Source organism: Carassius gibelio, chromosome B2, assembly GCF_023724105.1.
Source record: "Carassius gibelio isolate Cgi1373 ecotype wild population from Czech Republic chromosome B2, carGib1.2-hapl.c, whole genome shotgun sequence".
NCBI lineage: Eukaryota > Metazoa > Chordata > Actinopteri > Cypriniformes > Cyprinidae > Carassius > Carassius gibelio.
In genome coordinates, this window is record NC_068397.1 from 27,144,111 (window position 1) to 27,275,924 (window position 131,814).

At 36.5% G+C, this 131,814-nt stretch overlaps 3 protein-coding genes, 2 long non-coding RNA genes and 1 other non-coding gene across 58 annotated transcripts; 2 read left to right on the forward strand and 4 right to left on the reverse strand.

The window, feature by feature from the left end:
- Positions 1 to 13,602: 13,602 nt before the first annotated feature.
- On the reverse strand, positions 13,603 to 31,345 carry LOC127951168 (uncharacterized). Its single transcript, XR_008152613.1, has 3 exons — positions 31,195 to 31,345; positions 30,784 to 31,108; positions 13,603 to 14,498 (listed from the first exon to the last, which is right to left on the reverse strand). It is a non-coding gene; the product is annotated as an uncharacterized LOC127951168 (long non-coding RNA).
- On the forward strand, positions 20,281 to 41,996 carry LOC127951165 (MAM and LDL-receptor class A domain-containing protein 1). 50 transcript variants are annotated; one of them, XM_052548845.1, is made up of 41 exons: positions 20,288 to 20,450; positions 20,535 to 20,575; positions 21,459 to 21,548; positions 22,883 to 23,130; positions 23,575 to 23,656; positions 23,784 to 24,139; positions 26,473 to 27,013; positions 28,425 to 28,621; positions 28,722 to 29,102; positions 30,809 to 31,092; positions 31,639 to 31,904; positions 32,038 to 32,088; positions 32,165 to 32,302; positions 32,446 to 32,702; positions 32,825 to 32,909; positions 33,134 to 33,199; positions 33,588 to 33,725; positions 33,820 to 34,079; positions 34,205 to 34,289; positions 34,424 to 34,528; positions 34,671 to 34,808; positions 34,922 to 35,181; positions 35,289 to 35,373; positions 35,508 to 35,612; positions 35,793 to 35,930; positions 36,060 to 36,319; positions 36,445 to 36,529; positions 36,664 to 36,768; positions 36,913 to 37,050; positions 37,164 to 37,423; positions 37,538 to 37,622; positions 37,757 to 37,861; positions 38,006 to 38,143; positions 39,343 to 39,602; positions 39,710 to 39,794; positions 39,929 to 40,033; positions 40,178 to 40,315; positions 40,446 to 40,705; positions 40,820 to 40,904; positions 41,037 to 41,157; positions 41,513 to 41,996. In XM_052548845.1, exons 1-41 carry the CDS (start codon positions 20,374 to 20,376, stop codon positions 41,547 to 41,549), a joined length of 6,741 nt encoding a protein of 2,246 aa, XP_052404805.1. In that variant the 5' UTR covers positions 20,288 to 20,373; the 3' UTR covers positions 41,550 to 41,996. The 50 variants fall into 50 exon arrangements, with proteins under 50 accessions (XP_052404848.1, XP_052404850.1, XP_052404855.1 ...); XM_052548846.1 differs by lacking the exon at positions 38,006 to 38,143 and adding an exon at positions 39,092 to 39,229; XM_052548842.1 differs by lacking the exons at positions 37,757 to 37,861; positions 38,006 to 38,143 and adding exons at positions 38,843 to 38,947; positions 39,092 to 39,229 and having other exon boundaries at positions 20,289 to 20,450.
- LOC127951170 (uncharacterized) lies at positions 37,089 to 39,588 on the reverse strand. Its single transcript, XR_008152614.1, has 2 exons — positions 39,495 to 39,588; positions 37,089 to 37,315 (listed from the first exon to the last, which is right to left on the reverse strand). It is a non-coding gene; the product is annotated as an uncharacterized LOC127951170 (long non-coding RNA).
- A 13,098-nt stretch (positions 41,997 to 55,094) lies between the features above and the next one.
- Positions 55,095 to 83,046, reverse strand: LOC127950430 (paired box protein Pax-3-like). 3 transcript variants are annotated; one of them, XR_008152465.1, is made up of 10 exons: positions 82,705 to 83,046; positions 81,261 to 81,496; positions 80,604 to 80,733; positions 79,832 to 79,975; positions 65,843 to 66,042; positions 65,016 to 65,181; positions 64,308 to 64,528; positions 58,542 to 58,805; positions 55,561 to 56,613; positions 55,095 to 55,524 (listed from the first exon to the last, which is right to left on the reverse strand). XR_008152465.1 is itself a non-coding variant. In XM_052547478.1 (9 exons), exons 1-9 carry the CDS (start codon positions 82,787 to 82,789, stop codon positions 56,596 to 56,598), a joined length of 1,461 nt encoding a protein of 486 aa, XP_052403438.1. In that variant the 5' UTR covers positions 82,790 to 83,046; the 3' UTR covers positions 55,095 to 56,595. The 3 variants fall into 3 exon arrangements, 2 of the variants coding, with proteins under 2 accessions (XP_052403438.1, XP_052403437.1); XM_052547478.1 differs by having other exon boundaries at positions 55,095 to 56,613; positions 80,604 to 80,730; XM_052547477.1 differs by having other exon boundaries at positions 55,095 to 56,613.
- Positions 83,047 to 98,424: 15,378 nt separating this feature from the next.
- On the reverse strand, positions 98,425 to 98,495 carry trnag-ccc (transfer RNA glycine (anticodon CCC)). Its single transcript has one exon. It is a non-coding gene; the product is annotated as a tRNA-Gly (tRNA).
- Positions 98,496 to 100,041: 1,546 nt separating this feature from the next.
- Positions 100,042 to 118,873, forward strand: LOC127950996 (fatty acid CoA ligase Acsl3). Of its 2 annotated transcripts, none has more exons than XM_052548542.1 (17): positions 100,042 to 100,245; positions 105,494 to 105,742; positions 105,831 to 105,981; positions 107,766 to 107,966; positions 108,986 to 109,163; positions 110,215 to 110,324; positions 110,425 to 110,563; positions 111,751 to 111,901; positions 112,717 to 112,840; positions 112,997 to 113,068; positions 113,143 to 113,282; positions 113,395 to 113,567; positions 114,171 to 114,245; positions 114,373 to 114,564; positions 114,882 to 114,996; positions 115,080 to 115,237; positions 116,168 to 118,873. In XM_052548542.1, the coding sequence occupies exons 3-17, from the start codon at positions 105,832 to 105,834 to the stop codon at positions 116,323 to 116,325; spliced, it is 2,136 nt and encodes a 711-aa protein (XP_052404502.1). In that variant the 5' UTR covers positions 100,042 to 100,245; positions 105,494 to 105,742; position 105,831; the 3' UTR covers positions 116,326 to 118,873. The 2 variants fall into 2 exon arrangements, with proteins under 2 accessions (XP_052404502.1, XP_052404503.1); XM_052548543.1 differs by having other exon boundaries at positions 105,500 to 105,742.
- Positions 118,874 to 131,814: the final 12,941 nt, after the last annotated feature.

Below are 131,814 nucleotides of genomic sequence, written 5' to 3' on the forward strand. Positions count from 1 at the left end.
GTACAAATGTGTTGCAGTTACTTAAATAGGTACTTACGATAGCAGTTGCCACCCCTTTTCAACGTATTTCTGATAATGCGCTCAACCTTTATTCGTATCGTGCGTCCTTACATTAACATCTGTCATTTCCTGGCAGTATGTTGTCAGGAGAGCAGAAAATATCTGTAACATTCCACAAATAGGGACTCTTTCTATCTCATTCCTGTGCTTGTTTAATGAATCCGTGTCATAGGCAAGATGGATCCCATTACAACGTGTCCCTCGACTCCCATCACATTAGCATCACCGCGCAGCGAGAGGAAGCGTCCACAATGGCGGGTAATAATCATAAGCTATCTTGTACAACACCTGAATGTCGTGATTACATCTGCCAAGACGGCTGTTCAAAGAACCAAATGGCTAAAACGCATCATCGGGTTCAATAAACTGCCATCCTGCACATTAAGCAGATTTTTTTAATTAAGAACGTACATGCTTGTTTCATAACGCGGTTAGTGTTTTTTCATGGCAGCGGGTTAATGCGACTGAAATTGTTGGCGTGAACCCGAGGCCATGGCGAGTGTGACTGAGCATGAGGTGGGCTGAGCATGGAGTGTGATTTTCAGAACAGCACCTGAGATCATCAGACGCCGAGACATTTACAGGTCAGTAAATCGTCTGAAACAAGGCACGAAAGGTAACAGAATAGACCAGAATACACCTGTATTGACAAAAGATAAACATGATATGAATCGTCCCAAACAGTATAAGTACAATGATACACTATAGTGATATAAGATTAACTCAGAACTCCCTGATCACATGCTTCTTTAATATAATATAACATAACATAATTTTGAATTATACTATAAACGTATCACAGACGACTCGGTTTCAAGGAATAACTTGATGATTCAAATATTTCACACTGTCATTTTCTTTACACTCTATTTATGAAGTAAATAAGAAGGAAAGAAATACAAAAACTACTTATAAAGTAGTAGATATAAAAAAAAATCTTGGAACCAAATCCACCTTTTACTCTAGAAAAATTTGAAAAAAAAAATATGATACATAAACAGTTTTATTTTAAACTAAGCAAAGCAGCTTGTTGTTATACATTTTTAAGTTAGACAATTAAACGTTAGTTTCATCTAATGCTGAATTCTTGTCAACAGTTTTACCATATATACCTAAGAACATGACTTTCTTTTACAAGTTCTTAGCATCATTACTTGCTAAGTCGCCTTAGTACTTGCCTGTGCTGATTATGCTGCACAATTTACCAGGTAATTATGATCTTGTGTTTAGCGCTTTTCTGTACTCAGCAAAGCCGCTAATTGATGCCAAACAGTGGGGGGGTGCCGTGACCTGCCGTCGTCAAAATCTCACCTGGTTACTTACTCAGCTAACATGCAAATGCTGTTAAATTAGAAGTGACAGAGAAATCAGTTCATATTGAGCTCCTCTGCATTTATCAGCTCTTGACCTTTGACCTTGGCTAATGGCCTGTTTACTTTAGCATTCAGGCACCCGCTGGTGCCAGCAGGAGTCATTCATCTATTGATTGTTCGTTTTGAATCTGAAAATGCTCATTATTCTGATCGATCACATATAGACGTCCAGCCTGGGCCGCTATCATTAGACGCACCACATGTTAGCAGGTCACTGTGACTCGCAGGTAACTCATCTGAGAGGCAGTGAACTCTGAAGAGCACAAGGGGTCAGCAGGTGGTCAGACGACATAAATAAAAGCTGCAAAAGGCTGAGGCAGACTGCATGAGTGGCCTAAATATGGCACACATGAGAAGAACCAGATGACCATCTCAAACAGAGAGGGGAAATAAATATATATATATATATATATATATATATATATATATTTTCTTTTGTTTACCTGATATAAAATATAGCATGCAACAAACAGACCCCAATCATTTAAAATTTGCCTTTTTTTTTTTTTTTACTAAAATGTATAAGTAATAATAAAAGGTATTTTTAAGCTAAAGTAAATTTAAAGTTATTTTTTTTATCAAATACTGTCATGACATCAACATAATTAGACTGAATTATTGTTAATTGTTTTATCTAAAAATAAAATATATAGTATTTAAAACTATAATACATGCAAACAAACACAGGTAAATCCAGAAAAATCAAGCATTTCCTCTATATAAAAAAACAAGAAAAAAAAAACCCTGACTGACATAACTGGGCCATGTTATATTTATATAAACATCCTTCATTTTACATTCATATCATTTCACTAAATTAAGTCATGTCTGTACTGCTTGTTCACTTTACCTTTCTTCAGAGCAACTTTCATTTCCTACACTCCTGAGAGGGGTCAAAAGGTCACACAGACAGAAGAATGCAAATGTAGCGATTTCCCCACAAGATTCTTTACCTGACTCATTTCCATAAGTTTTGTTTCCAGGGAACCACATCAAAGAAAAATGCAAACAGCTCACTCGTCAATGCAGTGACAGGTCAGCTTTCATCTCGTTTTATTTCTTTCCTGTTATATCTTGTTCTCATTTATTTTTACCTCACTTTCTGCCTGATTAAATGAATTAAGAGAGAGAACTGAGAGTGTACGTGTATCTTGAATGGTGCGTGATGTATGGAGAAGAGGGGTTGTTTTAGTCCACACAGTTTCTCAGATGTAGTTCAGCGACTGATACTGTACTCAATGATACCATTTACAGTTATTTACTATGCTTATAAAAAATCCTTACATGAAGAAAAGGAGTCAATTAGTTTACAAACTAGCCTAAAATACAGCAGTCCAAAAATGTGCCCTTAAGAACTGTAATAGTAAATCAATTTTAGAAGGATCCAATAGCCCTCACGAGGAAAATGGCTTAATAAACATAATAAATAATGACTTAATGTATAATGCAAAAAGGATTGTGTGAGGATTAGGGGATAAAAACATCATTAGCTAAGTATAAAAACATGCAAGTCCTTGCCAAGATGGGCAAACAAAAAGTGTGTGTTGTGTGTGTGTGTGTGTGTGTGTGTGGGCATGTTTTTGTGACATATCAGGAAACAACTCTGTATAATGACATGGGTATGACACAGGTATTACAAGGAGAGGGTGACTTATTAGGACATAACCCATGTCCCCATTTTTCAAAACGCTTATAAATCATACTGAATGAGTTTTTTTGAGAAAGTAAAAATGCACAAAGTTTCCTGTGAGGGTTAGGGGTAGGGGTAGGGTTGGTGAAGGGCGATAGAATATACAGTTTCTACATTATAAAAACCATTACGCCTATGGGATGTCCCCACTTTTCACAAAAACAAACATGTGTGTGTGTGTGTGTGTGTGTGTTTGTTACTCCCAGTAGCACCCCAAAAGCCTGCAGATGTTGTGTGTAATTGTGTGTGAGTATGTGTTTCAGAGTGAATAAATCCTTTGATGGCTGGAAAGTCAAAAGAATCACACAGACATCAAAAGGTTTTTTTTCCTTCCCACACACAGCACTAGCCACTTCAGACTGACTAAACTGTACACAGACCTTACAAAACTAAGAAGTTCCTGAAAAGACACGGTGATGGAAAAAAGTTTTTCTGTTTTTCTTACCTTTCTGGACATGGACAGTAGACCGTACACACAGCTTCAATGGAGGGACTGAGAGCTCTCGGACTAAATCTAAAATATCTTAAACTGTGTTCCGAAGATAAAAGGAGATCTTACATGTTTGGAACAACATAAGGGTGAGTTATTAACGACATAATTGTCATTTTTGGATGAACTAACCCTTTAATCGGTAAGGCTTTAAAAAAGATGCTTTTGTGATTGCAAATAAGTGCAGTGTCCTGTGAGAGTATGTATGTATGTACTGTATGAGTATGTATGTCGCTTTATAGCCTACAGTATTTTGAGATTGAGGCACAAGAACTGTAACTGTTAATTACAGCATTTGTGCTTAAAGGGGTCATGAACTGAGAAATATTTTGACATCTAAGAGATCATTGTACTATAAAACTCAAAATTTTCTCGCTAGTCTAAAAACAGCTCATACTGAAACCACAGCTTGTGGAATGTGACACTTAATTGTTGTTGAATGTGACATATTACACATGTAATAGTGCAGCTAAACACCACTTCAGCAGAAGATGAACAACACCTGCTTCTACATTGTTTAGCCCCGCCCACCGATTCGCACATGTAGTGCCTGCTACAGAGGCGAACGCAAAGTACTGAGCAGAAATCAAATGACAAACCTGCCACGCCAGTTAAGTCTTCCATTTCTCATTCTGACTTTGCTATGACAATCTGGCACTTCTGAATCAGCTACTTTTAGTATGTTTTTGTGCATCGTGTGTGTGTGTGTATGAGAGAGAAAGAGAGAGAGAGAGAGAGAGAGAGAGAGATGTTTACACAGTGGAGACCCTAAAATCAAGTGTGACCAAAAAAAATTAAAAATAAAACAGAAATACAGAAAGATGGGCTGAGGGTAGAGACAGAGATGGAGAAAGTTGAGAGGAGGGACAGGCCACCCTGAGAACTCGGAGGCCATGTGGGGTTGAGAGAGGATCTCTGGGGTCTGCCGTCAGGGAGAGAGGAAGATTAGATGATTGAATCCTGAGTCGTGCTGTCTTCAAAGACTCAGAGGTTCATCTGAAAAGCAGTGGGGCAACCGTAACAAACATACAAGCCCTCAGCCACACTCTAATCCGTCTGTAGCTTCATACACACAGGGAGTCAGTCACATCGTGACTATTCGCTTCATATCATAAGCCATTAGGAACATCTTAAGTCATTCTGTTGAAGAAGTACTGTACCATTTCAAACTCTAAACAAATGATAAACTGTAAAAAAAAAAAAAAAAAAAAAGCTAAAACTTGAGTTTTGCTACCTTAAATATATCATTTGATTATTCATTTCTATAGTAATGTATTGAATTCAATAAATAAATAAATAAATAAATAACACCAAAACTAAAAAAAAAAAAAAACTTGCTATTATTTGTAACTGTATATTATATTTTATATAATACAAATAAAATTTAATTTATCTGAATTAACTGAATTTAATACTTTATCAGATAAATTATATTTTATTTATATTTTAATAAATAATAAATATTTTAAAAGGAAGCATTTTTTCATATTATATATACATTTACAATATTTTATATGATATGTAACAATATATTATAAATTATAATTATTGTTTTCATTATAATAAATAAATATAATAAATGCATTTATCTAGGTTTCCTTTCACATAAAGAAGACAGAAAAAAAGTGTTTAATTTTCACATATTGCTGACTCTTGAATTAATGATATTGAGACCAGAGGCATGATAACAGGGCTAGCAGCAGCCAGGGCCGGATTATGGTATCACGGGGCCCCTGTTGATGTTGATTTGGCGGCCAATCAGCAGTTGACTGCTGGGGATGGTCTCTGGCCTTTTGCACTGCATCTCCTGCTATTTGAAAACATTTAGATGGCCTCATGTGGTGGTCATAAGCCCCTGGGCAGGTGTCCAAACGCCCATACGATTAATCCAAACCTGGCAAGTTCACAAGTTCAGAATATCCCAAGACACTCAATTATTATTAATTTAGAAAAGGCACATAGCACTTAAATGTAAGTCTTTGTTTCGAAAAAATAAGATCTGACCAAAATCTACTTTTCTGCATTAAAACAGAAAATGGCACCCATTTGATAGAACGACTCAAGGATATCGCTGAAATGGCATCAGTCAATAATCCACTGTCTGACATTTCAGAGAGCACATGTCAGCCAGCTGGATCAAAGAGTGTATATATTTTTCACAAATCCAGGAGATTGTCTATCGACTGTGTCTGCGTAGGTGTTCACCGGCCCTCGTCAAAGCCACAGATATGATAGTCTGTCTCCAAAATGATGGATTTACATGTGTGTTAAAGGGCCCATATTTCTCACGGTTTTATTTTTATTTTTTTGTCTTTGTTATAATCCTAGTCAAGGATTCTTGCTCGCAAAACAGCTATAATTTAGTGTTTCTCTAACACAACTGGCATAGCATTACGCTAGAAACTCCAAGGACATGCGACTGATTCCCAAGAAATGCCCATACTGATATTATAAAGAGAATTTTAAAGGGATCATACAACAGAATAATGCATTTCCCTTGCAAAGCACACAAAACAATGTGGTATTTCTATATTTGACCCTTTTGAAACTCACTCTCTCTGCAAGTCTCAGGGTCCTCGAGGAAGACCAAGGTGAGTGACTCATGCTAATGTGTGTCTGATCTCAGTTCCCCCCTAACATCTGTTGTGTCTAATGAGTCACCTCAGTCCCACAGTCACCATGAGCTTTCCTTTACCCAGCCAACAAAAATGTGTCATCTCTCACATCAGATCAACTATTTATAAAGAGCAGACTACAAACCTCAAGAACAGCGGGAAAGAAAAACCTTTTCTCTATTTGACTTTCACACACTGGTTTCCTACCCTATAAATATTCTTTACAATCTCATTTTGACTGAGGGTCAATAATAATAATAATAAAAATAATAATAATAATAATAATAATAATAATATAAACACTCCAAAATTAATAGAAATAATTTAGATAATTCAAATGAAGCTTATTTCTAAAACCATGTTTTGCATTGTGACACTTTCATGATAATTAATAATAATAATAATAATATCAATTATTTTAGTTAATTAATAACTACATGATAGTTATACAAAGATTTTATTTATTTTTTGCTCCATTTTTACAGTGACAGAAGCATTCTCCAGATACTACAAATGAAAAATAAATAGCTGCAGCTAATTCGGTTAAAAACTGTATTTTCATTGCTTATTAATATGCGCTGTCTCTGCCAAAATAAATGAATAAATAACAAATGCCTCCAATTTCTAATTTCTCTAATGTACAAAAATATTCAAATTTACTGTAAACAGCCAAATGCAAAATACTTGATTAAACTCATAATCGTATTAAATGCTAATAATATGAATTACAAAATACCAGTAACATTTGAAATATCTTCATCCAGTTGTTAAAATTGTTAATTTTTTCTTTATTTTTGGGATAACTGACAGATTTCATATGATCTGCCCAATAAAGTTCCCTGTGTTTTGACTCTTGTCTTATTAAACCAACACAAAACCATTCACTTTAGTAAAAAAAATACATCAGTCATGCTCCATCTGAGGGAAAGAAATCACACTCATACATTTAAAACATCTCATACCTTACTCCTGTTATTATTATTCACAGCTACAGAGAGCGATTCAATAAGAATTGATAGGAAGCGTGTGCCATTTCCCAGCAAACTTCTGATATTTGGCGCTTGACATTCTCAGGTGCTCTGTACCTGCGTGAGACTGAGGAACGGTGTGTTATCTGTGCCTGCCGCGCACTCAGAAGGAAGTCTGGAGGTCAGAGGTCAGGGCTTGGTGTTTCTAATGCAGTGATGGAGAGACAGCAGGGGTGCAAGAGAAGGAAAGAGACATTAGGACAAAAGCGGGAGGAGAAAGACCTTCTTAGCATTTCACACAGAGCCTCAAAGTGCAGCAAGCCTCTGCTGCTGGCAAACCACTGATAAATGTCCTTAAGCGAAGCTTTTGTGGCTGTGTGTGTGTGTGTGTGTGTGTGTGTGCGCGCATGTTCTCATTGGCAATTACAGTAGAGGGTTCCTCTGCTGTTGTGAAAGGGAACAGCTCGGTCAGGTTCTATTGATGTCAGAAAATATTGATTCCACCGTATACAGGTTTAAATGCTTTTGCATTTGAAACAGCATACACTAGCAAGACAGAAAAGCCTGATGACTGCAGAGAGAGTGTCTGAGTTCATATGTTTGCAGGCCGACAGAGCGTGATGTGTTTTGTCTTGCCGGTAGTCAGGTAGTCATACTGATGTTCAAAAGACTGAGAGACTCAAAGAGTCAGAAATGAAACAAGTCACCAGCGCAGCACAACAAAAACAGAGACAAACTCTGTCTTCAATTCAGTTAACCATTAGTGACCCTGGACAACAAAACCAGTCATAAGGGTTTTTTTTTTTAAGTGAGAGCTGAATAAATAAGCTTTCCATTGATGTATGGTTTGTTATTAGAGGACAAATATTTGAAAATCTGGAATCTGAGGGTGCAAAAAAAATGAATCTAAATATTGAGGAAAATCGCCTTTAAAGTTGTCCAGATTAAGTCCTTAGCAATGCATATTACTAATCAAAAATTACATCTTTATATATTTATGGTAGGAAATGTACAAAATATCTTCATGGAACTTGATCTTTACCTAATATCCTAATGATTTTTGGCATAAAAGAAAAATCGATAATTTTGACCCATACAATGTGTTGTTGGCTATTGCTACAAATATACCCCATCAACTTAAGACTAGTTTTGTGGTCCAGGATCCCATTTGTTCCCCATGGAATAGTTCACGCAAAAATGAAAAGACTCAAGTATTAGCCAGAAACAACGGTTTAAATTTAAAAATGTCTTGATGGATTTTTAATTACAAGTAAGCAGCTTCTGGGACAATGGGACAATCACTTTTACTCAGTTATGAAAAAGGCCCAGCAGAGGCTATCTGAACTTTGCTCAACCTGCCACAGGAGTGACCCAGTTCTACTCAGCCATCATTAAATCTGCCCTGTGTTCATCTATAATCATTTGGTTTGGCCCAGCTACTAAATCAGACATCAGAAGAGACAGTCAGGACTGCTGAGAAGATTACTTGTGCCCCGCTGCCCAACCTTCAAGAACTTTACACCTCCAGAGTAAGGACAAAAACTAGGAAAATCACCTGGACCCTCAAATCCAGCCCACTTTCTCTTTGAACTGTTGCCCTCTAGCCAGTGCTACAGAGCACTGAGCACCAGAACAGCTTTTTCCCTCCGGCCATATTCCACCTCATCTCAGGACATAACTTCATAACTTCTCAGAACTTTTCATCTGTAAATAGCATATTTGTTCAACTGTTTTTGTCCATACCATGAAATTTCCAAAGTTCAAAGTGAAACCTGACCCCAGTGACATTCATCAATAAAAAAAAATAAACAGAATTTTCTTCTGTGAAACCTTAAAAATATATTTTTAATAAACGGTGCTTGCAGATAATATAACATTACTTCAATTAAAAGCCACTTAAGTGTTATTAAAGAGAGAGCACTTGTTAAAGTACACTTATTTTGAAGTTTTGACTAACATACTAAAACACATGTAAAGTACTTCATTATTATTTGAACTTAAGTCTATTTATCATTTAACTGCTATTAACATGCAATAAAGTGTACTTCATTTTCTCAAGGGTATTCCTTTATTCCCAACATTGCACCAATATATAAAGTCACTGAAACTGAATCATAATTTATATGAACCAAATCTATGCTAAATGGCTATACAGTATATTATGCTGTTTCATAGGGTGTCAGGGACAGACTATGTGACCAAAACACGCTTTGTGATTTTACCTGGTCTACCTAAATGCTAAACAGAAAGGCTGGAGCATAATGAAATGTGTCCCAGCACCACAAACACACACTTCCTGTGCCAGTAATTTACACTTCAAAGCTATGTGTCCTCTCTGCCCTGCATGCAAGCTTCCTCATTTATACAAATACACACACACACACACACACACACTGCATGACAGCTGCAACACAAAAAAAAAACAATCACACATACACACATAAAAGTCCCTGTATGTGTGCATCCTCATTTAGACACTGTAAGATATCACACACCCACACAGCAGAAATAATTTGAACTAGTCTTGGCAGGTCCTCTATATTTCCGTTCCCTCCCTCTCTTGTGATGAAGCACCCTGTTTTTCATCTCAGACTTTTGGCTCCAACAGTGTTTGTTTTGTTTGTTGCTTTCTGATTGTTCATATACGTGAACATGAATGCTCAGCCAACGCATTGCATGTGTGCGGCACCCATATACACAAGTGGAGCCCACATCCTTGTTAGCTAATGGAAGAATGTACGATCTACTGCCGTCGGCTGGCATTAAAAGCACATTTTTGATGTAGGCCTATAATTTGCGATAGTTGTGCCTGGTGATATTTCGAAAATGTAAATGTGCTTTTTTGGCCTTGCACTGAAAAAAAAAAAAAAAAGATTAAAGTATCTGTGCACAGATCTACTACATTTTTGGAGCGGTTATGATTCTGTCAGATAGCCAGAACAGGGTTGCCCAGACAGAGATATTGGCAGGGTCAAAGAGTTGGAAAAATTTGAACATTTGAGCTACTAAAACATGTCCAGCATAGCCGAAGCCAACATTATTCAAGTGTGCACTGTTGAAAGTGTAACAACGCTAGCAAATAAACTGTCAAATGCTCATTTGTCTTTGTGAACTGAGGAAAAAAAAAATTTATTGACTGTTCATGCCAATTTCATTTCATATATTTGTGTGGAGAAATTCTGGAAATGTTCTTTTTTATGAGTTTTAATACAGGCTAAAAATAATTGTTAATTATATTACTTTTTTATGTAAATATATGAACAAATATGTAAATATATTTAAACATATGTGACCCTGGACCACAAAACCCAGTTTTAAGTAGAACGGGTATATTTGTAGCAATAGCCAACAATACAATGTACAGTATGGGTCTAAATTATAGATTTTTCTTTAATACCAAAATCATTAAGATATTAAGTAAAGATCATGTTCCATGAAGATATTTTGTAAATTTCCTACCGTAAATATAGCAAAACTTAATTTTTGATTAGTAAATGCATCGCTAAGAATTTAATTTGGACAACTTTAAAAGGCAATTTTTTTTCCATATTTAGATTTTTTTGCACACTCAGATTCCAGATATTCAAATCTTCAAATCTTTATCCTAACAAACCACAAAATCAATGGAAAGCTTATTTCATATGATGAAAGCTGAATGGAAAAAGATGAAATAAAAATTTCCCTTGTTTTGAAATAAATGAATTAGAAAAAAAAAATAAAAACATCTAATAAAATCTAATGAATCAAAGTAAAAGATAAAGTAAAACTAGCTTGATGTTGTATCTCAAAATGTTGTATCATAGATTTGTGTTAAGAAATAGCCAAATATCTAACGATTGTAAATTATGGACATTATTTTATGACCTTATCTACAAGCTAAAAAATGTACAAAAATGTACAGTAATATTTTTATTAAATTATATTTGTGTGTGTGTATATATATATATATATATATATATATATATATATATATATATATATATATAAGTGGCGCAATATCCAAACAACTGACAACAGTACATTTTTTTATTATTTTTTATGAACGGTGTACAAAATTAACTATAAAATTTTAATTACATAAATTCTGTTTTTTTTCTATATATATTTTAATATATAAATGCACTGTATATTTTAAAGAGAACAAAAAATAAATCAAGTAAATTTAAGTACACAATAACAGTAATAATAATAATAATAATAATAAACAACAACAACTAGCATGATATTGTGACTCCTGTGGCTCATAAATATTAATCGGTTAATGTGACTGAACAGTCTACGAAGATTATCAAGCAACATCATCTTAAAGTAATTAATATTCATGAGCTAATTTCCTGACCATCTTTCGTCCTGCTGCTGGATGTCCATACTTAATGTTTTTGCTTTGCTAACAAACTTTTTCAAATGTCTATGACATTAAATCAGACATTGTAAACATATAAACTTTTCTAATATTCTCTTCAAACTTTTAGAAATCACGAAGATAGGTGACCTGAAAGAAAGCCGACCATAAAACAAGAGTTTAAACTAATTCCCGTTGGACTGTGCAATAGGTAGGCCCTTTCTCGTCATGCAGTATAAACTGCAGTCTGACGCATTTCATAACTCATTGCCACAGGTTTTTGTAGCTAGAAGTGTTTTGGTTAGCTATAGTTGCACAGGCTATGCTTCGGGCCTTGAAAGGAAAACAGGCAACGTTTGCAGAGTGGTTGAGTTGAATTTGCAATTAATGTGGCATCAGCAGGAACAAAGGTATAAGCGTGTCCTGCATGTAGAACGGTACACGCGCACACGCACACACTCTCCTGCATCCGCTCACACCCTTGCTCAGCCCTAGGGGACTTTCCTTTCCTTCTGTCAAATACCTCCATGTTAACAAAAGGCAATTAAACGCTGGCTGCTCACATCTATTGATCATATCTAACACAATGCACTGCTCTGCCAATGTAGAACAACAGGAGCCATATTCAGCCAGAAATCCCCTGCCTCCATCCACCCTCGGCAAGACAGACGCCCGTCTAGAGATTCATATCTGCTGCTCATTTAACGCTTGTTCCTGTGAATCTAACAAAAAATCACATTTCACCTCCCAGAAATAAACTTAAAATATAAATGTCTGCATTTGGCATGAACAAAATTAAGCCATTTAGAACCATAAACATGTTGTGCTTTGTGCCATTCTTTGGATGACAGTTAAGCACACTTGCCCTTGAATTTCCATTACTAATGTGTCTGGATGTTTTACTTATAAGCCTTTTCTTGTATTTTTCCTTCAAGTTTTTAACATTGTCAGTGGAGACTGTTATGACTGAAATACATTAATTAAAAAAAAGTATTCAATATTACACAAAACAATGATAATAAAAATCTGGATACATTAGGTAGTACCACCATATGTAAATAATATGTAAACGTAAAGAGATAGATTATGTGTGTGTGTGTGTCTATCATTAATCATTAGTCATGTCTATATTAACATACACATACATATACCGTATTTTCCGGACTATAAGGCCCACTTTTTTTTCATAGTTTGGCTGGGTCCTGCGACTTATAGTCAGGTGCGACTTATTTATCAAAATGAATTTGACATGAACCAAGAGAAATGAACCAAGAGAAAACATTACCGTCTACAGCCACGAGAGGGCGCTCTATGCTGCTCAATACTCATGTAGTCTACACTGGAGACATAGAGCGCCCTCTCGTGGCTGTAGACGGTAATGTTTTCTCTTGGTGCTTGATTCTAAATAAATGCGACTTATAGTCCAGTGCGACTAATATATGGTTTTTTTTCCTCGTCATGACGTATTTTTGGATGATGTGACTTATACTCAGGTGCGACTTATAGTCCGAAAAATATGGTAATTAATTTTTTAGGAGGCATATGCTTCAGGTTTTCTGAGATTCCACATGTGCTTCCCAAAAAGAGCTCTGAGCCATCAAAGGTGACCCTCTTTCTCAGCAGCCTCCCAAATGCTCTGCAAACAGTGAATTTTCTATTCTGACTTTTAAAAGCTTTTAAAAGGTCTGAAGATGAAATAAGACTCAGTTTGAGAAAAGCATCCTGATTAGAGACAGATACCGCAGAGACTGCAGATGAAAACACGAAAGGTCAGCGAGTGCAACAGAATGGAACAAAAGCAATGACCTTGACCTGATAATCTCTGTGCGTGCGTGCGCGTGTGTGTGTGTGTGTGTGTGTGTGTGTGAGCAGCAGGAAGATGATGCAGCACACAGTCTCTCCTCTACTGCACGGTGTGACCTGTTCCTCAGTTAAAAAGGGCAAGGTGTAGATTGATTTTCTCCACCTGCTGACCTTTAGTACCGGATCTGATATGGCCTGCTGATTAGACAAACAAAGAGAAGCAGAGAGAAAGAAAGAAGCAGTTTGTGTGTGTAGGGTATTTCGTATATTGCAAAAGAAGCAACAAGGGTGAAATCAGCTTGAGCTGGTTTTATGGTTTTAGCTAGTTTAAACTGATCTAGCTGGTGTTTCATCAAGTGTTCTCCCAGCTGAGAAGGTCATAAGCCCTTCTAAAACCAGCAAATCTGTCTAGTTTGACCATGATGGGAGACCTTGTGAGACCAGCCTAAGCAATGTCAGAAGACTTCATACAGAAGACAGAATACAGCAGTTCTCAACATTTCAATCAAGAAGATACCTGGTTAAACCTGGCACCTGAACAGAAAATGATATTGTGACACTGTTGATTGGCTGATGGCACCACAACAACAAACAGAGTCTAGAACTTTTCACTAGTGACTAACCTGAGCTGATCAGAGCTATAAAATACCAATGTTAGATTGATCTATGAATCCTTCTGTTTGAGCCAATCCTTTTTTAAAGAATAATTTACAATGGTCGACAGACCAGTTCTAATGTTCCCTGTGATCTACTTCGGATTACGATGTTTCTGGGAAACACAGCCCTGAACTCAACAACTGGTTCACAAAACTGAGACCGTACAAATGGTTCTTACTCGCTGAACTGAAAACCATCTTTCTAACATGCACAATTCTTAATGAGAAGAGCATTTGTCTGATGAGGCACAAGAGTAGTTGCATTATAGCTGATATTACAAACAAAACATACTGTAAAATGATACTGTACAATCATGCTAAAGACAGTAGACGGGGGGCATAGAAATGACATAATCAAAACAGATTTCGTGTCTGAATTTTTTTGCCAGAATTGATGAAGAACATCTATCTGTCCTGGCGGCTTCCAGAGAGGTGGTTTAATAGCACTTTGGAGGCTTTCCTTCCCTCTTTCCATCTTGTCTGAATGGGTGTGGAGAAGATCTGTAATATTCAGAGGGATAGAATAAAAAAAACATGTATAGAGAGATATAACCGGTAACCTTCAAATACTATGGAGAAGAGACTCAGGCTTAGAAAAGAGCATCTAAATCCATGCTAAATTAATCAAACTAAAGCCGTTTTTAAAGTTCTGTGACATAGTCATTAACAAACTCCATCAGTCATTATTTTGATCCTGAACATGACAGGAACAACTGATTACTAGTGCAAACTGTAATGAACACTTCAAGTGCTTTGGAGAGTTGCAGTAATGAATTTATGGCTTTAGAAATTAATTTAAACAAGTAAATAATGAGCTTTGAGGGAAAAGCAACCATGATGTATGTTGAAAAATATAAACGTACAAGTAAAATCTACTGGTCTGGCCTATCACTCTCCGTTAAGCAGCACTAGATTGGACCTGTCTGGGTAGGTTGGTTAAGTGAGAATGCCTCCCCGGTAGAAACACACAACACTGGTACAAAAGAGTTTAATCTGAGAGCGTGTTGTTTGGGGATTCTGAAATGCACACTGCTGCAGAAATCATTCCCTCTTTCATCTCTCTACATCCTGCTCTCATTTGATATTCCCCTCCATTCCCTGCAGTTCGTCATGCAGTCAGGTCACAGGTGCGCTCAGCTAATGTATTCAATTAATCGTATAATGCAGAAGAGACCCGATTCACTGTAATATCTGCTCTGAGAAGTGGGGCTGTTTATATGGGGAGGGATTTTGTTTGGGACTGTTTTTGTTGCATTCCCCTTTTACATCGTGTTCTTTACCATTTTGTTTAGAATGTTTTGAAACAGATTTGGGTAGCACTTTATTTTACAGTCCCCCATGTACATACACATGAGAATGAATTTAAATTCAAATAATAAATTTTTGACTTGAAAAAGCATGAGTTAGCAAGTAAAGCTCTGCAAAACTTTTAGTTACTCAGAAATTATTAAAAAAATATATTTTATTTTCTCAGTTTGGGATTGATGCAGTTTTTGAAATGTTTTAGCAAAAAGTCTCCTAGATGCTCACTATGGCTTCATTTACTTGACCAAAAAAAAAAAAAGTAAAATAAATAATTTAGAAATCATTCTGATATGCTTATTTGCTTCTCAAGAAACATTTATTATCACTATTATCAAAAACTTTGGAAAAGGAAGTCGTTTCTTATGATTTATTGGAGGGGGCGGTAACATGAGTGTTTGTTTACTTGTTTTATGCCAAATTAGTTTGGATCTAGTAAATTGAAACATGCTACCATTTCAAATGCCTTACTATTTGACTCCCTCAATGCGGTCAAACTCGGTGTGTGTGTGTGTGTGTGTGTGCGCGTATATGCAAGGTGAACACAGCGGGGTGCCATCCACTCAGATCCACTAAATCCACCAAGATCTTTCCTCCTTTCATGCACTGATCTTCCTCCTCTTCTCCTCTTTTCTCACTCCCTCCTCTCCTTCACTCACAGCCAGAGATAGAGGGATAGAAAGACAGGAACAGCTCTTTGATCTTAGTCCCCCCCCCCCCTCACCTCCCCCCTGCTTTGGCCAGAAAGGCACAAGCATAAGATCATCTCCTCTCTGAAGTTCACCGGATCGATGAGACCAGGGAGGCATGAGCGGGGAGTTTGTTCTTCAGCCCTTTCTTTTTAGTCTTTTTTTAAAACTTCCTCGTATTTGTTCTCAGTTTTGATGGGTTTGTGTGGTGCTGAGGTGGCATGCAGGGTGTGGAAATGACTTTGAGATCAGAGCTGCATGACCCTGTCAAGGTCTGAACACAAACAAAGTCACATAAACACTCAATCTAGGACAGACCAAACACTGTTAGACCCTGTTTGCACGTGGTATTACCATTTAGGGTGATACCCAGATGGAATGAAATGAAATTTTGAGAATCCATCACACTTCGACCACATTTAAATGCATGCAAATACATGCAGAGAACAACTTCAGTATGTCTGATAACAACATGCAATGATAGATCATGTAAAGCATATCTGAAACGCAGCTAATACAGATTGCTGACAATAACATCTGCTCAAAAGCATCACTTTATACTGAGAAATTTAAGATTCATGTCAATTGTAAATGTTCACCAGCATAGGTGGATTTCACACATTTTTAGCTCTTGCTTCTTGCACAAGATTTAAATAAAAAGAAGTAGAATGAAAAGAAACAGTGGGGTTTGGCGCTCCCTGCTGGAATTTACATGTTAATGCATAGCAATTAAAGTAAATAGATGTGTCTACTAGCTTGTTTTACTTTTCCTCATATATTTTCGGTGTAAGAATGTGTATATTGTATAATTGTACATGTTCCCTAACAATAAGCACTCTAAACCACTCAGCCAATCAAACCAGAGGACCAAAATTAAGTGTGTAAATTACTTATGATCTCAAAAAAGTGTCTGAACTACTGTATGTGGATTGAGTTCTTTTAACCTTTTGAGCTCTTGGCAACATCTTACTAACTAGTTCTGAGTTTGGTGCTTTGCCTCATTTTGAAATGGGTCAGATCACGTCTGAAATGAAACACTATGAAGAACTGGAGCTTTGTAAGTGTACGGTCCTGAGTGTCCAGGGGAAACGGTTTGGAAAAGCACACAATATATCACCTCTCCAACACTACACTTCAAACACAGAGCAGCTCTCAGCTTAACCCGCCTGGGCTTCTGAAACAAATCCCTCGCTGAGCAACAAACCACAAACACGTCACTCCCAAGTTTCTCAAACAGCTCACACTTCTGACGTCTCTGCAGGAAAGTTTCAGAAACTCTAATTAAGGGCTGTGTAAAATCAACCAAAACTGCTGTAAAATCTTTAATACCAAAAACATTTGGATCAAATGTAAATGGTATAGAAATTTGAATGTGGCAATAATCTTAAGAAATTGACTCCAAACAGCTCATCCAAACATTCTCCTGTAAGTGATATATACAGTATAAATATACAGTATATATATATATATATATATATATATAAATATATATATATAAATATATATATATATATATATATATATATAAAAAAATTATATTTATCTTCATATCACAGATATATAACAGTTCTAATGAACTATTCACAATATTTAACTTTTAAATTGTCAAACAAATCTAGCAGAACTAACAAAAAAATTTGACAAAATGTTATAACATTTAAAAATGTATTTTAATATTTGCATTTTTTTATACTGTATAATAAATTTTACATAAAAAAATGCAATAAACTGAATATCAATTCAATATATGCTTTATTTTTGATTCATTTGATGTTTAAAACTAGTTATGCGATGTAAAAATGTTAAAATGTAAGAATTTATCAACCATAACAGATCTTTTTCCCCCACAACAAAACTGTGGACTAAAAAAAAGGGAGAATGACACACCAAAATTTACTGTTTTTGTCAAAAGGGCCATCTAGTTGTCATATCACTTCACTTAAAAAAATTAATTAAATAAAAAAAATCAATGAAAGAAATATTAAAATGTAAAATTAAACAATTCATAAGAGAGCCAAACTCTCTCTGTGTGCAAACAGTGACAGACAATCTCAGAGAGAAACTTTATGAGATGAAAAAGGAACAGAACGTAGCATTAATATTCTTTTAGTTCATTCCATATTGACACAAATGACAGTAAGAGTCAGGGAACGGCCGGGGGAATGTCCATTTAGAGCTGTCAGTCTTCTGCTCTCATAGAGAGACTTCGCTTATCTCTGACAGTTAGCAAATACACTCTGCACAAACACTCTCATTGACACCAGCCTTTATCTGGACCCAGTGTACACATCACATGCCGGTAAACTTCCCTTAAGGGCTCAATAAAAACAATTCTAACACATGATTGTATTCATCTCTGAAAACAGGGAGTACTCTGCAATCATTCAACTGGAAGATATTATTAAATATCTGAAAAAGGCATGTGTGATCTAATCCATGGTGGATAAGATTCCAGGTAAACATTTTAATTTTCACCTTTCTGATATTCCAAGGAGAGAGCAAATTATGGTTGTTTCAAAAAAATAATAATAACAATCGGTTTGGAGTAGAACTGAAGTACATGTTTGTTTGTCGCTGAAATTATAGAATGCACTGGCTTCTTTAAGAAATACTTTTAGTTTTTAACAATAAAAAAAGACTGAATTAAACAGAAATAAACAAAAATATGATATGATACATACACTACAATTAAAAATTTTGGGTCCAGCTAATTTTTTTCAAAGAGATTTCAAATTATGTTAAAACCACGGATAATAATAAAAATCGTTTCATTATGACACTGAAGACTGGAGTAATGGCTGCTGAGAAATAAATAAATATTTACATTTAAATATATACAGATATAAAATTTTATTTTAAATTGCTATACACTATTAATGTTTTACTGTATTTTTGCTTTAACAAATGCAGCCTTGGTGTACAACTTGGTTAACGCTAGCAATAGCATAAACGACTGCAAGTTGTATCTCCTTTATGTAATAGGCTAAGTCATAACCTACTCAGCTCTTTATACTCGAGGGCTGGACCTGCTCTTGACCTTGATTCTTTTATAATTGAGCATCAAAGAAAAGCTATTTCTAACCTCTCTCAGGACAGTCATTTCACATCATTCATACACACTTTCTCATTAAAACCAAGCGCTGAGAGAAAAGCAATGTTCATTTTCTGATATTGTGCATCTGCTGTCAGAGGACGACACTTAATGACCCACTGAGGGTAAACAGCAATTGTAATCTTATCTGAGATGAAAATTGCAGTCATTCACCTGTCTCTGCACCTGCAGTCTGTTTCACAGCTTACTGTAAAGGAGAAGCTTTGTTTGCTGCGGTCCAAGAGTTTAGTTGATAGCACATGTATGACACCCAAATCCTGGAAGTCACACCATTTACATATGCCTGAGATGATATCGTTAAAGAAAAGTACTGCATGTGTCAATCTCTTATAACAAAGGCTTGCTGGCGTTCTCTTATCTGTCGGACAGTTTGAAGAGAAGAAAAGGAAATACATATAAAAAAAAGAGTGGCAATTGGAAACTTACTTGTGAGGTCTCATATTGCAAATAAAGCCAGTGGCTAGGACATAATTACAGCAAAGTCCATAACTCAATAGCTGTCCTATGAAAAGTGTTTGTGCCAAATAGAAATGAGCATTAAACAGGTCAGGGGTACAAATATGGGCAGGGTGACTTTAATGGCCTGACAAGGTTCAATTAACCTGAGGACAATGCAAATCTATTCGCATAAACTGTAATGCAGTACTTGAATAACAAACGCACTGTTAATAAAGTCCAATTAACAATCACAACAGTGTTAAGAAAATCTATCTGGCATGCTATGAATCTTAAAAAAAATTATACGATTTAAAAAAAAAAATTGTTGCTTAAAGTGCCATTTGTCTTTAATAATATGTAATAAATAAATCAATCAATTCAATTGCTTACTCGATCTGATCAAGTCTCTTGATTTCTAAATGGCCAAGCCCAAAGACCACCACACCAACCACGGAAATCAGCTAAACACCAGCTTGGCCATTCTGACACATTAGCCCAAAATGGGATTATACCAGCTTTGGCTAGAATCTAATATTTCAATAGCAATTTTGCATTAGACAGAAATCATTAAACTTGTGGCTAAAACACAAAAGCTGGACTTTGAAATGGACGTGACTGGGACTAAATTGAATTGAATAAAGTACAGTGAACAACATGCGTAACTAACTATACATCAAAACCCCTCCCGACTGACAAAACCACACCTAGTACAGGTCAATGGTGCATTTTCAGCACCTTCATAACAGCCAGCACATTCGAACCCTTCTCATTGTCCTGAGGTAGACCCAGCTCAGCTCAACACTAGAGGACTCTCAAGAGACACTGGAGACAAACTATGTCAGGGGACGCATACCTGAGGTTGCTCTCTATAGTAGCCTATTTATGTGTTCTCAACACTGAGGCTCATTCAGGGTAGGTTTTTATTCTATCACTCTTATATTGTGTTTAACATTTAATAACATAGGTTTTTTTTTTTTTTTCATTCATCACTTGCAGTGGTTTTCCACTCACTCTTCCTGACTGGACGTCAAATGCAGGTAGGAACTACATCAGCACAAATACAGTTGCCTCGCGTCTATAAGGTTATAATTTTATGGTGGTAACACATATATACATAAAAAAATATTTTTATAATGTATATAATGCATTAGTTATAACTTGTAATGCACAATATAATGAGTTCTATGAATAAGTTCAGTCATTAATGTTTAAAAATATATATAATTATATTACTATTATTACTACTATTATTAATAATATTGTATAATATAAGATAATATACATTATAATATTTATGTATGCATTGTTACACCTTTATAAAATGTATATGTAAGAATCTGCAAATATTCTAATGCATTTTTAACCTACAATACTTACTAATGTATAATGCATTATGCAGCTTGTTTATTATAATGCATTATATATATTTTAGAAATAATTGTAACCAAATGCGTTATCATACATAAAGAGCTTTTTGTTGTTTAATGCATTATATATTCTAAATGTTTAACAACTAATGCATAAGTGATATAATCTATTATAACAGTGGTTAAAATTACTCATAAAATAGTACAATGCATTATGATTTGCATTACAAGGCATAATTAATGCAACATCTATAATGCATTATATAGAAAAGTTTTAATTAAAGTGTCATCTTCTGTGGAACTGAAAAGAGGACCTGTTAGAAACCATGCTATCAAACTCTGATGAGTTGTAAACCTTTTAGTCTTCTCTAATAGAAGCACTCACACCGGTATGACCAATTTCACGCAAGAGTGGCTGGAGACATGGACATTTGTTGTAACAATCCAAACAGAACTATGTTTTCGGGTTCCTTTCTCTTTTTTGGTGGTTAGGTTCTTATTCTCACTCCACTTTTTTATTGTCCTTTAATCACTTTTCCCTCCTGTGCTGTAGATTATTTCGCGAAGTGTGATTTTGGCAGTGATTTGCCAGCATCCTGTGATTGGACCTCTGAGGGACCCATCAGCGCTCAGAAGGCAACAGGTAATTATACTGCGGAGACGAAATTGCTGCAGAGACAGTAACTGCTTTGTGTTTACAACCAATCCATCCACCTGCTGAACAACAACAGCAGTTAACAGGTTGCTTACAACACGCAGAGATCAAGTCAGTTCAATTTTTGCCGATCTGTGGTAATTATGTGTGAAACATCACGTCGTCATTGTCTATAAAACATTGCCACTCTAAGGAGCTAAAGGTGATTTGCATTTATTAAGTCATCAGGTATTATGTTTGAGCAGAAAAAATATAAAAATAATGATACTATTATATAGGCCTACCTCTTCCTAGCGACCCTATTAACTTTTTTACCAAAAAAAATAATAATTACATATGTATGTAAAATGTATAATTATATACATACATACATACATACATACATACATACATACATACATACAGTGGTGGACGAAGTACACAAATCAAGTACTTGAGTAAAAGTACACATATGTATAATAAAATATTATTCCAGTAAAATAAAAGTACTAGTTTTTTCAATTTTACTCAAGTGAAAGTAAAAAAAGTACTTGATTTTATTATGATTTTCCCAAAATAACCACTATATGTAGTCAAAATATATTTTAGTTGTTGATATGGACTATGCTGAAGAGAGTGATGCAGTAGTGTTCACTGTGAAGCTTACACTGTCATGCACCTGCGAGAGAACAGATCTGACCATCTGATTTTCACCTGTAAGAAAAAGTGTTAGAAAATGTGTTGTTTTGCAGAACATCACAATTATACTGTATATGACATGAGAATAAGGCCTGAATTTAGGAAGAACATTTTACAGAATAAGAATATGTGAATAATTCAATTTTGATAAGAAAGTAAGATAGAACCTTATAACACCAAGGAGATGTCGACAAGCTACATTGTAAGAATTTGCAAAACACAAAGTACAGATCAGAGTCTAACTTGTGGCATATGTTGGCTTTGAGTCTGCAAGCAGGTGATTTGGTAGTTATTTATGACTGCATGCTTTTAGAGGTCACTCTATGAACTATATGCAAGAGCATATGTTATTAATACAGCCTATGCTTGTAAACATGACAAACTCATTGTGTTTGAGAAAACATAATCATAGTTCTATATTCTGTACAAAACAGAGCTCTATTTGGGCCTTTGTACTACTTATAAGAACAATGACAAGTAACAACAATCCAGATTCAAACTTGCACAGTTGACATAAGCACCAGAGCGCTACGTATCAGGATTTTACATTTTACCCACAGACACAGCATTAAACCTGAATCAATTATTGGTTATTGTTATTGTAACCAAAATGGAAAATTTAGTTTTTTGTCTGTGTGCTATAGATGAAACATCTCTCCATTCTGAGAGTCCATCTGGTGTGTTTCGCCTTAAGAGTGGATTTCTTAAGATCTCAGAAGACTCCTGTCTGGAGTTCTGGTACCATAAACTTAAGAAGAGTTCTGAACTCAAGGTTTTGCTAGAGGCTGATTTTCTGCAAACAGTGATTTGGACCTCAGAGACATCTAGCACTGGAGACTGGAGACAAGTCTTCGTCCCTCTCACAAAGCAGTCTGACAAAGACAACATCCAGGTACAGCAATTTAAATATTCATATTTAAGTTTTGGGCATCTTTACAGAGAAAGATAGCAGATAATATAAAAAGATTTTTTTCATGTGTTTTAACTGTGTATGCAGAAAGTTTTTTATCATGCCGGCACAAAAAATTATAATAATAATAATTATATAATAATATATATCACTGGCACAGATCACTGGCCAGCAAATTATGATGCAAGATTAATATATATATATTAATATACTAGACTCATGCAATGTAAGTTAAGCTGTCTGCCATCTTAAAATACGACATTAATTTCTGTAAGTTGTCTAATAAAAGAAAGCAATCTGTGAAAATAATGAGGACAATAGTAATTGTAGTTATTTTAAAAACTTTTGAGTCTTGAGTGATGAACATTTTGCTGGCACTGAAGAATCACTCTTACTCCCTGCAACTGTTATTGTGTTCTTTGGCAGGTTATTTTTGAGCGACTGAAAGGTCTGCAAGACGATGAACAAACTGCCTTTGACAAAATAGGAATACGGAAGGGACAATGTGGTGAGTGACATGATTATTATTATTTTGACCTAGTACATCACTTACCAAAATACAAACATCCTCAATCTAAATTCACCATATTTACTGGCCTTTGGGAAATAGTAAAGTGTTGATATATCATCCACAGGGCCACAATGTCGGCGAGGAGGCACATTTTGGACTGATAAAAGCACTCGCTGCTCTTGCACTGATGAGCAACTCATCTGTTCTCACGACCCTCGGTCCAAAGATACTTTTGGCACCTGCCATGTGGCCTCTGACCCACACTACACTACTTTTGATGGGGTCAGCTTCCAATTTAAGAGTCCTTGTACCTACGTCTTGTCAAAGGTCTGCGATGACTCAGGGTTGCTTCCTGAGTTTGCAGTAGAGGTGCAAAATGAGAATAAAGGGGACTCGCACGTATCCTCCATTCAGCAGGTGAACATCAATGTGCATGGTCTGAGAGTGACCATGGTGAGGACAGAGAGGAGCAAAGTCATGGTGAGCTGTCAACCAAACATAATGATGAACATATTTGTCTTTTGTCTTAAGCAATAGTTCACACAAAAATGAACATTTGCTGAAAATGTACACACTCTCGGGCAAAAATGTAGAGGATTTTGTTCATTAGATTAGATTTGGAGGACTTTAGCATAACATCAGTTGCTCACCAATGGATTCTCTGCAGTGAATGGGTGTCATGAGAATGAGAGGCCAAACAGCAGACAAATACAGTACATCACTATAATCCACAAGTAATCCACACCACTACCTTTTTACCACCTATTTTACTACCATCACAATATTTTTACTACCAACACAGCTTCAAACTTCAACTGTAGCAGTGTTAAGTGTTAAGTAAAGTGACAAGTAAAGACATGAAATATCTTTCCAAAATGAATTAATAACATATTTAAATCACAATTTAAGGAGGCAATTATAACTTAATTTCAACACTGGAAGGGAGAAATAGAGAACCAGAGAGAGCGAGAAAGAGAAAGTCAGGAGAGGTTCTGTAGGTGTATGTGAGTGTGCATGTGTGTTAGGACAAGTGAGTGAGCTACATTCAAGTAAGAGGGTAACTCTACCATAAGACTTGGATTAATCAAGATATCACAACAGGCCTTGGTCCATAGGATTTACTCAATATGTCAAAGAGTTACAATTACATAAAAATTTGAAGACAGACTGGACCTTTAGAATTAACAGCTACACAATGTGTAATAATATAATAATATGTTACAAACTTAATAATAATATATATATATATATATATATATATATATATATATATATATATATATATATATATATATATATATATATATATAAAATATCATATTTATCGTTTTCTTGCAAACGTTCCAAAAAGCTTCTCGGCTGTTTCCAACTACTGGCCTAAGCCAGTTTTTAAACCGAGCGTCATCCAGCCAGAGTTCCGAAAACTTGCACTTCCCCATATTTACTTGGTAAACTCGCGCGAAGCAGAGGTTTACCGCCAAGCTACCAGCTTGAACCGCCCAACGTACACATCGCATGACGTCATTCCGTTCACTCAGGTCCGACCATTCTTTTCTCTGTCTTTGGGTCCGAATCAAAATAAAAATAAATTCATCGAAGTTTAGTAAGGAAATAGGCCTGCACACGTAAGTTACCCTAATTGAAAACCATATAGACCAGGGGTGTCCAAACTTTTTTTAGTGAGGGCCAAATTTTTCCAAAACGCTATTAATCCATCCAGATTTTTTTTCCAAAACGCTATAAATCCATCCATATTTTTTCCAAACACTATAAATCCATCCATATTTTTTTCCAAAACGCTATTAATCCATCCATATTTTTTTTTTCAAAAGCTATAAATACATATTTTTTCCCCAAAAATGTATGGTTTGTCTTTTTAAAAAGTATTTTGTCTTTTATTTCGTGTTTGCATTTGAGGAAAAAAACATGTTATGTAGCCTAACTGTTCGTTCTCCATTAAGGATGCTTTTAAAACTTTCCCAGAGACATCAAACAGAAAACACAAAGCCTCTCTTTGAAAGGAATTTCGTTTTGTATTAATTTCATCTTAATTTTAATCCATGTTTCATTATTTTGTATAATCACAACACGTTCAGACATGAACCGAAACTCAGCGTATAGGTAGCCTAGGCTACTCGCCTCACAGACCTAAACAAATTAGAAATATCCTATATCTATGAGATTTACTGGCCAAACAGAAAATCTAACCGCACTTGGCACTTGGCGGGTGTTAATTTCGGACCCTGGCTGCGGGCCAATAAAAACTGGACCGTAGTTTGGACACCCATGATATAGACCTAGTTAGATGGGGCTTCAAAAATTTACTACCTCGTTAGATGACGTTTACAACTTTTTACTACTTTTTACTGGCCTTAATTTGACATAATTTAATTTACTACCTTTTACTACTTTTTACAACCCCGCATAAACCCTGAAACTGCGAACACACACCCGGAGCAGTGGGCAGCCATTTATGCTGCGGCGCCCGGGGAGCAGTTGGGGGTTCGGTGCTGGCCCGAGACTCGAACCAACAACCCTAGGGTTAGGAGTCATACTCTCTAACTACTAGGCCATGACTTCCCAAAGCTATGTGTTTTAATAAACAAATCCATTAAGGTATTTTAACTTTAAACCCTCACTTCTGGCACTTAAATCTTTCTGACGGCACCCATTTACTGCAGAGGATCCATTGATGCAATGATGCTTAATTCCTCCAAATCTGTTCAAATGAAGAAACAATCTCTTCTACATCTTGAATTTTAATTTTTATGTGAACTACTCCGTCAACCTCTTTCCACTGTCGTCCTTATCAGGTTAATGGGATTTGGAAGAATCTCCCTCTACTCCTGCAAAAAAACAAAGTTACGGTTAATGCCCAGGGAGATGCTTTGGTCCTTCAGACAGACTTCAAACTGTCTGTCCTCTACTTGAGATCGGGTGCCGTACAGGTGATTGTCCCCAGCCATTACTCAAACAGAATCTGTGGCATGTGTGGTAACTTTAACCACGAGACAGAAGACGACTTCAAGATCCCAGACGGGTCACTGGTGCAGGACACACATGTTTTAGGGCAGAGTGTGTGTGGGGAACCCACCCTGCTAAGGGTCTGTACAGATGCAGAGGAACAGAAGTACGCCAGCGAGGTTTACTGCGGCATTCTAACATCCAGACAAGGGCTATTCTCAACGTGCTCATCTGTTCTGAATGCAGACAGTTTCTTCCGAAGCTGTATGTATGATATGTGTACAACTCATGGAGATCCCACAGCCCTCTGCGATGCCATTGAGGCCTTCAGTGCCACCTGCGACAAAGTTGGGATCTCTGTTCTGGCCTGGAGGAACACAACATTCTGTCGTATGTGCTTAACATTTTCTAAAATTATCTATAAAAAGAACATTTTGTTCATAAACTCAACATTAGTGTTCAATAAAGAATGTGTCACAGTAATGCAGCCACAATGGAAGTCTCTGAGGCTTTTTTGGCCATGATTTATTCAGTTAAAAAAAGTATTATTTGATCTGTAAAGTTTTCCTTTTTAAACAGACTTTAATTTGTGAATGAACATTCGATATTTACATTATGCATTACTAATGCAATTTCTGAAAGTGCACCAGGATTAAAATATATTATGGTCGATACTGATAAGACAGTAATTACTTTTGGGTGATGACCAATAAATAGCTGTTATTTTAAATTACTTTATTTAAAAAAATACTATAAGTGAATTTTAGGCATCACATTATGATGTATAATACGAAATATAGACAAATATGTCTTATGAAATCTCCTATAAAACCACAATTATTATTCAGGCTCTGCGCATCCGTCACAGTTCCATAACAAACCGGAAAAAAAATTACGCGTCATATCTTCATAAAAGACATTACTTTGTCAAAGCATCTTTAAATTGTGAGTTTATCAAATAGCAAAATCTTGCAATTGAATTAAATAATTCTGCATGTCTGCAGAACTGTGTTGATGCAAGCAGCTCATGGTCCAGTGTTTCAATGTCTCAATTCAAAGTGAACTCAATATTTGAATGTGCTGGTTACTATAAAAAAAAAAAATTATATACCAATATTTCTATAGTTATTAGTTGAATTATAATATTAAGATATTATTCATAATTTTCCTCAAACAATGCACCAGATTGATGCATTTAACCTTAAAATATCTAAAATTTTCTTCAAAGGCACAACGGCCCCGAAACCTACTAGAGGGACGGAGGTCCACCCCCATAGTCTCACAAAATCTTGGATTAAATCTTTGCCATAATATATTGTTATCCTTTCAACTTCAAGTTTGTAATATTACCCTTTAAATCTCAAAAATAGGCATCAAGCAGCATATGTGAAACTGGCCTTGAACCATTGACCTTGAATATCAGTTTAAAGCCTTAGTATCTCATCTCCACCCAAAACTATGAAACAATGGAGACAAGCGATACAAGTACTGCCAAGTATTATTAGACTAAGCATATATATAAATTAAAGCTTGACATGTCAGATTAGACTACCTGATTTGAGCCCCTGTTGAGCAAATGGCCTAATCTCAGCCCTTCTGTAATCAGTAGCAGTGGTGCGGTCTCCACCTAACAACCCACACAGATGTACTACACATAGTAACTGGTTATTAATTAATAATCTCCCACACCTTGACCAGCTGATCCTTAACTTTCCATTACAAACCACAAAGGCACTGAGAAACATATAGTGAATCTATAAATCTGATTATTTATGCTTGATTCTTCACGTTTCTGTTTTAGCTGTGGCGTGTGGCCCTCAAAGCCACTATAACGCCTGTGCCAGCGGCTGCCCTAAGACCTGCTCCAGCCAGGATGCTACAGGGTCTTGTGGGATATGTGAGGAGCGCTGCGAGTGTGACGATGGCCTCATGCTCAGCGGAGGAGCATGTGTATCAGCTGATGACTGTGGATGCTGGGCTAATGGACAGCATTATTTGGTACAGTAGCTTAGCCATCTTATATTTTAGCTTACTAAAATATTTCTGTATATTTTACTAAAATAGTATATTTTAATCTTTCTCTTCCTTTCCTATCTAGGTCAGAGAGACATTTATGGAGGGTGAATGTGAGCAGCAGTGCCAGTGTTTGGGCAATGGGAACATTCAGTGTTCTCCTACGTCCTGCAAAACTGATGAAGTATGCATGGTTAAAGACGGAGTCTTGGGTTGCTTTCCGTCCAGCCCGGTGACCTGCAGCGTCTACGGTGACCCTCATTACATCACTTTCGATGGCAAAGCCTACTCCTTCTGGGGCACCTGCAACTACACCATAGCAAAAACCTGCGGGGCTACTGACACCCTGTTCACAATAACAGCACGAAATGAGGGCCAGAACAACTCTGCAACTTCCTCTCTTAACTCTGTAGCTCTTGACATGGATGGCCTACATATTGTCATTGGAAAGAACAAGCAGGTTTCTGTGAGTGTCTTGTTTTTGTCATTCATTTGGATTTGACTACACTGTACTATCAGTGTTTGTACTGACTTAATGTATTCACTTACACCATTAATATGCAATGCATATTAAAAAATAGGGGGGGAAATATGAATTGATTAACCATTTGTGGTACCATACGGCATGAGTTACAAAGGAATTATATCATGGGGAATGAGATCTTGATTCTTGAAATACCATGAAATTTTTTTTTACAATTTCAGAACTCAAAACTGCCTAGTCCAAACAAATTCCAAGCTGCAAAAATGCCAACTTTGTAACATCATAAAGATAAATACATCAATACATGACCACCCATATTTACACATCAATCTGGTGATTATACATGTGATCAGAAACTAGAAAGATAGCGCCAGAGAACAAGAAAAGCAAACAAATTACAGTGAGGGGAAGTCTGTGATGTCTGGGTTTTCCACGTAGCACTAATCTCCCAGTATGTACCTAATCATTCCTGATATACATGGGCAGTTCATGGAAAGAAATGTGGGCAGGAGCTGCCATCTAAAATATATGACCCATAATTAGTGTTTAGTGCAAGTAAAATGTTCATATTTTAAAGGTAAGTGATAAGAGACGTGTATGCTTATGACGTCACATGTTATCTTTCGGTGATAACATTTGAGAAGTGTTCTGATAGTGACTTCTGCTTCACATAATCAGGCCACTGGCACAGATTTTTTTTAACCAAAGTATTCATCACCATGTTATCAGTAACATGACACTCTCTGGCCCTCACACTGAAAATAAAACAATGTGCCAACAAATGAATGACCCAGTTTTAAATGTACAAATCTAAGCACATTTTTTTGATTCGCATGATGATTTGGGATAGTAATCAAATATCCCTTATCAAACATTTACTGAAATAGTTTCCGGAAGAATACTAAACTTACTCTAGTTATTTTTACAACAATACAACTGTCACAACTTGGCAGCAGCAGCCAGTAAAAAAAATAAAAATAAAATAAAATAAAAAAATAAGAAACAGAAAGACAATTTTAAAAAATACTTCTAAAAGCATCGGTTTGAAGATTACACTACTACGAGAAATGTATCATGATTTCATGTAAGCAACAGGATGAATCATGTTTTGGCAGAATCTATGGCCATCATAGTAAATTTTATATCCCTCCTTTTCCCAGTCTTAAAACCTGAACCTCACAAAAAAACTCAATCTAAAAACGTAAAGAAAAAAAATATGACTTTATATTTTGCTTATAGCTTTTTTTTCCATAGTTACATAAATTTTAAGACATTTACCACAATATATCATTATTGTAATATAAAAGTTATTAAAAACTGCATAGGGAAACAAAAACTGCAGTAAACAGTAAATTAATGTATAAATAGTATTAGTAGTTACTGAATTTAAAACATAGGCAATTTAAGTAGCCTTTACTGATAGATAGATAGATAGATAGATAGATAGATAGATAGATAGATAGATAGATAGATAGATAGATAGATAAAAATAAATATTTTTTTAATTTAATTTAATTTAATCTAAATTAATTCTGATTAATTACCGAACATATAATAATCAATAATAAAAAAGCTACTGTAAATAAATTCGTAACGGTCCAAATCTAGGCCTCATTTCATTTCTTCGAAAGGTTTGTTGACGTATACTCAAAAAGTTCCTTACCTTGACTCGTTTTTCTTCACTCCAGGTAAACGGTGGTCGGGTTCGCCTCCCTGCGGATTTTGGTTCTTCTGTGTCTGTGTTTCAGTCGGGGCCCTACGCTCAGGTTAATACAAACTTCGGTCTAAGGCTGCTATTTGGAAACGCCAGGCTGTTCGTCCAGGTGGATGAACGCTACAGAGGAGTGTTGTGCGGCCTGTGCGGGACCTACTCCGGAAGTCAGTTTGACGACTTTCTGACACCCGACGGCAACACAGTAGCGAATCCGCACGAGTTCGCCAGCAGCTGGAATACCAACGACAGCGACTGGACGTAAGAGTTTGGAAACCTGACAAAAAATATATTGATTCCAAAAATATTAAGCTGAAAGGACAAATACAGACAAACAAACAGATATTGTGCAATGATACTGACAGATGTTGCGCGGCACCTCAGTTATTTAAAGGAGTATTACTCAACTCAGACACCAAATAAAAAACAATAAAAATAAAATAAAAGTCGTGTTGACAGTTCTGTAAGATGAACAGACTTAAAGTAATGTTGTCACTCTGTACAAATGACATGCACACTTGATCTTGGCGTTTATGAGAGCTTTTCAGTCGGATCTTTTGATACTTTTCACAAAAATGATTCGAATGGTCCGGTTCACGAAGTGACTCACTGACTCATCGATCCAGTGTTATGGGAAATGGGAAAGTAACAGCAACCTAACTGATTCATGGAATGTGAAATACAAAGGGGCAAAAAGTTTTGAGACACTATTAACATTAATTATTTATTGTTTTGTTTGTTTGTTTTATATTTGTGATGAAAATCAACATCGTAATATCAAATGTTTTTTTTATACCTTTTTTCCAGTTGCACTAATGGCTCTCCAAACCCCCCTGAGTGTCATCCAGACCTGGAGAATGATGCATATACAAAGTGCAGTGAACTTTTTGAAGATGCTTTCAAAGAGTGCCACTGGTTTGTTCCACCACAGATTTATGTCAGCAGCTGTGTTTCTGATTACTGTATTTCCAAGGGTGACAAAGCTCAGCTCTGCACCTCTTTGGAGGACTATGTGTCTGCTTGTGAAATAGCTGAGGTCCTTCTGCCAGACTGGAGGAATCACACCTTGTGTTGTAAGTGATTGGTAAAAAAAAAAAAGATCATAAATATTCTAACTTCGAATAATTAATTGATTGTTTTCTTATGTTTTTTCGTATATTAGTTGAAAAAAAACAACTATATAAACTTGTTTCTGTTTCCATACAGTTGCTGATCCACTGCCAACAGATGACCCCAAACCAAGTCCATCTTCAGCAAGTAAGCACTATTTCTTCTATCTATCTATCCTTCTTCTTTTTTCTATATTAATTTGAATTATTTTGTCATCACACAGGTTGCCCATGGAGCTGTAACTTTGAGCAGGATGAATGTGGGTGGGAACAACTTATCCAAGACAGTTTTGATTGGACCAGATGGTCAGGGTCAACGCCAACAAACTTCACTGGGCCAGCCGGTGACCACACCACAGGAAGTAGGTTTTCTGTACAAATTGGTTTATACAAGCTAAAGTACTCTATGGGATTCTGGTGACATTGGGGAAAACAAAAAAAAACAAAAAAATACCTGGCTTGACTGCCCTGTTCACCTCTCTGCCTCTCTGACTGTTTTATATAGGTGGCTATTACATGTATATAGAGGGGGATAGTGTGGTTCATGGCGACTCAGCCCGAATAATGACCCCCGTCTGCCACACAACTGGCAAGCAGTGTTTGAGCTTCTGGTTTCACATGTATGGCTTGGCAAATGCTATGTTACTCAACCTCTACATATTTGAGAACGGTCGTGTCTTCAAAATATGGTCTAGAACTAACAACCAGGGCAACAGTTGGTACCAAGGCCAGGTTGAAATCCAACCACAACAGTCATTCCAGGTATGTTATTCTATGTGCACAACCCAAGAAGTGTGCGTTAATGTCATTGAATTCAGAGGACAAAAGATGACGTGCTCTAGGCAGATATGTTAAATATGATGAGTGATTGTTTGTTGTTTCAGATCATCATTGAAGGCATCAGGGGCTCAAATCCTCGCTCAGATGTGTCCATAGATGATGTGTCCATAATGCATGGTGCATGTGTCCGTAAGTGTTACAGACTGATCTGTAAAAACAGTTTGAAGCTTTTCTGTGACATGACTATTTTCAGTGTTTTTATTTTTATTTTTTAGCTTTGCTACTTCAGATTCTACTTCAGAAATGTTGTTAACTGGATATATTTTGATATTTTTATATAATTTTTTAGTATATTTCAATTATATGATTAAAACAAGCTCCAATTAATTTTATCTCAAAATATTTGTCTGCAGAAGATTTGGACTCGACCACTCTTGCACCCCATCCATCTACTCCAAACTTACATGACCCCCATCCAAGTAAGACTTCCAATAATAATATTGTAAAACGTAAAAGTGATGTAAAACACTGTTTGTGACCCAATTTATTTTCGTCTGTTGTTTTATTAAGTAAGATATTCAGAGATTATTCATAGGTAATTGTTCCTGTACATGTTTTTGTAGTTTGAACTGCAGAGAACATGAGTTTGATTCTTATGGAATGCATTAACTGATCACATGTTCAGTATACCTTCAATGCAATTAAACATAAAGTGTCTTGTGAATATAAATGTAAAGTTTATGGATTGTGAAAAGGGAGGGTTACATAAAAACATTACAAAATTAAAATTAACATGGATTTGTGAGATATCAGATATCATGGTTAACTGCTTGGCATGATGATTATATGGTTGCCATGTTTTGTCAGATTGCAGAATGAACTGTGATTTTGAAAGCGACATTTGCAGTTGGACTCAACCAGTGACTGATGTTTTTGATTGGACAAGACACAAAGGCTCCACCCCCACATCAATGACTGGTCCCTCCTCTGACCACACAACAGGAAGTAGGTTAATTTAAAATATTATTTTACATATTGGTTTTTGGCATACATTTTTTGACCCGTTTTCCTAATCAAATGTCTCCTTTTCCTGGTCAAGGTGGGTTTTACATGTACATTGAGGGTGACAGTGCCGTCCATGGCGACACGGCCCGTCTCCTCAGTGCAGAATGTGCTGATCCTCAACCTCAGTGTCTTCAGTTCTGGTATCACATGTATGGCTCCAGCTGGACCATAGGACTGAGTGTCTACCTGCTGCAATATGGCAATGTGGCTAAAGAGGTGTGGAGAATGAGAGAAGACCAAGGAAACATGTGGCATCTTGCACGGGTGGACCTGAGACCAGATGTTAAGTTCCAGGTCAGTGAATCTTCTTGGAATGCTTTATATGTTAAATGAGATGCAATACACTATAACTAGAAATATCTCAGCACTGACATTTAGGAGACTGTTATTGAGATAAAAATCTGTTATTGTTCTATCAGGTGATCTTTGAGGGGCGTAGAGGAAGCTCAGCCCGGTCAGATGTTGCCATTGATGATGTCTCACTGCACAGAGGAGCCTGTAGCGGTATGTTTCTATTCTGTAGCGGCACTTAGTAAAAACATGAAGATTAAATAAAAACCAACTCACTCAGTAGAACAACGACATCATTTTGCAAAAGGGTTCTTAACTTTGTGTAAATAGTTGTAAATGTCTTTCAGATTTACCAAACCAGGCAGCTCCATCTTCAGTTCCATTGCCACCAGCTGCAATAATGCCACAACTTGCACCCATCCAAACTGCAGAAATACCAAACACCTCAGCTTGTAAGCTCACTATCCACAATTGTAGAGTGATCACATTTTGTAATGATTGATGATGCCAAAAATTAACACTCCTTGAAATCTCTGAATCTTCCTTCATATGTAATTCAGTTATAAATGAATGAACTTTGCTTCTTTCCTCCAGCTTGTAGCATCGACTGTGATTTTGAAAAAGACATTTGTGCTTGGACTCAGTTGGCGACTGACGTTTTTGATTGGACAAGAAATGGAGGCTCCACCCCCACATCAATGACTGGTCCCTCCTCTGACCACACAACAGGAAGTAGGTCTTGATTTCTAGATCTTCGGGTCATTCTACCATTTTAACATCAAAATCATAACATGAATTATTTTGCATCAATAAATTAATAATTGTTTTAACAACTTCTGTTCCAGGTGGGTTTTACATGTACATTGAGGGTGACAGTGCTGTCCATGGCGACACGGCCCGTCTTCTCAGTGCAGAATGTGCTGATCCTCAACCTCAGTGTCTTCAGTTCTGGTATCACATGTATGGCTCCAGCTGGACCATGGGACTGAGCATCTACCTTCTGCAATATGGCAATGTGGCTAAAGAGGTGTGGAGAATGAGAGAAGACCAAGGAAACATGTGGCATCTTGCACGGGTGGACCTGAGACCAGATGTTAAGTTCCAGGTCAGTATATTTTAGAATGCTTTAAATTTTAAACACTAATCTATAACTTAGAATGTTTGAGCAGAGACATTTAAGAGGGAAAGGTAAATCTGTTATTGTTCTATCAGGTGATCTTTGAGGGGCGTAGAGGAAGCTCAGCCCGGTCAGATGTTGCCATTGATGACGTCTCACTGCACAGAGGAGCCTGTAGCGGTATGTTTCTACACTGCAGCAGAACTTAGTAAAAACATTCAGCTTTAAAATCAAGTCAACTTACTCAGCAAAATGACTACTATGTTTTGCTAAAAGTTTAACTTAATGGTTAAACAGTTGTAAATATCTTTCAGATTTACCAAACCAGGCAGCTCCATCTTCAGTTCCATTGCCACCAGCTGCAATAATGCCACAACCTGCACCCATCCAAACTGCAGAAATACCAAACACCTCAGCTTGTAAGCTCACTATCAAAACAACACAACGAGATGACATTCTGTAATGATTGATGATGCCATAAAATAACACTCACAATTAAATCTTCCTTTGTTTTCAGAAAGACACATGACAGCTCTTTGTCAAGTACCTGCTTATGTATTTCAAATGTAAATTAATTAAATTTACTTATTTTTTTCTAGCTTGTGGCATCAGCTGTGATTTTGAAAAAGACATTTGCACTTGGACTCAGTTGGCGACTGACGTTTTTGATTGGACAAGAAATGGAGGCTCCACCCCCACATCAATGACTGGTCCCTCCTCTGACCACACAACAGGAAGTAGGTCCTATCTTCTAGAGCTACAGCATAAAAATTAAAGCAATTTTTTTACATCACCAAATTAATAGTACTGTTGCACAAATTATATGACAATTTCTTTGTTCAATATTTTTTTTTTTCCTTTTCCAGGTGGGTTTTACATGTACATTGAGGGTGACAGTGCTGTCCATGGCGACACGGCCCGTCTCCTCAGTGCAGAATGTGCTGATCCTCAACCTCAGTGTCTTCAGTTCTGGTATCACATGTATGGCTCCAGCTGGACCATGGGACTGAGTGTCTACCTGCTGCAATATGGCAATGTGGCTAAAGAGGTGTGGAGAATGAGAGAAGACCAAGGAAACATGTGGCATCTTGCACGGGTGGACCTGAGACCAGATGTTAAGTTCCAGGTCAGTGAATCTTCTTGGCATACTTTATATGTTAAATGAGATGCAATACACTATAACTAGAAATATCTCAGCACTGACATTTAGGAGACTGTTATTGAGATAAAAATCTGTCATTGTTCTATCAGGTGATCTTTGAGGGGCGTAGAGGAAGCTCAGCCCGGTCAGATGTTGCCATTGATGATGTCTCACTGCACAGAGGAGCCTGTAGCGGTATGTTTCTACTCTGCAGCGGCACTTAGTAAAAACATTAAGATTAAATAAAAACCAACTCACTCAGTAGAACAACGACATCATTTTGCAAAAGGGTTCTTAACTTTGTGTAAATAGTTGTAAATGTCTTTCAGATTTACCAAACCAGGCAGCTCCATCTTCAGTTCCATTGCCACCAGCTGCAATAATGCCACAACTTGCACCCATCCAAACTGCAGAAATACCAAACACCTCAGCTTGTAAGCTCACTATCCACAATTGTAGAGTGATCACATTTTGTAATGATTGATGATGCCAAAAATTAACACTCCTGTTGAAATCTCTGAATCTTCCTTCATATGTAATTCAGTTATAAATGAATGAACTTTGCTTCTTTCCTCCAGCTTGTAGCATCGACTGTGATTTTGAAAAAGACATTTGCACTTGGACTCAGTTGGCGACTGACGTTTTTGATTGGACAAGAAATGGAGGCTCCACCCCCACATCAATGACTGGTCCCTCCTCTGACCACACAACAGGAAGTAGGTTTTGATTTCTAGATCTTCAGGTCATTCTACCATTTTAACATCAAAATCATTACATGAATTCTTTTGCATCAATAAATTAATAATTGTTTTAACAACTTCTGTTCCAGGTGGGTTTTACATGTACATTGAGGGTGACAGTGCTGTCCATGGCGACACGGCCCGTCTCCTCAGTGCAGAATGTGCTGATCCTCAACCTCAGTGTCTTCAGTTCTGGTATCACATGTATGGCTCCAGCTGGACCATGGGACTGAGTGTCTACCTGCTGCAATATGGAAATGTGGCTAAAGAGGTGTGGAGAATGAGAGAAGACCAAGGAAACATGTGGCATCTTGCACGGGTGGACCTGAGACCAGATGTTAAGTTCCAGGTCAGTGAATCTTCTTGGAATACTTTGTGTTAAATTAAATAAACTACAGTATGACTAGAACTATTTGGACAGGGACAATAAGGAGACATAGAAAATCTGTTTTTGTTCTATCAGGTGATCTTTGAGGGGCGTAGAGGAAGCTCAGCCCGGTCAGATGTTGCCATTGATGACGTCTCACTGCACAGAGGAGCCTGTAGCGGTATGTTTCTACACTGCAGCGGCACTTAGTAAAAACATTAAGATTAAATAAAAACCAACTCACTCAGTAGAACAACGGCATCATTTTGCAAAAGGGTTCTTAACTTTGTGTAAATAGTTGTAAATATCTTTCAGATTTACCAAACCAGGCAGCTCCATCTTCAGTTCCATTGCCACCAGCTGCAATAATGCCACAACTTGCACCCATCCAAACTGCAGAAATACCAAACACCTCAGCTTGTAAGCTCACTATCCACAATTGTAGAGTGATCACATTTTGTAATTATTGATGATGCCAAAAATTAACACTCATGTTGAAATCTCTGAATCTTCCTTCATATGTAATTCAGTTATAAATGAATGAACTTTGCTTCTTTCCTCCAGCTTGTAGCATCGACTGTGATTTTGAAAAAGACATTTGCACTTGGACTCAGTTGGCGACTGACGTTTTTGATTGGACAAGAAATGGAGGCTCCACCCCCACATCAATGACTGGTCCCTCCTCTGACCACACAACAGGAAGTAGGTCTTGATTTCTAGATCTTCAGGTCATTCTACCATTTTAACATCAAAATCATTACATGAATTCTTTTGCATCAATAAATTAATAATTGTTTTAACAACTTCTGTTCCAGGTGGGTTTTACATGTACATTGAGGGTGACAGTGCTGTCCATGGCGACACGGCCCGTCTCCTCAGTGCAGAATGTGCTGATCCTCAACCTCAGTGTCTTCAGTTCTGGTATCACATGTATGGCTCCAGCTGGACCATGGGACTGAGCATCTACCTTCTGCAATATGGCAATGTGGCTAAAGAGGTGTGGAGAATGAGAGAAGACCAAGGAAACATGTGGCATCTTGCACGGGTGGACCTGAGACCAGATGTCAAGTTCCAGGTCAGTATATTTTAGAATGGTTTAAATTTTAAACACTAATCTATAACTTAGAATGCTTGAGCAGAGACATTTAAGAGGGAAAGGTAAATCTGTTATTGTTCTATCAGGTGATCTTTGAGGGGCGTAGAGGAAGCTCAGCCCGGTCAGATGTTGCCATTGATGACGTCTCACTGCACAGAGGAGCCTGTAGCGGTATGTTTCTACACTGCAGCAGAACTTAGTAAAAACATTCAGCTTTAAAATCTAGTCAACTTACTCAGCAAAATGACTACTATGTTTTGCTAAAAGTTTAACTTAATGTTTAAACAGTAGTAAATATCTTTCAGATTTACCAAACCAGGCAGCTCCATCTTCAGTTCCATTGCCACCAGCTGCAATAATGCCACAACCTGCACCCATCCAAACTGCAGAAATACCAAACACCTCAGCTTGTAAGCTCACTATCCACAATTGTAGAGTGATCACATTTTGTAATGATTGATGATGCCAAAAATTAACACTCCTGTTGAAATCTCTGAATCTTCCTTCATATGTAATTCAGTTATAAATGAATGAACTTTGCTTCTTTCCTCCAGCTTGTAGCATCGACTGTGATTTTGAAAAAGACATTTGCACTTGGACTCAGTTGGCGACTGACGTTTTTGATTGGACAAGAAATGGAGGCTCCACCCCCACATCAATGACTGGTCCCTCCTCTGACCACACAACAGGAAGTAGGTCTTGATTTCTAGATCTTCGGGTCATTCTACCATTTTAACATCAAAATCATTACATGAATTCTTTTGCATCAATAAATTAATAATTGTTTTAACAACTTCTGTTCCAGGTGGGTTTTACATGTACATTGAGGGTGACAGTGCTGTCCATGGCGACACGGCCCGTCTCCTCAGTGCAGAATGTGCTGATCCTCAACCTCAGTGTCTTCAGTTCTGGTATCACATGTATGGCTCCAGCTGGACCATGGGACTGAGCATCTACCTTCTGCAATATGGAAATGTGGCTAAAGAGGTGTGGAGAATGAGAGAAGACCAAGGAAACATGTGGCATCTTGCACGGGTGGACCTGAGACCAGATGTCAAGTTCCAGGTCAGTATATTTTAGAATGGTTTAAATTTTAAACACTAATCTATAACTTAGAATGTTTGAGCAGAGACATTTAAGAGGGAAAGGTAAATCTGTTATTTATCTATCAGGTGATCTTTGAGGGGCGTAGAGGAAGCTCAGCCCGGTCAGATGTTGCCATTGATGACGTCTCACTGCACAGAGGAGCCTGTAGCGGTATGTTTCTACACTGCAGCAGAACTTAGTAAAAACATTCAGCTTTAAAATCTAGTCAACTTACTCAGCAAAATGACTACTATGTTTTGCTAAAAGTTTAACTTAATGTTTAAACAGTAGTAAATATCTTTCAGATTTACCAAACCAGGCAGCTCCATCTTCAGTTCCATTGCCACCAGCTGCAATAATGCCACAACCTGCACCCATCCAAACTGCAGAAATACCAAACACCTCAGCTTGTAAGCTCACTATCCACAATTGCAGTGTGATCACATTTTGTAATTATTGATGATGCCAAAAATTAACACTCATGTTGAAATCTCTGAATCTTCCTTCATATGTAATTCAGTTATAAATGAATGAACTTTGCTTCTTTCCTCCAGCTTGTAGCATCGACTGTGATTTTGAAAAAGACATTTGCACTTGGACTCAGTTGGCGACTGACGTTTTTGATTGGACAAGAAATGGAGGCTCCACCCCCACATCAATGACTGGTCCCTCCTCTGACCACACAACAGGAAGTAGGTCCTATCTTCTAGAGCTACAGCATGAAAATTAAAGCAATTTTTTAACATCACCAAATTAATAGTATTTTTGCACAAATTATATGACAATTTCTTTGTTCAATAATTTTTATTTTTCCTTTTCCAGGTGGGTTTTACATGTACATTGAGGGTGACAGTGCTGTCCATGGCGACACGGCCCGTCTCCTCAGTGCAGAATGTGCTGATCCTCAACCTCAGTGTCTTCAGTTCTGGTATCACATGTATGGCTCCAGCTGGACCATGGGACTGAGCATCTACCTTCTGCAATATGGCAATGTGGCTAAAGAGGTGTGGAGAATGAGAGAAGACCAAGGAAACATGTGGCATCTTGCACGGGTGGACCTGAGACCAGATGTTAAGTTCCAGGTCAGTGAATCTTCTTGGAATACTTTGTGTTAAATTAAATAAACTACAGTATGACTAGAACTATTTGGACAGGGACAATAAGGAGACATAGAAAATCTGTTATTGTTCTATCAGGTGATCTTTGAGGGGCGTAGAGGAAGCTCAGCCCGGTCAGATGTTGCCATTGATGACGTCTCACTGCACAGAGGAGCCTGTAGCGGTATGTTCCACGTGTGTCTGGAGGCCCTTAGTATAAAAAGCCTAATGTGTTCAGAATTTTCAATCGATTTAATACACATTATCTAAATCCAATAACTAAGCATTGCAGCGAAACCTCTTTCTGTCTCTGCAGAGATCACTCTCTTGGAGACGCATGGAAATTATGACAGCATAAGCGAAAATATCATGGATGAGGAGGTGGCTAAGAAAGAAAGCTGGAAAGCAACATATGACAAAATCACAGCAAGAAGAAGGTAGAGAGCCTTTATATATATATGTGTGTGTGTGTGTGTGTGTGTGTGTGTGAGAGAGAGAGTGTGTGTAAATTATTTACCATATACAATTAATTCAATATGATTATGAACTGATTAAAAGCCATGTATATATGTGAGAGAGTCATTATTAAATACTTTTTGTGGTGCATTTTATATAGTTATACATTTAAGACATTTACTGTATTGCATGTTTTGTTTTGATATCTGTCCTCCTTTCTGCTCATATATAATATGAGGAAAATTATGCATCTGTTAAAGAACTACTCGTGTTAGCTGTTTTATGTTTGTTTGTTTGTTGACATCAGTTAATTTGCCTATAATCTTTGGTATGCAGGCGGTCACTACTGTTTAGGGAACGTTCTCGGGCTTGAGCTGGAACACTACGAGGCAAACCATTAGCTGAAAGCACCTGTCATCTGTCAGTATGAACCCACTCAACATCAAAGCTCAAGAGCTACTCAGACCAGTTTTAGCAAGGTCATTTGAGGTGTTGTTTTTCTAGGAAATATCTTTTACATAGTTATTTCATATTATGATTTACAAAAAAGATGCGTTTTCCCCTAAAATCACTGTGATTTTTTTTTTTTTTCTCAAGTTTACGTCTCCTAGCAGAGTAACCACTTTACATTGATCATGAGAATGTTACACAAATATTTAAACATCCATATAACGCCTGAATACTTATTTTAATTTTCAACAATTAATCTGTTTTATCATTTATAAAACTAGCTAAATTCTTGTTGCTGAATGTTTTATGTGCATGCATGTTATCTGTAAGTCTGTGTTTTTGTCTTTCATTTAATAAACATTAATTTCATTGAGTAAATCTTCTGAAGGTCCTTTTATTTTTTAACTTTGTGATTTTGTATGATTCTGCAAATTATTTAGATGTTACAAAATAGTTTTCCAGCATTCCTGTCATACTTTCAGAATTTAAGTGTAATGCTAAGTGACTTTTATATCCAGCAAAACTGGTTTAGCAAGATGCAGATGCAAAACAGTATGTAGCCTCAAGAAATCTCAGCAGCTCTATTTAAACATTTAGTGAAGTGAGTTGAGTTGGACACATTTACCTGAACAGGATGAAGGTTTTAGTTGTCCATTTCTGGCTTCTCTTACTGCTTCTGCACCAAAGAAAGGAGAATCTGGCGTCAGGTAAGTCAGACACTCTCCAGGTCAGCTGCATGTATACACATGTTCTGTGAGAAACTACAGGTAACAATAAATTCACATAAGATAGCCACAAGGGAAAACCTCCCTTTGTGTACGGCAAGGCACTAAATTCAGACATCTGGAACTAAAATTAAAAACTGTACATTTAAGTGTTTCCTTTATTATACTGCATCTATTTGAATCTATTCGTGTCTGTAGATTTTTATCTAAAGTAGTAGTATTTCATGTGCTTTATGATACCAGAATTTTTCATAGCTGTGAAATTTCACGATTTCTTGATTCAAATGAATCAAACTAGTTTACATTTTTAAGGCATGTACAACAGTAGAAAACAGTACAAAAGTGTAATAAATGTAAAACAACGATCTTTACTGTATAAATAAAAAATAGATTAGTCTTTATTAAGCAGGACTTGCATACACCAAATGGTCTAATTTTATTCCAATCTATATTCTGTAAATTTCATATCATTATTCACCATCATTTTATTCCTAAAAACAAAATGTATTTATTTTTGTCTATCTTAATGTACTGTGATTAATCCACACACATTTATTTACAAATGTATTTATTTGTTTAACATGGAGGTCACAGTTACACTGGATGAAACATATGCATTTGCTTAAGTGTTTTTGCACACATCCGAATATAAAATGCACATGTATATTATATGTGTGTGTATTTAAATATTACGGTAAAGTACTACAAACTATCCTATTTGAATTTTTCCTTTTTTAAATTTCTTTGATTTCTTACATGGCACTAAAATGTGTAGCAATGAACAAAACCTAAGGAAAAAATAGGAAAGGATGTTGATCATTCTAAGAGCTGAATTCAGCTCTGCATTCATCTTGGGTGTTTTATCTTTCAGCCCTGTGTTCAGTGCCCACAGTGCTCTGCTGTCTTGGCAGGGATGACAACTGCAGACGAGAGTGTTATTGTGATGAGTTCTGCATCATACTCGGAGACTGCTGTTCTGACTACAATCAGATATGCAATCGTAAGAATAAATACTCTCAACACATAAATATAATAAATAATAATTTGTCAAAAGTAGATTTTGCATTTAAATTTGAGATAGGGTACTGTAGATAAACAATTAAAAAAAAAAAAAGTTTAAAAACAGCCTGGGGCCAAAGCTCTTCAATGTCATAGGTCAGCTGGGTTCTTCAAATCTTGCCCTGGAAGGCAAATGCATTGCTCAGGTGTGTTTGGTTCGGGTAAGAACTAAACTCTGCAGGATAGTGGGCCAGAATTGAGGATCCCTTTCATAGAAACTCCCCAGTACTGTTTTTTTAACCACTAGAGGGCAGTACATGATAAAAAAAGTGACAAAATGTACAAAGGTACTAGTGTATGATTTATTTTGTGGTAGTTTTTTTTTTTTTGTTTTTTTTTTTTGTTTTGTTTTTTTGTGCCTTACAAAGAAATTTTACCAAATTTATAATGATATGATAGATATACAAACCAAATACTGCTTGAATCAGTTTAAACTTTTTCAGTGATGAAAAAAACTGCATCAGATTCAGTGACTAATGGATTTTTTCCCCCACACCCGTCCATATTTCTAGCTTCTCCACCAAACTCAACATCTATACCATCAATACTTTCACAAACAGAAACAAAAGCCCCATTGCTTCAGCCACATCCAACATTCCAACAGTTTTCAGTGTCAAACTCACCCCAGTCATCATCCTCACCCACCATTAAACCATCACCATCATCCTCATCTTCTACACCATCAACAAAATCCTCTTCATCTTTACCAGTGTCGGCAGTAGCGATATTATCACCCACACCAGTGTCATCCTCAATGCCACCATCTTCAGCAATAACCTCAATACAAACTTCATCAACCTCGCCATCTTTAACTATAACACCATCGACTTCATCATCACCAACCACAACGATCTCACCAACAAACTTATCATCAACCCCAGCAGCACAGCCCTCACTATCAGCAGCAGCATCATCGTCCTCATCATCTTATTCTTCAATAAAATCATCTACATCATCTTCATCAGTGCAACTATTTTCATCAACATTGCCCCAACCAGCACAGCCCTCAATGTCAACAACCTCTGCATCATCTACCTCATCCTTACCATCATTAAAAGACTTACAGCTTACATCACTATCAACACCATCTTTATCATTATCAACACCCTCAGTAATATCAACTCCACCATCCTCTTCATCTTTACCATCCACAGCAGCATCTTCATCAGTCCCACTATCCCCATTTGCATCATCATTGTCATCTTCAACACTTTTATCTACACCATCTTCATCATCAACATCTTCATCATCACCATCTTGGCAGAAATCATCCTCACCAACTTCAGCACCATTACCATTATCCTCCTCGCTTTCAGCAAAACCAATACTAATGTCATCACTCACTCCATCTTCATTACCAAATTCACCATCCCCAACATCCCCGTCTTCATCAATAACCTCACCACCATTATTACCACCAACAGCAGCACCATCATCCTCTTTTTCTCCACCAATCTCGTTGACTTCAATGACTAGATCACCATCATTACCAACCATGCCATTATTTCCATCATCCTTACTGTCATCACCACCGTCATCATCCCCAAACTCTCCATCATTCTCAGAATCATCTTCACCACCATCGTCATCAATCTTGCCATCCTCCCCAAACTTTCCATCATTTAGACCATCAAAACCATTTATGGATTATAAGAAAGTGACCACAGGCCTGCATATGTATGTGCGCTCCAAGGCTAATATGCAAGCAACACTGAAGGCTGTGCAGGATGTAAGTCATTCCTAAAATTACTTTCAATAGTGCACAAATGTGCTTTACTGTGAATGTGGTTCTGTGTATGAGAAGTATGTTTAGAAAAATTTACAGAAATGAGATTTTTTTTAATATAATAATACAAAACTATTTAATCTAAACTATTAATTTTAATTTAAGAGAAACTACAGCAAACAAAAAAGACTTCGAGCTTAAACATGTGTTTTCGCTCAAGAGCCAATGAGGAGGCAATGCTGAAGGCTATGCAGGATGGAAGTGTCCTTCACAAATCATTTTACTAGAGCACCGATGTTTGCTTAAATTTGGGTAATTTGTCACCAGTGCAGGGTAAATGTCTTCTGAAAACCAAGCTAATGCTTTACTGCTAAATAAAACTGCTCTTTAATGAAAATTTGACAGAATAAACAGTTAATACAGTTTGTTTAGTATTAAAACATTAAACTCATCCATTGATAGTTGACTAGCATTAATAAATTAACAACACTGGCAACAGCACATTTACATTAGAGAGTACTGTAAGTAATATTTTGTTTTACTCTTGGTTCAGTTTGTTCTGCACATGGAGTCCGTCATGAGGAGACAGCAGGCTGAAGACTGCAGGCTACGAGTGTTACACAGCACAGCTATGAAAAAATAAACGTGAAATGAACACCTCACTGAACACGACATCCATGGCACAATAGCTGCTCTATGTAAATATAATTTTTCTGAATATTCTGTGTTTTACAGAAACCTAATTTTCTGAGTATGTTACTCAATGGAAGTGTGCTTTTTCACTAGGTGGCACTACAACATAAACATGAGTAAATAGCCACTCACTGGAACAGACCTAGGCTTTTTGTAAAATGTATTTTGTCAAACATGTAATGGATAAAATCTGATTAAATATGTTCAAGAAGAATAAAAACATAATTGGACTTTACAACACATTCACATACTCTAAGCTCTCATTACTATAGACAAAAAAAAATGCATAGCCGAAAAAAATATCTGGTTATGCTGAAATCCATATGAATTATTTTTGAGGGGTTTTTTTTGTTTGTTTTTGGCCAAACAAATGTTGTTGTTTTCCAATGTTTTTTGTTTATTTCATTTTTTTAATGTGTTAAGTGTCAGATTTTGTGGATATTTAAATTTACATTTTTAGTTTGTTTAAATTTAGTGTGATGGAATTTTAAATCTACTTGCGTACTTTGCGCATAGAAAATAATTGGAATTACATACAAAACATTTTTGAATGTGCATTCTTTGAAGCAAAATAATTTTCCAGCATTCCACCAATTTTTTTTTCTTTTGAGGAACATAACTTTCTACCTTGATGCCATGCGTCATAGCAGAAAATGTGTGTTAGGCTGCCAGTAACGGAAGCAATCTTTAAAAAATAAATAAATAAATGTACGGTGTTTGTGGAAATATTACAAATTGCTTTGGGTCAGTTACTTGAAGACAAAACATATTCCAGAAAATATATAAATATATAGATTTTTACAGCATTGTTCCATAGAAGAGTTTTCCTGCAATCTTTTCTTATTTGGATGATTAGTATTTTTCTTCAGACAAACAGGAAGTAACAATTAAATATTAAATTCCATTACCTATAGATGAACCTGAATGAGATGCATGTAAAAAGCTAAATGTTTACATGGAAATGATGCTGGTCTCTGAGTGTGGATTTTACTAATGCTTTAGTTAAAAAAAACACCCAAACTGCAAAGTGCACACTCAGCTGGACTAAGATGAAGGTCTCAGATGCTCACTCCTGGCTTCTCTTATTGTTCCTGGACCAGGTTTCAGGTAAGAAGCATGCTTCAGTCCTGTAAAAAACTATAGCATAGAAAAAAAAACAAGAGCTTAATTTTTTTTTTTTTTTTTTTTTTTTTTGTGAATGTGTTTCTGTGTATGAGAAGTATGTTTAGAAAAAATAACAGAAAGGAGAATTTTTTTAATAACACAAAACTATTTAATCTGGCCTTAAATTTTTGTGAAAGAGAGCAGTGGACTTTAACATTTAAGAGAAACTACAGCAAATAAAAGACTCAGAAGAGCTTAAACGTGTGTTCGCTCAAGAGCCAATGAGGAGGCAATGCTGAAGGCTATGCAGGATGGAAGTGTCTTTTACAAATAATTTTACTAGAGCACCGCCGTTTGCTTAAATCTGGTTAATTTGTGATCAGTGCAGGGTAAATGTCTTCTGAAAACCAAGCTAGTACAGGTTTTTTTCTATTTGGAATATGTGACTACAAATACAAATTGCATCTCAACCTTAGATCTCAATATTAAATTATGTAAAATGTGTATTTTACTGTTACCATATACATTTCTATATTCATTGTATTAATGCATGTTTGTATTGACCCTTTTCACTATGTTTCCCAATAATCTAAGTGGGTTACAGTCTGTTAACACACTTCCAGTAAACCTCAATAGACTGTACAGCATGTGTAAATGCAAGTAAATGGTTTCAAAAATCAATCTCCTCCTCAGTACCATCAGGTCCACAAGAAAAACAATATTTCAAAAACTTTTGGTGTGAAAATAGTTAATTTCTGTCAGTTGTTTATTTAGTTATGTCTTATCATAGTATTTTTATTCAAGTTACAGTTAACTGTAGCAATAGTTTTGGCTGTTACTTTGCACATTCTATATTTTTGTGAGTTCAAAGGGAGAACTTATTTTTAAATCTGATATTATTTAGCACACTCATTTTAGATAACACTTGAGTATTATTATCTCTGTTTGTTTTGCGGCTTCAGATCATTTTCCACCTCGAGGCCTTGATGAGAAGGCAGCGATGTGAAGACTGCAGACTACGAATGCTAAACATCAGCAAGAAACATTACTGACCAACACATCAAGTCATATTTATTATTTTAGAGCAGCAGAACCTCTGTGAGAATAAGTACTTAATAATTTTTTACCTGACCCTCAGCGTCTGGTCTCCGTCCATGTGTTTGGCGGGTCCTCCGCGCGGCGCGCACGCGGTGTGTAAATGGTGTCACTAGATGGCACTAGAGGGCCAAACCCAATGGAACCTCGCCTGATTTCTTCAGGTAATATATTGTATTGTTATATGCAATTGTATTATAAAGTTTCTGTTGGCCTATAGCTTTTCAGGTTATTATAACTAATCTCAAACAATCTAGTAGGCTATATAATTAGCATATAATAAAAACTTCATTTTATAGTACTGTCAGATGATTAATCGCGATAACATCGCAACATAACATAATATGTGTGTGTATACTGTATATATTTATTATATATATATATATATATATATATATATATATATATATATATATATATATATATATATATATATATATATATATATATATATATATATATATATATATATATATATACATATATACACACACACGTGCAGTATATATTTTGAAAGTAGTTCCATGTATAGGCTATATTTATATTGTTATAATTTATTGTATGTATCAATATTTTAAATGTATAAACATAACATATTTTTTCTGAAATATATACATGCATGTATGCGTATTTATATATGCATAATAAATAGAAGTACAGACACATATATTATGTAAACAAAAACTTTTATTTTGGATTCGATTAATCACGACAGCACTATTTAAATCTAGAAATAAAAGAGCTGTTGATAAAAATGAGTATCAGGTCTAAAGATGATAACTGAGTAACTGAACAAACAAGAAAACTTAAACCTAATTGCGTGTTTATAATCACAAACATTACACTGCAGTTGGACAAAGGAGGCACTAAATACGTACATATTTCTATGCAAAATACAAATTGTAGTGTGATGTTTGTGTGGTTAGTGCTTCAACGTTGTGCACCCATTATTTACAGCATATCCTGAGGTAAGATCTAAACCAACTCAAAGATGAATACCACAAAAACTAGTGAAATACATATTTAAAACTTTAAAAAGTCCCCTTTCATCAGGAAAGTGTATGGTCACATGCCTCCATAAATGTATTCAATTTATTAAATGTAATATTTGTTGGTGAAAACTTTCATAACTAGTTTTGTTTAAATTTTGCATAATAATAAGTCTACACTATACATTTTTATAAAGTATTACATTATATATAAAGCACACAATAATATGAACTCTAAAAAAAATATAAATGTAAAATTATACATATTTGTAAAATCATAAATAAATAATAATTTATGGTTTTAGTCAACAATTATTTTTTTCTTCTTCTTCTTTTTTCAAGTGAAAACATTTCTTGTTTTGTTAGCCTGACTTGGCCCCTTCTGTGAAGTTGTGGAGGTATGATCAGGTCAGAGAAGTGAGATGGTCAGTTCAGCTCAGCTCAGCTCTGCCCCCGGGCTACATGTCTTCAAAGAACAGCAGGCGGACAGATTAAATTAAGACAGGTCAGGCTCTTCCTCGGGTCAGGAAGGATGCTCCTCTCTTGGCCTAGGATACACAGCTGAGTTCTGGTCAAATATCTAGCAACCGATATCCCAACAAAAAGAAGTAATTGTATGTGTTTACCTCTATGGAATAAATTATTTTATAAAACTGTAAAATACTAGTGATTTTTTTTCTTCACAATTCTAAAAATGAGCATAAAAAAAAAAAAAAAATATATATATATATATATATATATATATATATATATATATATATTATACATATTTTTAATACGTATATTATTAATACGTTTAAATATTTTAAGATACTCTTTATTTGTAAAACTGCTTTAAAACAAAGTCTTTAATGGGAAAACATTGTGGAGAGCACTATAAAAATAAAACTATTGTGACATGTTTATCATATTGTTGTTGCAGCCATCTTTACAATAAGCCACTCAGAGCTGCTCCCAGTGATTACAGCAATATAGTAGCTACCTCTCTGCAGAAAAAAAAACATTAGTTAACCTATCCCAAATATTCTAACTCATCTAAAATCAGAAAACAGACCAAACCGTTTTGAGTTTTTAGTCTAAAAATAATCAGTTGTCTAGAATTTTTAATAATTAATTTCCTTATTATTTTCATTTGGTAACTTCATGAAGACAGTGTGTGTGTTGTAATTCTACAGTGACAAGATAATCCCAATAAATAATTCATAAATCAGTTTAAGTTTATTTTTTAAACGAATCAGGCCTTTTTTGAACACCAAACCTTTGAGGGGAAAGCAAGATTGTCATAATAAAGTTTTTAAAAGTCATTGCATGCAATTTATGAAGTAGCCTACCAAATCATTTAGATTTTTCCTAATTATGTAAGCCAGCAGTAAGTCTTTATAACTTTTCTGTTTTAGTAGGTTGCATTTGGTGTAGAGGCATGTATTGATATGATGATTATGTGTTGATTTATATAACTGTAATAGATTATAAACCAGGCAAAATAAGTCAAAAGTATCAAAAAGGCATCAAAAGTTTCCAACCCATGAAAACAAGCCACTGCAAATGTTCAACCGATATGGATAGACAACCACACTTGAATGTGTTCCAGTGATAGGTTTCTAACAATAAATAGAGCTTAATATTCCTCCTCAACACTAGAGCGCCATATGAACACCTTCTGGCAGCTTTATTCTTGCATAACGGTGCATTATCTCTTTTATAATGTATCGCACGTGCTGTAATACACTTAATTTATCATATCAGTGATGTAATTGCTTTTAATTAATTTTTTAATTTTAATTATTGTAATTGCTTATTATTGCAGTTTGCCGCTCTGCTCCATTCGCTTCTACCGACCATCACCCGAAGAGCCCTTGATTTGCTTCTGAAACTCGAGGAAACTCTAAACTTCATATAGGGAGGGGTGCAAATATAAGTTGCGTTACAGAAGATTACACCGCTCTCTCTCTCTCTCTCTCTCTCTCTCTCTCTCTCTCAATCTGGCTTTCATGATCTGGCCGGCCGAATGTCGTCAAAATGAAAAGCGTATGTTCTCATTAAAGGCATCCCCCGCCATTCTTGCTAGATGCAATTGACGTTAATTCACACGACCGATAAAGTCTAAGGTTCCATGCGTCCTCTCCGCTCTGGGTCGAAGATGTGAGATCACACGGGGTCAGCGGGAGGTTCAAATTAGACGAGCGCTCTCCGCTGCATTTTTCGCCGCTTTCTGCACGGATCAAGTCCCGTACACGGCCGTCCCCTGCACCGCATCCCTGCCTTCTGCCTTCTGCTTGATTAAATCTAACCTCTCCACATCAAAAGACCTTCGAGCACACATCGTTTAACTTACTTCCTAATACTGATTTTGTCAAAACAAATGTAATTACAGGGCTGCGTTTGTTAATTTGTAAATTCACCTTGCGATTGCTGGTAACTGCGCACAGGGGTCACTGAGAGAATATATATATGCACTTTAAGTTACTTTGGATAAAAGCGTCTGCTAAATGCATTAATAATATAGGCCTATGTGTTGTCAATAAACCAAAAGGCATTTAGAAATGAACTGGTTTTATTCCAATCAAATATGGCGGAAGATATAGCCTACTCATATTGACATTTTCAATAACATCTTCAATTAATTAACTGAAATATTTTTTGCCTTCTGATATATGACGTACAATATGGTTATTGTATAATATTGTAGAGTATTATTTCAATTTAAAACATTTTGCTTCTATTGTAATACATTTTAAAATGTTTTTTTTTTTTCCTGTGATGCGATTCTCCGCAGTCATTACTCCAGTCCTCATTATCACATGATCCTTCAGAAATCAGTCTAATAGCCTGTTGAGTTGCTGCTCAAAATAAAAATAAAACAGAAACATTTTTTCATGATTTGTTTATGCATGCAAAGTTTAAAAGAACAGCATTTATTTGCAATAGAATGTTTTATCTTTAATCTCACTTTTGATTAATTTAATGTCTTTGCTGATTTTTTCAGCAAAAAAAAAAAACCTTCTCACCTCAACATTACAGAAGCATAAATATCATATATATATCATATAATTATATATAATGTGTTTTGTGCAGAATCTCATTTAATAATGCATGAGAAATCTCTAGTGTTGAGTATACTGACATGTCTCTTGTCTCAGATGCTGTTTTCCTCCTCAAAGTCGATTTTGTCAGCGGCTGGGCCTGCGTTGGATTTCTGCTTTGAGGAGTCAGTGGAGGTCATAAACTCTTTGTATGGATCATTATTGCCTTCATCATACTGAACAAAACCTTTGAACAGAGCTAGAGCCAGGAAGGAGTAGAAGAACATCACAAACAGGATGTAGAAGTAGGCATTGTCGTAGGAACGCCTGCTTGGTGTGGAGGTCGTGGCTGTTGTGCTCACGTTATCTCGGGAATCCTGATGGTTCGTCTCCATTTCCTTCAGAATGGCTTGTCGGCACCTGTCCAGCAGGGCAAGAAGCAGTGTTTGGTTCGTTGTAGCGCCACCTAGGGGCATGTTGATACTAACACTGAGGTCAGATTCAAGGTTTCAATCTCTCAAGAGGAAACAGATGCTGTAACTTCACCAAATTACATCGGTTTGCTGTTCTCTTCGAGGTCAAAAAGATGATTCCTTCACCTTGAGCTGTGACGAAATCAAGAGTTCAGAATGTACACTTTTTGATATTTTCACAAAGCCTTGCTGATGCTGATGTAAAGGGCAGATATGGAGCTGCTGGAGCAGTATGGGATAGATTATCCGTGCCGTTCAGATACTCTGATGGAAGCGTTAATTCCAGAACGTCAGTGTGTCTGAAGTTCTTTTTCTTTTGTCACTCAACTTAACTGTAACGTTCAAACATTGAAGCTTCAGTCCTGGACACGCTGAGTCTCCCAGTTATCAAATGCAGCTTGTTTTGCTCCTTAAACTTCACGTCAGAGAGACTTCAAGAGGACTTTGCTGAAGTTCATCCACTGCAGTGGTGAGTTGGGCTTGCTCTGGTGATTATGAGGTTTCTGTCTGTTTTGTGAACAACATTCAGCCTGACCAAAGAAAGAGAGAGAGAGAGAGAGAGAGAGAGAGAGAGAGAGAGAAATGATAGCGAGCGAGACGCTTTTGGAAAGGAATGCTGTCTGCCGTGCATTTGTTCTTTCACTGCCATGATAAACACTCTTTATCATTTATGTTGTGATAAAGCCCTGCTCAACATACACAATCCTTTATACTCTGCTAAAGCTGTGAAAATGAATTGCATTAATGTTTTCACATGTCACTTTTAAAATTTACACACATTGCATAAAATCTCAAAACACTCATCTGCATAAAAATGTAAACCGTAACACAAAGCCATTTGAACAATGTTTTTTTTTTTGTTGTTGTTTTTTTTTGTTTTTTTTACCATTATTTTGCATGAAAATTTAAACCATACATGTATATGATTATTATATCATATGTCAGGCTATACAGGGTAAATTTAAATACTGAAATTTGTTATACCATGAACAGCAATTAGTAGCCCTAACACTTTGTGGTTGGTATAAACCTGCATGTTTATCAACTCGTATTCAGTTCAGTTTCTTTTACTTTATGTACTTCACAGTATTTGAGCATGGGGACATCACTCCGTCTTTAACGCCCCGTTGTCTGTGACCCAGAAGAGAAAACCTATGATCCTATCACGATCCACCAGCTCAGAACATCTTCTGTAGATACTTGATTGATGAATAGTTCTGGACTGATGTGTCTGTTCAGGACATTGGCAAAACACCTTCAGAAAGGTGAAGTCTTGAATGTTTTGCTCTGTCCTGCACGTTTGCGTATGAGCCGTGAGATGTCATTTGTTACCGCGAGAAACAGTCTCATGTCTTTCATGTTTTTCTCCGTTGTTTTTTTTTTTTACTTTCTCTCCTCTTTCAGCCGTCTGTCTCAGAATGACGTGGGGGAGTAGGGAGTAACTCTTGCCCTGTCCGCTATGCAGTGATTGTCTACTGATTTCAAAGAGTGCAAGGGGTCAGAGGTTAAGTTGTCTCCAGTATATGTTATTGTGTCTGACACCAGGCTCCATGCTGGAAAAGCGAGCAAAAGAGAGGGACACTTGAAAAAAAAAAAACCTGTAAAGACATAAAGGTGTGCTACATTAAATTTAATGTTCAAAAGATGGTTTAAACCAGCAAGTCTGACCCCAGGGGATCCTGCAGGCTCCTGAGGGGTACTTCTTTTAGATTTGAACTGTCTATAAAACAGAATGTATGACATTGAAATAATAATATATGGGCAAAATAGAAATTAAAATTAAATTTAATAAAATCAATCAATAATTAAATAATCTTCTGTGGGTTTTTTTTCTTTTTTTTCTTGCTGCATAAAAAAAATTATTTTACATTTTAAGAAAAGAAAACAAAATATGTGTGTGGATGACATATTTCTAAAGAACACATCTTTTTGCACACTTAAGTCTGGGACATGAGGCAAAAAGTGTTAAGAAACAGATTTGTGGCTTTTTAAATTGTACTATATATTACTATACTAAATAAGAACCTGTACTTGTCAAAAACATCCACTCAATTGCATACATTATTACACAAGAAAAAGACCAGCTGATGAATTTATGAGAATGAAAGAAAAGAAAGAAAGAAAGAAAGAAAGAAAGAAAGAAAGAAAGAAAGAAAGAAAATGACTTTGTTCTTGTTCTCTGTTGTGTTTGGATGGTTTACAGCGCTCTGCTTTAGTCATTAACCCTGTTTAGATCTCTCTGGAGAGAAGTACTTGCTCATGAAAGAGTGTTTTTATGAAACTGAATATATTTGTACATGAATAAAAGTGCTCTGTGAAGCTGAAGACTGAATAAATCTGATAGTTATTGTGGACGGTCACGCTAATTTTCCTAAAACAGCATTCAATACATGGTTTATTATTTTATACAGGTGCAGAATGATTTTTTGAAATGTTAAACATGATCCAGGAAAATAATGCAATTTGTTGTTTATTCTCCCACAGGCAAATGTGGAAGGATTATTTAAAAGACAAAAAGATGGGAAATATAGAAAAAAACACATTTTTTAAAAGTAAAATATTACGAATTTCAAAACAATAATTTTGAATGTAATTTATTTATTTTTTTCTTATAAATAGTAAATAGTGCTGCATTTTACACATTATGATCAACAATTATATGCAGTCGAGAATAAAAAAAGAAAACATGAAGGTATAAAAACAAGGTAAAAAAAAAATAAGACATGAACATTGTGTTACAGAGACAGAACAAAGAACTTCATCTGCAGATCTTCTCCAAACTTAAGAGTAAAAATAAAGGTGGCATCCGTCCACATATGAAAGTCCTTTCTTTGCATGAAAAACAATCAGAGTTTAAGAACAGATGATTTTCGTGAGCGAGTGAGGTATTGAGTGTGTATTGCACTTTCCTTGGGTTCGATTTGTGGCAGGGGTCTCTCTGAATGTTCAGAATAGCATACTACCATGCTACTAATGTTCAGTATGCACTATGTATATCGTGTGCAATTTTTCTGCATGCAGAACTAATGCAAATCATTCGACTTGACTTTCCTATTACACTGTAACCAGTAAATTAAATATTTTATTCCTGTTCTTCTTGACACGTCATCAGCCAAATCAAAGACGTTTTTACACTAAATCAGATTAAAAATGCAACCGCATTTGCAAGGTAGCATACTACTTTCATTGCATTCTTTTAGTATACAAAGTAGTATAGAATTAATATACAGTATGCAATAAGCAGAACAATAGTATTCCATTCTGAACTTCACGTCTGTCTCATAATAAGCTCTTTTGTGTGTGCTCAGATGACTGGGGTCTGTATAGTCTGTTTGCACTACAGAGGGCCCGTGAAATGCCATCGGACACTTGAGTGCATTCTGTTTAGGTCACCCTCCTTCCCTCTATGAAGTGGACCTGAGAGCATTGTGCCAAATGTTTTTGTGTATTCAGTCATTTATTTATGATTAAGAATAAGGAAAGTTGGCACACCTGTATTTTCCAAGGCCTCATTTCCTAAATATGTCAACAAAGTCAAACAAAATGTGTCTCCACCAAAGAGTCGCCGTCGAGCTGTCACAAACCAGCCACTAAAGTGCGTCCGTCAGTGGACACCTGATATCACACTCTTCCCTGCCATTCCATGCTGTTTATAAGCACAGTCTCAGTCTTTGAGTTATTTGTCCTTTCCCTTTGTCCCCCTCGTGCCCCATGGCTCTTCAGGAAGGAGGTGGCAAGTGTCGTCAGAGCGTGTGATGAGATGAAAATAAGGAGAGGCTGCTTCCTCCAGGTCTAAATGGTCAAACTAACCCATTCTCAGTCCTGGTACTAAACCAAAACCCAAGCCCACCCACAATATCCCCCTCATAAAAACAACTCCGTACAACACTTTGTACCCACAGGCGTTAGAGAGGACGGCCAGCACCACTCAGCGCCTTTACTCAGCGCTCCTCAAACGGGAGTCTGAAGACGGACGGTCATTTTGGTCAAACATTCGAGGATTGGAGGAGAGCTCAAGTGCAAGAGTTCACGGCCATCCATAGATCTCTTCATCTCCCTCTTCATTCAGTCGATGCTGGGTTTCAGATAATGAAAGGCACCTGAAAGAGACAGAGAGAGAGAGAGACGTTAATGTAAGGTCAGGGTCATTATCGTCATTATGAAACCATGAAAAACTTCATTACTTGAAATGTAATAAATATGAACAGAAATAAAATAAAACTTATTTTTAATTCAGTAAGGTGCCAAGACAACGATTCTCATTTTCATTTAGTTTAAGTTGAAGTAATAAAATAACTAAAACATAATAAAAACCATCACCATACAGGCACAAAACTAATAAAAATGACAAAAATACACAACTTTATGAAAACTTTTACTAAAACTCAAAGGAAAATAGAAACTTTAAAATTAAATGAAATGAAATTAAATGTTTATTAACTGGTAACAATAATTGTTTAGGGAAATAATATAAAGAAAATACAGTTTTGCATGCTGCAGAACTATATATATAGTACATTTAGCTTCTTTTATTTTTTAAAGAACAGTACACACACACACAAAACTCATGACATTACATACATCATATTAAAGTCTTGGAAGTCTACTGATGCCTCCTAGTGGGCTCCGGCACAATGGCTGAGAACTACTGATATTAATATATGACTATATTGACCTAGCCTTTGGCAGAAGAAAAAGAAAATCGAACTATGCAAAAGCGTAAGATCCAACAAAACATAGAACATGATTGAGTGAGCCGGTGCGTGCCAATTCCACTAAGAAGACAGACAGAGAGAGCAAGAATGAGAGATTGAGAGAGAGGGGGAGAAATGAGAAGAGAGCGGTCCTATATTCAGTTCTGTACGGATCAGAGTCAATGATCAACAGCATCTACAGATCTGACCCGACTGAAACACATGGTTCTAATATCTGCCTGCCACGGGCCATTCTACTCCTACACGAGACCCCCGCTAACTCCTCCACGGACCCCCAGCTCTGTGCTTACGGGGGTGCGGACCCCAGCAAATTAATGATATCAAGATGCAGTGCTGGATTGGGCACTCGACATGTCTCCCCTCCGCTTCTGAGACGGCTGCTCCTCTCGTTTCACTGAGTGTTTGAGTGGATCATGAACGATATCTTTGTTACCCAGAGCTCATTACATGGCTGGCTGACGGATGACTGGAGCTGATGAGATACAGCTCATCTCACGGGGTCATGAAAGGTCACAGGTTAAGCACCGTAAACCACGGCAGCGTTTACCTGTGTGGCGGCCCGGCGGATCACAACTAACTAATGTAAACCTATGATTACGCCTCAGATTAAAAGACCAATACTTCACTGAAAATAATCTCAGTTGACATTTAGATGATCATGTTTCTCTGTAGAATCTTTGCTTTAAAAAAAAAAAAGTTTCCTGGCTGAACTGTAGCGGTTAGGACGGTTATTTTAGAAAGTCGAGCTGTAGTGATGCATCTCATCAAAATCATATGCCATGCATCAATAAAAGTGTCAAAAAGTGTAAAAACATTGCAACCGTTGATGCACTTTTTAAGTGTGGTTGCACAAACAAAACATATTCATTAGAATGAACATGAAATGGAAATTCATGTCAGATCTATTTTCTTAATGCAGGTTATTGATCTAATTGTGAATGATTCATCCATGCATATATATTTATTTATTTTTTACCTTGTAATTTTTCATCAAAAGTGAAATGACAGAATTCTCTTTGGTGACTTATGCAGGACTTCTCCAATTTTGTCTGCATAAATCGCACCCCTTTCTTACAATCGACTGCATTCAGATTTGCCTTCATCCAATCAAAAAATGGATTAAATGATCAACATGTTTTCTTTTCAATAAATCCTCAAGATAAAATATAAAAATAATATAAAAAACAATTCAAAATGAATAAAAACTGCAATAGTATCTATAAAATATCCCAGCTATGCATCGAATGCAAAATGTAATTTTTTTCCGCTTCCACAACAAACTGAAAGGTTTTTAGAACAGAGCTGGTGTTCACCTTGCTCTGCCCGTATTGGCTGTACTGGTAAGACGCCACGTGGTCCACGCTGTACCCGGGTGAACTGTAGCTGGAGGGGCAGTAGGACTGGGAGCTGGGCAGAGTTGGCATGCTGGGCAGGCCTGGCAGAGCCTCAAGTCTCTGAGAGGAGTGGCAGCTGGGAGCCATGCCTGTGCTGGGCTCCAAACCACCCGTCAGCGGAGACAGGGCAAAATCACTCTGTGGCTGGTGTGGCACTCCACCCGGATTCAACAGCCCCATCACCTGAGGAAAAACAAGAGAACATTTAGTACAACTACGCTAAGGTACTTTGACAAGCAAATGCTGAAAAGACCAGCCTAGATCAATGAATTTCCGTGCTGTTCAAGCTGATTTGTGCTGGTTAGCCAATACATGACCAAATACTCATTGTATTTGAGTCCAGAAAACCACATTTAATCAACTGCATGCTTACAAATCAGTTTTATGTGACAAAGCAGTGTTATTACTGTTAACTAAATCCAAAAAATAAAACCCTAAAGGGCATTACTGTTTAAATATATATATATTACATTTCTTGCTGTCTGAGCTGAAGTACTAAGAAAAACAGGAAAAACTTTTTTATAAAATTTTTACTCATACAGGTATGCATAATTTTAAGGTATATATACACTTTTCCAAGAAAATTATATATTGATAGTCTTTTAGTATTCAGAACTTCTCAGATTAACTTTTTTAAACATATTTTGAATGCACATGGATTAACTTAAGTTCTCAGACCTATCAGAATTCTTCATCTTCACTTCATTGTTTCAAATAAAACAATGAAAATTTGCTTTTGTTTTAAACTCTATGATGTGAAATGAATTCAACACACCGAACTGAACATAATGACAACGCTAAAGTTTTTAATTCAGCCCTCCCTTTTATCGAACAGCACACATCTGAAATGATTCGGTGACAGCGAGTGAAGATCCCTCCAGCTCTCACACAGCGTCTCTGGCCGCCTGTGTCTAATTCTCACCAGTGACAGACAGATGGAAGCGAGACGCGAGTGTGCCATCAGTGTCTGTGAGCTCTCGGACGCTGCTTGATGGGCCAAATACAGATCAGTTCCCTCCCTCTGCTAATCATTAATCAAAACCAGACCAGCCCAAAAAAATCTCCAGCACACTGACTGACCGACTGAACAAGCGCAGTCCCACTGACTGTGTCCAGAGTCCATGAGAGTCCAATTATTCCCCATCCTGCTGAACACATGGTTCCTTTTAAACCGTTACCCGGTCCAACCAAAGAGGGGTGGAGTCAGTCGAGACGGGCTGTATTTCTCTGTATTAACATTTTCCTGAAAACTATACTGAGTTTAGAGTTGTGTGTTTGAGAAGAGAGCATAGCCATGAGAGTAAGGAAAAAAGAAAGCAAAAAAGAATGATTTGGCATTTTCTATCAAGATTTGATCTTAAAAACCAATAGAACAGAAGAAACATATGGAATAAGTACGTCATACAGTATGTTGGTGGGTTTGCTTAGATATTCTTTAGGGACAGATTTGTCCTCAGACGTGAGCTAAATCCGACAAAAAACTCCCTGTGGGGACATCTGGAGAGGTAATCAACTGGAAAAACAATCCATAAATAAAGTTTTTATTTATATATAAAATAAAAAAATAAAATAAAAATCCCAGTTGAGATGCACTTACAGTGGAAATGAAGGTTGCCAGAATTAAATTATTAAATGACTGTTTCAGTAGTATAGCCCCAAAACATAACCGATGAGTATTAACATGATTTCAGCATTAAAAAAAAAAAACCTTAATAGTCTTTTCTGTGTAAATTTATATTCAGTTTTATAGTCTTTTTAAATAAAAATGTTAAATGACTATAAAAATGAAATAACAAACAAATAGAAAAGTTAATGTACGGTTTTTTTTTTGTAAATAAAATGATACACAATTTACATAATCGTGTATGTAAAATATGTATAAAATTACACATTATACATCTTTGTATGCTTTTTAAAACCATGAAGTGAACTTTGGTTTTCATGTGACATGTTCAAAGAATCTGTCATTATTTACTCATGCTCATATCGTTCCATACACATCTGTGCAAAGTTATGTTGCTATGATAACTGCAATGCCTAAAACTGTAAAATGACTATAAAATGCATGACAATTTAACAATGCGCAAATTTCTAATACAAATGGTTTAAAAATTTAAAAGCAATCAATTTTAAGCCATTTAGACAATTGTAATTTCAAAGCCTCCAAAAATGGTCCCCATTTATTTCCAATGTGAGCGCCTCAACATACCGGGAGTTTGTATTAAACCACGAGCCTAGTCAAAATTATCAACATTATGCTACAAATTGTGCAAAAATTTACTTAACTTGTATTGAACCTTTAATATTCATTTCTAGAAAAAAAAAAATGGGTGTCTATGGTATTTCCTCATTTTGCAAGGAAACCATGTGTGTCTGTGCGGTTAACTCTTTTCCAAGCAGTGTGAAGGGTCATGAAATTCCTCTTGGGGTTCATCTTCAACAGCTGTTCAGAGGAGAAATGGACTGAAAGCTCTAAGCACTCACAGATTTTCAGGTGCTTTCCCCACCTTGCAGATAACTCGCGGATCACACGAGCTGACAGCGTATATCATGTACAGCAGCGCATGTGTGAGTCACACGCTGATGTGTGATGCTTAACAAATGAAAAGCACATGGAGGTTAAACTCTCTCGTTCACCTCCCCATGGGGGGCCCTGGATGGCTACATGTGAGGTGAAAGCTAAAATGTTCCTTCCATATCCAGACCACAGACAGGAGTTGGTGACAAAAAGCTTCCTCATAAAACATTTTCCCAGCCAGGACATCTCATGTACACAGCTGTCCGGAGGAAGCAGCCCACATTCGCCAGAGCTCAAAGAGCAGAAAGGCAATATTCCCAAATCCAAATAAAACGCCATTCTGATTTCAGATTAAACACGTTAAGCAATTTTTGTGATTGCAATTTCTGGTTTTGTTGTTGTTGGTTTCACAAACGGATGCATCATATTTAATCTCAACTTTTTATTTAATTTTAACTGTGCAAAAAAATAAAAATATAAAAAAAATATTACAATTCACTGCAAAAAAAAAAAACTATTTAACATGTTACTAAATGCATTTTTATCACTTTTAACTGACAGTAGAACAGCCTAAGTCTGCAGTGAAACTTATTTTATGACTTTCTGAATTTTTTTTTTAATAAAAAGTACATCTGAGAGAATGAACAGGAAATTATGGGATAAAAAGCAGTGAATTGGATAAATAAAAAAACACACATATGAAACCAACTTGAACTGATTTAGGTCACTGTTCTTGTAGAAGTAATGTTTTACAGCAAGAACAAAACCACTAAAAAGGGAAAACCATGTTGTTGTTTTTTTTCTTTTAAATTAATAAATGCTGTAACAAAATTATTGCTCTTTGTTAGCTAATGCATTAACTAATGTTAACTAATGGAACCTTATTTAATGTGCATCTTTTTTTCTCTATTATGCAAAAGTTTATTTTAAAAAGCATAAACCTTATGAAATAAAGAATCCTCTTCATTTATATTCTCATCACTGTACTATCATATTTTTTTTATTAATAAACAAAAAACAAAAACAATCTCAATTTCACTTGGTATTAAACTACAAACCAATCTGCAGGCACGAGCCTCCTCAGCACACCCAGAATCCCAAGCTTATTTCAGCATACATTAAACCACAGATAAATACATAATTCAAACAATTAGCCAACAAAGTGGCTCATTTGCATAAATTACACAGAGCATTATGGAGGGTAAATTCACCCATTCCAATCAATTAAGAGTCCAGAGCATCCCATAATTAGAATCCCAGACGCTGAGAGTTCCAGCATCGTCATGACGACGAGAATCCCTGCCCTTTAACAACAACACAACAGTACCAGCTGACCCTGTGCCAGGTTACACACACACACACACACACACACACACTAATGGCAATAACAGACCGAGTGTGAGTGTGAGAGCTACCTGACCTCTAAGTCAGTCCTGACGCAGGAATGCTGTCTTAATGACTAGGAATTGGTTCTGATTACAAACCCTGCTGCTGGGGGCGCTGCAATTAGACACACTTCAATTAATACGTCATGTTAAATAACTTTGTGCAGTTCAATAACTTTACACGAGGCGAGAGTCCAAATCCAAACAGAAGATTCTTTATTTCATAAGGTTTATGCTTTTATGACATTTTAATAACACTTTAAAATATGTTTCATTAGCTAATGTAAAACATTAACTAACAATGTGGAATATTATTTTTTGTTACACTTTATATTAAGGGTTTTTTTTTTGTCTTGAACTTCCCACATCATTCCAAGCTTGTATACTGTTAAATTTTCCTTGTAATAACAATGGGGATTTTTCTTTCTTTTTTTTTTTTTTTTAAGTGACAGATTTTTCCATGCAATAATATTTCATAGTGAACAGCGGCTTTCAAAACTCAAAAAGAAAAAAAAAGTAGCATGGGAGTCATGCATATATAGACTTAAATGAGGAACAGACTCACATTTAAGTTGTATGAACTATTATGTTACTATTTTAGAGACTGACAACCATAGTAACAATGAACTGCTGTTTTATCACAAAAGCTGTAGTGATTCCCAAAAATTTTCTCCTGAATTTCGTACAAGTTTGAAACAGTAGGGTGAGTAAACAATGACAGAATTTTCATTTTTTTGGTGAACTGTCCCTTTAACAAAAACGTTATTGTACCATAACATATCTAATCAATGGGGATGTGTTTAGACGGCAGTGTTTTCCATAAATCGTACTGGTAATCTTACTGGCTTTCATTGCTTTTTTTGTGTATTATGAGAAAGAAGCTCATTCTCTTACAGCCCCAGGGGGGCTTTCTATCTCAGTCATTCTATTTTTTCCTCTGCTTCCATTTCATTCTCTCTCCGTCCATCTCTTTCATTCCATTTATCTGTATCACGCAGCACTCCGAGGGGTTTGAGTTTGAGGACAGCACCCAGGATGCCGCTCATGTCTAACTACCGGATGCTTTGAGGCAGTTAGGAGCTCATTTTCTGGTTGTTAGCACGACAGATAACAGCTGATGAGTGTGTAATCACAAATAATTGTCTTTCACTTCTGGTTTCCATCATCATCATCCTTTTAATCGTGTCCCACCCCTCCTCACACCTTCAGTCTCACATTAACTCATATTGCCATTCAGCTGGTCAGTGTAAAAACAGAGACTTCCTCCAAGTTTGGGCTCAGTAGCATTTCTCTTTTTGAAAGAAATCAGTGCTTTTATTCAGCAAGGATTCATTAGATTGGTCAAATATGACAATAAAGACAAATAAAGGCTACTTCGTATTCAACAAAAAATCTTGAAAAACCTTGTCAAAGTTTCCACAAAAATATTTAGCAGACCAACTGTTTTCAACATTAATAATGATAGTATGTTTCTTGAGTATCAAATTAACATATTAGAATGACTTATCATTCTAGTTTTTGATAACCTCAGAAACAAAGTTTTGCAATATTTTCATGCACCACAAGCTATTTTGCACAATCATTTTCTACTCTTTCTAATACTCTAAAACTTGAATCAAAAAGGCATCTTTTGCAACTGTACCTTTAAGATTTCCTCATATGACCTTGTACGATTGCCTGAGCTCTTTGCATGATTGTTTGGTGGAAAGCCCTGGCAGCTGGTCTGTATCTGCAGCCATATACTGTATGCCCAGACTGTATGTGAAGTGAAATGATACTGACCTGTGATGGGAGCCCGTTGCTGATGGTGGGGTTCACTGGGTTTGCATGACCAGGCGCAGCCACATAGCCGTCAGAGTAACTAGAGAAACCATGACGTCCAGAGGAGAGGCAGTAGGCCGAGCTCCCGTCCTGGGACCCCGGTCCGCTGCCAAGCCCAGTCTGATGCACTGAGGTGGGGGGAAGAGGCTGAGGCCTGTGCACAGTGCTGGGCTGCTCCGATACTGTTGAGAGAGAAAGAGAACAAGTCTTCAGTGTCACATGATACTTCAGAAATCATGTTCATTTGGTGCTCAAAAAACATTTCTTTTAATATTCTCATTGCTTAATATTTTTGTGGAGACCATCACACATTTTTTCCCCCACGATTCTTTGATGAATATAAAGTTAAATTGAAACTGAAACATTCTAAATGTCTTTTTATGTTTTATAATTATTATTATACTGACCCCAAACTTTTGAATGATAGTGTATTATTATTAGTATTATTAGTGTATTATTAGTGTATTATCTGCTTACTAAAAAAAACTGTGCTCCTGTGGCTCAAATGGTAGACCATTACATTAGCAGCGCAAGGTTGTGGGTTCGATTCCCAGGGTGCACATGTTAGGTAAAAAATCTTAGCCTGAATGCACTGTAAGTCGTTTGGATAAAAGTGTCTGCTAAATACATTTATTTATTTGATTTATTATTCTGCTTTACAGTTCTCACCTTGTGAGATGGATGAGGGAGGGTAAGGGCTGTCTGCCAGCTGATAGGGCTGAAGACTTGACATCGCAGAGGGTGGGAAACCACCAGGTATCAGGTGATTAAACGCCATGAGCTGATTGGCTCCTGCCTGCTTCCTCCAGCGAGCTCTTCTATTACTAAACCAAACCTGCAGGACAGAAAATGACAAACAACACACTTACATTTAACACCCATACACTCAGAATAACTATTTACTCACATAAACACATCTGCAGATTGGTTTTATACACTAACGGTGGCAACTTTCAGCATGGGCTTCCCATAACAACCCCCTTTACTTGGGAACCAGATATGGAACCATGTTATTCCTGGAAGAATGTGTTTGTGTGTGTGATGTATCTGAGTGTACACAGGCGCTCTTTGTATGTGCAGTACCCGAAGGCTAGTTTTTGTCTGATTGCGATCGAAACATCTGTGCTCATTAAAAAGCGGTGACATCATGTCACGGGTTCTAGTTTAATTGGGTTAAAAGGACCTAATAATAGAGTTTATTAAAAGATTTTTGTTTTGAGGTTTTTCTGCGACAGAAAACTAGGGTAAAAACAAGAGGTCAGACGTGGCACAAAGAAGCCTGTGTTTATGCGGGTGTGTCATGTGACTTCGGGGCAAAGGATGCAGGGATAAATGCTGGTAAATTTAGTCCCCCAGTGTAAACCACATTTACATTTGATTTTAAACAGCAATGCAACTTACGAGAAAGTGTTTGTAGAGTGATCATTTTCACAAAGATACAAAGCTTTTACAGGAAGTAATAGAGTTGAATATCAAAGGTGTGTGTGTTGATGTACCTGTACTCGTGCCTCGGTGAGTTTAGCTCTCTGAGCGAGCTCTTCTCTGGTGTAAATATCAGGGTAATGGGTGCGTTCGAAAGCTCTCTCCAGCTCCTCCAGCTGCTCGGCTGTGAACGTGGTCCGACTGCGCCGCTGTTTCCTCTTTAATGGCAAACCCGGTTCTGAGTCCACATCTGAGCCCTCGTCTGAGTGGCTTGCTGTAAGAAAACATTAAAGTTGGATTATTATTAAATAAAGAATAAATCCAGAACTTTTTGAGCTGTGAGAGATTTTCATTCGTTTCAGCAGAGCACAAACTTTAAATGAATAGTTCATGACTTGAATTCCGGTTCTCTCACAAAGCTATTGTATAGAGTCGGAAAATAGCAATGCCTCATACCTCATACATAGTCTAACCACATTTTATGATATTTTTATGGTGTTTTTGACAGACCCAGCCCTCAGTGACATTCAATGTATGTAAAACAAATTTGCACAGACTAAACAAAGTGGCATTTTTTAAAATACAATAAAAATACTACAGCAAACTAAATAAATTCATAAAACAAACAAACTAAATAAATGAATAAATAATTCCATAGACTAAAGAAAGTGGCAGATTTAAATAATAATAATAATAATAATAAATCAAATTAAATAAATTCATAAAATAATTTAAATAGAAATAACTTTATAAATAAATAATACTTAAGCACATTTTTAATAAAACAATTTAAATAAAAATTTTGAATGAATTAATCAAATAAATTAATGAATTAAATAAATTGTTTTGAGCAGCAATGCTGTGGAAATTATTTTAATAATTAATAATTAAAAACAATAATTAAAAAAGTATTTTGTTTTTTTAATGTGTTATATTTGGCAAGATAAACTGACCACAATACTGAAGTTGTTTTGTTTCTATGTGGTTATAACTGAAGGCTAGTATAACACTTTCCTTCACCCAGTGCTCTGTATTTACACACAAGCACACACATCAGCACTTGCTCGTATGCAGGTATTATTTGTGAAGTTGGACTGGGTTAGAGGTTCTTTCGTAGCTAATTCAGCAGAAGAGAATGTTGGTGTGAGTGGACTAAAGCTCAGGGAATCTGTACCCAGAGGAGGGGGCCCTATCAAATGATTAGGCTCCTCAAACTAGCGTGACAGCCAGCTTTTGTCCAGTAATACGCCTCGAAAGAACTCGCCAACGCCACATCTGCTTCATCCGACACTAGCCATCTCCCTTCTCTTGTTCGCTCTCGCTTCGATTTTCACCCCCATATGGTTGAAAACACAAAACGTAAAAAAAGACACCCAAGTTTGCCCAGCAAAACTACATTCACAGACCCTTAAATTAAAAATGCAAACCGTCCATCCAATCTACTTTTCGTTGAGCTCAGTACACATTTACAAAGTATAACAACCAACAAGTAAGGAATACACAAAAAGTTCGATCTGCAATGTGTTAATCAAATGAAAAAAATTGAGGTTTAATTAAAAGTGAAGAGTCACGCAAAGCAAACTCTTCGTTCTCCACCCTGGAGGCACACAGCGTGCCAGCGTGCATCTCTCCGGGCATCTCACGAGAGTTTGGAAAGAAAAGAGAGAAACATGGAGGGAGGAAAGACTGTCCTTTACCACTTTTCCAATGTAATGCTACTGAAAAAGTCACTTCTCATGCCATTTTACTCAAAAGTCTGGACTATTTTCAGTAGACAGCACCTGGAATGAACAGCCAGTTATTGAGGATATGGCATCCATCATTTTCTTCATAAAGAAAGCCCTCAGAGAACTGAGTCGCAAATTAAAATAAGCACATAAAAACACTATATTCGCCAAAACTAACATCCAGAAATCAAACCATCAGATCAGATCCTGCGAGGAAAAGAGAAGGCACAGGAGTTTCCAAATCGCTTTATGATTTGGGTAAAAGTAAAACATCTCACTTTTCATTTTCTTTCTATCATTATGGCTGCAAAAAGTCAAATAAAATTAAAAATACTATAATAAAATATAAAGAAATAAAATATATTAAAATAAAAAAATAAGTAAATAAAATAAAAAAGGAAAGAAGTAAATCAGAGTCAGAGTTTCTTTAAATTTCACCGCAATAAAAGTCAAATGATAAGAATAAAATAAATTAAAAGTAAATTAAATAAAAGGTAAGGTAATCATTACCACTGAAAAAAGTGATATAAAAAGGAAATAAATAAAAAGTAAATAAAGTAATTAAAATTAATAAATACATTTAAATAATAGATAAGCCAGCATTTTCATTAATTCCTGCAAAAAGTCAAATAATAATAATAATAATTAAAAATATATAAAAACAAATAATATAAAAAACGTAAAATAAATACTATAAACAAAAATCTAAAACACCTATCATGTTTAATTTGGCTGCAAAAAAGCAAAATAAAATCAAATCAAATAGTAAGTCAGTCTTTCCCTTAACTGCTTGGAGTTTGTAGCATTACTGCTGCAAAAAAAGTCAATAATCTGTAAATGACACTGTTGCATATGGCTCTTTCTTTCTCTCGCGCTCCCTCTCTCACTCACTCCATCTCTTTTGGGGAGTTATTTGGCAGTCTTTTGTTGGCCTGTTTAGTGAGAATGGTGACTGAGCTCTTTGGAGTCTGATTTCCACGCTCCATCTGTAGGTTCCATGAGCTCGGTCCGGGCAGCATTGAGGTCCCTGTCACCTGCCTGGCAGGGGGCGGGGGGGAGGTGGGCACAATGAAGGCTGGATGCAGGGCAATGGGGGCTCCACAGGGGAACAGCGGGGGGCCGCCCCCGAACCCTTCCTCCTCCACGGCCAGGGGGTTACAGAGGTGGAGGTGGTGGGGGTTGACGCGAAAGAGCAATACGGAGAGAGTTAGGGGGAAAAAAAGAAGAAGAAGAGGGGGCAGATCGCTCAATGGCACCTGGGGGACTAGTTTAGTGACTAGTGAGGGGTGTGTGGGAATAGCGATCCTAGTTAAAGATGATTGTCAGTCACGGTCTTGTCCATCGTGTCCATTCACAGCATTGACGTACGCTAAACAGACACTTCTCACTCAAATGTATAATTATGTGATTTTCCCGGGATTTTTAACTTCACTGACATGGGATTTCAACAAACAGCATCAAACATTGATTTAACATTAACATCAGAACGATACAGAAATTGAGAGAAATTGCATTGCATATTTCCCATAAAAAAAACTGGATTTTAATAACTTAAAATATCAAAGCATAAAAAAACCTGAAAAATAAACATGCAATTTCATTCATCTGAATAACCAAAAGCTTGACATCTCCAATAGGGAGATCAATAAATGTCAGAAAATTATTTTTAATCTGGAAAAGTGGGAAAACGTCGAGAGTAACAGACTCCTGAGTTGCTGTCCATCAGAATTTGAGCAGGACAGGAATCTCATACTGTGGCCACTTCCCACAGCATACCTGTCCCAATACACCACCAACCGCTTATCCCATCCATCCTCTCTCCCTCACGCTCATCTACTCTGCATCTCTTTGACTTTTGGACTGAGGTTTTGTCTTTCAGCGTCAAAATTGTGATTAAAACAATGAGTGATGTGTTGCACCAAGAAAAAGAGACAGAGAGAAATACTGATGAAGCAAGACAAGTAACACCTGCAACACTTTATCTGCATAACACTAACAGTAAAGATATTATCCAAATGAAATAAATTTTAAAACTAAATGTAAAACAACAAAGAAAGCACTAGGGGTGTAAATATTTGCTCTAACAAAATAAATTATTAAATTTCATGATTGTTTTTTTTTTTTTACTTAAAAAAATATACAAAGTGTAACTGGAGAGACCATCTAATGCCACAAGTTGAATGAGGACCTGAAAATAGTTTTATTGATTTAACTAAAATAATAAATCATTTTTATTATTAATTCATATCAAAATAGAATTCTTTAATCAATGCATTGAAATAAAAAATATATATATAATTCTCACACAAACATTTTTAATACATTTTACAAATAATTACAAAGAAACAGCAAGTAAGACATTGAATTAAACTCAAAATGTTTAAGTAAAGGCTGAAATAATAACCTTGTTGTCTCCAGTTATCCTTGTTTTATTTACAACTTTGAAAATAATTTACATTGTACACATTGTTTTTACTTTAATGTGTCTTTAAGTATAAAAAGTATAAAAAAAATATAAGCTCAGCTATGTATATATATATATATATATATATATATATATATATATATATATATATATATATATATATATATATATATATATATATATATATATATATAGGAAGAGTCTCCAGTATTGTTATTTGGTAAGTGTTAATTCCTCTCGCTCACACATCAGATTTATATTCCTCTCACACGCAGGACAAACCCCACAATCCTGCAGCCTGCCAGCTACACACAGCATTTATCAGTGCACTCGAGAAAATAGAGAGAGAGAGAGAGAGAGAGAGAGATGAGCGCTCTGCTGAATGAACTCCGTAGCATTTGGATGGACGTTAAAGGGCTTGTGGTGAATTCTGAGCATAATCACAGAGAAACAAGAGAAGGCTGAAAAACAGAAGCCAAAATGACGCAAAGCAAATGCAGCTTTGTGCAAAACTCCAAGAGAGTTGGTTGACTTTAAAATGATGGATTTGGAAACCTAGAAGAAAGCTATTGCTCAAAGGTCGCTAGAGACTTGATTGAGTTCTCAGTAATGTTTCATTTAAAGGGATCCTCCACCCAAATACAAAATTCTAACATCATTTATTCACCCTCATGTCATTTCAAACTTTCCTACTTCTGCGGAACACAAAATAAGACATTCTGAAGAACGCTGGGAACCAAGCAACATTTGAACCCATTACAGACAAAATATCTTCTTTTATGTTCCACAGATGAAAGTCATATGAGCTTGAAACAACCTGAGGGTGAGTAAATGATGACAGCTTTTGTGTTTTTGGGTGACTTATCGCTTTAAGGATCAACTTTGTCTCCATTTACTGACATAGACGAAGAACATAGAGAAATAAAATAAATCCGATTATATTTGATGAGAAACATTTGCATTCATGCAGAATTTTTTTGCTCAGTACGAAACATTCTGAGGTCTCTTCTGCAACACGTGAGATTACTTAAGTGTTTTTCCTCAGGAGAAACATCTGGGAACCTGGAAACTCCATTTGCTGAAGCCACTGAGATTTGAAAGCCATCTTTTGTGATTTTTCTTCTGGAAAGTCAGGTTGGCAACTCTAACGCAACACACACTGTGACACGCGAAAACAAAGAGAGCAGATAAAGTGAAAGTAAACACAGGGATGCTGGAGCGAGAGCACCAGAGTCCACAGATGACCATCTGGGCAGTTTATAGCTCCTGGTAGGGGAGAGTCTTCTCCTCAGGGGCTGTTAAATGGCTGGGTAATTGAGCTTGTGACATGTGTTCCCCAAACAAAACAAAAGCGAGAAGAGACAAATGAAGCATTTATTTGCAGCGTGGAGGAGTGCTGGCCCTTTCAGCCCGCGCCCCAGCCAGCCACTGGTGAGTGAATTAAAGAGTATATAGAATCCCAGCAGATGTAGAGAGAAGAATGGTTAACGGAACGATCACGACTCCATCTGGGGTTGGCATTTTGTTAAGAGGGAGGAGCAGGGAGTCACTCAACTCGCTCAAGAGCCACGACCCCAGCAGCTGCCCCGAGAGAAACCGAGCGAGAGAGAAAGAGTGGTACACGAAGAAAGAGAGAGACAAAGAGGAGAAAAGATCATTTTCAACCTTGCAGGTGGACTACAATGCGACTGGACATTTTGGACACACTTTTGGACAGCATCTTCCTATATACATATATACATGCCTAACCAACTGCCAAATGTGACCATGGTACTGATACTATCAGGGGCTGTGTGGGTGCAAATGAGTCAGATGCACCCTCCAAAAGTTATAAAACCTAAATCAAAATGCCATGAAATTGCTCATATATCATATTTATCACTATATGATAAATCAATATATCAATATACACTTCTAATCAAAAGTTTGGGGTTAGTAAGTGTTTAATAATGTTAGCCTCTTACGCTCACCAAAGCTCCATCTATTTGATAAAAAATTCAGTAAAACCACTAAAAATCTGAAACATTATTACAATTTAAATACCTGCTTTCTATTTTAACACAATTTAAAATGCAATTTATTCACCTGATGCAAAGCTGAATTTTCAGCATCATTAATCCAGTCTTCAGGGTCACATGATCCTTCACAAATCATTCTAATATGCTTATTTGATCCTCAAGAAACATAAAAAAAAAAAATTAAAACTGATATTCTTAAGCATTACAAATGCCTTCACTGTAAAATTTAAGGTGTCCTTGCTGAATAAAAGTATTTATTTTGTAAAAAAAAAAATAATAATAATAATAAAATTACATATATATATAAATATATATATATATATATATATATATATATATATATATATATATATATATATATATATATATATATATATATAAAATCGTACTGCCCCAAAACAGTAGTGTAATTAATAAATAAAAAGTATAAAAGTAAAATAAACTGAATGATGGTTTAAAAGAGGACATTGAGTTCAAAACTGTTGTTATGGGTGTTAAAAAGAAATACATTAAGATCCATTTTTGGAGACCGACACAAGGACCATAAAGAAGAGATGCTGAGGCATTATGGGTTCCCTGCATGCTTTGCTCATTATCATGTCTGAACAGTACAGCGGTGCCTGTTGCAGCATGGAATCGCTCTTAACAACGGGACAAAGCCAAAACGCAGAACCCACGCAGCGATCACACCACGGGAACACACACCACATGCTCCAAAATATATGAGTGCTCATTACATTGACATCACGTTATATTCATGTTCTTGACTCATGCTTTCCTACCAAGCATGCGCATATTGAGTAAGCCATTACTGTGACAAGTGGGTCACATGCTAAGCCGACAAAATAACATAAAAAATAAATCAATAAATCCTGTGACATTTGCAGTTACAATCCACAAGTGTAGATCTCACCTCTCATCATAAAAATAGTCACTTCTACCTCTAAAGAACTAAACCTCATTACACTGCATAAAATGCCTGTTATAAATGTATAAATAAAATTTACAAATAATTGAATAATTTAAAGATGTTGTTTAAATTAAAAAGAAAAAGATAATATATATAAAAAAATACTTTCATTCAATATGATCTTATTTATTATGCAATTTTTCTTCTCATGTAATTTTTTTTTATATATATATATATATATATATATATATATATATATATATTTTTTTTTTTTTTTTTTTTTTTAACTGGAAAAGAAAGAAATTTACAGATTTGTTACATTTCTGAATTTTGATGAATCCTCATTTCTGGATGATCTCTTCTATGTTTCAGTGGAAACTGATGCTCGGTAATACATGTAAAGTTCTTGAAACACCTAAAACCTATAATGAAACCATTTAAACCCAGTTCTCCTTTGTCTTCTTCAGTTTCAAAGCATTTATTGGCCATCATAGAGAGTCTGTTACCTGTCACGCTGAACAAACACATTATCTTAACCCTCATTTCCAACAGAGAGGGAGTTAGCACAGCCACTGACCCAGGACTCCCCCTTGACCCTGCCCAGCCACAGCTTACCCTCTCTGGGGTACCAATAAGAGTCTGACAGCCTCATACAAAGCCCTGCAGCCCTGACTCAGACACACAAATATATTTAGATTCAACAGGAACCTGGAAACCACACTATACATCTTGCAACTCAGCAGCTAAAATGCACCACATCCTTAAAAATGGAGCCAAAAAAGAGTTCTACAGCTTAATGCCAAGAGAAACCAATTTTAAATTTTAAATCTATTAACTGATGGAATTCACATTAAATGTTTTAAACTACCAAAAAAAAACATTGAATTAGCATGACTTAATTCTTCATTTGAATACAGTTTTTTGTTTGACCTACAGCACTTCTGTGAAACATTGAAGAACCTTCAATTCTAATGTTATAAGGCTATGCAGAAGTATTAATTTTCCGTCATGAAACATGAAATTCACAAACCTACACAACTAATCATGAAATGGATAAAAGGCACTAAGACAGTCTTTCCTTGCAAATTTTACTCATAAAAATCACAAGAATTGGAACACGTTTGAAGTTCCAATTGATGCCAACAGTAAGCCTTCTCTAAATCCTCCAAAACCAAATTATTTCTGTCTGAAACGAATCATAAATTGCATGTTTGAGTTGGAAGTTATGATTCTGTTTGTCTAAGTTGAATGTAGTAGAGAAAGCGAGCTAACAATGGTCTACTGTAGAAGCTGGATGTCATGAGGCTCCAGAACAACTATATAGAGAGTGAAAGGTATGATTTTAGTAGGCTACTGTTTCTCCTGTAATTTCTCTCTCTCTATCTCTCTCTCTCTCTCTCACCAACATATTTTGGCAGTTAAGAAGTGAAGTTCCTCAAGTTAAGTGATTGACAACGGCGTCTAGCTCTTCTCAATTAACTGCCTCATTGTGAGTCTTTATGGCAAGGCCCCTGAAACCCTCGACCTCTCCTTTCCCCTCCTTTTCATCGCTCCTTTGCCAGAGTTTCACTCACTCAAACACTTGCAAGAAAACAGAGCGCTCTATTCGGCGAGGATCCCCTATTCTCATTGACCTTCTATTGCCCACTTTTTCTTTTGGACGCTTCAAACTGTCTTTGAGAAGAGAGGAGTGGAAGAGGAGTCCATCACTCGCTAGGGGCTGGTCCGGGTTTGACCCCGCACCCCCCACTTCAAAGATGGTTTGCATTCATTAATTGTTCTTTGAATTAATATTTGAGGATCACAATGCTGGTGCCAGCATATAAAGCCGACCTAATGAAGCATACAGGCGGCATTCACTTGGAGATAAGCTCAGTGCGACCGTGTGCATGTGTGTTTTCTTCCTTTGCGTCTTTGAAATCGAATGGAATGACATCATTTGGAAATGACGCATGGTCTAGGCCGCTTCTGAGAACGTCACACATCTTTATCACCTCCCTAAAGACTCGATTGTCGTTCGGATAACTTGTGCTATCCGTAACCTCGATAAACTTGCACTGTGTTTAACGAGAGAAGGAAAGAGAAGGGCGAAGATTGTTAGGTTTCAAGGAACAGCTGAATAAAAGGCAGATGATTGCTCATCTCCATTCCCGCAGGGCCCCGGAATCATGACTGAGGAACATTCCAGAAGAGAGAAGAGCCCTTGTTTATTGATCAGAGAGACAGACCTCATAAAACATACAAGACTAGACCCCCAAGAGCCAGATTGGGCTAGAGTTTCCCAATTGTGGTCTAAATTTGGATGAGTACATCTGGCTTTACTGCTCAGAGTACATTTGCGGTCGCGAAAAAAATAAATTGTCCCCAACATATCTGTTTATTATTGTGTGACACCAGCTGTCTGTATTTGCAGAGCATCTTTTGCTTTCTCTCCCCCCTTTTCTATTGAGCGAGTATCCACTCAGCAAAGCAGGCAAAAGCCCTATTTTATTTACACAAACAAAGTCCTCCTTGCTCTCTCGGACAAAGGCAGCTGAATCTTTCATGTGTTGTCATTGCTTGATTCTCTCTGTCCTCCTGGCTATTGGCCTGCCGGGAGACAATGAGCCCAGGAGAAAAGCAGCAGATTGTTGGAATGCAGCTCAATGAAACTAATTATTACATGTTGACTGCGTTCACCATGGCACGTCTGAAAGCACTAAGCTCATTCAATTGGCCTCCACGGGACTCCCTTTCAAAAAAACTTGATCCCTTTGACTGTTTGTATTTCTGAGTTTTCTTTTTCGCCTGCCGTGAATGAGAATCTGTGAGAGAGGGGCCGTGGCTCTTTGATGACTTTAGTTACTTTTAATTAGCTAAATGAGGCTCGAGGATTGTCAGTTTTCCCAAAGTTAATGGTATAGGAAAAAGGAGGGGATGTGGGATAAGTTTTATCGATTCACAGAGAATGATTCCAGGCACTAGAACGATTCCTTGCCGTTCTTAAAACTTTCTTTGAAAAGTTTTAGCTTTTGTTCCAGCAAATGAAGTACAGATATAAGAAAAGATATAAATATATATTGTTGTTATTTTCATTTAAACATTATCTTTCAACCTAAACAAAAGGTTGATCCAACAATTTTACATAGAGAAAAAGTGGTTTTAAGTTAAAAAAAAAAAAAGAAAATCTCTAAACCAATCTATATACATTATTTTATACCATTAAAACTAATTTTAAGATTTTACAGTCTATGGGAAAACAAAAACTGATGAAAAACACAATTTCATATAAATTATCTCTTTTTATTTGAGTAAAAAACTTAAAACTTAAAAAAATTACAAATACTACCGGAAAAAAAACGAATCTACCTTTTTGTTCGGAGCTTCCTCAGCAAACAGTTTTTGAGAAACATCTTTTGAGGTGTTTGCTTATTTCAGTATTAGTAAGCAATGGTCCTCTACACTGGCTTTTCCCAGACAAATAAATCTGAAGGGGCCTATGCTTTGATCTCATTCTCAAGCCTTAAAGGGGCCCAACAATAGGTTTTGAAGGAGCAGGGGCCCAGAGCCAACACACCCATCTTACCCGACAACTATAGACTCAGCAAACACATACTTAATCAATATTTGGCTAGAGACACCCTCTTGATTCTGAAAACACCCTTTTGAGATTTTAACTGAGCACCGAATAGGAAAAAACAACAACTCCCACAAGCAGGGAGGAGAGAGTGAAATACAGCCAGCGCAGAATCAGCCCACTGCAAACAAACGAACGAGAGTGAATGGAGAGAGGAGAAGTTTATAGTACGTCAAAGGAGATCAGGACTCATTGAGTTTTATGATGTAGACACATCTACATGTGAATAAAAGCCAGAGGTGATGGATCCTTCTAGGAAAACAAAAACATTAACCGGGCTTTGAAAAGGCTGTTTTCCTTTCTCCTTTCCCCTTGCGCTTCCTTTCTTTCATTCACTGTTTTGTTCTTTCTTTCTTTCTTTTTCTTTTTTTTATGCAGATATAGACATCTAAGTTATTCTGTTGCAAGTCCAGGTTTAAAAGTACACAAATACAACATAAAATCCATCAAATGCTTTAGGCCTAAAAATGTGATGGAAAATATTTGTGGGACATTGATCAAAAATAACTCATCAATAACTTCCAATAAGATCTGTTTCCTTCCATTTGACTCACAATCATTTCTGCCAAAAAAATCAGAAATAATTTCAGTGATCAACTTAACACTATGAATTACATCCTATCCTTGAGTTCTGTATTAGTGGAATGAATAAATATGGGGATTATTACTATTTATCATTTGGTGTATATTGCTAAATGTTGACGTCAACGTGGGCTTATGGATTCATGTTCTCATTTCTTAGCTTGTTTTCATTATTTTTAAAAAATATCCTCTACAAACTGTAGTCTTGAATATTAACTATAGACATTGTTCTCACTGAATGAAAACTAAGCCATGATGAATTTTGCTTGCACTCGTTTAAAAGCTCAATGACCATCACACAACTATTAACAATGACAGCAAAACAGCACAAAAAAGTCAGCAAATAGCAGAACATTTTGTAACACCATAATGCAATCATGCTGAAATGCATGTTAGGAGCTTGCAACAAACACTCATCAAGACAGCGAGATTTCTCAATGTGAAACTCACTATGTTTATCTATGATTTAAAAAGCCCCATATTCCTGATAAAACTATACTTTTTTGATGTTACCTGAAGTTCATGTAAATGGCAAAAGTATGCTAAATAACAAGGTAGAACAAATACATGTTTTACGTTCAAAAGCAAATACGATGTAGTTATATCAGTGTCTGAGCTGAAACAATGAACAATCCTAAATCAATCTAGCTCTACAATGTGGGGCTGAACTAATGGCAACCCATTTTGAGTTTACTCAAGTTTTTTTTTTTTTTTTTTTTTTTACACAGCAAGCCTTTTGCAATGTTGTGCGTTTCAAAAGTTCATATCAATCAGCCATCTCCGAACAACAACATATCGACAGTCGTTTGTTAAACTAATTACCAACTGATCTGTATTCGTGATGGCGGTGCTGGAGAAGAGAGAAGGAAAAGGGCAGTGAGGAATGAATGCGCGCCCCGGGCGGAGAGGAAGGGGGCGGGTTTTTGTCCTGAGATGAAAGTGGGGACGAATAAAGGGCTCGATTTAATCTACTAGAAAAGGTTTTCATTGCAATGACTGAGTATAATGTGCGCCAATTGTAGCGCGGCCCATGACGCGGGGTGATCCGGCTAGCGCGCTCACAGCTCAGTGTTTCTCTCTCCACTTCACATCCAGAACAAACTCCTCTGCGCAAGAATTTCAGCCCGGTGGGGGTTAAAAAAAACGCGCTGCCTGTATCAATTTCCAACTTAATACATACAATTCAAATGGGAAAATGGGTACTGCCTCGAGGCTATCCGCTGCCTGGATGTTAAAAATGTTCGTGATATTTTGTTGTTTTAACTTTTGAGTGTCAGTAATTACATTTTGACGAAAAATTTACTAACTTTAGCGTATAAACTGTTCAACGATTTTCGCGGGCTAATCGTCTCTTGCAACACTTGGCCTAATGTAAGCTATGTTAGCTGTAGCTATTAACATATCGCATTTTAGAGAAGAAAAGTTTTAAGTACAAAAAATTATGATGTAACGGTATATATATATATATATATATATATATATATATATATATATATATATATATATATATATACTCGTGCTAAGGCGGCAACTGTGTTGCTATGGTTACCTCTGCAGGTGAACGCGGCTCATGGGTAAATTTGTGATTGAAACGTTTATACAGCATATTCATAAAAACAAATAACAGACTGATTTGAAACGTCAGTCTTTTGTTTGGACTTTCCTTTATGAAAATGTTAACGAAAATATAAGGCTGTAAATATTTTGATATTTATAAAACTTCAAATAATCAAAAAAGTAATTCCATAAATCCAAATATTTAAATGAGACACTTTACTTTTAATGGTCTCGAAAATCCATATAGCCTACACTACAATCAACAGGTGTTAATTCTTAAATAAACTTAACCGTTAAAACATCTTAAAATTAAATACTACCTCCAAATATTGTTGACGTCGTTTTGGGAGGCTAAAGTGAAAATTCCAAGACACGATTTAGCTAAAAATGGACACATTATTCAAGCCTCGAAATTTATACTTCTGATTCGGGACCACGGTCATTCGTGAATAATTCATCTCTCATTGCCCGTCCATAATGTCCTCTCTGCGACTTTTGTTAGACCGTTTTTTCTTCCTTTATTTCCAAATTTTGAAAAGCTTGGAGTCTTTTGTCAGGACCAAGCTACTGCTAGGCCGAGCTTTGTCCTGGGGAAACTGAAGCGTGAGTCTCATGGACTCTTTCGCTTTTGTTTCCCAAGTTCATCCTCAAGTGTCCGATTGTGCACCGCAGGAGCGTCTTTTAGTGAACGCTATTCTTGGACAAATGTTTGATTTACTGATTCGGCCAGTTTCACGAACGTTGTTTTAGGAGGTTAATCTCTGATGCTCCTCAATTCAGTTTCAATAAGTTTAAGGAAAGACACAGAAAAACGCTATATATATAAAGACGTGGGCCATTTTTCCTATCAGTCTATTTTGCATTTGGTGGCAAAAGACTCAAACTAAAACATTAATAGCGCTTTTGGCATTAATAGCGCTTTTCTGACATTTCATTTACGAAATTTCTGACGTAGGCCTATAATCTACATATTTTTCCACAAATTTTCTTAACAGAACAAACATTCGCTTTCAGTATTAAACATTTATTATTATTATTATTATTATTATTATTATTATTATTATTCCTGCTGTTGTTATTGTTAAGAATGCATTTATGACCTACACATATATAGGCCTAAATATTTTCTAGCTAGGCTATAATAAAACTTTTGTAGATATGCTACCTGTAAACTCATTGTGCTCATCTCAATCCGCGTAAAAAAAAGATCAAACTCGTCAGAACTTACATCTGTCACCGAGAATCCCGTCGATGCTGTGTTTGGCTCTTCTTTCGTTTTCTTCGATCTCCCTTTTTTCCACTTCATCATCATCTTCATCTTCATCTCCGTTTCCACCGAATTTACAGCGCAGCATGCGGCTGATTGAACTCACTGCGGACAGACATGGAAAGCTTCATCAAATGACATCAGAACTGCACTTGTTGTGTGTTTAAACAATTGAAAATGTGCAAGCATAACATTTCAGTCCGTAACCACGAGGCATTTAAAACGATCTTCTATTAAATATATACAGGCCTATACTGTCCACCACAATGATACTTAGTATGCATGTGTGTTTCTAGTTAAAGACTGGTATCAAATGTTCACACGCTGTGATTTGTTACAGTTTAATAGTTCTAAGATGTTATAATATTCCATTCTGTTACTGTGATGTTCATTTAATTATTATTATTGTAATAATATATTTTTTTTTTCTTTTTTACATGTATACTAAGCTTTGGTAATATTGTATCATTTACAGTCATGCCAATGAAGCAATTTTGAATTGAATACATATATATATATATATACACACACACAAACATATATATATATATATATATATATATATATATATATATATATATATATATATATATATATATATATATATATATTTATAGGAGTGCTTAAGTCACAAGCCACCTCTGTTTCCCCCCAAGCAACAGGTGTTGGAGGCAATATCTTAAAAACAAAAACTAAACTGCACACATTGACAGATAAAGTTTTGTAGGCCTACCTGAGGGCACGTTATTTCGATCGCAGATCCCATCTTTCAGAAGTTTATCCCGCATCTCCCAGCTGAACATCCCTGGATTCTCTCTCTTGTATTCTTCGATTTTCTTTTCCAAATCGGGAGTTGTGCTCTGCTTTCATTACAATGGTTACATAATAATTTATATATTTCATTTTATGATAACTTTCAAAATATCTAGAAACGATTATAATAAGAATGTATACAGATAAATACACAATATTATGTTTATTTCATTTCAGTCATAAGATGTGTTAAATGAGGCAAAAAATATATGTGTAAAAATCTCTTAAAAATAAGAGTTTCACAGACTGATGCCATGGAAGGACTTTTATTTTCTAATTATTTAAGAAACATCTATGCAATAGTGCTTTAAAGACAAATGGACGGATGTGAAAACTTAAAATAATTGTTTTTAGATAATAAAAATAATAGATAAAATAATTATAAACAATGGAAACTGTAGATTGTAGACATTATTTGCTGAACGTCTGTACACGCTTAAAAACTGTGGGCATAATAAGTTAGTCGTGAAGATAAACACATTTTATTTACAAAACTCCATACGAATGAACTTTCTAATAAATTCTATAATACAATTCAATTCTAGTAGTGCATGAAGTGGCCTCGGTGATGTCCTACCTTGGGTTTGCTGCCACCAATAGCACCGGGCCGAATGGATCCCGTCTCCTGGTACCTGCATAAAATTTTGGACACGCATCCGTGCGACACGCGCAGCTGTCGGGAGATGACGCACGGTCGTATCCCGTGATGGGCCATCTCCACTATCTTGTGCCGGATGTGATTGGGCAGAGGGCGTCCGTTTATGAAGACTCCACCGAGCTGGTTCACGCGGCCCTGACCTAACGGCGTGGAGACTGAAGTAGGAAGGGGAAAGGGTAGTGTCAATGACTGACGACGATTTCCTTGTGCTAAAGTGAAAATATATTTTGAAAAGAAAGATATATAACCGCACACTCACTTTTAAGTTTACGGAGCCATAAACTTAACTGAGTTTGCAAAGTCCTCCACCCCCCAGCTTGCATCTCTAATAGTTGTGCATTTGCTTTAAGTTTCGTTAAAAGTGAAAATATATTCAAGAAAGAATGACAGCTGTATGTTCTTTACAACACAAAAACAATAAAACTAATACTAACAATAATAAATGATAACTATTTATTTAAATAGCCTACTACAACTACTACAATGTTTTTTCATTAGACCAAAAATATCGAATTTTTAATCATTTGCAAAAATTCTACTTGTTGACAGAACACTTTTTATATTACATATTTGTAGACTATTTAAATTTTTATAAAATAAGTAACATTGGAATTATAAGGTTCTATCTGCATTCCGAGTAGTTTTGAGATATTGGGTTTCAAAGTTTTTGTGTTCCATTCGACTGTGTAGATATAACCTTATTGTTTTTTTTCTGTTGTTTTTGTTTTGTACACAACATTAAAAATCTATCACATAATGTAAATACGTTGACACAGAATAAGAATATGTGAATAACTAAATTTTGACAAAAATGTCAGATAGAACATTATAATTCCAAGGGGACTATATTGGCTAACAGAAAAGTTTTGTTTTACAAAATGCTAGATTAGCATTAAATAAGCTTCACTAAATCAGAATACATGTTTCATTATTTAGAAACATTAAAATATAATTTAAAAAAACATGTTCATGTTGTTTTGTTTTGATTCAGATTGAAATAGTAAAGGCATTCCAAGTGAGTGGGAGCTAGCCTTTAATTTTTCACATCACAAAATAATTAAACCTAGGTTTTCACTGCTTGTTAACTTTATTTTTTATAATAAAATTTTAATATTTTCAATGCCATTTCCTTTCTCCATTTAGATTATTGAATTACATTCAATAGATCAAATATGTCTTAAACAGAATCCACATGTTGAATTAATCAAAGTTCAGTCTGTTACATCCTGATCTCACGGCAATTCGTACATATTTTACAAAATCGTACGAATTCGTACAAATTAGCCACTTCATAAAATACGTACGAATTGGTCATGAGATAGCGTTGGCTGTTCCGTCGTAACCACAGATGCTAACACCTTACCCTCCAAGGAATAGCCTCCTCTCGGGTAGTTTTGGGGTGGTGTGGGGCGCATCATCCTGGAAATGCCCCCCGCTAATGCGGTCATATCTCCTCTGCAAGATAGAAACGTGTGCACGGAACACTTGATGAAAAACCTGAAGTTATCCAAAAGAGAAGCGCTGATCGTCAAGTGTCTGCTAAAGTATGAAGTCTTCAGCTGAAAACGAAAAGTCAACTTCAAAAGTCAATCCTCGGAAGTTAATCACGGATAACCAGGGTTTCAATCGTGGTTCATCTCAACGCAGTTTGGAAGATAAAACTCTCTGAGCTGCGTTCCGTTGTTGTTGACACACTTGTTGTTGAGAATTGGAACAGTGATCAGTGGCGAAACATTTTATCAGTTGTTGAGTTGTTGGCTCCTTCTACCCATCGTCGACTGTGATTGGTCAAGGAAGGAGGGTCTAAAGACTTGAGAAGGCATTCTGATTGGTCCAAATACTTAAACTTTCTTGTGACCTCGGGAGTTCAAGGGGATGTGTCACCGATAACACCCTCGGACATTAACGGTGATGCAGAGAACAATCTGGAAGAAAATACTGAAGTTCTCTTCAAGTGACTGAAAACATTTGAGTTTTGTTCAGTGCAGTGGACTGGGGACGTGATTTGGATGTCTTGTTTATCAGTGATTCCTTATTAAACTCATACATGGGCAATATAGGTCTATATGAAGTGCCAGATAAAGTTAGACATTCAAAATGTCCTGGGACGACTGGGGAAGCTTCCAGGAACTGCATTTTGCCCACCTATAGCTATTGGTATTGAACATGCTCTCCAAACTCTAACTTTCAAGTAAAAACCCAAAAGCTGCACAGTACAGAGGTATTTATTGTATGCATGTGGACAGTAGAGTCTCTACAGAATGAAAGGAGCAGCTCGCGGGGGTCTCAGCAGGGTATGACGCCGAGAGTGCCGTAAAAGCTGTCTGCGGAGACGAATACAATTGTGAAGAAGCGTTATTTATAACGCAGAGACATTCAATATAGTCATCCATCCCACTCATTCTCTTGCATTACTCCGCTTTTCTCCCTCACTCTCTCCCATCTCACATTCAGATGCTCCTCCTCAGTTCCCCGCAGTCACTGAAGTTCCTTTTCTTTGAAGGAACTCATTGAGAAAGTCACGTCAGTCAAACGGCCCACGTTCATTCCGAGAGAACCCTGTTCAATCAAACAGCAAAACTGTTCACCCAGAAGAACGCATTGTGAACATATAAAATTAGTTCAAATGCATTATAAAATCATTTTTAAAAAATCTGAATTTAATACGAGAATGTCCTCGTCCGCTTTTGTCTGATCTCTTAATATGACAAATACACGCTGGCTGTCATCTATCAACCCAAAGACGTCGACAGTTTAATCAGGGGGTAAAGTGTCCTTCTGGTCCTCTGGGATGTGGGCATTATCGCATTGCTGTGCTCAGAGGTGCGTGTTTCGCGGCGGCGACGGATAAGCGCATGTTATTGCCGTCCACGGTCCCAGGTGCTCCATAAACGGATTAGCGCAGCGGCGTGGAGAGCGGAGCCCGAGCGCCACAGGCCAGGCTGCCCTCAGAACAAGAGCAGCGCCACGGCCGCCCGTCCTGACTTTAATTGACATCTGACCACTTCTGCCGGATTGGCCTGAGGGACAAAACATCAAAAGTTATAGCTATTATTCCGATTATTGGAAATTTCCCAAGTGAGATTCATAATATCTATCTATCTATATCGAAACCCCTAAAATCCATAAAACATTTATAATAATTCTTATACCGCATATTCACACACAATTTTATTATGTACATTTTTTAAAGAACAACATGAAAGGAGGAAGAAAAAGTTTGTTGTAGTTGATTTAGCCTACCGCACGTGTAGACATTCATTTGTAAATTCAAGAATACTTTGAAAAGCACTACAAAAAGGACTCGCATGTGTTATATATAAAAAATATATAAATAATAACTTGAGCCTCAGTAATATTATTATTATTATTTGTACAGATCAAAGAACACTTAACTTGTCCAGCTCATTGGGGAGATGACTTTCATTCAAGCAGTAGCATATACTCATAATATTTCACAAATTTTATAACTAAGTTTAAAGAAGAATTCATCTAAGTCACGCATATATAGCCTAGGCTTTCATCTGTTGTGAATCGTTTAAAAGTGCCCTAAAATCTGTCTCAAGAAAAGAAAACTGGCGAAAAAGTTATTTAGTAGGCTAATATGGGCTCACATATAAAAGTGCAAAAGTAAAAGGTTGCTATCTGAAGATTATTTCCAAGTGACCGGACCCCTTAAAACTATCTCGTTAGCAGTAGTAGTCAGGTCGATTAATAGTTATAAATCATAATCATGAACAGAATTATAAAACAACTCATTTGAAAGTTAAAGCGCATTTTCGATTTCCTGACCAAACTATTTCGCATGTTTGTATTAATAATAATACAACCTACTTTGCGTGTGAGTTTAAGATGATCTTAGCCTGTGCTGAAAATGTATTGGCATTGGGCTGTTTTAAGCCTCTGATTTAACAAAGTCATCCTGATTACTTTTATGAATTTTTAAGTATTCGTGACTGTATTGGTAGGCCACTTTTGGCGCGACTGACCGCGTACTAATTGCTCCTTTGGCCTGTTTGCTAATGCTCTGTGTGTGTGTGTGTGTGTGTGTGTGTGTGTGTGTGTGTGTGTGTGTGTGGAAGAGAGAGAGAGAGAGAGAGAGAGGTGATGGATCTTATAGCATTGGCACAACAAACTTTAATTAATTAATTGCATTGCATATCTCAGAAGCCCCTGCTATGAACAAATGTTTCGGGCAAACATGAGCTCTTTTCCCTCGCTTACAGTGCAATAAACACTATAATAATGTTTTCAGATTGAAGAATGTCTATTGCTTACAACAGGCTCGTGGTAACTGGATATGGTCATAAAGTGAGTGGGGATATATGCGGAATGAGGAGAGACTCAGTTTGATTATCTTTAAAGGGATACTGGATATCCGTGTCAAATCAATTTCGGAGTGAAAAATCCAAGTCAGAAATTTTCTACATCGGTGGAAGAAAAGACATCATAAATAAAGAGGCAAACGCCACACTGGAGAAATGTAAGCGCCCCTGGTTTAGTTTAGACTCTAAAACCAAATAACCCCGGGATGTGTTTCATATAACTCTAAAGAAAAAAAAAACTGTCATTATGATTAAACTCAAGAACAATGTTTCAGCTGTGAGGAGAGACTGACTGCGATAGACTGAAACAGAAGCGAAGTGACTCCAGATACGGTTTGATGTTCACTCTCAGCAGTAGGTCATTTCTGATCGTAATTTATCTTTTTTGAATTTATAACTCCCTTCCTCGTTTTCGAAGGTCACATGTAAAAGGTAAAATGGCCTCTTTGCTCCAAACCGTACAAGGGTCACATAGGTTTTCAAAGTAAACTCGAATATACTTGTAAATTCGAGTTTACAGTGATGTATTCAGCCCACTAAAATTAAAGTAAAATTACTAACGTATTAAAGTAAAACCAAGAGGTCCAAATTCATTGTACTCTTTTCATTGTCGCTTTTGAAACTAAAAAAAAAAAACATATAATTATACTAAATGGATAAAAGACAAGACGTGTCCAAGGATACATGAAATCCACTAGTTTACAGCAGGGGGTTAACATGACTCACAGTGTGACACTAATCTAAAACTTTTAAAAATACTTTTATAATTATTACGCGATTGAGACACATGGACCTTTTGATTCCATTTGTTACTAACAAACATTTTAAATGCAAAGTTAAAAGTGATTAAATAGTCAATGGTGCAACTAACAGTCCTCCTGAAATATACCAACCCGTTCTTCTACATTTTAATATAAAATTATATTTTCTGAATGTCAGATACGCCCAAAAACTTTGCTTTGCAGATATACATATGAAATAACACACAGCTTATGGAAACAGCTCGAACTATGTATTTAACTCATGTAAAACATCCCAACTCGCTGTGTAATGCTTAAGTAAATATTTACCGCTCGAACTACTGTGGGAAACACATCGCTCTTACAGTAAAGTGACAAACTACTCAATAATACTTCTCTTCACAATGGAGTCTTGCTGTTGTGATGACTTTATTCACTCCCCCAGCTCATTAGAATAACTATACAGGGATGGTTATTAGCAGTTTCCTTCTCATGTTTAGAGTTCAGCTCACAGCAACACTTACAAGAATGGCCAACAATTTTGAGATGAGATTTGTTTGTTTGTTTGACTATTCATTTGTTCATGCATTTATTTGTTATTATTATTTTATAGATAATAATAACATTATTAATAACAATAATAACCCCCCCCCCCATTTACTAAATGAAATATCAATTAGTTAAAACAATAATAATTTATTAAATTAAATAAAAAAACTATTGCAATCAAGTTTTTTTTTTAGTTGTGTTTTATTTTTTTTATTTTCTACCGGCTCTTTGTAAGATTATACATTTCTGGCTGATGAAAGTGCCAACTATCTCACCTTTTACCCCTTATCAATTTTTGCTAATGAGTTTAACAGTGTCGACTAATGTCACACTGAGCCACTGTAAATCGTGAAGTGTTTGATGGTACTAATTAAAAGGTGGTAAATGATGTAACTCAAGGCAATACAGTAGCGCTGGGATTCAAACGAAATTAAGAATTTTGCATGACACAGGGTAAATAAAGTGACCCAGTAAGAGGCAGAGAGCCTTTGGAAATGAAGCGTTTGTAGTGAGGGCCGCGGGGCACAGTAATGTCTTTACATGATGGCAGGAGGACAGGGAGTTTATTGCCCCCGTGGTGAACCTTGGCCCCGGGGCCAGTGCTCCGGCATTATCGCTCTCAGGTGATCACGGCAACCAGTAGCGCTCCTCTCAGCAGGTGGTAAGCCTGAGAGATGGGAAAATGCAAGCTCTCAGACTTTTAACTTGCGATATACATCTGTCCACCAGAGGGTGTACGAAACAAAAACGAAAATTATGTTAATCAAGGCTGAATTAAAACAAAAGGTTATGGCAATATATATATTTGTGGGCTACCGTTTTTTTTTTCTTCTTTTTTTCATTTAATACATCAACAAAGAGCGAAAGTTAACCAACCAATACTTACCGGAGATGAACAGAATGAACACCAGTTAATGTTGTCACCTTCATACACACATATGGAAGTTTCTCGTAGAGAAGTGCACTGAAACTAGTTGTTTCTTATTTATTTAGTTCACACAAACGTGCAACAGCTATGTTAAGGTAAGCCGTAAGCGCTAGTGTTTTGGGATCTGTGAGTGGAGATAATTAGCGACCTGTGTGTGATTTCAGCACCGCTGCTGTCGGACAGCTCCTGCGCGCTCAACACCTCCTGACTGCCATCCTGCGATCACGTGACAGATCGCTAATATTTCTCTGCCTTTCCGTTCATTTGACCAGAAAAGTCTTAAAAGTTCAACAGGTGGATCCTACGTTAGGACTGAATTGCATTTAAAGTTAAGGGAAACAGAGTACATTTACAAGTAATTATAATATCTACCAGTAATAATTTAATAAACTGATATCTAACACTGCCAACAAACTCCAGAAAGGTAGTTTTTTTCTCTCTAGATTTATATTCGTTAACAGTTTAAAGTCAACAACGCCACCTTGAGGTCTTAAAATGTAACGTTGTAGCTTAGTTTGTAAAGTGGGACCTAGACCTTGATACGGTATATAGAATACAATAATATAAAATATAACCTATTGGTATAACATATTGTGGTATATAATTTATTAAATGTAATTTCTGTAACAAAGTCTTTATTGTCACTTTATTGTCATCAATTTAATACATTGTTCCTGGTTAAACCTTTGTTTTCTTAAATGACTTAAAAATATATATTAAAACTAAGCGGGACCTCTTAATGAGATCTGTATTAAAAATAAATAAATAAAAATATTAGCTTTTTACCTACTTGTATAGCCTAGTTTGTGTAGGAGTCTGTGTTCTTAATTAGTTACAGGGTAACTCAATGTTCATGCTAAGTCTTTACTTAATTTCCAAATGACCCCCCCCCCCCACACACACACAACTCAACTCTCTAAAATACATGTGTCTTTTCTAGACCAAAACAATCCAGTCAACATTTCCCATCAACTGCACAAAGGCACAAATGTATCAGTTTAGTGTCTTAATGTCTGGATCATATTAGATTGTGAATCTCTGTGTCCTGTGCTTTACCCCTTCAACGCTCCTTCAAGAGGGCAGAGAAAGGCATGTTAGGGACAATCTGTGTTTTATAAAGAGCCTCATGCTGGGATGATCTCTCACTGCAAACATCTCTCACACGCTCCCAAATAAACAATGCTTGTCTTTTCACATAGATATTTTCCTGCAACACATCACAGTTAATTAGAAACTTAACTGAGACTACTGTGCCATACATCTTTATATGTCAGAGGTTAACAGATAATTTTCAGACTGAAGCTAAAGCTTCAACATGATACAGAACAAAATGCATGTCCAGTTTGTATTTTTCTGCCAGTAATCATCAAATTTGACATGCATATTTCAAAAACAGAACCGTTCCATCCATAGCATTTTTTTGCACATTTGATTAGAAAGTTTTTTTACATACAAACACAAACACACACGCACACATGCATGCACACACATACACACACCCACATACACAGACACACACACACACACACACACACAGTCCATTAAGAAGCTATTGAGGTCCTCACAATTTTAAAGAGAGGAGGGTAGTTCCTGTCAGTATCACAAGTTGTGGAGTGTTTTTCAAATGTCTAATGGATTATATTGATTTAAGCTCAATTTTTCCATGGGGATGTACAGCACTTAAACATGAAATCAGTTTAGTGATAATGCAAGTAATTTCCGCATAAGCCAATAATCTGTTTTAAAGGGATAGTTCATCCAAAAATTGGATTTCCACTTTGAACTATGTTGGCAACCAAAGAGTTTCAGTTTTCATTGACTTCCATTTTGAAAAAAGCTGGTAACCAAAGTGCCGGTTCCCATTTACTTCCATTTTGAAGTGTTTTGGAAACCAAATAGTTTCAGTTCTCACTGACTTCAATTTTTAAGAGAGTTTGTAACCAGACGCCTTCAGTGTTGACTTACATTTTGAAAAAAGCTGTTAACCAAACAGCATTGGTTCCCATTGACTTCCAATTTGAAGAATGTTGGTAACCAAACAGTTTTGAGTCCCATTGAATTCCATTATTTTGATAAAAAAAAATATAGTAATTCAGTTGTAAATGAGACTGTTTTATGTTCAGCAAAAAAATAAAAATAAAAATGCATACATGACGTGGAAGACATGAGGGTGAGTAAATGAAAGACTTTTATTTTTGAGTGAACTATCCTTTTAAGAACAGTATGTGCTTGATAGTGAACAATCACAGAATTGTCTGTGTGCTGTACTGTGCACCTCAAAATGTACAAAGATGTATAAGTAAGTATAGCCACTTAGCTGAAGCCTTTCTTCAAAGTAGATCAGTACTATATAGACACAATCCCCATGAGGCTATTTGTCTTGCTCAAGGGCACAGTGTTGATGGCCCATGACCAGCAACCATCTAGCTAAAAGCGTGTTGGCTGCAATGTATACTCGATGTTCCATAACACACTAAAAACCAAACACTACTTATAAAACTGATTGGTTGTTTTTTTATTATTATTATTATTTTTAATTTTACATTGTAAGGGTACTTGATCCAAAGAGTTAAAAGTCACAGTAAAGGGTTATATAATATTACTAAATAATTCTATTTCAAATAAGTGCTGTTCTTTTAAACTTTTATTTTATCAAAGAATCTTGACAAAAATATATTCCAGTTTCCACAAAAATATTAAGCAGCACAACAGTTTTCAACATTGATCATGATAATAAATGATTTTTGAAAAAAACAGAAAACAATTACTTTAAATTGTCATAATATTTCACAACATTACTGTATTTTTGTTCAAATAAATGTACCCTAGGTGAGCATAAGAAACTTTAAAAAACTTTTGAACAGTAATATATGTATCAAAAATTATCATTACGTACGTACACTGTATATTCACTGGGTATCAAACCCATAACCTTGGTGTTGCTATCAGTTGATCAAATAAATCTACTGTAGGTTTCACTGTTTCACTGTCCTTTTAGATGCATAAATAAATGTCTTGTCTAAGCAAAAAGTGCATGAAAGAGAAGCTGTTTAGTCCCGCACAAAACAGCAGGCTATTCTCATGTACGAACTAAACTAGACTAAACCATAAAACCATTGATAATGCCTCTGAATCTTTTACAAAAGCTAACTATCAACAATCCAGGCTTCAAAAGACATTTGCCCATGTCATCCGAGGGGAGTTTAATCAAACAAAGTGTGCTCCTTATGCATGGACTTTCAGAGAAGGTCATCTACATACGCCAACATAAGCCATATCTGTTTTGGGATCATGTCGGTTGACCACAGCGGCCGCTCTCTCCTGGACGGCCCTCTTTTTGTGTTAATATCCTGCCGACCGCGGTCCTGAAAGAGATGCCGGAACAAAGCAGGTATTTGTTTCAAGGGAGTGTTGTTTTAGGAAGAGACTTAGAGGTCTCGAATTAAAGTCAACCCCTTTCGAGGTCACTCAAGATCCTCCTCTCTCCACGGCTCGGCCCAGCCATGAATACAGCCACTTCAGTGCCCTCGGAACAAAAGGGCAGGAAGAATACAGGCGACTGGGGGAGCGGCGAACCCACTGGGAGGGATGGACAACATGCTGGCTCAGACTGGGAGGAGGGAGACTGTTTCAGCCAGTCTGTCGGGCTTAGAGTTAAAGATTACCTTTGAAATCTGCACCCCTCCTCTGTCCCTATAACTCTGCTCCTCTCTCTCGCCATCGCTCAGACCTGCGGGCAGGCGTGGAGAGCGGTTTGATGAGTCCCGGAGAAGATCCTCTTTGATGACAGAGAAGGATCTTTTTGTTCTCTAATCCTTCTCTGGTCTTAAACACCTCAGAGAGAGGCTGTGCTGAAGCTCGGGGTCTCAATGGAGGCATTCTTCCCCACCCGCGCTCGTCCTAAACGCAGAGGAATCTTCCCTCGTGCATCTCAAACCATTCAAAAGTTCAGAGTCTCTAACAAGTTGGACAACAGTATGGTTCACTTTCACTGCAGGTCACCTCAGACAACAAGGAACAGGTTATTACAGTTTTTTTCAATCGCTAACAAGCGCTTAACCATACTTCAGATACTTTTTCTAAACTCTTAACACAGACTAACACCTACAAAACACAATTGGCCAAATGGATAATTTTCTTCTCAAAAACACATTTTGTTAAATATATACTAAATCTTCATTTCAAAATAGAACACATCTTTCTCTGCACACACCAACTTTACCAAAACACTGGAAATCTGACTCAAAATTAAATTATTCTGTCAAAGAATAACACTTGTTTTCACCTCACAAGTTACATGCAGTCAATCAAAGTACACCAGGTTTCAAAATACTGGCTATTGTTGACATTACAAAAACTGAATAGACTTTTCAGTCTCAGTTTTACAGGTATTTGCATGCAAAACATGCAATTCACTGTTTTACACTAAATTTCTTGGTTAGGAACTGTATGTCCAAATGTACAGTAATGTTCACATTCAAAAGCATTCCAGTAAAAAGCTATTTTTTTCCTTTACTGTTTACTGCAGGAGGTACAGTAGAAACACGGTATGATAGAACAGAAAAGGTTTGACAGTATTGCCTACAGTGAACAAAATATCCATGAAACACATAAGAGCATTCTGAACAAAAAAACAACAACAGCAAAAAGCCCAGATAAAAAAAGAGGGGGGGGGGGTAAAATAAAAACAATCTCTCACTGCTCCTGCTCCTCTCACTGCTCCTGCACCTCTCACTGCATCTCTCACTGCTCCTGCTCCTCTCACTGCATCTTTCACTGCTCCTGCACCTCTCACTGCTCCTGCTCTTCTCCCTGGGCCCCTTGCTCTTACTCTTCCTTGTCCATACATTGCAGTGTTTGTCTTTTTCTGTTCCCAAAAACATCACTCTTCAAAGTCCCCCTTTTATTGTATAAGTGTCAATGTAATAGAAAAAAATAACCCCTGCCATTGAGTCTAAGCCAGATAGGAATCAGCTGTGGTTGGCCCAATTTACACAACATAAATCAGCTAAGATATATTGTTTTTGAACTGATATCAATGCAGAAGCAGAGGTTTTTATACTGTATCTAAGGTTTGGAACATTGTTTTTGCTATTGTGGGATGTTGTGTGTTAACATTTGTAAATACTACAAAAACGATCCATAATTTTGTTGGGAGGTATAGCTTGTCTGTTCAGAAAATGTAAGCATTGTGGAAATGTGTTCAATGACTCCATATTGTGTGAAAACGACATGAAATGTGTGAATGGTATGGCCACAATAGACCGATGCTGTGTCAATTGTGTTTAGAGTTTTGAAAATGTGACAACTGCTTGGACAAATGCTTGTTAGTGACTGAAAAAAACTGTAAAGCAATAAACCACAGGTGAATAAGCTGACATTTTAACAGATAATGCCTCACTTCCCCTATTGATTAGTCGTAGTACATTAAGACAATTGTTCTGTTTTACAAGTTTTCTGAAATGTTTAATATGCAACTGAGCCAAATAAGCAATGTTTGTGTACACTTCCAGAATAGAAATGTAAACACAGGATAAAGCCAGGTTCACAAAGTTGTATTATTTTGTTGTTATTTTCACCTTGAAATCCATAAGTATGTATAAGTACAGTACAGACCAAACGTTTGGACACACCTTCTCATTCAAAGAGTTTTCTTTATTTGCATGACTATGAAAATTGTAGATCCACACTGAAGGCATCAAAACTATGAATTAACACATGTGGAATTATATATGGAATTATAACCATAACAAAAAAGTGTGAAACAACTGAAAATATGTCATATTGTAGGTTCTTCAAAGTAGCCACCTTTTGCTTTGATTACTGCTTTGCACACTCTTGGCATTCTCTTGATGAGCTTCAAGAGGTAGTCACCTGAAATGGTTTTCCAACAGTCTTGAAGGAGTTCCCTGAGAGATGCTTAGCACTTGTTGGCCCTTTTGCCTTCCGTCTGCGGTCCAGCTCACCCCTAAACCATCTGGATTGGGTTCAGGTCCGGTGACTGTGGAGGCCAGGTCATCTGGCGCAGGACCCCATCACTCTCCTTCTTGGTCAAATAGCCCTTGATGCCTTCAGTGTGACTCTACAATTTTCATAGTCATGAAAATAAAGAAAATAAAATAAAAACTCTTTGAATGAGAAGGTGTGTCCAAACTTTTGGTCTGTAGTGTATAAAATACATAAATTAATAAAAAAACAAATCCCATAGACAAATTTTGTAGTAGGGACTTAGACCAGAATATTGGACCAGCAATTAACACCCTAACAACACTTTAGTAATCACACATGGTATCATCATGGCAGCAGGTTTTACACAAACCACCACTCGCATCTCTTCAAAAATGTTAAAAACATATAGCCATTTGCTTGATCAACTGATTAAAACTTGTAGATCAAATTCTCAGTGTTAGGATTAGAATGTGTTTCTGCTGTGGACAAGCTTGATCTTACCAGTGTGAACCATGCCCAAACTTATGCACATATCTGAGTAATATAAAAACATATGTGCACACTTACCTTTGCACATTACTAAAAAGATGTCTAAACATGTAAAAACATGCACATGTCTAGCCACCATCACACAAAAGAACACACAAACACACACCGAAACAAGCTTCAGCTTCAGGCTGCTGGTGGAGAACAGAAGGTTTTTTCCCTTGTGTCGTTCCAGCCAGTAATCGGCACATTTGACACACATGACATGACAAAAAGGATGAAAGAGTTTTTAAAAAGATTTCATCTGCCCTTTTAGCATCACACAGATTAACCGTCTCACACGATGACCTCAAAGAGAAGAATTATACACTAGGCTTATACGTATATTTTGCACTTATACAATGATGTTTTTGCCCACGTGACATTTACATGTCTTAAGAGTGCATTTATTTGATACAAAATACAGTAAAATGATAATATTGTACAATTTTTATTGAAAATACCAGTTTTCTATTGTAATAATTTTAAATGTAATTTATTGCAGTCATGCAAAGATTTTTTTAGCACCATTATTCAAGTCTTCAGTGTCACATGATTCTTCAGAATTCATTCTTATATGCTGATTTACTTCTAAAGTTTTCTGATTATTATCAATGATCACATTTAACATAGAATTACTTAAATTTAATGTACTTTATTTTATTTTTTTGCAGCCGCTTATAAATGTCTTGCAGCACCCTAGTGGGCATATTGAGTTGGCAATCAATTGGAGCCATAGGCAGATACAATAAATGGCATGTACAAAGCTGAAAGGTCACTTCCATTTGTTCAGGCTTGAGTGTGTGTAACAGACACCACTGAACATACGGAAAGAGCACTGAAGGTTAAGTGGCCATGAGATGTGAAGTAGCTCAGAATAAACACACACACACACACACACAAGCATACACCTAGTGTGTCCTCCCATGGATTTCTGTTACTCTTAATTGAAATAAATCGCAACACACCTATCACCTATTACTATACTTACCTCTCTCTCTCTCTCTCTCTCCATAGTCTTGAGCATGTGCTCCTACTATTGTTGCTATATTGATTAAAGTCACAGTTTTAAATTAAATCACATAGTAAAACTAGAAGCTAGTGCACATAAGGCTATAAATATCATAGAATAGAAAGTCACATCACATTTGGCTTACACAACATACATTTTATGCTCCTCTTACACATAAAGAAAATACATTTTCTGATCTTATGTGGGTTCTGGTAGAATATATAATGCATATTTTAAGCTTACAATTGTAGAATTATACATGATCTTAATATAAATTTAATTACATAATTAATTACAATTACTAATAAAGTACTAAAACATATTTGAAACCACTAAAACAAATAAACTTTTTTTTTGTCAGCATATTATATTTTTGGTTTCTCATCTTTAATTATTTATATATATATATATATATATATATATATATATATATACCTTTGTATAAATGTATATAAACACACCTTAGGTTTGGGGATCATGCGTGCCAGCAGGTGCATTTCCTAGCCACATGACCAGAAAGTGAGAGACCCCTACTGGCCTCAATCCTTACATCCTACAGCAGCGTGGCCTCTCATCTAAAGACTTGTCCAACTGATGGTGATGTGTGCCATCTAGAGGACCTAACGAGACAATAAATGACCATTGTTACTACTTTACTAAAATAAACACATATATACAAATATGTTGCTGCTATTTGTGATCTGGGTTGTATCCAAAACTATTTCAGTGGGGACCAAAAGTCTGAGACCACACTGAATAGCCGATCTGTGATTTATAATCCCAATTAAACCTGTAAATAAAGACAAAATCTGTTTTGGATTTTAAGACATGAAATTCTGATGTAAGAAGTGTAATGATGTAAGTGGAATATGATTATAAAAATACAATAGTGTATTGACTTGTGGTATCAGAATTTTTGACCCCATATGGTGTGCAAAATAAATAGCTTAGTTTAATGCATATGTTTACTGTGAATAGTGTCAATACCGACTGTATAAAAACAGGTCAATAGTCTTAAATCTGTATTTAGTCAACTTTTTGTTTGTGAGTAATTATTATTTGTATTTTACATGTCGTATATACAGTGGCGGCTCCAGACAATTTTGATTGGGGGGGCAATGGGGGGGTCCTGGTCTTTTCAAGGGGGGTCTCATGAAAACCAACAAAAAATACAGTGGACATGACTAATAACTGCATATTTCTGCTACTAAACAACAAAAACACCTTTGCAATGTAAACAAATGGCTATATTTGTTATTCATATCCTTCACACTGCACTTTCATGTCAGGTATATTATGCATTTTTATTGACATTGATATTTTTACATTTATTTCCAGATAGATATTATTGAGTTTACAGGCTAAAGTGGTCTTGCTGTTGTAAACACTGTTGCTTTTGTAGAAAAAATATTTGCATCACATTTAAAATATAATTATATTTTAATTCATTTCTGAATTGTTTTTATTTTTATAATGATAATTCAGAGAATGAGAAAATCTGAATAAGCCTTACCAGTGTTGTGATAATTATTTTTACGTGTTAAAAATAAATAAGTACTGTAATATAATAAAAGTTTATTCAAATAACATAAAAAAGACCAGACTCCTCGATGCATGTGAAACTTTTCTCCCTCAAACAGCAGCACGCTAGTGTTACTTCTACACTACAGCAAAGAGTATAGAAGTTACTTCTATACTCTTTGACTACAGGCTACACATTGCAATATAAACAACGTATCTGCATGTTCTCACATCACATCGTTCTTGTAAAATAATAATAAGTAAATAAACACCAAAATCACTTCGCTGAGAATGAAACACCACTTACCAGCTGCCACGATGTTGAAAATATCCTCTAGCAATTAAAAAATGCGCGTGCAGCATGAGGAATCTTCCTGGTTGGATGAGGTCGTAGTCAGGTGAACGGTCATCATGTTGGTCATTTTATTTACGGCTAAATTATTATTAATAAATTGTACTAATATTATGATTGGGCGTGGGCAGGCATTTACAAAAGTTTATGTTATTACAAAAAAAAAAAAAAAGAGAACATTTTGCTTTGACAAAAGGGCTCTTAAGGGGCAAAGGAGCAGGTGCTCAAGTGAACCGGTTCTTTCGGACAATTCGATCAAATAAACCAGTTGAAAAAAAAATGGTTCACCGGTTCTTTTGCGCTCGATGTAATGCCGTCATTGGCGATGATTGCCCTTCATTCAAGCCTTTGGTTTACCCGCGCTTATAACATTAGCACAGAATCAGTTCAGAATCAATCACCAGAAGAATCAGTTCGGTTCAGATGCGCTCTGTGTCAGTCTGCTTCACGCTGAATCACGCATGCGCAGTTATCATCAGCTCATCGGTTCTCGAATCGGACGCGTCCGACAGAAACGGTTCTCGGTTCAGTGTATGAATAAATGTCGAAATAATTATTATTTATTATTGTTCTGCGTAGTTTGAAGAGAAACATTTTTGGATCTTTATCCCGAATATATATATTTTTTAATCAGGAAGAGGCTGGGGGGTCAAATGGGGGGTCAAGGCATTTTTTTGGCAGGGTCTTGAGACCCCCCAAGACCCCCCCTGGCGCCGCCGGTGCGTATATAATTCAGTGTGTGCTATAATGTTTTAAGCTTGTTTCTGACAGCCAGAGCACCATTTAATAGCTATTTTATACACTTATAAACTGTGTGCATATTTAATTGTCATCAACAGTATTGCTGTTTGTTTTAGTTTACTCATTTTACAAAAGTAAAACTTTTATTATACCTGCTGATTCTGCATGAACATACAGTAGTTACACAGAATAATTGCATTGACATTACATTTTTTGGTGTTTTGTGCTATAAACTCCATCTAAACACAACTAATACATTTTACTCATTATTATTATTATGAAGGTTGTTATGACTTCTTGGTAATCAAGACATGACTGTATGCCTACTTCTATAAATGCATTTTTCATACAGCAAAGACAGTTTGCGCCACTGCAGTCACAAACAAGCTGTGCGAATTTTCAGTCATGTAACTTGTCAGTTACTCTACTTTAAAACAGAAGTGCGCCGCCCGGGAATCGAACCCGGGTCGCAAGAATGGGAATCTTGCATGATACCACTACACCAGCGGCGCCTGTGTGACTAAACGCAAAAGCCCACCCTCCACAACTTATCTGAAACGTTATGATAAAATACTTTTAAGGCCTTACGCCCTCGTAACATTATTTAGGATACTTATTTCGTTTACATGAGAGAATTTTTGAACCTGACATTCCCACAACCGGTACTGCGATATCGTGGATTGAACCGATTCACCAAACAAGTCTGGAACATTTGTTCACGAATCGGGCTCTCGAATGAACTGATCCATTACACCGAGAACCGTCACATTCATGCACGTCCGGTGAGAAGGAAACGATATATTGTCTATGTATATTACCCATCCATAAGTTGATCTTAGTATAACTTTTTAGAGCATGTCACGCTGGGGTGTCAGGTGATGTGATGACGTAATGAATAACAGAACCGCTCTTTTGAACCAGTTCTTTGAAATGAACTGTTCAAAAGAATCGACCATGACTCGCACTTCTTCTCACAGCTGCCTGCCAGCTGTTCGCTGCTCTCATCAACTCAACAAAACTATCAATGGCACTATCCACTCTTACACATCAACATTTCCCTTTGCCGCTAAAATTCGCTTCACAGGGACTCGATGGGCCTCAAAATACATATACACAAAACAAATACCAATGCAGTTTCACTAATAAATCAATCAAATCGATCATGACCGCTGGTAACCCGAGCGTGATGTCACGCCATCCTCCAACACGCGCCACCCAGCGTCAGCCAATGGGAACGCGCGCGGAGAAACCGGCCCCTGCCATGACAACGCTTCCATCACTTCCGGGCTTAGAGCGACGGCCGAGGGGATGGGCGCGTGCACGTGATCTATAGTACGTCCGGTATTCCAGCAGATTCGTCAAAAGCGACTGCAAAGCTGTAATGAAAAGACGTTGGTATATTCTAAATGTTGATGCAAGTATTACGCTGCCTGTGTTTTTTCCTCAATACCTGTTTAAATGCAGTTTATGTGTAAATTGTTTAACATTGTTGACAATGCCCCGTCTGAGTAAACAAGAAATAAAAACAAAACACATGATTCTGAGTAATGTTTTATTTATTAAAACATCCGAGTCAACCACATACTTCCACATGAGTCGCGCAATTTCGTTTATTTGTCCCACAAGGCAGCATCTATTTGATAACTTTAATAAATATTTATTTTTATTTCAGCTATTGCATGCTATTTAAATATAAACGAACTTAATGCAAACATACTGCTATTTTTTAATAGTGTAAATAATATATATTCCTATTTGCACTTAGTGTAAACAACAGACTGCTAAATAACGCTATTGTCACTCAGTGTGTATAGAAGTACACTTGAAATATACGTTTATTTCATGAAAGTGAATGTGCGAAGATATCGTGTGGGTGGTTTTTACCGTCACCACATGAAATCATGTTAAAATGACACTTAAACTGTGTCACATGTTTTAAAACAGTTATTGAGGAAATAACACAGCCTAATAATTGCATCAACATTTATTAAGAACAGTAAGAACGTCTATTTATTACAGCTTAGCAGACGCGTTTGACGAATCTGCTGGAATGGGACGTAAAATAGCTAACATGAACGCGCACATCCCCAGTTGAGCCATAACGCCGGTGCGAGTTAGCGACCGCAATATAACCGACCCAGAAAAAATAGCAATCCTCGCTCTGTATTTGCTGCGGTTCGCTCTTCTGTAATATATTTTTACCATTTTAAATGAGATGTTGCGAGTCTGACTGAATCAGCGGCGTCAGCTTGGAAGAATAAGGTGAGTGTTTATTGTCTGTACGGCTCGTGCGGTTCAACGTTGATTTCCGACTCACGTGCGTGGAGTAAAGCATCGTGCGCGTTATTACTCGAGTGTGAAGAGTGTTTGCATGCTTTGACACCTCTGAAGCGGAGGAATGTAGGATATGGATGGCATCGCATTCCTCTCTCGATACTGATCATCTGAGGCCTCTTCTGTCCCCAGCCTGCAATGACACATACATGCATGCATAAATTATTTAGTGCTTTCAAGCCGTGATCAAACACCTGCAAGCACACTCAACACATTAACAAACACTAATCTTGTTCACACAAACTCGATATCAACAAGCATGACATTTTACACATTTCACACCCCGTCAGTTTAGATTCTCTGTGTGATTTAAAGGCATACGAGCACATTTTGTCATGAAGGATAATGTTTTGCCTAAAGGAGGTCACAGATGAGTGTGCTGGTGGCATGAGACTGCAGTTTGCTGTGGGTGCTTGGGAAGATAGTGACATGCTTTCAGATAATCCTGGTGGATTATGAAGGCCAGCACTAAGAATAAGTATCTGCAAATGAAGTGCGTTTGATTTGACTTGAACTTGAGAAGGTTTTCTGTAACAACGTTTTATAATGTGCTAGACTTCCGTATTTACGATAACACAGTAAATATGTAAGTCTAGCAATATGCAACATATGTAAGTCTAGCAATATGTATGATTAAAACAAACATTTGACATTTTTCATCCACATCCTATGCATATCCATTATAAACACACCAATCATTGTTATTTCTTCAAGAGTAGCCTCCATATATTCTTGTGTTAGGTACGTGAACTCTTTATTTCACTCAGTCTAAGCATGTTTAACTGTGTTCTTCTGTGTCTTGATGTATCTAATCAAGCCCAGAAAACACTGGTGCTTAATAATGGCTCTCAATCCATGATATTGCCACAATTGAAAGGAATAAAGACTACCCAAAACACAATTAAATGCTTATGAATGATGTGAAAGAGTGGGTTGTGATGGCATTTTTGGGTGAATCATTCCATTAAAGAAATGTTTCATCCACAAATATGAATTTTCTGTCATTTACTGATCCTCATGTTGTTTTGTTTTGATGACAACATCGCATGTTGTTTACTTGATGTGCTTACGCGCTGATAGCTAAGTTAATAATACAGAGATATTTGAAGCAGTTTTACTCACCGCATGCGGTTCCAACACACGATCGTGACCCTTTTTCGTTGGGACTGCATTATCCTTAAGAAATAAACGATTTGCAAATCCGTCGTCAAACTGGGCCTTGTTTGTAAAACAAGCATCTTCGAAATGCAGGGAACAAACACAAACACTTGCACAACTCTGTTGATGCTCTGTAAAAATAAACTCCATCCACTGGTCCGTTAATGCTGTTTTTTTTTTTTTTTGTTGGTAATCTGTGCAGGGTTGTCTTGCCCTGGCAACCAAAAACACACTACTTTTGTGACTTTTCGCGACACTCTCGCTCTGATCAGTGAAGTCTGTTGTGCTCTCAGGGGAGCGCGAGCTCTTCCGGCAGAAGTGCCCTAGGACCCATATAAGGAAATTCCGCTCCATCTAACGTCACACAGACCCATACTAAAAAAAAACTTTCCGAAACTTGTGACAAACCGGAAGTAGTATTTTTGGAACAGAAATACTCCTTCAAACGTACAACTTAATTTTTGAAACTTTGTCCATGTTTAGCATGGGAATCCAACTCTTTAACAGTGTAAAAAACTCAGTATGCATGAAATAGCATTTCACCCCCCCTTTAAATAATCAGATTTTATTTAGGCTATACATCTAAATGATTATCGCCACACATACATAGCACACATCGCATCTGATAAAGGCTTGTTTTTATAAATTTGTTTTACAGTGCTTTTATAATATTTTTGGTTATAGATCGAATAGAAGATTACAAAAATCATAATTTGTATGATTGAATATTAATCAAAGTTTTGAAGGTTTCAATTTTGGCTGAACTATCCCTTTAACTCTATAAATAGTCAAATGTGAGATGCCCCATCTTTTACAGAGCGATCAGTGCTGTGAGGCATATTTAATTACCTTTTTTTTTTTTTTTTTTCAAAAAAAGGGAAAGATGCACCAAACATGATTACAAAGATTTTATTCTGGTTTGTAGATTGCACAGTGATGGTTTATACTGTTCAGCTACCGGAAACATGATTTTCACGCTTAAAATGCACCATAGATTGTGTCAAGTGTTCAGCAGTTCTTGAGTGAATTGATTTGATTGGTCTCTATTGGCTGGATTCCTCACGATCGTCCCACTGCAGGAGTGTATGATTAATGTCTTCTATTCTCGCACCCTGAGCACGAGGTGATGGACCAACCGAACAAGTCTGATCACACCCAGCCTCATCCAGTGCTATATAATAGGGATTATGGGTAATAATGAATGAGTGGGCTGTGATTAGAAATCCTGGTATGTGTGTCTGGAAGCTTGTTCCTTCTTTGTGCGGGGGAGTCCGAGCATAAGAGGAAAAGGGAAGAGAACACAACAAAATCGCTTTGTTTTCAGTTTAAGCCTCTACTGTTAGTGGTTACTTAACCCAAACCCCTTTACCGGTTCCTCTTCTCTATGTAAAAGATTTGTGACATTTATCCTTCAGTGTACTCAGGTATTCACACACAAACCATGTTGTTACTTGCCCATCATAATGCTAGGGTGTTGTGTGGTCACCTGTGTGTTGCTGTTTGTTTGCTAAGGTGTTCAGAGAGGTTATTTGCACTCTGTTATGCCGTTTCTAGCATGTTCTGGCTGGTTGATATTTCTCGGTCTTTCAATGTAAGTGAGTGGGATTTTTTTTTTTTTTTTTTTTTCACCCGTTCGATCATGAATATTAACTAGCATGACTAGTTAGCATTAATGATACAGGCATTAGGTGATCTGCCAGCGTTGTGCCCTTGAGCAACACATCCTCTTTCTTTCAGTTCTGTCTGTGTTGTGGCAGTGCAGGTGAGTTGGATCCGGTTGCTCAGGGGAGATGATATTTGATCGTGATACCTGAGTTTAGCTGAAGACCTTCACTTCACTGACCGCATCTTAGATTTCCATCTAATAACTAATGCTTGTGCTTCATTCAGATGCACGTGTTATCAGTACTGGGCGTTGTTTATGAGATCTGGATTAAAACCATGAATGTACAGAGGATGATTGATTGCACATTTGTTAATCATATTTCAATGGTAGAAGTGGTTTGGCGCACATGGTTATGCCCATCCAGCATGTTTGAATTTTAAATGTGACGTAAAGCTACAATTTTTGATTCTTAAATATACAGTTTTGAATCTCTACACATGTATAAGGGGTCTGTTATTTTTCTTTGGGTATAATGTTCGCAGTTCAAATTATTTTAGGACCTCTGTATTTTTAAAAAGAGGCCATATTGTTTTTGTTTTTTTTGTGCATTTTCCACCCTTTTTTTTAATGGAGTTACGTTGTCTACACCAGATGTGTCTGATGCCGCAAGCCACAACCTGACAAAATGAAATCCCTCCCAGTATAGTAAGCAATAATAATAATAAACAACTAGACAGCTAGAAGCTATAGACACGCATCTGCTATTTAAAATCCAGGACCTCTTCTTCAGGCACTTCCTTTCCATCTAATAAGGATTTTGTTTAGAAATATTGTTCCCCCAAATGTATCTAACTATTGACTAAAAATGTATCACCTGAATTTATTTTAGATTTTTTGTCTTTTTGTTCATTGTATAGCTTGTGTAATTTATTCTGAGATTGTCATGAAAATAGCCTTGATGCTGGCATGGTTTTAAAAAGTGAATGAATAAATCAATCAATACATGTAACTATTGTAAGTCATAGTGAGGATGTTGTGTTTTACATTTTGTGGTTTATTTCCAACTGAAATCATAATTTAATAATTTCATAACACTGCTGTTCAAAAATGTGGGTTCAATAAAATGTTTTTAAAGAAATTAATACTATTATTTTTAGCCAGGACACCTTAAATTTATCAAAAGTGACCATATAGAAGACATTTGCAGTGTTATGTTCCAATGTAGGTTCCTAACATTCTTAAAAAATATATTGTGTGTACATTTACTCAAGATTCACCAAAGATGTGTCTGAAAAATATTCTGTAAATTATGTTCAATGTTTGTGTAATCATTTCAGAGTCTCATTTGTTATCATTAAATTGTATTACATATCATATATTGGCATTTAATAGGCCACCCTGCTTGAACCTCTGTTGTGATGGAGTCCACTAGTAAAACTCCAAGGAGAAACACATTTCTGCTAGGTAGATGATATCTGAGAACGTCTCTATCCTGGGTTGTCGTTTTGAGCCTGCACTGTAGTACCAAAGCCAAAAAAAGACGTCCACAGCTTGTAAAATTGGCTTTTTTTTCCTTAATTGTTTTCTGTTGTACTAAAGTGTTTATTTCTGACTGTAAAACATGCATCTTCACAGAGGATTTTAAGGAGTTTTTTTTTGCGCTTGGCTATTATTGACCTATTCCGAATGTAATTTTTTTTTTATTCAACAGTGCGTATTCTATCATATAGGCCGCTGGTTTATCAGGTCGATCTTTATTTTGGGATTTCCAAAATTGGCCATATATGTCAGTTTGTATTTCATGTTCTGGATATGCTCATCCTCTCAGCACATACATCATTCATAAACACATCCTCCTCTCAAACAGAACACTTTTAGTTAGTGTGAGCTTCATCCTTCCAGAGTGACAAGCCTGTCTTGTTTGTCGTCTGAGCTCATGGCGTTCACTGTCTGCTAGTCGCACAATGAGCCGTGACATACTGGGTTAGACGCATGCTAATACGAGTAGCCAAGTTTGACTCTATATCGCTTTAGGTCCTAAACCTACCAGCCTGCATTATTTCCACAACAACAAATTACGGTTAAAAAAAAACTACATTACCCATGATTCTGCAAAAGAATTCCACCAATTGAAACTGAAAAGAGCAAATCATACCAAAATAACTCTTAAACGCCTGCTTACTCTCATGACGCCCTGTGAATGGCATAAGTCAGTCTTCCTATGCTTTGAGTCTACCTAAATATATATACCTATGGGATACTTCCGAAACTAGTGCGGATAAAAAGGGAACTGGTGTTGCTCTAGGACTGAAAGAGTCAATTCATAGATGCATCTCAAAGTGTTCTACAGTTGAACCAATTTTGAGTCATGACATTGACAAAAGGCCCTTTGCTTGTTATATTTCTCCACAGGGAGAGCTCATCCTTATTCCCAGGAGGCTTTGCACCCTGTCAGAGAAGGAAACTGGAGTAGGAAAAGGAAATGGAACAGGAAGTTGCTCACTTAGCCAGCAGGTTTGACAGTAGGCAGTAGAAAGGCCAACTAGTGTCATCTATAACTTAAAGCTCTTCAAGAACGCGGAAGAACTCGGTAAGACATTCAGAAGAAGAGGAATACTATCGCATACTTGGAGGAAAGTAAAAAAAAAAAAACAACACAAAGTGAGTGAAGGTGACAAAAATCACAGCTTTATTATGTTTTTTTATCTTTTTGTCGTCTTCTCATCCTCTGCTCTCTCGTTCCTCTCAGGATGAAGTTGAAGGAGGACATGTCTCCTCTCCTGCTGCAGGTCTTTCGATCGGTCATCTGGGTTTATTCTGTCATCACGTTCTTGCCCTGGTACCTGCTCTCCGGAGCCAGCGAGAGCCAGGCCCGTGCTAAACGAGTCAAAGCGCGCTCCGTGAGTACAACAGTGCGATTCATTCAGCAGATTCATTCAAAAACTGTCTCTTATCCTCAGCAAGACTGCATTTATTGGATCGAAAATAAAGAATTATTGAATATTATTACAATTTAGAATAGTGCTATCAAACGATTAATCACGATTAATCACATCCAAAAAGAAAAGCTTTTGTTTACATAATGTGTGTGCTGTGTATATTTATGTATATGTGAATACACACACATGCATGTAAATATCTTGAAAGTAATTTTTTTTCATAAATTAAATATTTAGATTTAATAAATTTAATAAATATATTAATGTAAATATATACATGAAGCCTAAATAATGCGTAATAAATGTACACGTATATCATCTAAACAAAAAAGTTGGATGCGATAAATCATTTGACAGCACTAAGTTATAAATAACTGTTATCTATCGTAGTAGGTTTTAAAGGTTTAACTATTTCCTGTGATGCAAAGCTAAATAATCAGCATCATTAATCCTGTCTACAGTGTAACATGATCCTTCCGAAATCATTCTTCTATGCTGATTTACTTCTTAAGAAACATTTATTATTATTATGAATGCTGAAACCAGTTGTGCTGCTTAATGGTTTCTGTGGAAATCATGAGACACATTTTCAGGAGTCTTTAAAAATAAATATAAAATTAAAAAGAACAGTGCAAATGGTTTGTAACTTAATGTGATTGCTGAATCTTTTTAACTGAATGCACCGTTGCTTAATATAGAAGTAATATTTTAATTAGAGGGGGAAAAAAACGTACTGAGCCCAAACTTTTGAATGGTAGTGTAGCTCAACAACACATAATACATGCAAAAGATAATAAATCAACTGAGATTATCGCTGTTTATCTTGGGTTAATGGAGGGATTTGAGTCACTTGCATTACTGATCAATGTCACTTAGACCCAGTCCCAGTTCTATTTTATACCTCTTCCCCTTCAAGGGGTAGGGGAGACAATATTCCCCTAAGGATTGGGACACCACTACCATGACGTAACACGTCATCATTCATCATCTAGCTCTTACAATACACACACATACTGGTGGTGTGCATTAGAGCCTTTAATTATCGTTCTGTATTAATGAGCTGCTTACTGACACACACACACACACACACACACACATATCGGAAATCACGCAGCTCACACATCCAGGAGAAAAAAAACTTGTCAACGCTGCCCCACGACTTTTATTAAATACAGTTTAAATACTGAATCGCTACATTATATTTTCAAGTGACAAGAAGATACAATTGCTGTTTTTAAGTAAACTCACTCTAAAAATATAAACGCACAATGCGAATACACGCAACCTCCATTTCTCTTTCTCTCTCTCTCTCTCTGAACTCACAATTGAATGTAACATAAAACAAGTGATTAATTTTAGTTAAAATCTTTATTTATGCCAGAAAAGCTTACATTTATTTGTCTTTTTGTTCGCTGTAGCAGCCGTGTTGCCGAGATAATTCATACCCCTTCGTCTGAAGTGTGGTCCCGAAAAATCTTCGTTTGAAGGGCTATCTGGCCCTTCCCCTTACCCCTAACCCTCCAACCAAAAGAGAATCGAGACAAAAAGGGGAAAGGGGAAGGGATAAGGGGTAGAATTGGTATTGGCCCTTAATGATAATGTTGGTTACAAATATGATCAATCAGACCACAAGTGGGTTTGCACTTTCTTGCAATTGTGTTCCCTAGCACATTTTGTCACCCTGTGCTTTTCGTACATGTCCAGATCTTTCCCCGTGACCTCATCCTGATCTTCTGTCCCATCAGATAAGCGGGAATCCGGCAGGGCCATACCGAGCCGTGAGCAACCAGCAGAAGCTGGTGTCCCTGCTGCATGAGGGTGTGGATACTTTGGATAAAGTGTTTGAATACGCTGTAGTGCACTTCCCTCAAAGAGACTGCCTCGGCACTAGAGAGGTGCTGAGCGAGGAAGATGAGATCCAGCCTAACGGCAAGGTCTTTAAGAAGGTGAGACACAAACATTGACCTTCGAGGACTTTAGATATTTGTTCACACTGCAGGTGATTCTGTTAATTGATCTTATCAGCATATTCAAATTAAAGTATATCTACATTACTTGGCATATTATGATAACCATCAGCCCAATGTCAAGAGACTTGCATTCATTGCATTTTTGATGCGGCGCAAAAGATTTCTAAAATCCAAAACACGCCCTAAATTAATTTTAATTAATTAATTTTGATCAGAAATACTGTTAAATCAGTAATAATGAGAAATATGACAATTTAAAGTAACTTTCTTATTGTCATATAATTTTTAAATATATAATTTATTCATGAAATGTAAAGCTGAATTTTCAGCATCATTACTTTAGTCTTCAGTGTCACATGACTCTTTGGAAATCGTTCTGATATGCTGATTTGCTTCTTAAGAAACATTTCTGTCAGTGTTGGAAATGCCTGTGCTGCTTAATTTTTGTGTTTTTTTTTTTTTGGATTCTAGAAGAAATAAAAGGTTTGAAAGAACAGCGTTTATTTTAAATCTATAACTTTTTTTAATTATTATAAATGTATTTACTGTAACTCTTGACCAATGTAATGCATCCTTAATAAATAAAAGCATTCATTTATTTTATGTTTTTAATTTTCATTAATTAGCCCTTTGAAAGGTAGTTTAAAGCCTAAAAACAGATGTAGGCTTTTGTTTGTACAAAGACCTTTTTTATATCCTTGGAGAACACAGTAAACACATACTTGCCCACTAAACACATTCTTACACAATATTCAAGTATATGTAGAGTTTTTCTATGGTTAAGGCACCAGATCCCAAGATAACTCGTTCTCAAATTCTCTTGAACTCCAGAGGAAGAAGATCCGTGGCCGTCTCTCTCTGTAAACTGTTTTTATCTCTGGCCTGTTGTTGTCCAGAACTGTTTACATCAAACTGAAAAGAAGTCACATGCTGCTGTGAAAGCTGCTGGGAATTTTCATACAATGCAACTCTGACTCCACTGTCTTTCTCTCTAGGTGATTCTGGGCGATTATAACTGGCTGTCGTATGAAGACACTTTCCATCTGTCTCAGAGGTTTGGTAGCGGGCTGGCTGCACTGGGTCAGAAGCCTCTATGTAACATCGCCATTTTCTGCGAGACTCGTGCAGAATGGATGATAGCGGCGCAGGCTTGCTTCATGTACAACTTCCCCTGTGAGAAATTAAGTCACGCACTCACACAGATTATTGTCTGCTGCTTTATGGTGACTAGGAGAGAATATCAGGCCAAAAATAGCAGCACCGCTGTAGTACTAGATGAAAGACAGCATCACACTGACATCAGAACGCTTTTTCACCGTTCAAGCAGACACGCATGCATGTGCCTGTAATTTGATTCACAAAGTCTTTGGTTTTGATTCGCTGGTATTTGCGGCATTATTCAATGGCCAAAAATGCATATCTTATAGTAGGTGGTAATGTGCGCTGCTCTTGGTAGATTGCCCTGGTCATTATGGAAATGAGATGTTGCGTCGGTGTTCTTCAATGTGCACATTTTTAGTAAATCACCGCAGAATTTTCCCCTCCCATCTGCACTTCTATGGAATTGCGCTCTAACATTAATTTGCCCTGTTTAGGAAATCTATGAATTTATGAATACTCTCATAAATGCAGATTTTATTATTATAAAGTATAAATATATAATAACATTATTAAAATATAAATGTTATTATACATTTTTTTTACGGTACAGTTTAATTGAAATTGTATTTTTTAATTAAATATTTTTATTTAAATAATAAAAAATGTTTATAATAGCAATGATTGCAATTAAATAATATTTCGCTTATATTTTATAAAATAATTTAATTGAAAAAATATAAATCTTTATTGATCTTTAGCATGTAAATAATAAAACATATATTATTATTTTTATTGTACTGTTATTTATTATATGAAGATTAAGAAATTAAAAAAATCTTATATAATATGACTTTTCTTTTTTATTGTATTTATATGACATTTGTACTTTTGTAATTGTATTTTTGCCATGAAAATAGCTTTGAGTGCTGACATGGCATTAAATAAAATAATCTGAATGTATTATATGAATACTCTTACTGCATATTCAAACTAAATTTTCATTAGTGAAGTATAAGTTTTGGCAGAAGTATGAAGTGATTTATTTGTAGTCTCTGCCTCTTTCTCTCTCTCACTCTTCTATATGTAAAGGCACAGTTCTAACTCTTCTTTCTCTTGGTCTCAGTGGTGACTCTATACTCTACACTGGGAGGAGCAGCTATAGCTCATGGTCTGAATGAGACTGAGGTCACACACATCATCACCAGCAAAGACCTGCTGCAGAGCCGCCTCAAGGTGAAAACACAGCGCAGGCCGTATATCAGACACGACACGCCAGTGAAGAGCGGCTGTCACTCATGCTCTCAATCACACTCTCTCTCTCTCTCTCTCTCAGGCCATTCTGATGGATGTCCCCAGGCTGAAGCACATTATACTGGTTGATGAGAAGCCCACCAGTTGGCCTGATCTCCCCAGAGGCATCATGGTCCACAGCATAGCTGCTGTGCAGGAACTAGGGTCCAAACCTGAAAATGGTAAGTCTCAAGTAGCATACTACTTTGTTTGAAATGTTTATGTGCATACCATTATATTTGCATGATGCATATTGTGTCACATACTGCTTTTAGTATATAGTATACATTAATGAAACGGTCCAATCATAACCTTCATAGGTTTCCAAGAACAGTACAGAACAGAACTTTTGTTGTGTACTAACACAATAAGGACAACAGAGCTGTGAACATCGATTGGTGAGGGAAGAAAGACAGCAGGATCTTCCTGTCAGATGAAAAGAATACTTTTGAGGGCACGCAAACCTGTGTTGAGAACCCACGCGCTTAGCCTTTGTGTCAGATAAGAGCAAGTGTTTAGAAAAGCCCTCTAGAGATAAGACAGGGAGATCTTATCATTATTAGAGCAGGTTTAGAGGGATAAAGGTTTAGACGTTTCCCTGGGGCATTTTTATGTGTTGCCTGTCTAACGCTCACACAAATGAAACCGAGCAGGATGAATGATCTTAGGTGCGTCTGATTTCAAATGAAATGGTCATGTCTATGCCTCATTCTCCTGGAAGACTTCCCCCTTTACAGGGAGAGCATTAGAGGGTTGAAGGGTGTAGGGATCTGAAATGACACTCACTCTCACTTTAACATCATATTTCCAGCATGTGATGTGGTTATCACAGATAATGCACATGAGCGTCAATTATACACAACTTCAAATTTGGCCTAAAAAATAAAATATATATATATATATATATATATATATATATATAATATATATATATCACAAAATTGCTGTTTTTACTGTTTTTTTTTTTTTTTTTTTTTTTTTTATATCAAATAAATGCAGCTTTGGTGAACATATGTTAATATAATAAATGACTTTTTGACTGTTTGACTATATTAATTTACTAAAACTGGTAATTATTTATATTTTATTTTAACAAATACGTTTTAAACAAAGCTTGTCACTTTTAGGCTTTTAAAATTTGACAGAAGATGTTGTACTGGTGCCAGGGGTTTAATTTCCATTAGCTTGGGCAGATTTATGACCGTTGTTTTTGACTGAGAAGTTCATGCAGTGCAAAGCAATCTTGGCTGCAAGTTCCCTCTTAAAAAAGTTAGTTTTTCATCCTTCAAAGTAGTTATTTTAGAATGCCATGACGACATGGCCCCTGCCTCTAATGACGGGATGTGAATGTGTGTTTCTCTGTGTGCAGTAATAAAGTCCCGCAGGCAGCCTGTCCCGTCTGATATCGCAGTGATCATGTACACCAGCGGCTCTACAGGCATTCCTAAAGGAGTCATGATCTCCCACAGCAACATCATCGCTGGCATCACCGGCATGGCTGAACGCATTCCTAACCTGGAGTGAGTTTATCTGACACACGCTCATGTCACACCAGCTGTGTCCTTCGCACTGTTTTTTTGTGCATTTTCATCACATCTGCAACTAGTGATGGAAACAGTTTCGTGAAAAATCCCTTAATTCGCAAAAATATTTTCAAAACTGCAATTCTCAAACTGCAGGCATCCACCTCCGGAAGCAATAACCGCATGTTTTTTATTTATTTTTTTGATCTAGACTAAAAGAAAATTATTATATTCAGTAGCTCTCCTGCTTTTCTTAGTGACATTTAGTGCAAGTTTATCATGAAGTTGCATCTTTGTTATCTTTGGCTCGTTGAATGGAAATGGTGCTTATTCGCAAATATTTTATGCAATATTCCAATTTAGCCCATAAGTTAAATTCGCAACTTTGGGTGGAAACCTAGCTACTGTCTTCATTGACCTTTCTCTCTCTAAAGCTCGGTCTCTCTATTTTTATATTTTCCAGCATTTTTCTGTCTATCCATTAATTTTTTTTTTTTAGTTAAATAGCTAATCTCCATCAATCTTTGTTGTTCTATTGTCAGTACTTCAGAAAGCTGGTCACGGCAACATGATTAACCGATAATCAGAAATCAGTTACTTCAGTTACTTGTTAAAAAACAAACAGGTTTCCTGCTGATTTAAAGAAATTACTAAACTAAAGTAGTGCAGCTATTTTCAACATGATGATGATATGTTTCTTGAGCAGCAAAGCAGTATATCATAATGACTTCTATTAATATTTCAGAACATTATTGTTTTTATGGTTTAAATAAATGCAGCCTTGTTAACACACTTCCTGTTTATTGTGGCAGTGAGAACGACACTTACATTGGCTACCTGCCACTTGCTCATGTCCTGGAGCTCAGCGCTGAGCTGGTGAGTGTGTCGCATGGCTGCCGGATTGGATATTCATCACCTCAGACTCTTGCTGACCAGGTACAAACGCACACGCTCACATGAGTCATGCTGTTGTGCTGTCATCACCATGTCAAGCTTTTTTACAATCTCAGAATACTTCCGATTGCCAAAGCATTTGGATCATAACTGCAGACTTCTTCAGGAAACTTTTTTAATTTTGTCCTTTCCCCACAGTCATCCAAAATCAAAAAGGGCAGTAAAGGAGACACCAGTGTGCTCAGACCAACACTGATGGCAGCCGTACCTGTAAGAAACTCACAAGTTCCCACAAACACACAGCTGCTGAGCTTGATCCAGATGTTAATTATTTCTGTGTGTAGGAGATTATGGACCGTATCTATAAGAACGTGATGACTAAAGTTGAAGAAATGAGCAGTGTGCAGAAAACACTCTTTGTTCTGGCATACAACTACAAGTTGGAGCAGCTTTCCAAAGGATACAGCACGCCGCTCTGTGACCGGTATAAAATGAATGCTGCTTATAAAATTAGCGAAATGATTTCATCTGAAACTCGCTGGGTTTGTTTAGAAGCAGTTGTGTTTTCTCTGTTTTGACTGTATCTTGTTCTGCAGGCTTGTGTTCAGAAAGGTTCGCTCGTTGCTGGGCGGTAACACACGTTTGCTGTTGTCTGGCGGAGCTCCTTTATCTGCAGCTACTCATCATTTTATGAACATCTGCTTCTGCTGTCCTGTGTCCCAGGGCTACGGCCTCACCGAGACCTGCGGAGCCGGGACCATCAGCGAGAGTAGGCATGAGATTCACTGAGCCAGGCTCAGGCAGTTAGGAGTCAATCTGCAATCAGCAGTTTTAGTCTAAAATAAAACAACAATCCTGGATTTTTAGTTGTTAAATAGCTAATCTCTATGAATCTCCATTGCTGTATTATCAGTGCTTCACTGGCAGCACTTTAAATTAAGGGTGTGTGTATACTAGTATTTAAAAAAAAAGATAATTAAAAGCTGGTTACAGTGGAAAACCTGATATTAGGATAGATAGTATCATAGATAGTATTACATCATGATCTGGTCTGAATTATTTAATCGGCTTGAAATTGCTTTTTGAGTGCAGTCTTTTTTTAAAATAATTAAAGACCTTAATCAGCAGTCACAAAAGACTAGAGAAAAGTAATGGGAATTTATGGCTCACCAAGAATGGGAATCTTGGGATTAATATGTTTTAAATTAGTGGTGAGAGATCTTGAATAAAACCTGGGTTAACATGCATGTGACTACTGCAAAAAAAAATAGTAAAGGAGGGGGAAATAGAGTAAGTGAATTAACTAAATTAATGCTTCTGAATAAATATGTACGATTGCATAAGTGTGCTAAAACTGTGTATGTTTGTCTAGTGTTTGATTGCAGCACTGGACGTGTTGGAGCTCCTCTGGTGTGTTCAGAGTTCATGCTGAAGAACTGGGAGGAAGGCGAGTTCAGCTTTTTTTACTGTCAACACTTATGAAGTTCATTGGCTGCTACTACTAAATTCTATGATGAGAATTTTAATATTATAAAATAATGTCCATTTGAATATTTTTCTCTTTTTTGCCATAGGTGGTTATTTCAGCACAGACAAACCAAACCCACGAGGAGAGATTCTGATTGGTGGGCCAAATGTCGCCATGGGTTACTATAAAAACGAGCAGAAGAACCGAGAGGACTTCTTTGTGGATGCAAACGGCCAGCGCTGGTTCTGCACTGGAGACATTGGAGAATTCCACCATGACGGCTGCCTCAAGATTATCGGTGTGGAGAGATGCACAACATATCAGATATCACCCAATAATGGAAATTCTGTCTCTACTTGTTCCAAACCTGTATGAGTTTCTTATGTTGAACACAAAAGATTTTGAAGAATGTCTAAAAAATTGATGGTAGCCATTGACTACCATAGTACTTTTTCCATTCTATGGAAGTCAACGGCTACCGTCCGTTATCACATACAGGTTTGGAACTATTTGTTGGTGTGTAATTGCTGACAGAATTTTCCTCCCTTTAATCATAATCATAGTAACTTCTATGTAGGTTCCTCTAACTGGTTGTGGCATGTGTGTGTACTGTAGATCGTAAGAAGGACCTGGTGAAGTTGCAAGCTGGTGAATATGTGTCTTTGGGCAAAGTGGAGGCTGCGCTCAAAAACTGCCCGCTCATTGACAACATCTGCGCTTATGCCAACAGGTGAGTGTACATAAGAAACATGCATTCATAAACGCTGTATAGTGTTTTAGCTGACTTATAAATCTTTCCATCTTTTTACACAGTGATGAGTCTTATGTGATTGGGTTCGTGGTGCCCAGTCAGAAGCAGTTAACCGCTCTTGCTGAGCAGAAGGGCATTAGAGGAACATGGGAAGAGCTGTGCAACCATGCAGAGATGGAAAAAGAGGTTCTACGTATCATCACTGACGCGGCTGTAACAGGTCTGTCAACAGGGCAAACACTTAGATTTTTATAATTTGATTGACTGGAAGATTTTTGAATTGCAATGTCTTTGCCAAACATGTTTTCTGTATCATGGTTTTGCATCTTTTTACTCAGTAAAAATTAACCATGTTGTAGGTTAAATTGTCATTTTTATAATACATCTTACAATATAAATCTTAGAATAACCATAATTATTTTTTTAAGAAATTATACTTTAATTTGATAGGAATGATTTGAATATTCAATGTATTCTTACCAAATTAAAGTATTATTTTTCTTACAATATAAATCTTAGAATAACCATAAATTCTTTTAAGATATATTATAAAAAATCTTGTATTAAATACATTTTTGTTGTTTTGGACTATTCATCATCAAAAAATCATAAAAAAACAAATATATCCCGAGCAACAAATCAGCATGATTTCTGAAGGATCATGTGACACTGAAGACTGGATTAATGATGCTGACAGTTCAGCTTTGCATGAGAGGAATTACATTTAAATTAAAATGTATGCATTTAGCAGACGCTTTTATCCAAAGCGACTTACAGTGCATTCAGGGTAACATTTTTATTTTTACCTAACAATTAATAAATTACACTTTGAAATATCACAATATTACTGTGTTTTTAATCAAATAAATGCTGTCCTGGTGAACATGAGATTTCCTCTCAATACTGTCCTCTATTTCCCGGGTATTGTTGGGAAGTCGAACTCATTTATGAATTGGCATGTTGCTTGTTTAGGCAGTTCATTTCGCTGATCCAATTCCACTAAAAATTAATTCACTTAAACTGTCACTCAAAGCCTTTGGCAAAAGACCATGCACAACATTTTACATAATTCTTTTAAGCTTCTTGCTTTATACATATATAGCTATAGCTTTCCAACATCATGTTAAATCAAATCTGTTCTGTTTTACAGGTAAACTGGAACGCTTTGAGATCCCAAAGAAAATCCGTCTGAGCGCCGAACCCTGGACGCCTGAGACGGGCCTGGTTACCGACGCATTCAAACTCAAACGCAAGGAAATCAAATCACACTATCAGGACGATATCGAGAGGATGTACGGTGGCAAGTGAATGAAGCCAGGCGGTGTGATGTGATGGGGAGGGAGGGAGGGGGGTTTAGGACACACCATATACCACAATGCCTATATACAAAAATTCAGCCCACAATCCTCTGCCTTCCTGCTCCCTGCAATGCTCTGTGATCAGAACTGGGACACACTTGATTTTGACGAGAGGGAACGGTGCGACAGTAAATGCCACCTGCTGTAGCAGGTCCTAAATAACACACTTTTCTCAGATGATATACGAAAGAGACTTCTGAAAGACACGCGACACAACATACAGACTGTGAGACTTTTGGACCCCATCCAGTCCTTTTGCTTCTCTCTTCTTTTTGATAGACACGCCCCCTTTACCCTGCCCTCACATTGTTCTGCAGGCAGATGCGCTTGATGATTCCACCCTACTGCGAAGCGGTCATTGAATTCTCATCGAGAGTCTATGCAGGGAAACGTTTTGTAATTTGGCTGTATTTTTTTGTTGCTTATTTCTTTGTTAATTTCATTCAGAATTATTTTGATCTAAAACTGCTGCAAGATTTGGATATGTATGGAATGCTCCTCTAACTGTATCTCTTACAATGTTACTTTTTCTGGAACTTTGGCGTTTTTACTTGCCATCTTGTTACTTTGAACTTGGGCTTCTGTTGTTTACCTGTATCCAAAGGCTGTTACTGTTGCCCTGTGTGGAATGAACGATGCGTTTCTGCTGCTAGTGCACACTGACGACTGTGTACCTAGAAAAGAAACCAGAAAGACCAACCTTACACTCCAGACCAAGAGAGACCAGTAATAAACCAGATATCTGTTCTGATGTAACAAAAGCAGTTGTAATTTTGCACCAAAGCGGTTACGGAGAGCAGTCTTAAGCCAGAGACCTGCTCTCTAATACCACAAAAAGCTTGTACTGATGCAACAGAGAGGTTTTTTTTTTTTAATCCAATTTCAGAGATCTGCTCCAAATTTTGTGCATTTCTATGTCAGTGAGTTGGCGTCTGGTCTGCATCTGAAAGATTCTCCCACGTTCCATTACTCACAACTACAGGGTTTGCCTAAGACTCACATGGGATGTATGACTCCATATTTACAGCGTATATTTCTTTGAACTATGTCTTTTGTCTGAATTTGTAAAGCCTTTAAATGTATTTCCTTCTAAATATGTCATGTGGTCATATGATGTCAGCCGTTGTGTTGCATGGATGTTTTGCAAGGGAACCAAGTGTTGGCGTGGAATAGTTCGGGTATCTTAAATGGCCATTTTTTATTATATTGTGATATTATCATTGTAGGAAATTAGTGACTTTAACAAAGAGGAAAAGTATGAATTTGAATGTGCTATAGACGTATGTATGCACAGCCCGGTCCCAAGAGCATGAATGTCTCCAGCCTCTTCGATGTATTGGAAGAGACACTATTATTCTGCTTTTGACTGTGCAGATCGCTTACATCATTCCACAACTAATGCATTATGATTCGCATTTGACTTTGCATGATTCAGGAGATGTAAACCAAACAAATAAGCACTGAATACGATTATATTCTGTTTGCGGACATTGATAAATATGACATTTGCAAAAATGGGGCAAATGTTTCTTGATTTGTACATTAATTCATTATTTATGTGAAAAATCATTGATTTTCAGCACTTAACATTTTCAAAATGTAAAGTTCAGATTTTTTTCTTACGTTTTCTCGATTCCTTTAGACAGTTTTGATTAATCTTTGAAACACTCCAGCTTTACCGTCACAACATGATACTCTTTACTGAAACTGTTTTTGTTTTATAATTTTTGTTTGTCCTAAAAGGAACTTAAAGGCAAATGGTGTTCCTAAACTAGACGTGTCTGATTTTCCTGTGCTTGATGAAGGATGTTGATTTGCCTTTCTTACACAGTGGAAATTAAAAGTGCTTCATAGGAATTTATACTTTTAATAATTTATTTCTGTCTTCGAATTCAGGGAGTGACTCATTCCCCTCTGAGAGCTGCTGTACTGCTCATCTTGATCGTGCTTCATTTACATTCTGTGATGTCATTTGTTCCAGCCACAAACATCTGGCCAATCAGCTGTTAGTCTGAAGAGAGCTCCACCTTATTTTCCATGTTCTGAGCCGAACTGTAATCTATTTGGTTAATTCACCTGTCAGTCACGTTGTTGGCAACAGCTAACCCAAATGAATCCGCCTGTTAGATGCTTACGCCATCAGTGCCATCTGTGTTTAACTGCATCCTACTTTACGTTCTTAAAGTCCTTGATGTTTGATGGCTACACACAAGCCTACTGAGCATTCTAGACACAAAGGAGGATGTTTGGTGGATTAATTCTCTCTCCTTGTTAACTGCTCTGTAAATATGAAATTCATTAAGTTAGTTGCATTTAGCAGATGTACAAATGTAATATCTCTTTTAACTATGTTTGATCTTGATTACTGACCAGATTTAGGATCTTTTCTCCTCTGTGTGAGTGGTTACTGTCTTACAACAAGCAAGTAAAAGCAAACGACTTTATTTATTTGTAATTTGGCCTTGAAACTATAAGAAATAAAGATTTGTGAATGACAAGGGGATTTCTGAGCATTATTTATCTGTGCCTTTGATTTCAGATTTTTTTTTTTTTGAAAACTTAATAAAATAATTCAACTACAATTCAATAAAAAAAAGTGGACCGCAAGGAAGGGGTTACACTCTAAAACATCAAGAGTGCAAAACGGACACATCCACTCACCCACATACACAATTATGTACACTCAAACGAATTGGTATGGCTATAACCATACAAACAAAACAAGTCAGAAAACTGAAATAAGATCAAACCCAGAAGGATTAAGCTCTGATAAAACATTCCTATTCATTTTTGTTAAATTTTTATCAAATTGAAATGTTTTGTGCAACAAAATGATTTCTCTATGTTCAAGTTTGACTGTAGAAATAATAAAAAAAACGGACACCTCAAATAAGAATTTCAAACCGTCAAAAAAAAAAAAAAAAATCAAAACCTTGACAAAATTTGTCTTTGGGAATGTCTAAATATATATCCATATTACTTCTAAAATCAACTAGAGAAATTTGAAGGCTTTTTCTATAGCGCTACATATAGTAGGTAATAAACAATGGAATGCAGATGTTTTTCTTATTTTACTCCCACCAGATGGCACTAATCTGGCTTCAAAAAACGGGGTTGGGATTTTCAGGTGTGCAGGCAACTTTGACCACAAGTGTGACTCCCAAATAGGGAGCACCAGAGGTTACAATTATATTATATAATTAATGCCTATTTATATTAAGTTGTATATATGTAATGAGAGAATGAGAAAGTATTTTATGTAATATTATTTAGTTTAATATCAAAGTAGATGTCATACACCAGTAGATGTCAGCATCAGATTATTTACCCTTAGATAAAATCAAGTCTACTGTACCTTGAAAACAAATATTTTAATATAAAAATATACTTAGATGTTTTGTATTACAGCTCAGAAGACTAGCCATTTGTATTTTTATGTATCTTTATTTATTTTAGTGTTAAATGTTTACTGAAGATTTGGCATATTCTAGAGTTAAAGTTAACATTAAAATCAATCTTTATTGACACATATTCCAAAATTCTGATTTCCTAGATGCACATTGACTATCCTGTTCCACTCTGAAAAATGTCAGAAGGAAAATGGCTTGATTTAATTTAATTACCAATACAACTAAATGTAAAGTTCCTTGTTTAAAAACAAATCTCAGTTTTCTATCAGAATTGTACAAATGCAAGAATGAAGACACATTTTGAATTCATTTTCCTACATAAAGCATCTCTCAGTGACCTTACTCAGTTGACGTCATAGTTTTTTATTTTTGTTGCAGTATAAGATGTGCGGCTCTCGATGTTCGACAGATTGCCGTTTTAAAGCATGTATGTACAAGACTAGAGTCAACTGAACAAGTCAGTCCTTCAAGTATCTGTGTCCATGGAAACCAAGGCCACAAGCCTGCAGCGACTTTCTTTTGTAGAGATCATCAGGAGGAGGAGATGGAAGGAGACAAAGACATTCTTAGAAACTTGGTGATAAGTCGGGGAGCTTTGTGAACAAGAAAAGATAGACAGTGAATGGCATTATAGAAGATGTGATGAAAACATCAAATCAAATATTATTCTTTTAATTAAAAAGAATGAGTCAAGCGCTGCACACAGCTGTGGATCAGGAACAGATTCCTACAAAATGACTCAGCTGTGCATCATTTATACCGCATCAAACCTCACATTTCATACTGCTATCACCAAAAACACTGCAAAATGATGGATGGATGGATAGATGAGCAAGAGGAGAAATTTCTATCAGAGGATCCTCTGGGAGATTGTGGTAAACATCGATCACTTTGGCAGTCATGATTCTCCAGTTTCAATTTATGACTAATTCTCTGAAGCCTCTCTCCCTCACTCAAGCATCATGTATGTATTATTTTGTGCACTTTTCCTTTCAATCAGACCTTAATGAAAATTGTGGCATCCACAAATCATCTGTTGTTCACTAAAACCCCATTATTAAAAACTCATCAAACACGATCGATAGTGTGGTTCACTGTCAATTACTGGCCTTAAAACATTCATGCATCCACAAGAGTATTTTTGAATATACTTCATCTTTTAATTACATAATATTTTTTATAATTTTTAGTATTTAAAAAATTGCACAACATAATTTGAGAAACAAGTTATTTTACAGTAAATCTGATATAAGAACAGAATCTTTCTGTTCATTTGCAAACTTAAAATTGAATCCCAGATGTTGGAATCAACACGTTACTGACAATTATATCACCAGAAAATAGGGTTTGTACAGCCTTTGCAGTGATGTATTATTCGAATGCTTGGTGAAAGAGATGTTTTTAAACTAGATTTAAACAGAGAAAGTGTGTCTGAACCCCGAACATTATCAGGAAGGCTATTCCAGAGTTTGGGAGCCAAATGGGAATAAGCTCTACCATTAGTGGACTTTGCAGCGTTTTGTGAGCGTGATGGGTTGTAGTGTGGTATAAGGCTAGTTAGGTACACAGGAGCTTAACCATTTAGGGCCTTATAGGTAAGTAATAATATTTTGTAACTGATACAGAACTTAATAGGTAGCCGTGCAGTGCTGTAGAATAGGGGTAATCTGATCATATTTTCTTGACCTGGTAAGGACTCTAGCTGCTGTGTTTTGGACTACCTGTAGCTGTACCTGTTAATTGAAGATGCAGAACAACCACCTAGAATTACATTACAATAGTCCAGTCTAGAGGTCATGAATGCATGACCTAGCTTCCTGCATCAGAAACAGGTAACACGCTTGGCAATGTTTCTAAGATGGAAACATTCTGTTCTTGTAATTTGGGAAATATTGTTTTCCAAAGACAAGTTGCTGTTTAATATAACACCCAGATGATTGACTGTAGAGGAAGTAACAGTATCCACCCAGTTGCATTAATTGCCTGTCTTGTTAAGTATATTACATACATAGGCTTGCTCAACACACTGTACTGTAAGCAATATGAATTTAACTGAATTGAATGAACTGAAATTGAGAGAGAGAGAGAGAGAGAGAGAGAGCAGACTGACTGTCAGGATGTGTTAGCTGTTCTCCATCTGTGGCACTGACAGTGAGAGATGGAGAATAACACATTAAAAGAAAAGCAATAAACAAAGCAATCATCAGGGGAAAATTAAGAAAACCTTAGACTGACAACTACACATAGACCAACATAAATGCATTGGTGCATTTATCAGATCAGAAATGAAATTCTCAAAACTATTTGTTCAACCTCCACATCATCTAGTCACTTGTGCACATTATAAAAGCAGTTTCTCATTATTTTGAACAAGTTGCAAATGATTATGGATATTTGTCTGTGGTTTCCTACATTATCAGTTGCTAATGTCATGTTGATGAAAATTATATAGTTCTCTTTGCAATAGTTTTACCATTCAAAACATCTAGTCATTAGTTAATGTGTAAGCAATTAAATGCTAATTAAAACTAGTTGTCATAAACTGTCAATTCTCTACACATTTCTATTAGACTTTTTGTAAATTTGCCATGAATTGTGGAGGTGAATCTTGACTTTCACTAATGAAGATAATGTAGATCAACCAATTATGAATCAGTTCTCTGAAATAGCTCAAAGGTGCATCTCATGAACACTGAACTGGAAAGCATATAGACGAAGGTCAACAAGTTATAATTTCTGACAATGGACGAACATCCAGTATACAGAAGAAGTGCAGCACTGTCATCCAAACTGTTGTCATAGTTTATATCAGTTAATCTTGTTTGTGAACAATAGTTTTTCTCAGTCACTTTGGTACATTTCTCAGATCAGAATTGAAATTCTCAAAACTACCTGTTCAATTCTCACATCATTGTGTCACTTGTGCACATCAAAAAAAGCAGTTTCTCATTTCTTTGAACAAGTTGCAAATGCTTTGGTACATCCATGCAAATGTTTATGTACAATTCTCTGTTGTTTCCTATATTATCAGTTGCTAATCTCATGTTGCTCAAAGTGTATTATATAGTTTTCTGTGCAATAGTCTTACCCCTCAAAACATCTAGTCTTTAGTTCATCGTATAAATCATTAAATGCAAAATGTTTACAGTAATATAGTTGTCATAAACTGTCAAGCAAAATTTATTTTTTACACATTATTATTAGACTTTTTGTCAATTTGGCATGAATTGTGCAAGTGAATCTTTACTAAGAAGAGAATGTAGATGATAAACCAATGATAAACCATTTCTCTGAAATAGCTCAAAGGTTCATCTCATGAATATTCAGTTGGAAAGCTTATACTATAGACAGAGGACAACACAAGAGTTACAAATTCTGACAATGGACTTATTTTCATCTTTGTGTCCATATTTCTTTTTTCTTTTCTATATCACAATGACATTGTAAAGGTTTATTTTTTTTGGCCAGACCACTAGTAAAAGTGTAACTGGGAATTCAATCCAGTCTCTTTCAGTCAATATCCAACATACAGTAATGTGTACTTTTGAAATGATTATATGGCATACATAAGCATATGGCATACTGTTCAACTGTCATCCAAAATGTTGCTATAGTTTACATCCGAACATCCCTCCAGAGTACACTGTTATATTGACAACATGACTAAACAATTTTATCCGTACACTATGACACAAGGACTTGTCACTTTTGAGAGATGAACGAAGGATTTTGAGTAAGAGACTGGCTTTTGCAGGTTATCCATGGTGTTTTGCTATTTGTACAAATTGTTTTGAGAAATGCACTTACTGTTTTGCAAATTGTGAATTTGATTTGAGAAATGTACCAAAGCGACTGAGAAAAACTGTACCACAAGGACTTACATTGTGATGGTACTGATTTGTTGACTGACATACATTTTTGAGATATGAACTAAAGATTTTGAGTAAATTACAGGCTTTTGCAGGTTATACATTTTGTGGTGCTGTTTGTAAGGATTGTTTTAAGAAATGCACATACATCTTGGCAAATATTAAGGACGATTCGAGAAAAGCACCAAAGCGACTGAGAAAAACTGTAACACACACCTATGGACATAATGGAGTGGGGGCACATCTACATCTGAGTCACTGCTGCTCAACCTCTCTCACTCTCTGTCAATTCAATTTTATTGGCATGACAAACAACTGTACAAAAATTGCAATACATAATAGCAACGAGAATTTCACATCATCTGAAGAAGACATGATTGGTGCTTGTCTGCCCAAATCTTGTTATGTGGTTGTTTGCTAAAGTTCTCTGGGTGACTGATTTTTGTATGATATGGTTAAAAAGCAATAATAAACTTACACTACAATATGATGGATGGATGGAATGATAGAATGAAAGAATGACAGAATTAAAGATAGATAGATAGAATTATACAACTATAGATAGATAGATAGATAGATAGATAGATAGATAGATAGATAGACATGACTGAAACACCACTGGTTTTAATGAAAATAACAAATAAGAAGGATAAAAAACATAATAAAAGCTTTAATATGACCAAGAATACCAACAAAATATTTAGCATTTCGAAACTTCAAGCTACAGCAGCAGTTGGTGCAAGACTGCGTGTGTTCTGTTGGAGTGAATAAGTGTGTGTGTGTGTGTGTGTGTGTGTGAGTAGTTGGAGATATTGATATGTCTGGTATATGAGTCATCACTGGGATATATTTATAGCCCCTCTACCGAGAGAGAGACAGAGAGAGAGAGAGAAAGAGAGAGAGAGGAAAGGAGGTTGTCAGCGGGCTGCTCTGTGTATGTGTGGGAAGAGAAGATCTAATGAGATTCTCACTGTGTGGTCAAACTCTGGCACTTTTAGCAGGGTGATAGGCCTGTCACCCCTTTCCTTATGTACAGGCCTCCTCCAGCTCTCTCGATCCATGCAGATGTAGAGCTGGATGATTTTAATGAACAGAGAGACTCCAACTGCGCTCGGCTATGCAAGCAAAGGTCATTTTCCTGTGTTTTCTCCTCAGTGCACAGTGTTTTTCTCAGAACTCTGATTCATTAAAGGTGTGAAAACTTTCTGGGCTCCTTTTATGAAACCCCACATATACACACACACACAAACATTTAATAAGTTGCTTGGCTCTTTTCTTGACTGTTTATAATTATAACCATATCTGTGATGTTCTGTATGAGGTATCTAATTTGCACAATCTGTCGCAGTAACAACAGTGCGTTCGTGCTGGTTTGGCGTGGGTTGGTGGGACTCAAAGCCCATTTCTGCCAGAGATTCACAAGAAACTAAAATATACAGTATATCCAATTTACCGGTCTCTAACCAACCGAAATGACTTGCTTATTGGAAAAACATGCTTCAACAACAACAAAAAAAGTACAATTAAAGCCTGAAAAAAAGTCTAAATTCTTGCAATTCGAGTTTACATTTCATAATAAAGATTTGTGTGTGTGTGTGTGTGTGTATCCTGAGTTTACATCTCAAAATTTTTTTTTTTTGTTTTCAAAAAAAGGTGAAGGTGACTGACTTTTTAATCTCACAATTCTGACATTTGTCCCACAATTCTAAGAAAAAATATACAAACTCAGAGTTGAAAATAATATTAGAAACATATTGTGAGATATTTCTCGCAAAAATGCCAGTTAGATTTAATATAGGTGGCATATTATTTTTTCTATTAAAATGCATTTACTTTGGATGAAACTGAACATGTTTTTTGTGCTACCTACTTGACATTTTACTTTAAAAGAGTCGCAAAATGTGCAAGAAGAAACATAATTTGCACTGCAATTTGTAGAAACTTCACCACAGGCCTGTTTTCCCATGGAAAATGTGTTTCGGCTCTGGTCTTACAGATTTTGGACACAACCATGATTGCATTCCTTACAGTACCATATAAATGCCATGAATTCCATATAAATGTTGTATTCAATGGTATAACTTAGCCCTTAAAGTGACTCTTACATTGCCATTTTTTTTATAACAAAATATCAAACCAGGTGATGCAGTGATGCTCACTTTAAACTCTCATTTAAGACATTTCTGTGATCACTTTAATTGATCCAATAATCGGTCAGATCCAGCATAGCCTTCTTGATGAAGCTGGTTGATCAAAGCTGTGTGTAAAAAGCAGGCCGGGTAACATTAGAATCTAAAACACAACACATGTATGCTGATGACCACTATTCTCAATATCAATGTGGCTTAAAGACTATCCCATCTGAAGACATTATTTTAAAAACTAAACCATCAGCTAGAAAGTTCTGAAGGTTTATGAAGGTTAAAAAAAGGGTGACAAACTGTTCCAGAACAAAGTTGAAGCAGATGGCGTTGGGCTTATCACAGCTGGTGAATGTGGCAGCTAACCAACACATCTGACCACTGAACATGATGCTGGTCATTCGACAAAAGCACAAGGTCACCATCACATAGTCTCAGCCTCAGACATAACACCCATAGACCGTTGGCTGCTCAAAAGAGTTCTGAAAGGGACAGAACAGAATTGAGAGTATATGAGACTGCAAGAAAGAGAGAAAGACTAGGAGAAACCGGCTGATGTCGATGTCCATTTCTCCTCATTAGGGATCCTGATGATGTACTGTTAGAGACAGAAAAATGAAAAGAGCCTCTGCTCCACACACGTAAGAGAACACGTCATTCAGTCTCATGAGTCAGAAAAAGGTGAAGGAGGAGGGAGAGAATGAAGGAGAGGGGGCTAATAATAAGACTAAATATGAACCAGAGAAAAATAAATGAGAAAATGTAAATGAGAAGGTATGGATCTTCAGAATTATGTGTATTAAAACAATACAATACAATTATAAATACATTTTTAAAACATACATGTCTAAAAATTATTTAAAAAATATAGTATTCATAATTATTCTAAATTAAATAATGGAGTAAAATTAATGTAATTATAAAGATTACTATTAAATAAGAGCAAAAAATAAAAATAAAATGCAAAATAATAAAATAAAATATTATTAATGTTTTTATAACTTTGTACAAATGCAAATAATAATACTATAATTAGAAAACAATTAATGGCAATATTCCATTACAAATGATCTAATATATATTTCTATACAAATATTTAAATCATATAAATTTTTTTTTCATATATTTTTCATTTATTTTTTATTTCATTTCATGTATATACTTCGAGATATTAACATTTACAACAACAAAAAAATTACATTCATGCAAAATATAACATTAAAAATAAAATAAATAAATAAATAAAACAATTTAAATAATAGGCTACATAATAGTATTTTTATAATACTAGAATTGTAGATAAATAGACTATTAAGGAACATTTGTGGATAGGGATGCACGATATTGGATTTTGGCCGATATTCGATATGCCGATATTTTCTAAATAATTTTGGCCGATGCCGATACCGATATCGATATATATACAAATATATACTGATATATTTACAAATATATACTGATATATTTAAACTTTAATTTTACTGAAGAGAAATCCATGTATCTCTTCTGTACTGATTCTACCATAAATTTATTATTTTACAAATGTAGACAGACATTCACATCTGAAAAACAGGTCAATTATTTCACTTGGAGAATATCGGTTTGGCTCATCGGCAGAAATATTCATATCGGCCGATACCGATAATGGTCATTTTAAGCTTTTATCGGCCGATACCGATGTTGTGCCGATATTATCGTGCATCCCTATTTGTGGAGACTGATACCACTATATTTTGTTGTTGTGTGGTATATACTATAACAAAATATAATTTGAGGAAAAACAAAACATCTGAAGAAATGGGTTTGGAACAACATGAGGGTGAGTACATGACATGACTAACATTTTAGGTGAATAATTTCAAGCAGTTAAAATATGCCACTAACAATGCAAGGTCATGGCTTTGATCCTAGAGAATATGAGAACTCACAACAAATTGAATCCAATATAAACCACTTTGAATTAATAAGTATCTGCTGAATACATTAATATAATGCAACTATTCCTTTAATTCAGACGCTATCTTGAATCTAAAGACACCGGAATCATTTTACCTTTTTTCCTCTGCATGAGCAAAAGAGTTGTTAAAAACAAACCCTAGGTTTTAACTTACAAAATCCACCTTATTAAGCGAGGGAGAGAAAGCAGGAGACAGACAGAGAGGAAGAGATAGGCTAAGCGATAGTCTTCTTATCCTTATTACTACCCAACTGCCACACATGCCTCTCACTTTAGCACGAACAGAACAAGTGGACTAGAGAGATGAGTGAAAGACAGAAGATCACCATGGAGACAAGAAGTCAAGCAAGAAAGAAAAAAAATATTGAGAGGAGAGAGATGAGGGGCCTTTAGAGAGATATTCATTAATACTATAACTCCCAAAGACAAATCACAATCTCCTTAAAGTCAACATGAAAATTGACCCTATTTACTTTTAATATAGCCTCCTGGTCTTATGTAATGCTGTGCTCCACCCCTTAAATGATTTTCATCTCTCTTATCTTATCTGGTTTCACTTGGAATTGCGTCCTGTTATCGAAATTAAATTGAGTGGAAAATCTCAGCTGTTGTTTCGACCCTTGAGTTGATAATAAGATTAAACGGAAGGTTTTGGTTATGTTCCCTGCTTCTGTTATCACATGTTTCTCTCTCAACAAATGTCTCAAAATGTCTGAAAAAGTCATTTCAAACCAAGTCCAAATTATCTTAACTAGTAGACCACGTTCACACAGCAACAGAAAACGGTTTTCATTTATGTGTTTCAGTACACTTTTACTGTCATTTTCTGTTTTTATGATATGATATGATTTTTACTATGATAGTAAAAACCGCATTGGAGAACCAAACGCACACAACCGAATCTTCGTCGAACACCGCTGAGTGAAAGGAACCGTGTCTGTGTGTTGAGCGTTTTGTGTGATTCTGGTAACTCACAGATGGAGATATGGAGATACAATATCAGCCGTCATATTAAGGTTTTAGGTTTTATGTCCCATCAGTGTCTTCCTCCGGGGCTGCTCCCGTCAGTTTTGTGATCAGCTGCGCGCGACTCATAAATCGACTGTCTGTAAATTCAAATTTTGACGAATAACCTCGCGAATCCACAGCCAGACTTTTGTTGTTAAATGTGTTATTCGACTTTCTAAGGCCCGTCCACACCAGCGAACAATATTGTCCAGTTACTCATTCCATAGACTGTATAAAGGTTTATTCCTATGGTTTATTCCAGAGCCACACGTGCGTCTGCCGCTTTAAATTCTCGAGCTCATTACAGCAGGATTTATTCTGATTGGCTGTCAATGTTTTTTCGTCAAAAAAAAAAAAAAAAAAAAAAAAAAAACATTCTGAAAGTGATTCCAACGATATCGTTGCTCTGTGCCTTATCATTATAGTTGTGGTGTAGTGGACTCTTTACCGTTTATCTTTAGTTATCGTCCTTGGTGACGGGCCATTATTGTAGACATCGCTTTTTTAAGTATTTATTTTACTTAAAGCAGGCGCGAAAACAAAAATTGAGATTTGACGGAAGTTAGCATACTTTTCCACGCGACTCGAATACTTAATCAAGTATTTCAGCTATTGCGTGAATCTAAATGCAAAAATTCGTCATCATTTAACAATAAAAACTCGTTCCGATATAAAAATCTATTAATTCGTTAATTTATATTATGATTAATATATTCTGATTGACTATTGATGCTTTGGCTGAAAAAGGGACAGTTATAGCAAAAATGTGTCATTGACATTATATTATAGTGTGAACTTCCTTATTCTTGTAGAAGTAAAATGATTATTAAAACTTAATAGTTATTTAATAGTTGTCGTCCTTCATGTGCATTAATAGGCTAGCCTACTTAAACGTCTACAGCCTACTGGCCATTAGCCTATGTCTTCTGAGTTATAAAAAGCAAACTGTGAGCAATATAAATTGGCCGTTCTGCTGCAAGTGTGGGTATACTAATGCATAAAAACAAACATCTATGATCTATGAGTCATTCCCACACAATTTAGTACCTGTTATATTCTCTCCAGACTGCTGTGTATCGAGGGCCATTGCGGTGCCTGTTGGTTTCTGTTGTCTTCAGAATTACAACCCTTGATTGAGATTCCAGGAACCACACAATATTGCTGTCAATCTCCCCAGCAGTCAGAGGGAAGGAGAGAGGGAAAAAGAGAGAGAGAAATAGATAGAGACTTGGAGAGATTTGGAGACGAGGAGCAGCATAAGGGATGCAGAATGTAAAAAAAAAAAAAAGAACTAATTGACTGATAGATTTCATTGCTTGTATTTATAAGAATGACAGCAGGGAGACGATGCAGAGCTCCCATTCTATTCTCATTGACATTCATCCTCTCCACCTCCTCCCTCCTTCCCTCCCTCCATCCGCCCGCCGTGCCGTCAGCACATCCTAACATGCTGAACACAGCTCTGGGTAACTGATGCTTTCATTGAGCCAAATCAAATCAACAGCCTTCAGAACAGGCCAAGCATATAATCTCTACTCAAACTGTCAGTTTACAGAACCAACAGAAATCTGCTGTATTCTCAAAGCTCTAGGCGCCTTCAATTCAGCTACATTCATATAACTAATGGTTTTAGTTCATAAAATATAGCAATGATAACATTTTGGGTTAGTAAATTGAAAAAACGCTAAGTAACAATATTATGCGATGAACATGATAGCTCAAAACATGAGACTTTTTGAAGGGAGGTGTGCTATTACTCCTTTAAGTGACCAAAATCATGCTAAATTGAGACCAGAAGTATGACTTCTGGACTTTGACATTGAAGGAAAGACTTGAGCCGTATCTAGAGAGGGACTCAGTGTTTATCCACCCACACATACCAGAAAATATGTGCCTCATGTTTGCTTTTTCTTCTGTCGCTGGCTATATTTATAACTGTGAAATCAGTATTAGAAATTAAAATAATGTCATACATGTGAAAATCAACTGAGAATTGAACAAATAGCTGTAACTGGGCTTAGAGAAAAAAAAATAATTAGAAGAAATAAAACATTTCTATCATGACAATTCTCAGAAGATTTTAGCATGGTATTGGATATGACAATGTTAATGTATTTGGTCTTGGTAGAATAGATCTGCTACGCTGCTGAATTGCTGATGTAGATTATTGATGCTGATGTTGCTGGAGCAAAGCAAGTAAAGGAAATTGTTACTGCCAATACATATTCCGATATGGTGCTGTGAGTATTTAAGACATACTGCTGCTGCACAAATTGCATATAAAATAACAGTTAACAGATCTATAGGTGGAGCGTTTCAGAGGAACTCTGAAAGCATGCTGCCAATCGCTCTAACTGAATGCTAACCAGCCATATACATGTAAAGCAGCAAGCTCAATGGCTGTGTATGCTATTCAATTTTGCATGTCAGGTACATTTATCTTGTTTTAATAGGTTTAGAATATCAGACAAATGGTTTCATCTGATACCTTAAATTACGTTTTACAGACCTTATTTTAGCCGCTACTGGTAACAGGTAAAGTTCAGTCTCATGTGAAAAGAAAATCATTCATTCCTGCTTTGCTCATTAGACCTAATTAATGTGCAGAATCCTGTTTATACAAAGAGAATCCCTCGTCAAGCCTCCTACACAGCTCTTGGCCTATCAGATCGTCTGTCACAGTCCACGCACACATGACTGTAACCTCCCGCTGACACATCCACAACACCTATTTATAGCCAACTCCAGCAAGATGTGCTTCAGAGTCATCTCTGCAGCATTGTTTTCCCCATCCACTAGCCAGTCTCTGCTAGAACAATCATCACATCAACAGAGGGGATGCTCTAATATCGTTAAAGGGAGAAAATTGAAAAGTTCAATAGGCTGTGGATTGATTTCCTTTTAATCTTACTGAGAAAGCTAGGGGGAGTTTTAGAAAGAGAATTCAGGAGAACACCTAGGACTTCTGATTGCTAATGGAATTCAGAAGATCTGTATTTTTTATGAATCAAGAAGACAAAAATAGACAAGACTGTTTGTTTTTACAGCCATGGA

Excerpts from the sequence above, each read along its gene's own strand:
- LOC127951165 (XM_052548845.1), top strand. The coding sequence starts at position 20,374 with ATGTCAGGGGACGCATACCTGAGGTTGCTCTCTATAGTAGCCTATTTA. Across the intron at positions 24,140-26,472 it reads CAGAGAGGAGCAAAGTCATG|GTTAATGGGATTTGGAAGAA; the intron begins GTGAGCTGTCAA and ends CGTCCTTATCAG. Across the intron at positions 32,703-32,824 it reads AACCACAACAGTCATTCCAG|ATCATCATTGAAGGCATCAG; the intron begins GTATGTTATTCT and ends TTGTTGTTTCAG.
- LOC127950430 (XM_052547477.1), bottom strand. The coding sequence starts at position 82,789 with ATGACCGCATTAGCGGGGGGCATTTCCAGGATGATGCGCCCCACACCA. Across the intron at positions 79,976-80,603 it reads TCGAAATAACGTGCCCTCAG|TGAGTTCAATCAGCCGCATG; the intron begins GTAGGCCTACAA and ends GTCTGTCCGCAG. Across the intron at positions 66,043-79,831 it reads CGGGATTCTCGGTGACAGAT|CAAGCCACTCAGACGAGGGC; the intron begins GTAAGTTCTGAC and ends GTTTTCTTACAG.
- LOC127950996 (XM_052548542.1), top strand. The coding sequence starts at position 105,832 with ATGAAGTTGAAGGAGGACATGTCTCCTCTCCTGCTGCAGGTCTTTCGA. Across the intron at positions 111,902-112,716 it reads GAACGCATTCCTAACCTGGA|TGAGAACGACACTTACATTG; the intron begins GTGAGTTTATCT and ends TTATTGTGGCAG. Across the intron at positions 113,283-113,394 it reads AGCACGCCGCTCTGTGACCG|GCTTGTGTTCAGAAAGGTTC; the intron begins GTATAAAATGAA and ends CTTGTTCTGCAG.